Genomic DNA, 123,659 nt, shown 5'->3' with positions numbered 1-123,659 from the left:
GGTTCTGCCTCCCTGCCCGACTGCTGTGCCCAGGGGCCCAGGTGCACCTCCCTAGAACCAGGATTTTCCTCCATCCCACCCTTGCCGGCTGCCCCGCGTGCACCACCAGCACAGGGGAGCCTCCACAGCTGTGAAGCCATCAGGCCCCTTGAGAAGGACAGGCCCCTCTGCCCTGTGGCCCTGAGCTCGGAGGGGCCTGTGGTCCGTCACTCCAGCCAGCTGGGAGTTCCAAGAGCAGCAGCGCACACAGCTAGGGTGGGGGCCCCAGGGGCTGGCCTGCGTCCACCAGCTCAGCCTCACTGGGCCTGAGGCCCCAGAGGACACGACCGTCACCCCGGCCAGCCTCCTCTGGCGTTGTTACAAGTCTCGGGTTGCAGGGACGTGTGTCCAGGACACCCCACTTCTGCTCCATCAGCCCCACCCTGTCACTGTGCAACTTCTCTCTGACTCCTTTATGGGGACCTACCTCTGACCTCTGCAAGGCCTGGCTCTGACCCCAGTGTCTAGCCTCCGCCGGTCCCCACCGCGCTGCCCTGGAAAGGAAGGTCCTGCGTCTGGCGTGTGCCCCAGTGGACGGGCTGCTGGGCAGCTGCCCGATCCTCAGCCGCCTTCAGTAGGTGGATGGGTGTGGCCAGTGGGCCAGAGGCAGAAGGGCTTCCCACCCAGGAAGGCCCACGCCCCTGAACCCCCGGATCCAGGAGAGACCCCATGTGGGTCAGAGCAGACTGCTCTGGGGTCCCCAGCCCCACGCCCCTCCCCCACCACCAAAAACCCTCCCAACAGCCACTAGCTCCCTGAGGGTGGCCCTGGGTCACCACAGCCTGCCCCCCCCCCGTCGCTTCTCCCCGTTGCCCCCTCACTCTGAGCCGACTTCCTGGCTTGTGGCAGGACCTGAGTGACTCCCCTCCAGCCCCTCGTTTGGACAGTGCCACCCCAGCTCCTGGGAGCCTCAGGGCCGCCTCCCCCAGCCGGGCTCCTGGCTGGTCCGCCCTCCCCAGGTGCCCCAGCCCCAGCAAGGCTGCTTCAGGCCCCCCTGGGGGTCCCAGGAGGTCTGGGGCCTGTGCCGTGGGAGAGGACATGGGCTGCCACCCTCCAGGGCACCCCCTGGCTGCCCCTCCTGGCTGCTGTGGCTGGAGGAGCAGGGGTCAGCTCTGGTCTGCTTCCTGGGGCCGCCGCAGGTCAGCCGGCCCCGGCGGGGATGGTGTGTTCCGGCTGGTCTCAGTCAGCTGCCCCTACTTCGGGCAAGGATCAGATGGTCTCCGCGTTGGGGTCGGGGTCAGAAGAGCGGCATCTTAACCTCGGGTGGGGGCCTGGGGAAGTGATTTGCCCTCCTGAGGTCCCCCGGCCATGGTGGCCGCTCCTGGCTTAGACTGAGGTCTTCTTAGGCCAGCCCAGGGTCTTCACCCCACGCCAGTTTTCCAGGAGAGCTGCCCTGTGGTGGCAGGAGCTTTGTAGAGAAAGACTGCAGATTGCTCCGTGCCTGGATCCCTGAACGGGCTCCCCTCCCCCAGAGCTGGACGTCAGCCGCAGAAGGCTTGGTTCGACGCCGTGCAGCCTCGTGACATCCAGAAATGTCCCACGGCCCGTGTAAGTGGAGAATCACTTTGCAGGGGTCTTTGGCCAACTCTGTGGCTCTCCCTCCAGGTGACTGCCCCTAGGGGACACCGGGTGACCTCTGGGGACATATGTGCTTTTCGCACTGGAGTGACGTTGGGTGGGGCCAGGGAGGCCACTCCGAGGACCGCCCAGCCCCAGTGTCAGCCCTGCTGAGCGGACAAGTTCCACCCACAAGGGACCCGTTAGCTCTGAGATTCTGTGTGTGAGAGAGATGGTGACGGAGGAGAGGCAGGTGGGCACCTGTCCACGGGCTGTTTAACCCCCTCGGCAAAGACCAGGTGCAGCTACTGGAGCCTGACACAAGCACTCCCAAAGAGCACAGCTTTCTGTTCAGAAAAACAAAACTCCCAGCATGAAATAGCAAGCACCACCTTTGTCCAGGTGCACCTGGCTGGTTCAAGGCCCCCTGCTCAGCTGGGGCTCCTTCTAGCCCCACCCAGGCAGGCTGCCTGGCGGAGAGGGCTGTCGGGTGGCCTGGGGTGGGGGCAGCGCTCAGAGCTCAGCAGGCAGGAGCGTCGTCTCGGGCTCCGGCCCCGGCCCTCAGCTGAGCCCACTGGGACGTCGCCCCGCATCAGGGAGCCCCTGGCCAGCCGGCTGGGGTCCATGTTCTGCTCTGCATTGGGGCTCAGCCCAGGCGAAGGCTGCATGAAGTCGACCAGATTCCCCTCCTTGATCTGGAGACAAAGGAGAAAATTAAGAGGCGGCACCCAGGCCTCGAGGGTTGAGGCAGCCATAATAACAGCGTGTCGGGCTTCTGTTTGTGTTGCTGGCGTAGAATTATTAGCAGGGGGTGGGCAGGGGGGAGCACCAGTTCCGGCCTGTCTGCATCTTCCAGGCCCAAAAAGCAGGCGGCAGATAGGATGGCATCTCCCAGCCCGTGACCCCAGCAGACCAGCCCTGGCCACCAGCGCTGAAGTCTCTGCCCTACAAGGAAGAGGGGCCCATCATCCCACCTGCCCCACCCTTGCCTACCCTGAACTACCTGCCAGCTTCAGGACAAGCCAGTGTGACCGACTGCCTGAACTTCCCAGGGCTGCCTGCAGGCAGGGTGGGGGCCGGGCTCCTGAGGGCAGATGGGGGCCTACAACAGGGTGTGGGGGTTCTTCTCTGGGCCATCGCTGCTGAGGCCAGTTTGGGTTGCAGCAGGGAGACCCCCACCGTGCTCCTGCCGCCTCCTGGCTCTGCACCACTCAGGGCAGGGGCAGCTGACCTGGCAGGCTGCAGTGTTCTGGCTGAGGGCCTCAGTGATTGTTGTGTGCCCAGCCTGACAGGGGAGAGCTGGGTGGGGCAGGTGGGCAGTTCAGAGCCCCTGCTTCCTCGGAGGCTGGGAGGCACAGTTGTGGTGCTGCATTTAGACCAAAGTAAAGGAGGTACTGGGTGGGCCTCCCTCTGAGTTAGTCCTGGTCCACCCGCTGGGCTCGAAGCGCTGGGCCCTGGAATGGGGTCTCTCCACCTGGCACTGTGGACCTTCTGGTGTCCTATGCAGTGTAGGATGTAAGCAGCATTCCCTGCTGACAGGTGGGGTGGGGGAATTTGCATTTACACCAGGCCCCCAGGTGATGGTAACACTGGTGCTGCTGGTGGGGTGACACGTTTGAGATCACTGCCCTGCTCCAGGGCTCTGCCCCCAGCACTGGTGACACTGGGGCCAGGTCATTCTCTGTGGGGCCTGGACACTGAGGGGTGACCATCAGCCTCACTCGGATGCCAGTTAGGACATGCCACCAGCTCCCCCAGGGGCAGAATCAACCCCACTGCCCTAGAGCATAAACATCCCAGTGAGGGAGGCCGGGGATACATCAACATGTAGTGTATTATCAGGTGGCAATAAACGCCCTGCAGACAAAGAGCTGGCAAAGGGAGATAGAGATGGGTGCTCCCAGGCAGGGAGCAGGCCCCGGAAGCCAGGGCCCGGCCGGGAAGAGCTTTGCCCTCACGGCCCTTTGCTTCTGACCCACCAAACCCAGCCCTGGCTCTCCGTTAAAAGACCTGAGGGGCACAGGGTTTCTTCCTGCTGATGGTGAAGGCTTCAGCACCCCCACTCCTCAGAGGTGATAACAGCAGTGCCCTGTGTTTTTTGGGGGGAAGCCCCAGGCCATGTCTCAGGGCCAGACAAGTGGCTTTGATGACGAACCAGCTGGGGTCTAGCTCCTGCAGATGCCGACTGACAGAATTCATGCTCAGGGATGCCAGTCTGTTCATATTTCAAAGCAAACTGGGTCTTGACAAATGATCTCCTTATTTTTAAATGTTGACACCAAACTTAAAAAGAAACAAAAAACTTTGTGAGCCCAAGTGCATGTGAGAGGCCATGGCTCCCAGCCTCTGCTTTGCCCACATGACTGCATTCATTCCCAGTGCACAGAGGGAGCAGAGAACATTACCCAGACCCCTTCCTTCCCAGGTGGCAGCTGCATGGCCCCCCGGAGTGCGGCCTGAGGACTGTGGCTGGGGGTGGGTAAGTGAGGCTGGTTCCCACACTGGTGCCCCGCCTGGAGCAACGGGGCAGGGGGAGGTCTCCAGGCTGCAAGGCCAGGCCATGAATTGGGACTTCACAGAAGGGCTGTCCCTTGCAGGCGAGAGGCTTCGGTGGGACAGGAAACAGCTGAAGGCCAGGTGTAGGGGCCTGGGGCAGGGACAGCCGCAAGGCTGGGTTGTGGTTTCAGAGCCTGTAGGACCCGAGTTCCAGCCCCAGCTCGCCTTTTCCAGCTGGGGCACCCCAGGCAGGCTGATACCCTTGTCTGAGCCTCAGTTTTCCGACAGGCAGAATTGGCAGTGTCCCGCACTATTCCCGCCCCTGCGCACCACGTTCACAAAAGCCAGGGCTCTCCCAGCTGGCCTCGAGGAAGGGGGTACTGCCATCCTAGTTTGGGGTGCTCCAGTGGGAGTTGGGGAGAGCAACAAGGGGCCTCTGGGGCCTGTCCTCCCTTGGCTCACTAGGCCGAGAGCCTGGGCCTGGGAGCTATAAATAGCAGCGGTAGAGCGGAGCTGCTGCCTGCGCCCGTGCGCCTCCGCGTGAGTCAGCCCGCCCTGGCCGGGACTGTCATCCGGAGGGGCCGGAGGGCCGGCCCAGTGCAGGCCAGTCACGCGGGAGACCAAGGCAGGCAGGCAGGCAGGCAGTTGGAGTGGGAGGCAACGGGACTGCTGCCTGGCAGCACCTGTGTGTCCGGCAGCCCATGCAGACGTCAGCCTCGCTGCTCCCAGCAACCCTGAGAGGCAGGACAATGCGATCTTCATTCACAGATGGAGAAACCGAGGCTCAGCAAGGCGCTGGGCTGGGACACAGTGACCCCCAACCAGAAGTTGCCATCTGACTGCCCGCAGGGCTGTCTCCATCTCTGGCTCAGAGTGCCCTGAGCTGCCGGTGGCCAGGGGACCATCTGCTTACACACCTTGCGGTAGGAAGCCCACCACCTTCCAAAGGGCATCTTTCACCCGCTGACTGCTCTGGCCACATAAGTCCCCCTGGTGGGATCCCAGGGTTGGCATCCCGGTCAAGGGGCACCTTCGCACAGGCTTGGGGCCTGGGGCTGTCGGATGCCCACCCTGGTCTGGTTGCGGTACCCCAAAGCCCAGTGTCCTCTGAGATGAGTCTCTGTGCTCCTTTTCTGGGGGCTGGGGGCCAGTGATGGCACCTTGTTGCCTTAAACAATGACACACACACGTCAAATGCACAGATGCTTCGCTTATTCTCAGAGACAACTTCCACTTGAGGAAGATGGGCAATTTCCTGCCAGACTGCAGACCATTCCTGGCGCCCCTTCCCCGAGACTCAAGGGTCTGCCCTGTCCCCATGAGTGGGCTGCCCTGGCACCACGCAGCCCAGGGGGCAGCCTCGATTCTCTCCACCTCATCCCTTCCAGGGCAAGGCCCCTGGGGCAGGGGGGGTGGTCTGCAGGGACACCCCCATTGCCCATGCCCCCGGGGCCGCCTCTGTCCACTCAGATGTCCCTCAAACATTTATTGATTGGTTTCTTATTCATTCCAAAAAGGCACCTCCTCTGGTGCGGGGCCCTGCGCTGGACCACGACCCGCACCAGGGGAGAGGGTGGGGATTCCGCTTCGCCGGCCCCCTGACCTGCCATTCTGCCATCTGTGTCCCCCAGAGACCCCGGCTCTGCCAGCCTCTGGCCCGGGGCCTGGTTCGCGGGGTGACCTGGGGCACGCCAGACCCCACTCGGGGGGTCCCGGGGTCGCAGAGCCCACCCCTCCGCGCTCCCGCACCCCGGCCACCCCCGGGAACCGCAGACCCCACCTGTGTGCGCCAGGCGGGGGTCGGGGCGGCGCGACCTTGGCCGGGCGCGGGTCCCGCGGGAGGGGCGGAGCGCGGCGCCCGGCGGGCGGGGACGGGCGGGGACGGGCGCGGGCGCGGCGGCAGCTCGGGCGGCGGGCGGCGCGCGGGGGGCGGCGGCGCCCGAGCGGACACGAGCCGGCCAGCAGCAGCCGCGGCGGCGCCGCAGGGACGAGCGCCCAGGTAGGCGGCCGGGCCGGGGCGCGGGGCCTGCCAACCCCCCCCGCGCGCCCCTCCTTTGTCTGGGCCCCCACCCTCCAGGCCCGGCCCTCGCCGGAACCCCCTCCCCAGGGCTCCCACCTCGGACAGCTCCCTCTGCCTGCCCCGCTCCCCTGCAGGGCCCGGGGGAGTCCCCGGCCCGGCCTTCCCTTGCCCGCAGGCCCGCCGCAGCCCCCCTCGGGTCCGGCGGTCCGCTCAGTCAGGGGCGCCCCCAGGAGGAGCCCCCGCGCGCCGGCGCAGCCCTCCGGCCACCGGACGCGGCCAAGCCCCTCGCCCAGGAGCCCCTGACTTAGGCGGCCTCCTCCCCCACCACCTGGACCCTCCTTGGGCCAGCGAGCCCCCGGGCTGCCCCCCGAGTGTGCCCGCCCTCCCTCAGGCCCCCTAGAGCAGGCCCTCTCATCCAACCCCTCACCGCTCAGGGAGTCCCTAGGTCAGACACCCCCACCCCCGATTTGGGCAAACGTCCTGTGCCCCCAGGCCCTCCCTGAGTCAGGGCCTGCTTTCTTGCACCCGAGGTCCCTAGGGCCCTTTGGCCTGGCTGGGAGTCTTGGTGGGCTTCCTTGCACAGGACCCCAGGCTGTGTAGCCAGCCAGGGCAGGGTTCGAATCCCACTCTGCTCCCCCTGCTGTGTGACCTTGAGCCAGTGCCTCCCCACTCTGAGCCTTGGTGCCTGTGACCCCCTCCCTCCACTCCCACTGCGCAGGAGGTGAGGGTGGAATTCAAACAGCCCCATAGGTGCCTGGCGTGGACTTGGGGGTTATTGAATGGGAGGCTCCTAGTTAGGGATCCTAGGCCCCAGTGAGGGCCCTTCTGGAGGGGCTGGAGCCCTGCCAGGGGGTTCTGCACCCAGAACAAGGCAAGCGTGGGCCTGAGGCTGCAGAACCAACTGTCACAGGCCACCCCAGGCCCCTGGCCAGTCGTGGCCATGTCTGGCTGCACACCGGTGTGCTCACCCCTGTGGGCACCCACCCAGAAGAAGGGTAGTGACTGCAGTGCTGGCCAGCACCCCTTGCCAGGTCCCCAGCCTTCTCCTGTCGCTGTGCATGCCACCAACATGCCTAACCATCAACTACGAGTTAGTTCCGCTCAGGCTCCTAGAAGTGGGCCTGGCGCACACTAAGTGGGGTGTGCGCCGGCTGTTGTTATATTTTGCCTTCTATCTTTTTCCTTTGAGCATTCAGAATGTGCCTACACAGCCCCTCCCAGCCAAGTGCTTTACAGACCGAGCCCTCAAGATGGGTAAAATGATTGCCCATCTTTATCAAGGTCTCCCTCGTGCCAGGTGCCCACCCCATGGAGGAGGCACTGGGGCTGTTTCCATCACAGATGAGAAAAGGAGGCTCAGGGACACCAATTTCCTCTCCCAGGTGCTCGCTGCCAGATGCTCAGCCTTGGGTCTTACATAGTCCCCCACACACCAGAGGGAAGCTGTTCAGCTGGGGTCCCATCTCACTGTGTCTCTTCTCTCCCACTGTCCCCCACCCCCTGTGCTGAGGGGCCTTCAGAGACCCTGGGAAGGAAGAAGGGAAGGGGGGAGTCTCCTGCCTTCTCACTGCCAGCCCAGGGTCGGCCCTCACCTCCATTGTCTCAGGAATCGCTGTGCTGTGGGACCTCTCAAGGCCACTGGGCCTCTCTGAGCACAGGAGAGGGGAAAGATGACCAGAGAACCCCTCCCAGGGAGCTCTGTTCCTAGGAATGTGTTGCCCTCCCTGTACAGGAGGCCCAGGCAGGCCGGGGTCTAGTCTGGGGCAGAGTTTAGGAAGTGGGGGCTTGCTCTCATCTCCAGCCTTGCATCACAATTTGCAAATTGCGATTCTTGGCCCTCTGGCTTCAGGATCACACTCAGGGAATGAGGGGAGAAGAGTGGCTTTAAAATAACACAGGTTCCCAGGGCTCTGGCCCTGCCAGCACCTGCCCTCTGCATGTAAAAGATGCCCTCCCATGCGGCTCCCATGAGGTTGAGGAACCTGTGGCCTAGGGGAGAGAGGGAAGCCTGTAACTGGGGGGCAGATGGCTCCATTCCACCCATTTCACAGGAAAGCACACAGAGGCTCAGGGCGGCTTTGCCCAGGCCACAGAGCCCAAGTCACTCTGGGAATAGAGGGAGAAGCTGGGGCAGCCTGGGGGGGGCATGCGGGTGGGGAAAGAGTCAGGAGTGTGCACACTGATACCTCCCACCTCTCCCAGCCCAAGTCCTCTGGGAATGCCTTTAGGCCCCAGATTTTAATGGGGGGAAGAAAGCAAAGGGGCCTGATGCAGAGCGGGATTGCAAACTCAGTCAAATCAACCCGAGAGCTTTGCAGCTCACAGGAGAAAAAGCATCTCCTCTGAGAAAGCCACGGCTGGACGCCCCACTCCAGGCCGGGAGCTGCCCCTTCCGGCCGGCCAGCCAGCGGCCTGTTTGGGCCTGACATTTATCTCTGCGCAGGGTCGGTCTGGGGTTCTAGCAGCCGGCACGAGCCCTCCCAGCCCCGACACCCCACCCCCACGTGGAAGATGCCTGAGCAAAGCAACGACTACCGAGTGGTGGTGTTCGGGGCAGGCGGCGTAGGCAAGAGCTCGCTGGTGCTGCGCTTCGTGAAGGGCACGTTCCGAGACACCTACATCCCCACCATTGAGGACACCTACCGGCAGGTGATCAGCTGTGACAAGAGCGTGTGCACCCTGCAGATCACCGACACCACGGGCAGCCACCAGTTCCCGGCCATGCAGCGGCTGTCCATCTCCAAGGGCCATGCCTTCATCCTGGTCTTCTCCGTCACCAGCAAGCAGTCGCTGGAGGAGCTGGGGCCCATCTACAAGCTCATCGTGCAGATCAAGGGCAGCGTGGAGGACATCCCTGTCATGCTGGTGGGCAACAAGTGCGATGAGACGCAGCGGGAGGTGGACACCCGTGAGGCCCAGGCCGTGGCCCAGGAGTGGAAGTGCGCCTTCATGGAGACGTCGGCCAAGATGAACTACAACGTCAAGGAGCTGTTCCAGGAGCTGCTCACGCTGGAGACACGGCGGAACATGAGCCTCAACATCGACGGCAAGCGTTCCGGCAAACAGAAGAGGACAGACCGCGTCAAGGGCAAGTGCGTCCTCATGTGAGCCAGGATGCCTGCCCGCCCGCCCGCGCCGGCCGCTGTCCGGGCCCCATGCCTCTCCCCACACTCCCACCTGTCCCCCTCGTTCCCACCTTCCCTCTCTGTCTCATCTCTTCCTTCATTCACCATCTCCGCCAGGGAAACTGAGGTCCCGGCGAGCCCGAGGCAGGTCTGCAGCTCCAACCTGGCTCTGCGTCCCACCTCTGCCCCCCACCCCCTGCCCCGTATCCTATCTGCACCCTCCAAAGCCAAGTGCTAGAGGGAACCCTTGACCTGCACATGGGGAGATGGGGATGCTACCTGTCCCTGTCGGCACTACGGATGCTGGGTTTTCCTTGTCTCTGTCCTTCTCCATGTCTCCCAGGACCCTCATCTCTGCCTCTTACCCCCCAGCCAGGCCTGCACACCCCATCCCCCTGCCATTAAGATCACTGTGACCTTGCCGGGGGAGGGGGTTGAAATGCACATGGACCAGATTTGTTTTCTCCTATTTGGTGTTCAACATACAGTGTCCCTTCTCCATCCCTCATGACCTCTGGCCTGTGCCCCCCACCCTGGGTCTCAGACCAGCTCTCCTCTCACCCATGTCCCCACAGCTTGGGTTGGGGGGCGCCTCGCAGGATGGGTCTCAGGCCTCCAGGCAATAACCACAGGGCCTGCAGCAGCACCTGCCAGCCCGGAACCCCACTCTTCACCCAGCCTGGGTCTGGGGCAGGAGGCCTGTTACCAGCCGATGGCCGCACAACTCCAGGGTCTGTTGGGTGTGAACATGCAGGACCTTCCCAGACATGGCCTGCAGGCAGTTTGGCACAGTTTGGCACCACCGAGCCCTGGGCAGGGGGACCTGGGGTGTGGGGGAATGTGAGGGCACAGGGCAGAGCTGTGCCCAGCTCACTTCCTCCCACCCACTGTGCCCTAGAGAGGGGACCGCCTGCGGACATATGTTCTGAGTGTGTTTGAGAGAGACTCTAGAAAACTCTACACCCCTGGGCCCCTGTGGAGCTGCACCTGACACGTATGAAGGTGCCCTGCCGCCCAGGCTGGGGGTGACCGTGGGTTGGTGTGTTTGTGCAGTTTGGTGTGTGTATCCAGACGGCCTGTGTCTCAGTGCGTGTCTTGTGTGCACCACGTGTTTGTGGTTCTCACTGGATGGTATGTTCATGGGCCTGTGTATGTAGTGATGTAGGATATACATAGGGGGCTAGGGCTGTTGTCAACAGGACTGGATATTTGTGTCAGTGTGAACCTTTGTACCCACATGAGCCTGACTGTAAATGTCTGTATTTGCAGGAATGTATGACATGGTTTGTCAGAGAGCATCTGTGAGCCTGTTTGCTCTGTCTGAGGAACATTAAGCCTATTTTACCTTGTAGCAAAGTGACTCTCAGCTCAAACTCTGCATCAGTCAGCCATTGCTGTGGAACAGATGAGCACAAACTCAGCAACTTGAAACAATGTACGGTTATCATCTCCCAGTTTGTGTAGGTCAGGGGTCTGGGCACAGCTTAGCTGGGCTCTCTGCTCAGGCTCTCTGGAGGCTGCAATCTGAGTGCCGGCCAGGCTGCAGTCTCATCTGACGGCCCGACTGGGAAGGATGTGCTTCTGCACTTGGCCATGGGCAGCACGCATTTCGCTGTGGCTGCAGGTCTTATGTCAGCTGCAGCTCTCCTCAGCTCCTTGCCACAGGGCCTCTTCCTGGGCAACTGGCCACACCGGGTGTCAGGAAGGCGTGCGTGTGTGTGCTTATGCCCGTTAAGGCTGACCTGTGGCATGTGCGCATGAGGCAGAAGCCATGTGGCCATACATGGGACCACACGGGACTGTACATAGGTAAGAGGGATTGTTTGTGTCCATGTTGGTAGCAGTGTGTTTGTTTTTCTGTTCACTCCACAAATGTTTACTGGCTGTGCTATGCGAGAGAAGGAGGGAGTGTGCATATGTTTGCATGTATGTGTTCCTGCCTGGCACATGGACAGGCCAATGGAAGCATCTGGCTGAGCACAGCCGAGCCCCTTTACCCTGTGGTGGGTTCAGGGCCCAACAGCAGCTGATGTTGCCCCCTCCCCTGCCTTTGGAGTGTTTCTTGGGTCCTGAAGGTGCTGGAGAGGGTGGGGTTGGGCAGGGGTCTGCGGCCCTTTCTCAGGGACACACCCTGATAGCACAATCTCCCTGGGGCCCTGCCTGCCTCCAGGCCGCTCCCGACCCGGGGAAGGAGGGGCACTGCAGCAGGAGGGGCCCATCCTGCCTGGGCACCCCTGGTTCTTGGGACTGTGCCAGGCCATGCTTGCTGTGACCACACCCCTGCCCCATTTCCCCCCGCATGTGGGTGCCCCCTGCCCCCCATTGGGGTCTGTGTAGCATTTGCTGTAGAAATAGTCTTCCTGCAATAAAGAAGTGGACCCAGCATTCGCCACCAGTGCCCTTTCTTTGGGGTTGGGGGGTTAACTCACCAGCTACAAAGGATGAGGAATGTGAAGGGTCTGGTGTGTGGGGGAGGGTTGGAGAGGGGATGGGATGAACAAAGGGACTTTGGGAAGAGCTTGGACTTTCCTGACACCAGGTGTTATGGGAACATTTCAGTACTACCCCCAGGGGGCTTCCCACAAGAGATCCCATAGGCCATGCTGAATCCCATACTTAGTGCAGCTAGTGGAGGGGATCTGAGCCCTATTTTACAAGGGAAGGAACCACAGGGCTTCAGCTTCCCTATCTGCTAACTATTGGCTCCAGTGTGCAGATTTATAAGCAGGGGCAAGACCCGGGTGAGGAGGGTGAGACACTGACCATAAGCATGGACCTTCAGGGGCGGACACCAAAAAACTCCACCACTATCAAGATACCTATTGTAATGTGATGTTTAATGCAAAGAACACATGGTGAGCAAAAATGTCTGGGTTTTAAATAAAAATAGAGCCCGGGCCAGGGCTGGGGAGAAGCAAATGAGGTGGATTATGCAAATGAAGAATAAACTCTTGTCTGTCTGTAAAATTGTGGTGTTTTGTTCATCCTGGATTATTTCTGTATTTAGTCTGGATTTTTAAAATATTGCGTTAATACAGTATTTATCTTGATAGCAAGGGTTTTCTTTTGCTCATTTAGGTTTTGGATTTGAGCAAAGTGCCTCATGTGCCTCCCCCCAGTCCTGGCCCCGGTTTGTTTTGGGGGCCACATGGTGACTACCTTGAGTGAGGTGTGTTCAGCCACTTCACCTAATTGCTATAGGATCGCCAGACTGTCTGACTTTTCAAGTGCCTGCACGTCTGGATTTCTTTTTATGAAATGTCTTGATTTTTAAATGTTGGCAACGAATTTAAATGTTTAAAAGGATTTTGGGGCCACATCCTGCCTGGGGGGCCAAAGGTTTTCGACCTTTGTTTAGATAGTAACTCATCTGGGGAGATGCTGGCTGGAGAGTGAGATGCCTCGGGCCCCAGGCACCTGGTTCTCTCTGTGCCCTGCAGGCTGAGCAGGGAGCTTCCTATGGGGATTACAGAGGCCCTCGGGGAGCCTAGCTGGGAAGCCAGGGGCTGAGATCACAGAATATCTGTGTTGCACAAAATCCTTAGAGCCCCAGAATATGATGGCTCCATCTTCCTACGTAAGAAATTCTCCCTTTTGTGACTGCTGGGTGCTTTTGGACACATACCAAATGTTTTCCAACCTCACTCACCAGGGAGCTTGCTAAAAATGCACATTCCAGGGACCCAGTCCCCAGAAATTCTGCATCATTTGATCTGAGGAACCTACCTGCTCTTTAAGACCCAGGCCCAGGAATTAAGAAATTGAGAAATTCTGGAAATGAGACAGGCTTGGGTGAATGACTAGATTTTACTTGAGACTGTTTCCACTTCTGTAAAATGAGGATAATATAATTTCACCTCATGCGGAGGGTTGAACGAAAGGGAGCATTTTTTATTATTGTCCTGCAGCTCAAGTGACCGATTAGGCACGGACGTTCTTCCATGTTAGCTAGGATTCGGGGTTTGAAAACTGCAGACCCACCAGGGATTCGAACTCGCGAAGCGTCTAGAGACTCTTTGATGTCGCTAAATCTCTTGTGAGAACCCCCCTGGGTTCCGGCCGCGGAGGCTACCGCAGAGTACCTATTTAATATTAGCATATCCCTGCCCCCCGCGAGGTTTCCCGCTAGCCAGTGGTCGGCCGCGGTGCCACTCAGCGCTCCACCTCCCGGCCCCGCCCGAGCCCCGCCCCTCCCCGCCCCCTCCCTGGGTGCAGCCTACCCCGCTGCTTGTCCTGCGCCCCGCCCCCGGCCCCGGCTCCCTCCGCCGGGACCTGCGATTGGCCCCCGCGGCCGCCAGTGCCCGCCCCCGCCCGCCGGCCCGCCCCACGGAGTGGAGCTAGCGCTCCCTGGCCTGCGGCGCGTTCGGCTGCGCGGCGGAGCTAAGGCGGCCGCGGCGGCCTGAGGGCAGGTAAGGCTCTGCGCCGCCGGGGCCGGACGGGGGCAGGGGTCGGGGCCGGCTGAGGAGGGGGCTGGGCCGGGGTTCCGGGCTGGAGTTGGGGGTCGGAGTTCCCGGCTGGAGTTAGGGGTCATGGTCCCGTGAGGAAGGGGCTGGGCCGGGGTTCCGGGCTGCAGTTGGGGGTCAGGGTTCCCTGAGGAAGGGGCTGGGTCTGGGTTCCGGGATGGAGTTGGGGTCGTGGTCCCGAGAGGAGGGGGCTGGGCCGGGGTTCCGAGCCTGCAGTTGGGGGTCGGGGTTCCCTGAGGAGGGGGCTGGGCCGGGATTCCGGGCTGCAGTTGGAGGTCGGGGTTCCCTGAGGAGGGGCTGGACCGGGGTTCCGGGGTGCAGTTGGGGTTGGAGATCAGTTGGGGAGGAGGCTGGTGGAATTAGGGACCGGTCAGCTGGGGACGGCGGAAGGGGTTGGGCTGAGGGTGGAGGTTCTGTGAAGAGGGGCCTGGGGCTGGAGTTGGGGGAGGTTAGCTGGGGAGGGGGCTGCAGGGGGGAGGTGGGGGTCTGGGTCAGCTGGGGAGGAGCCTGGGGTGATGAGGAAGGAATTGGGGGTGCCCAGGGTTGGTGGGATGAGGGCTGGGAGACCCCAGACAGGTGTTTTGGGGGCGGGTGACTACGAGGAAATGGTGGGTCTTGGTTAGAAGTCAGGAGAATTGTGGAGGGGCGAGCCCCTACTTTTGGGGGGCCTTATCATTTGGTGCAGAAGGGGGTTGGGGTGGGGCAGAAGCCCCTCGGCGGCAGTGAGCTGGAGGAGACCGAGTTCAGCATACTCTGGGGGGTCTCCTCCTAGGATGGGGGTGTGCAAGGGACAGTGTCTTGGGAGGCAGAAAGCCTCATATTGGTGACTGAATTTTTCAGGAAGTTTTGGGCTTAGGCGCGAGGAACCCGGGTGGGAGTTCGGGGAGACGGTGGATTGGAGGGATGTGGGCGGCATATGATTTTTCTTAGGGAGCGGGGGTTGCTAGGGGCTGGGAGGGGCGGGAGGAGACAGGCCTGCTGCACAGCAGCCGGGAGGCCCCCACTGTTGCTGGGTGTCGGTGAAGCCAGCGCCAGGTCCACAGTCCCTTCGGCTGGGTGCTGAGGGCTTGCGGAGATCAGCGTGGTGTTGGCTCCGACTTGGGGGCCTGTGCTGCCTGCTTGGCCTCTTGGAGGTTTAGTTTACTTCTGTGTAAATGAAACAATGAAACAGTAAGCGGGCACCTCGTGGGACCTCTGAGAGGGTCAAATGAGGGGAGGTGTGCATCCAGCATGCACCTGGCACGTGGCGGGGGTACATGAGGGGCTGGTGTTCGGGCTCTCAAGGTTTCTGGGGAGGGGAGAAGGCAGATGGGGAAAATTACTGGGGTGTCACGGATGAGAAGGAAGGAGTCACCTGGAGCTTGGCTCCAGTCCTTCAGTCTTGGGGTACATGTAGGAGTCACCTTTAGTGCTTTACAAAAAAGTCTGTCTCCCCCAAATATATATGCATATATATATGTTTGCATTATTAAAAGTGAGGAAAAACAAAAACAGAAGCATCTGCCTGTTCCTGACACCAGGAGATTGTGGCTTGTCAAAGAACCAGCACATGCACTTAGGAGGGGGCTACAGGAGGCATTCCGTTAGTTGTACCCCCCAGGAGCTATTCAGACGTGTACTCCCAGGGACTGTTGGCCCAGGATTACAGGCTCTTTCAGTATATGAGCTTTACAGCTTGAGTTCATGTGACAGACCCCGGTCTCCCTCTCGGTGCTGTGGACATTCCGGTGGGCTGTCCTCTGAGGACTGGGGGGCGTCCAGGCACTGTGGGAGGGCCAGTCAGCACCCCTGGCCCCACCTGCTTGACACCAGGAGCACCCCAGTCATGATGCCCACAGGTGCGTCAGACACTGCCCAGTGTTACCTCTGGGCAGGACCACCCTGGGTGAGACCCCCCTCTTACAGTCAAAACTAAGTGAGTTTCTCTTGAGAGACCACATCTCACCTTTGATCCTTAGGAACTTGGCTTTTAAACTGTCTAGTGCTCTCATTTTGAGAGGAAGAAAAATAAGATAAAGATCACACTGCTTTCAGAGAATTTTAGAAATGCTGGCTTCTTTCTAGGTGGATCTTTTGTGTGGCTTTGGAACACCTGTATATGATTAACTGATCAGATGTAGGCATTGAAAGATGCCAAAGTTTGCAATTTGTTTCTTGGGCCTTGACCTGGTGCATGGGGCCCTGAGGAAGCCTGTGCTTCCAGTAATTCTTGGTCTTCTGTGGAAAACATGCTGTGACTGATGCCATTGCTTTTTGTCCTTATTTCAGGAGCCCAGGGCCCTTGGTTTGTGGGGAGGATAGACCAGCGTGAGCTGCCCTCACACAGACATTCAGCTTGGTGTTTACGGAATGGAGGCAGTTGTTTGTGGACCCTGTGGAGTAGTGTAAGAAGCTCCCTCTCCCATTCAAGGTGTTATTACAGGTTTTTTCCATTTGCATTTGCAAACAAATTAGCATCTTTAGCATGGCATTTACTAGATCATTCCTGTTGAGGTGCCTTTCCAGTTTCTTACGAAAGTGTCATTCTGCCTGGCCTCCATTCCTTTAGAATGTTTGGGAGTTTTCTCAAGAGGACAAGGACAGTTGAGCAATTGCCGGGTGTGGACACCAGGTTGTTCTCCCCTTTGCATTGTGGCCCGCAGCTGCATCTTAACTGGATCTCTGCCCTGGGAGGGTTCATGTGGCATTCACTGCACGGGGACCTTGGTGATGTCGGGAAGCCTCTGTCCGGTTCTGCTGTTCGTCCTGGACCTCACCTTTTCGCTTCTCTCTTGGGCTACCCTTTGGCATGGGTAGAAAATTCACTGTGTCTGTCACCCAGAAGACCCCAGAAACCAGAGGGGGTACCTGAAAAGGTAGGGCCACTGTCCTAGGTGGTCCCGACCCTCCTCACCCACACTTCGGTATTGCATCTGGTCCTGCCAACTTGTGGGCAGGGGGCTCTGGACAGCTCTGAGACCCTTCCAGAAACAGCTGCAAGTTCTCCTCGAGAACCTTGCAAAGGAGAAAGTATTACTGCTTTTCATTTTTTAAACTGAGGTGCAATTTCCATATCATAAAACTCAGCCATTTTAAGCTACGGTTCCATTCTGCAGGAAGTTCATCGAGCTGTGAAACCATCCCTATAAACCCCTTTTAGAATCTGTCACCCCAGTGAGGTTCCCCCACCCCTAGCCCCAGCCCCCAGCCTCATGATGGTCCAGATTCTGTTATGGATTCGCCTGTTTTGTGTCATGGAAATGGGGTCACACACTGCCCTGTGTCTGGCGCCTCACTGAGCACCATGTGTTCAGGGCCCACCCACGTGTGGCTTGTGTCAGGGCTCTCCTTTACGTGGTGAGCGACATTCTGTGTGTGGTGGACCGTGTTTGTTTACCATTCAGCGGACATCTGGGGTGCTCCACTGTCGGGGCGGTGCAGAGCCACGCTGCTGTTTAAGTGGTTTCTCCTGGGCACTCGGTGGTCCCCTAAACAGCCTGTGGGGCTGTGGTCCAGGTGCCAGCCCTCTGGGTTCTACCTTGCTGTCTTTGTCTGTGTTTGTTTCCCCCAGCTGAAGTGCTTCGTTGTCTCTTGCTCAGACCGTCCCGTCTGGGCTGGCAGGTCAGCCTCAGATCCCCTGCCCCCCGGGTTGGCTCTGCACTACCAGAACTTGTTCTCTAAAGCATGGAGTCATTTGCCCTTTCCCTGCCCCCTTCACCAGCTTGTCACCCTCTCAAGAGAATCAGGACTCCTCACCCAGCCTCGGTACCTCAGGACCTGGTCGCACCCTTCCTTTCCGGAGCGACCTTCACCTTGACCCACCCAGTCTCCTTTCTCCCTGCCGCCTGCCCAGCACCTAGCCACAGGTTTCCTGGATGGCAGCGTTTGCTGTCTCCTTTGTCTGAAGCCTCCCTTCCTTCCTTCCTCTCCCCAACAAAGGCTGGTTGTGTGCCTATTTTAAGCATCCGAATGGGTGCCAGGCGCCGGGAGCGCCATGTGAATGGGACGCTTGTGTGTGTTGTGGGGAGGCGTGGAGATGGGGGACCTGGGCCATCCTGCCCCTGGCCCAGCTCTCTGAGTCGGGGTCCCTGGGGAGGCACAGATGGGGGTCAGGCCTGTGTGCTCCGTGAGTCCACAGGTGCGGTGAGGGTAAGAAGCCATTCGGGGGGTGGAAGGTGGGGCTCACCTGCGTGTGTAGGGCAGTTGGGGGAAGAGGCCAGGCAGGAGCTCTGCACCGAGGAGAAGCTGGCCGGGGGACAGGCAGGGTGACGTCTTGTGTGAGCACCGAGGCGGGGCTGGGTCTTTCCCTGTCACTTCATGCAGAGTCTGTCCCCCTGGGTGCCACAGACATTCGGAGCCGGGTCGATCTCTGGGGGGCCACCCTGGGCACTGTGAGGGGCTGAGCAGCCGCTACCCACTTGATGCCAGGAGCCCCCCATCACAATGACCACAGATGTCCCCAGACAGGGCCCCATGTCTCCTTGGTTACACCAAGGCCCTTTTCTCAGTGGCCTCTTTTTTCTTTTTCTTTAGCCAACACTGGTGGGATATGGCCAAGTACTGGGTGTATATGGGACCAACCCCTGTGGGGTCCCCCGCCCACCAGTCACTGTGGGTCGAGCCTCTGTCACACTCCAGACACAGTCCCGTTTACTTCCCTCCACCCTCCATCCCTGCCCAGTGCCACCAGGCGCCCTGACTCATCCCCGCGCACCCACTCCTGACCACCATCCTCACGGCGCCTAAGCCTATGGTGTCCACCACCTGCTGGTTGGAGGCGGGGTGGGGAGAGGGCCCCCCCAGGAGCAGGAAGAAGCCTCAGTCTTCCCTCTCTGAAATAGGCGTGGTGCCGCAGAGTCACCCCGGAGCATCAGATGAGATAAGTCCGCTACGGGCAGCCTTCCGGGGCGCCAGCCCTCAGCACGTGGGCGCCACGCCTGCAGTGAGATCCCCACCTGTGGGCTCCGTACGCCTGTCAGCGTGCTTTGTCCTGAAGAGGTCCCATCAACTGCTTTTTCTACCATTTTATTTTAAACCCAGGGACTGTTTGTGTGGGTTGCTTCTACGCCCATCAGGGTTTCTTTTTTAACAGCTCTGTGGAGATAGAATTCCCATACCGCACAGTTCATCCATTTAAAATGCACCATTCAGGGATTTTCAGTGCATTCATAGAGTTGTGCAACCTCGCCGTAGGTGAATTTAAAACATTTCTGTCACCCCAAAAAGAGCTCTGTCCCCATGAGCCACCACCCCTGGCCAGCCCCTCCCAGGCCACTGGCAGCCATTAGCCACATTCTGTCTGTGGATCCTCCTGCTGTGTGGACACGTCACAGAAATGGGGTCACACGCCACATGGCCTTCTGTGTCCGGCGTCTCTCACTGAGCACCATGTATTCAGGCCGTCCATGTTCATATTTTCTGGCTGAGTAATATTCCACCGCAGAACGCATCACGTTGTCCTCATCCGTCCATCTGCTGACACACGCTGGCTGCCCCACCTTCTGGCAGTGTGACTCCTGCAGCTGTGAGCACACGTGTGCAGGCTTGTGTGCGCAGTTCTCAGTTCTTGTGGGTGCTGGCAGTGACAACACACGGTCCATCCCTGGTTTCTGAACCTAGAGGTCATTTGTGCATCGTGCCTGGCGGGATCTTTGTCTGTTTGCTGTGGCCTTCACAGCCCAGGGCTGGACTCTGGGAGGCTTTGCGGTCCTCTGGGTGACCCCACTCGGCAGCTCCTGCCCCCACCCTTTCTGCCTCCGAGCCTCCCTGCACCAGTCCTCCTGACCAGGCAGCTTTCTGTGCATGGTTGATTTTTCTCCTCCCGCCCCAAGCAGGGCCTCACCCCTGCTGCCCTCGCCTGGGGTGGGTGCCCTATGCATTCTGCTTCCACGAACTCCACCTGCTCGCTGTCAGCCATCCCTCCCTGGCCACCCGTTCATGTTGCCCTGCTCCCCACCTGCCCTTGGGTCCCGTGTTTTCCACCTAGCCACCTCTGCTCTGCAGCTGCTGGGTGTCCCGGCCCAGGTTTCTTTAGCCTGAGTGTCCCTTCTTGTTGGTTGTTTGTCCCCCTTCCCCTCCTTCTGCCCCAGGTCAGGGGTCTGTGACTTGCTGGTCACTCCCACCCTGCGTTTAACATTGTGCGTGGTAGTTCCCCCCTGGGCGTGTGCGGACCCCAGGAGCAGCCCCTGAGGTGCCCTCTGCGGGTCTGTCTGCAGGTAAGGAAACTGAGGCTCAGCGGGGGTGCTGGGCCAGCAGGGCCCCAGCCCCGGGACTCTGCCACCTCGTAGCTCTTCCACCAAACGTGTGCTGCCCGTGTGTTGGGTGGATGTTTTAGTCTCTGTGAAGGAAGCAGCCACGCTTGCTTCTGGCCACAGAAACAGGTGTGCGAGGTGGCTTTGCAGCTCTTGCCTCCCGGTGTGTAAACTTACCGACCTTACCTGAAAAGATGCCCAGGGAGGTGCTTGTCACAGCCACAGCGGGGCACCACTTCACCGCCTCCTGGACTCCTAGACCACGATGGTCTGCAGTGGCAAGGACGGGAGCCCTCGTGCTGCCGTGGGGCACTCGGTCTGGTGGTTCGCCGAAAGGATTACCCCTAGAGTCACCGTGTGACCCAGCAAGTCCACTCCCAGGTCTCTCCCCCAGAGAAATGAAAATACACGTCCACACTAGAGTCCACCCACGTGCTCACACCGAGGTTCACAACAACCAAAAGCTGGAACAACCCAATGTCCATCAACAAACAGTGGACACACACACACACGTGTCTATCCACACTTGGAACATCACTTGGCCACGGAATGGGGTGAGGCCCTGACACGCTATGTGTGGACGGACCCAGAACACACAGTGCTCAGTGAGACACCAGACACGTCCACAGCAGGTGGATCCACAGACAGAACGTGGGCTCATGGGTGCCGGGGGCTCGGAAGGAGGTGGGGTGACTGTTCCTAGGGACGGGTTATTCTGGGGTGATGGGATGTTCTGGAACTGTATACTGGTGCTGACACTGTAGCTGTGAATATTCTGCCCCTGAATCATATACTTCTAAACTGTTAAAATTATAAGTTTTATATCGTGTATTTTACCAAAAAACCCACTTATTGGTCTAAATGGTCACCTCTTAGGAGAGGGGACTGCTGACAGTCCTTAGCGGGCCATGGCGGGACGACCCCATTCTTCTCCCTCGGAGCCGCACCCCTCCTGCCACGCATTCAGCCTGGGAGTGGCGACCACAGACACGTCCTCGTGTAGGTCACATCCCCGTGAGTCTGGCACAAGGGCATGAATTCCTCGGCGTCTGGGGCTGCCAAGCAGTCCCGCCTTTGATTTAGGCCCTGCCTGCCCTGGGCTGTAACCGGCTGTACATGCACGTCAGGTTGGGGGGGAAGGAAGGTGTGCCTGGGGGAAAGCAGCGAATATGCCGTTGAGAGTTCCGTCATTTGAGGAAGAGGGACCCAGGTTGTATAATACATGAGAGGTGAAAGGTTGGGAGTCATGGAACTTTCTGGAAGACAGAGGGCATCTTGACATAGCAAGGCTTCCTGCTTAGCCCCTGGATGGGTTTCTCCCTGTGGTTTTGGGTAAAACATGGACCTGCTCTGCTGTGGGTGCAGTGGAACAGGATCGCAGCCCAGGGTCATTCTCAGGGTTGAGATGCGGTGGTAAACCGGGCGGAAGCAGACAGCGATCGCTGCGTGTGCTGTAGTTGCTGCTGACGTCACACTAATGTTAGTGTTGTAGCATATGTCATTTTCTTACTCCCCCGCCATGGCAGGGACCAGGTCAAGGACAGTATCAGGCTGCTCCTGGTGGCGTGGGGGCAGAAGCCACCATCAGGCTGGTCTGGCTTAGGAATTGGGTTCGTTTGAGAACAGCAGGGACCCTCTTGAGAAGCCATTGGTTTCTGGTTGGAAGGGGGTCTGGCAGAGGCCGGACAGGCCCGGGCTGTGGGGGGCAAAGGTGTTCATTCAGCTGCAAGGCCCCACATCGAAGGCCACTCTCCCCCTAGGAGATGAGGCTGGTAGGGTTGGGCTGTCGTGAGGCTGGCTGGGGCGGGAGGTGAAGTCGGGAGGGGGCTGCCTGCCCCTTGTCCCCACTAGGCTGAGTCCGCTGTCAGATGAGCCGCGTGTGAGCAGGATGCAGAAGGCTGGGATGGCAACACCAGGTGGCGCCATGTTGTCCCTGGGGGTGAGCCCGTGGCTTCTCCCTCTGTGGCCCTGTTTGCACGCCCAGCGGGTAGGGTGTGCCCCGAGCCATGCGTGGCCAAAGAGCTCCCCCTGGCCTCCCACACACCTCCCTCCATGTCTCCTCACTTGACCGTGGGGAGTGGTAACCCTGAGCTCAGAGTTTCGGTGGTGGTGGGATGAGATCGTTGCTGGTGTGGGTGCCGTATCTGCCCCACGGGCCTGCGTCGGCGATATCGACTTGGCGTTGTGCTCCTCACCGCGCACGTTTCTGCCCTCCACACCGAGCCTTCTCCAGAGGCATTTCATGTAAGTCGGGATCTCTCCATTTTTTTCACAAATCATTAAACACAGCGCCTCCCCTTCGGCACTGGTTTATCTCCAGACAACGGTCCCAAGTCATCGCCTGTAGGAAAATTCTTGGTGGCATGTACGGAAATGTAATTAAGCAGCATTTTCTTCTCTGTGGTGCTGACACAGATTTGGGTCTGTAATAAAGACGAATGAGTCCCTTTGGACCCACAGGCCAAACCAGGCAGGGTCCCCCCTCGGCACTGCTGACATCGGGCCGGGCTCTCTTTGGGGCCATCCAGAGCTGTGCGGAGGGCTGAGCAGCCTCCCTGACCCCCACTCATGACAACCACACACGTCCCCAACATCACCTAGTGTCCCCGGGGGGCAGAATTGTCCCCCTTCCCCTATAGCGCACCCCTGTGCAAGGAATATAAGTTTTTCATGTGTATTTCTTCATACGCCATGGGACTCTGGGAAGTGTTTTCTCGGCAGCTCTTTGCATGTTGAGACCCACAGGGACTGGTTTAGTTCATGACTGTCCTTCAGGGCTCTCCTCAGGCGGTGGGGGGGCCATGCAATCTGATATTTCCGGTCTCTAACCGGCCTGGTTTGGTAAATAATGTCCCCTGCTTCCTCACCTTTGAGCGGCAACCTCTTTCTCCTTGCCACCCTGCCCCTCTGGTCTTTTGCTTACTGGTTTTCAGCGGGTAAACTGCACTCGGCCGTGGCGCCCCCTCTTCTGACTGTTCCCTTCACGTTTCAGGAAAGCTAGACTCCTGCGTTCTGTGATGTCTCAGGGGTGTAATTTGGCCCCCTCTGTGGCAGGGGGGACCCTGTCGTTTCCCCTGTGCAGCTGCCTCCGAGAATGTGATCTGTTTGGGTTCATTCATGGACACACCATCCAACTGTTAGGGCGGTTGGCACGGTGGGGAGTATGTTTGAAGAGGATGAAGCAGTTTGCAGCCCCAGAGCATTTTCCAAGTGTTAAAACATTACCACTCCCAAGTGTGTGAAAATCTGGAATTTTATCTATTCCAGTCTCAGCCAGAAGGCGAGGCGTTATAGCAGTTCTGTTTTAAGAAAAAGTAGTACGACTATATAATGTATAGCATTATTTTCTGAATCAGTCTTTCTCTGGTGACGTACAACAGCCCAGCTTTCGAACCCGCTCGTGTAGAAAGACTGCCTGATGTAGCACATGCTGTCGAGTGTGGAGATCTGGGTTCTGAACGTCACCTGAGGATCCCTCTGTTTTCTTCACCGCCCCCAGTTGCGCCTCGAACCAGGTGTCCCTCCGCTCAGTCACCTTGGAGAATGTTCCTCTAACCGCACTGCTCTTGTGCATGCCTGCAAGAGTGGGCCGCTCTGCTGCTTGTATTCCAGGCATACACACTTGTATGTCTCCAGCACACTTCAGATTTTATCTTCCGAAGGTAGATTTGAATTTGGGAAACTGCTTGTAAAATGTGCTCTAATGCTGCGTGACAAACCACCACACTCAGTGGCTTTGAATGACACCGCGTGTGACCTCACAGCTCCCGTGGGTCAAGGAACCTAGGCGTGGCCTGACTAGGCCTTCTGTGCAGGGCCGGTCAGATTGCTGGCCTGGGCACCTTCTCATCTCAGCTGGGGAGGGATCTGCCCCAAGGCCACCCACGTGGCTGCCGGCACGTTTCGTTTCTTGTTGCTTTTGGCTGCAAGCCACGCTCAGGGTTTGGCTGTTGGCCAGTGGGTGACCTGCTCATCGCAGTGGCAAAGGGGAGTCTGCTAGGACGATGGGCATCACGGTCTCACATCAGCTGATCACAGAAGCAACTTCCTGTCACCTCCGCCACCATCTGCTGGTTAGAAGCAAGTCCCAGGTCCTGCCCACACTCGGGGAGGCGATGACACCGGGCAGGAGGGCCAGGAGTTGGGCATCTCTGGGGGGTCGTCTCGGGGTGCTCTCTGCCTAGCTGCAGGTAAGCAAGCAGGTGGCCCCACGGAGCAGAGCTGAAGTGGACTGAACGGGAGGTGTCACTGCCAAGTCATGGGTCCTGTGTCCTAGGTCTGAGATTTTCACCCTCTCTCTGAAGGCAATTTCCGAGGACGCATGCGCAAGCCTCCTGGGGTGGCATATTGCTCTGAGGTAGTTTCTCAGGGTGGTGATTGGAAGGGAAGGGTGCCTCCTTAACTTCCGTCGAGTCGGCTCACCCCCCGATGTGGGTCACCTGGTGTGTTAACGGAGAGCTGGAGACCAGCCTTTGCGTGTTTGGCCGGGATGAGACAGAGGGAGGTGTGCTCGGAATAGTCATAGATTTGCAGTCTTCCAGGCATGGGTTTATGGGTCGCTTGGTGCCGTCCCGTCCCCAGCCGGGGAGGCTTTCCGTTTGACCTATTGGCCTGCACTGATGGTTGCCTTTGTCTTTCCCTCTGGGTCATGAGGCTTTCTCGTGTTTCCCATTTCTGTCCCTTCTGTCTCTGGGAAAGTCTTTAGCACGTCACTTCTTCAGGCTCAATTCTTCAAGTTGTATTTTCCACACACCTGGGTTTCTCAACCTGGGCCGTATTGGCGTTTGGAGACAGATAACTCCTTCATAGCGCTACACTATGTTAGCCAGGACTGATAGGATTAAATTTTGAATGATCAAAGTACTAGGCTTGTGGCAAATGAGAGTTCCGGTTTTACGTCTGGGCATGAAACAAAGAATCAGCTCCCCACCCCTCAGTCTCACCATGGTAACTGTTAATGGTTTTGACATTTTCTTGTAGAATTTTTTTTCTTGCATATACAGGTATATATATGCGATATAATGTTATAAAAAATACATATTTGGTCATTCATATGACCAAATACGTATCTCTCAGGTATATGTGGTCCTCACCCATAGCCTCTGAAAACACTGCAGGGTCCTAAAGGTGAAAGGGTGTCCTGTCATGTTCACGAGAAACTTAAGGGCCCAGGGCTGCCTCAGCCAGTGGCCAGTGAGCCAGTCAGTCAGGACTGTGCAGCGAGGCCCTCACAGAACCCCTGAGAAGAGCTTGCTGCTCTCTGCTCCCCTCAATCCTGCTTTTCAGTCGGGCAGGACTTCTATGCTTGGGGAGCCAGAATGCCTCCCTGTGCCCCTGAGCCAGGCCCCAAGCTCCGCGAGGGCAGAAGCTCCTTTATTTGGGACCTTGCCCTGTGTCTCTCGTCACCTGGCTGTTAACTGGTGTCCTTTACAGTGTCCTTTATTAAATTGGTAAGCGGAAGTGTTTTCCTGAGTTCTGGGAGCCATGCTAGCAAATTAATCGACCCCAAGGGGGAGGTCATGGGAACCTCCAATCTGTAGCCCGTGGATCAGAAGCACAGGGAACAGTCTGGGGCTTGCGACCGGCGTCTGGAGTGGGGGGTGGAGGGCAGTCCTGTAGGACGGAGCCCTTCACCTGGGGATCTGGTGCTGTCTCTGGGCAGAGAGCGTCAGAATTGAGTTCTCGGACATCCTGCTGGTGTTCGAGAATTGCTTGGTAGTGTGTGTGTGGTAAGACCCCCTCCCCACCACACACACACTAAAATTGGGTCCAGGAACCCCAACACAGTTAGACTACTGTTACTGCTGTGTATAATACTGTTGTTGTTATTGTATATATGAGTAGGAAAGGAACACATAGCAATATATAAAATTCATCTTCTTAAGAGCGCTTGAGTGTGGATGACTTGTGCCAGTTAGCGTGCTGGTCTCATCTCTGCCGTCTCTTCGGGCCCCTTGCAGTGCTGGGGCATCTAGGGCTGGGCGTCTGATAAGATGCTCCTCTGTGGGTCAGGACCTTCAGGGGCCCTCAGGACTGGGTCGCCCCTAGCCCCCACCCGCTTGATGCTGGGAGCTCCCCAGTGTGGCAGCCACAGACGTTCCCAGACATGGCCCAGTGTCCCTCGGTGGGAATCGCTGGGTTCCACTTGAGCTTTGTTGTTAGAGTTTGAGTTCTCCTTTTCCTCTTACTAGCTTTGGCAATGTTTTATGTGGTGGTGTTCAGCTTTTTTAAAAAAACAACAGCCTTTTTCCGTATCTGACATGGAATGGGAATGGCTCCTGACCTGCAGCCACGTCGAAGAGAGGGCGACACGGATCTGGCTCCTTGGGGCCCAGTGCAGACGGGCAGCTGCAGCCACTTCTTCCTTCTGGGAGTGGTGTCCACAGACGTGGCTTCCGAGCCCTCCTTGGCTTGGAGGCCTGTGGGGGCCAGTGACCTTTGTGCCCCTCTGTACCCTGGAGGGCTGGGCCCCATGCCCCCAAGGGGCTCCTGACCTTCTCACCATTTGTGCCCTCGCCCCCTCACCTGGGTCTGGTGGGTCACAGACTAAACCCTATCCAGACGCCTGGGAGCTTAACCAACGTGGGAGTTTTTTAATTTCTAAAACATAGTATCATGGCTGTGTACTGATAACTACTTAGAGTCACTTTTGAGACAAACCCGTCGAGTTTGAAGACTGGCAGAGACTTTTTGACAGCGAATCGTAAGGCTATTGTGAACGGCCGCGTGGTTATAGCAGCGTATTAGTTTCCAGCCAGCAGACTTTTCTTTAAAACAGACTTGCCTCGGAGTAGGGTTGGATTGACAGGGAAGGTGGGGAGGCAGTGGAGTTCGGGCACCCCCACCGGTTTCCCGTCGCTAACATCGTAGGCTGGGTTGGTGTTGGTCACAGTTATTGAACCAATATTGGCACGTTATGATGAACTGCACTCTACGTTTTATTCACATGTCCTTATTTTCCCCCCAGTGCCCTTTTTCTGCCCCAGGACCCCACGTGATGTTTGTCCCCTTAGACCCCCTGTGCTGCAGTGATTTCTCCTACCTCCCTGGCCCTTTGTGCCTGTGCAGGGTGAAGGATAGGCCAGGAGCCTGCAGGATGGCCCCTGGCCTGCTGTCTGGTGTTTTCCTGGGATCTCACCGGATTATGGGATTTGGGGTGAACGCGCAGGGGTGAGGTGTCCTTCTCATCACAGCCCCTCAGGAACATGTGCTGGCCACAGGGCTTTCCTCTGTCAGGGCTGACCTGGGTCTTCTGGCTGAGGCAGAGCTGGGTGGGTTTAAACTTGAATTCTTGCCAACTGTAACCATCAGGAGATTTCACGATGAAGAACCTCCCAGCTTCCCAGGATATTTGGAAGGGCTGATGGTGCTGGGCCGCCCCCCGTGGGATGGCAGGGCTGGGCCTGGAGCAGGGCTCCCTTCCAGCAAGCCAGGTGTCATCTCTCCAGGGCCTCACATTGCTGTCACCCGCCTGCCCTGGGGCCCACCTCAAACTCATGGCCCTGGGATGGGCCTTGGCACTCAGTGCCCCCTTCCTGGGGCTTCAGCCCCGTGGGGGCTGCTTCCATGCCCCGCCGGGTCCTAGCACACCGTCCTTGCTCTAGGAGGTGGCGGGAGAGCTGGAATACAGGAGGGCGAAGGCACCTGGGGGCACGGTAGGGTCCTGGGAAGGCCGTGGCTGGCTGCTGGGGCCACACGGGGCTCCCTCCCAGGCATCCATGGGTGATCAGGGGTGACCCTCGGGCCTAACTTCCTCCAGAAAAGGCTGGCCGAAGCAGGTGACCCAAGGGCCAGGCCTTGGAGGTGAGAGCCAGATGTACACGGAGGCAGGGCAGGAGTGCTGGCTCCAGGCCAGCACCTGCTGAGCTTGGAGGGCCAGGGCCTGGGGTGGGGCTGGGAGGGCACGAGGGCAGGCCTGGAGGTGGTGCTGTGGGCAGAATTTTGTCCCCCAAAAAGATGTGATTGAGTACTAACCCCTGGGGCCTCTTTTGGAATTAGGGGTTTGCAGGTATAACTAGTTAAAGTGAGTCCTGAGGACTAGGGTGGGCTCCATATCCAACTCATGGTGTCCTTATAAGAAGGCCACATGAAGACAGACACACAGAGGCCACGGGGTGACAGAGGCGGAGGTCGGGATGATGTGTTTACAAGTGCAGTGACCCCAAGGACTGCCGGTGGCGCCCAGCAGCTGGGAGGGAGCACAGTACAGACCGCCATCAGAAGGAGCCGGCCCTGGGGGCACCTCGGTCCCGGGCCACCGGCCTCCAGAGATGGGACGGGATCCATTTCTGTGGGTTTAAGCCACCCAGTTCTGTGGTCATCTGCTACGGCCACCACAGGAAAAATACAGGTGGTGAGGGTCAGACCCTGAAGTAAGCTGGGTGCAGAAAAGAAAAGCAACCCAGCAAATGACACGTTTGGAACCCACGGGGTGGAGATTGGCTGGAGGCGTCCCAATCGCCCTGGCCTGAGTCTGGTGTGTTGCGTTGCTTGTCCCCCTGCTTTAGACTCTGAGCACTGGGCCAAGTCCTCGCTGCCAAGGGGTTACTTTTAGGGGCTAGTAGTTTCTGTATTTACCACTGGGCAAAGTCTGGGGACATTTTTCATTGTAAAGTCTGGGGGTGCCCCTGGCACGGAGTGGGAGGGAGCCAGGGGTGCTGCTCAGTCCCCACAGTGCCCAGGATGGCCCCCAGAGAACAGCTGGTCCCGTGTCAGCAGTGCTGGTGGGGACAGAGGTGACCTTCAGATGAAAGAATATTCTCTGGGTCTCAGCACTGGATGCACAGCTGCTCGGAGGCAGCTGGGACCCTGGGAAGGTGAACTTGTCCTCTCTCAGCACGTTTCCCCCGAGCGCTGACCTTGCAGTCAGGGCACATGCCTCCTCCCCCGAGCACTGGAGCTCAGGGCACAAGCCTCCGCTCGTCCCACGCAGGAGCAGGTGGGGATGACAGCACAGCTCCGCACCGGGGCCTCAAAGGCAGGGCCGGCATGCACCCCCTCCTGGGAGCCGGGCTGCTGTGGGCCTGGTGGGCGGGAAGGGGCAGGCGCCCCTCCGGCTGAGGAGGGGAACCGGGTGGGCGTCCTTGGCCAGCACCAGGCAGAACCGGGCCAAATACAGCTGACCCCCAGGGAAGCTGCCTCTGTGGCCTTTATTCCTTCAGCATGATGGTCACTGGGCATCTGTCGTTGTCTTGACTGGTACATTTCTGGCATGGAGTGCTTGGGGGCCAAGGGTGCTGTTCAACCCCGCACAGTGCCCAGGATGGCCCCGCAGAATGTCTGTAGGGCCAAGGAGAGACTCCAGTAACGTAGCATCCAGTACGTTAACTTGCAAAGACCAGGCACCGCATCATGTTAGCTGTCTTTATTTCTGGTCCACAGTTCCACTCTTATAACCCCAGAACTCTCCCTCTGTAAAGCCACTGCCCCACTCAGGCCCAGGCGCTGCGGCCTTCCGAGTGAATGCACCTGTTGCCCGATCTGCCTGGGATGTTCCAGAAGCTTCCTCCATCAGTGGCTCCCATGTCAGGTCCGCAGTGGCTGATGTGGGAGCCACTCAGCACCTGCCTCTTCTTCCCTCCACCTTCCTTTCATAAGAGCAAACTTCCCCTGCCAATTAACATATCCTGTTTTTAGCGTCTTTCTTTGCTAGGTCTTATATAATCATCTCATTATTAGACACTGTCACAGGGACTTAATGTTCCCTCAATCACATTTTAAAGCTTTCTCTGGCATAAGTAGCTAATTGCCTGTCGTCACCCCCTTCTTTTCGTTTCTTTTTAAATAAACCTTTTGTTTCAGAACAGTGTTAGATTCACAGAGAAACTGGGACGACAGTGCAGTTCCCGTGTTCCCCACACCCTGGGCCCTGCTGGCAGCATCCCCGTCAGCCTGGCACGTGTGTCACCCTGAACAAGCCAATATCGATATGTCAACTCAGCTCCATACTTTGGATTTCTCCAGCTTTTCCCTAAAGCCCTTTTGCTGCCCCGGAACTCCATCCCCAAGGCCCTCTGGGCTGTGACTATTCCCTGGGCTTCCCGTCTGCAGAAGCCGTTTCTCACCCTAGGGATGGACGGTGGGGGGTATCACTGCTGGCGACGTGGCACATGACGGTGTGCTATCTAGAACTCTGTGACAGTCTTGCTCACCATGTCCTTGACAGCGGGCTTTGCTCGCCTGTTGACAAAGGTGAGGTATTTACTCTGAAGACAGGTGGTGGAGTTTTCAAGGTGATAGGAGAGCCACAGCCCTTTCCTGACGCCTCTGTGGTTGTGTTTTGGGTTATGGGACACTCTGGGGTATTTTGCCGGGGGAGGACTCGGGGCCGCCTGGTGCTGTTCTGTGTCGCCCAGGATCTGATTTCAGGATGCGGGTTTAGGCCGCTGTCGCTGCGGTGGTGTCCAGAGAGCGTTTGTGGCTGGCGCAGCACCACCTTCTCCATAGACTTGTCTTCTAGTTCTGGAGTTGCAAACTACAGCCCCCCGGCTGAGTCCAGGCCACCTGCTTTTGTAAATAAAGTTTTATTGGCACGCCCATTTGTCTACAACAGCCTAGCTGTATAGTAGCAGCAGAGACAATCTGACTCAAAGCCAAAAATATTTACCATCTGGCCTTTCCACATAAACACTTTGCTGGGCTGTCTCGAGTCTTGTCAACAGTGTAGCTGATGCAAATTCTAATATAGTAAAGAAATTATGATACATAACTTAATATATGGTGTATAACATAATAAATTGTAACAAAGCAGTTGAGTGCCACAATATGTCAGGCGCTGGTTTATGCATTTTATAGGTATTCATTTACTTAATCCCTGAAATGAACTGTGAGGTGGGTACTGCCATCATCTCCGTGGTACAGATTCAGAAACTGAGGCATGGAGGGGTCGGGAAGTTGTGAAGTCAGGACAGCGTGCCATTGGGCTGCTGCCCCTCAGATGCGAGAATGCATGTCCCCGCCCACCCCCCTTCTGTGGGTCTTAGCATAGCTATTTTCACTCTGAGTGGTAAAAGAACTCCATTTGTACACATTTTCTTCCTTTTGTGTGTCAGAAGTTGGCCTCTTCCCAGTTCCAGGTGGGGTGTGTGCACCAGTCGCTGCCCAGGGGGTGATCCTGTCCCCCGGGGATGCTGGGTGGTGTCTGGGAATGTCTGTGGTTGTCTCCCGGAGGGTGCTCCTGGCACTGAGGCGGTGGGGGCCAGGGGTGCCGCTCCCCCCACCATGCCTGGACACCCCCCAGAGGATGACCTGTGCCTATGTCTGCAGTGCGGGTGGGTAGAGGCCCTCAGTTAATTATTGGGGAAAAAATTGAGTCAAATCTATCACATTACATAGCAGAATAAACCCCCGATGGCCAGTATGAACCAGGGTGGCCCCCTGTTACACAGAGGAGGGCTGGGAGGGCCTCTGAGGTGCAGGGGCGGGCCTGAGGGCACCAGCATTCTGGGCTGGGCTCCAGTGCTGGGCTCCCAGTGACCTTCAACCCCTGACGTCACGCACGCGGTGCCCTTCAGCCCTGTCTGATTAGGGCTGTGATGGGGCCTGTTCAGCGTCAGCCTTGCATCGCCTCCCCTCAGCCCCATCCCCCAGGCTTCTCTTCCCCCTTCATTTGCACTCAGCGGCTTGTCAGGGTGACATATTTAGATGGTTGCTGTGGTGATGAGTGAAGACTGAGCGCATAAAGGACAGCACTGCATTTCTATATCCAGCCTCCAGTGAGGCAGGCGTGCCTGCCACATGCTGGCGGGATGTCAGTGTGGGAGGTAAGGGGGCTCAGACATCCCGGGGCTGCCCACTTGGTCCCCAGACGAGGGAACTGTGGCCTGGGCAGGGGCAGATTTGCCTGTTGCCAAATGCTGGGTCCCTGGTAGTCCCTGCCTCTGGGGGACGTGCTTCTCAACTGGCGGAATCCGGCCCCCCGGGGATGCTGGGAGATGCCTGGGGATGCTTGTGGGAGTGCTCATGGGATGCTGCCCAGCCCCCCACAGTGCTCACCCCAAAGAGTGATCCAGTCCAGTGTTAGTGGCACCTATGGGGAGAGGTGAGAGGTCTGCTTTAGAGGGAGACAGGTAAAATCAGTTGATTTGTTCAGTTTTGGAAACCATGTGCTGGCATTCAGTACAGGTCCTGATGATTTGTGAAGGCCCTGAGACTTCATTTTCTCACCCGAGTTGTCCTACCGCCCTCTCTCATGGAATTGACTGTGTCCTGTTGGGTTCTTGGGTCTCTCCCAGTTATTAGGCCTATAGATCCTGGGAAAACGAGAAACGAAGAAACCCGGCCACTTGGTGTTTTCTATTAGAAAAATGCAACGTTGACTAAACGTCCACATGGAGATGTCAGGGGAATCAGCCCAGATGGCTGATGTATCAGTTATCTATTGCTGTGTAACAAATCACCCCCCAAAACTTCAAACAACAAGCATTAATTATCTCAGAATCTATGGGCGGGGAGTTTGGAAGCAGCCCAACTGGGTGGTTCCAGCTCAGAATCTCTCAGGAGGCTGCAGAGCAGTGTCTTCTGGGGCTGCCTTGTCTGAAGTCTGGGGCCCTCCTCTGTTCCCCTGCGCCAGGGCCTCTCCACAGCAGTGCTCAGGTGTCCTTGCGGTGGGGCAGCTGGCTTCGTCCCCAAGCAGATGATCCCAGAGAGAGCAAGCGGAAGCCGCAGGTCTTGTATGACTTAGTCTCGGATGTGCCACGCTACCACTTCCGCCACATCCAATTGGTCACACGGCCTGTCTAAAGCAGAGTGGAAGGAGGCTCCACAAAGGCGCGGCTGTCAGGAGGCAGGGTCTCTGAAGGCTGGCTACTGCAGCAGGTGCACTTATTTGTGGAAATGAAGACTGGGCCTTAATTTACTTGCCTAGCTGCACCATTCTGCCTCCCCCACCCCAAAAAAAGGCACACCACCTGCCATCATGAGATGCTGTTTCAAGAGGATTTGGTGATTTCAGCAAGAATTAGCCCCTGGAGTTTTGAGCACGGATCACTCCCAGGGCATTCTGGGTAGAATTGGGTTTTCTGGAACCGTTTTGGTTGTCACTTGCTCACTTCAGCTCCTGTCACCCCTCTGCCCTCCTTGCAGCATTGCAACAAAGGGAGGAAGAGGGGCCTTCCTGGGAGCCTCATGCCAGCAAAGGGGAGGGGCAGCTACAGGAGCAGGGCGAGGGTCAGGCCGAAGTGCTCAGAGCCTTGGCGGGAGAAGGAGGCAGAGGCTGTCCTCTGCTCAGCGCCATCTTGCAGAAGCAGGCTGCTCTCTGCCGGAATGTGCTTCCCTCATGTCAAACGGGATCTGGGAGCGATCTGAGGGAGGGGGCTTGGGGCTGACTCTGTTAGGGCTGTTGTCCGATCAGCCACCCGTGTCCCTGCCCAGGACCCACCACTTAGAGACATTTATCCGTCAGATTTGTGGGGCCCTTTCCTAATTAACCAGGGAAAGTGGGCACCACCAGGAGAGTGCCGGTGGAAAACCCTTTGCTGCTCTTGGTTAGAGAGCCCTGATATTTCATCTTCCTTCAAGGTGACAAATGACACATCTGAAGCCTGCAGCTGAGACGAGGCGTGTTACTGGACTCACTGCAGGCCAAGCCTGCTCCCCTGTGCCCGTCCTGCGGGACCGCAGTGGGGCCCCAGGGTGCCGCCTCCCAGGCCCAGGCGAGGCTCCGGTGGGAGCTGCCCCAACATCACCCAGCTCTGTGGGGCCCTCCTGGTCTCCCCCCGAACCTCTCAACCCTGCAGCCTGTTCCCTTAGCACCAACGGGATTGCACACAATCCTGATAAGTATGGAGCGCTTGCTGTGGGCTGGGCCCCGTGAATGGCATCCGACCCACAAGCAGACTGATGCCTTCCCCGCCACATTGGATCTTGCCTGTCCCGGGAGGCTCAGCTTTGAGCTGTGTGCTGGGCACCAGGTCTCCTCGGGGGACAGGGACATTGTCCCGGAATTAGTGCAATGGTCGCACAACCTTGTGACTATCCTAAAAACCACCGAATTGGACACTTTTAAAAGGGTGAATTTTATGGCATGCGACTTATATCTCAGTTTTTAAGAAAAGAGAAAGAAAAAGAAGGCATGTGGACAAGACAAGGGTCATGGGTTATAAGTAGTGCTGCCCAGGACGAGGGTGGGCAATGACAGGTCTTCCGTGGTGGTGTCCCTGATCACCACTCCTGTGGATGCCGTCTGTTCCCCGGCGTGATTTCTTTCTCCTCACGGCTCTTAGCACTTCCCGTCTGGAGTTCTCCTTGTCTGGCCCGAGGTCATCTACTTGCCTTGTCGGCAAGGGTCTCTGGGGGGCGAGCAGGCCTGGCACTCCAGGACTGTTCCATCGTGGCCTGAAACGTGTGCTCATTTCTGAACAAAGGGATGCACAGTTTTATTTTGCTCCCGGCTCTCCAAATTCTGTAGCAGGCCCCACTTCCTCAGGGTTCACCCTGACTGGGAGAGCGAAAGCCCAGCATTTTTGTCTGGGTGAGTGAGCCGCGTGAAGGTCACGGGGACAGCCTGGCACCAGTTGGTGTGACTGGCAGCCTGGGGGCAGGGCTGCGGGGCTGGGGTTCGTGCATGCTGCTTCCTGCTCCAGCCTGAGCTGGTCCGGGACCGACGCTGGGGTGGCAGTCACCTCACTGCTCAAGTCCAAGTCCAAGAGCTCAGCCAGCAGCTGGCGTTAGGGGGCTGGGGTGGGGGGATTTTTAGGTGGTGGATGTGAGGGCAGAGTGAGAAACCGTCTTAAAAATGGATCGTGAGACACAATGCAAGTCCTCAGCGGCACAGTTCACACATGGCCCACAGATGGGCACGCCCCAAATGTCCGTCAGTGGATCGATGGAGAAGCATGTGGGTCACCTACATGCTGGGGTGTTATTTGGTCATGAAAAGGAATGACGCTCTGATATGCACTACCGCACGGATGACCCTGAGCACACGGTGCTCAGTGAGACGCCAGACACACAGGCCACATGGCGTGTGACCCCATTCCTGTGACACACCCACAGCGGGCGACTCCAGACGGAACGTGGACCCATGGGTGCTGGCGGCTGCTCAAGGGTACGGGATGGAGTTTCCCTTAGGGGTTAGGGGCATGCCCTCAAGTTGGTTGTGCTGATGGGTGCACAACTTTATGAATATGCTAAAATTGAATTGTGGGCTTTGGGTGAATTGTGTGGTTGAAAATGATATCTCAACAAAACTAAAAAAAAAGGACACCTAGGGCTCTGTGTTTCCTGGTTTTGATAATGTCTCCTAATTGTGTAAGGAACCACCATCAGTGAAGCTGAGTGAAGGTTGATGTGGGTCCCTCTGTACTAGTTTTGTAACTTCTTGTGAGTCTTTAGTGATTCAAAAATAAAAAGTTGAAGGGTCATGTACGTAGACAGTCCCTGCAAGGTGGGGGCATGTCTCAGCTTCCAGATGCTTGGGCATGTTGCTCCAGCCCTTTCACCTCTCATTCTTGCTGCCGCCCACTGCTGCCCACCTGGCTGGGCTGCCCAGGGCACTTGTCTCACCTGAGCGCTTGGAGCAGCTTCCGTCCTAAGTGGCAGGCGGGCCTGGTGGAGCAGAGCCTGCTAGGTTAGAATCAGCAGTGCCAGGATGCCAACGGGCATTTGGGACATTCCTGAGGCAGTGGTGCCACCTGCAGGTCGCGGTGGGGATTTCATCTCCATCTTGGCCCTTTATTGACAACAGATCAACCTAAAATTTGGAGAAAGGGAACCAGCTTTTAAACTTTTATATCAAGTTACTTTTTAAATACACTTTCAATTTTTGAAGAGCTTCAAAGAGACTTCCCATCTGCCTGCCACCCAATTTCCCCCGTGGTCACGTCTTCTGTAGCCACAGTGCATGTGTGCCAACCCAGAGACAGACGAGGTGCATTTCTGTGAACTCAGCTCCACTCTATTCCGATTTGCCAGGTTTCCCCTTGCATCCCTTTTCTTCCCAGGACCCCATCCAGGACTGTACCTTGCGTCTTAACTGTCCCAGCTCAGACAAACCCGGCTGAGGTGGTTACCCTGCAGGCACATGGCCCTGGGGGTTGACTCAGTTTCCTCCCCATCCCCCAGGGAGCCTTGTGTCATGGTGCTGTGTCTGACGTGTGGCAAAGTAACCTAAGGGCTGGACTCCCAAATGGTCTTCACGGTCGTCCCGTCATGAGTGGCCGACCCTTTTTTATGTGTGGTATATCTGGCCAAGTGATTCTCAATTAAAGTGCTGTGTTTTTCTTCCAGGGAGTGGACTTTGGTTCCTGAATCTCGGCACTGCAGACGACGGGGCCTTGTGCACAGGTCTGTGTGTGGCGTTACTTTTCTTTTCTCCATGTTTGGTTCATGTGGCTGCGTTTGGTTGGCTGTTCGGAGCCGGGGTGACAGTTTGGAGGTTTGGCTGTCCGTGAAGGCAGCTCTTGCACCCAAGAGAGGCTTCACTAGGGTGCCGTGGCCTTTCACCCCATTTCCTGTTCGCGGGATGGTGATGCGTCCATAGCCGGCTGGTAACCAGTCCAAGAGCAGGCTAAGTGGCTGGACGTGGTAAATACACGGCACATGTTGCTGCGGCGTCAGGAGATGCTTCTTTAACAAGTTAGAAGCAGAGCTGAGGCTCAGCCCCTGGTCTCTTAACTCGTATCTGTCTGTGTATCTCTGGTCTTATTCCCAAAAGGATTTCTAGTGGCTTTTATAACATAGGAAGACGATATAATGTGAAAATAAGTTAGAGATTGCTAGAGATACCTCTGTGCCATGGCCTGCCTGTCTCGTTCGCTGGGACCCTGCTTGGTTTTCTGCCTGGCGGGCGAAGCCCCACTCTGTCTCCTTACTCCCAAGTGTCTTGGCTACTCGCGTGGGACTCTCTTCCATGCAGTCTTTAGAACACACTGCTATCTAACAGGAATTCTGCTGGATCTTGGATTGGGATTGCATTTGATTTATCAATGAACTTGAGGGGATTTAATATCTTTATGATGTTGAATATTTCAACTGTCTATGCACGTGTGTTTAAGAGAAAGAAACGTTAGGAGAGAAGGCAGACCCCCCAAGATGACACATTGTATGATTCCATTTGGATGAAGTTTCCAGAAAAGACAAATCTACAGGAACAGAAAGGTGACTGGCAGCTGCCAGGCACTGGGGTGGGAATGGGGACATGAGGAATCTTCGGGGGGCAGGGCGAAGGGAAGGGTCCAAAGCTGTGACACAGCTCAACAAGCTTACTAAGGAATCTCTGAGTCATGCACTTCAAACCGGTGAATTGTGTGACATACAAAGCATTCCTCAATAAAGTTAAAATAGATGTATTTTAGCTGGGCTCGGGAGAGAGGCTGTCTGCGAGCACGGAGACCAAGAGCTGAGCTAGTCCTGGTGTCTGGCTGGCTTGTTTACGCTCAGCCTGGGTCCAAGACCGATTAAATCGTTAACTCTGTTGCACAAAGCTGCCAAGCGGAAGGGGGAGTTTGGAGAACCACCAGTGGGGGCGCCAGGTTGCGGCAGCGAGTGTGCATCTGTGTGGCACATGAGACAAGTACACCCAGCTCATCCGTCCTCTTCATCGTCAGTGCCAGGCTGACTCCCTGTAAAGAGAAATGCAAACGCAGATGCAGTGGAGGCAGGGCGGGTGCACCCACCCAGCAGTGACTGCTGTGGACACCCTGGTGAGCGCTCGCCCCCAGCCTCTCTGTGAATGATGTCCACTCACGTGATCTTAGAAAAGTAGATTTCTCATTAATGTGCTTATTTGACCTGCTGCATATCTTCCCTCATCCTCAAACCTGCATTTCCATCCTCTTTCCTGACGCTGGCTTAACATTGCATGCTGTAGGCCAATTATCATTTATTTCTTTTGAAATAATTTTATAATTGAACTGGTCTATTGGTGGGCTTTCTCGGTGTTTATTTTCCTTTCCTGTTTTTCTTTCTTTCTATTTATTTTTTGCTGTGCTCTGGGATGGATGAATGTCCTCAGGCAAACTTTGTACATCCTTGGCTGGTTATCATTTGGGGTAAATTCTCATAAATGGGTTTGCTGCGTGTGTGTGTGTGTGTGTGTGTGTGTGTGAGAGAGAGAGAGCACATGTGTGCGCACACATGAAAACCAGGGTATTTTGTTGTGTTTGAGACATTCAGCCGCAGCGACCTCCAGAAGTGCACATTTCCCCACCGACCGGCCGGCCAGGACAACCTCCGTGTCGCTTTGTCTGCGTCCCCTGGGTTAGCCACGGTCTCAGCATTTTCTCCCTGGTGTTTCTTCTGCAAATGGCCTGGCTGTGTTCCCTGCTGACCTTGATGTGGGGTCTCTCTCTCTCTCTCTCTCCTTGATTTGTTTGAACTCTTCATATACATTTGCTTGAAGTTTTTGTATTTCTGTTCCTATGCTGTCAGGTTTCCATCACATACGCTGTGAACATTTTTCTGAGCGTGTCTTTCCACTCTGCTTGCATAGGGAGTTTTAAATGTGTTGAGTACCCCAGTGTTCTCCTTCGTGTTTTGTGTCGCATTCTTCCAAACGTCAAGATTAAAGAAATAAACAACTCGCCTGCATTCGTTTGGATTGCCTATTTTCCACTTAAATCTTCAAGCCATTTGAAACTTAACTGGGGCTAAGTCTGACCCCCGCCCCCAGGGGACACCTGGCGATGTGACGCAGAGGAGAGACCCCCTTGGAGGGACTTGGACTGAGCTGTCTGGGGAGCGGGCACACCGTGGGCAGATCTTGCAGGGTTCTGTGTTACCCGCTCCTTGTAGGAGCTCCTCGAAGGGGAGAAGTGCCAAGTTTTCCCTGATTATTTCTTCATTTAACAGCCACTTTGTTGAGCACATCCTGTAGGCGTACCAGGCATGCAAACTTGGGCTAGGGTTTCCCATCCCTGAGCGGCGGGGGTATCGCCAAGCGAGGGCCACCAACACCTGTCTTGGCAGCAGAACCAGCAGTCCGATCTGCCGCTCTGATTTCCTGCAGACGCCAAGGCTAGAAGATGACCAGGAGTTTGGGCGTTTGCTCCTGGGGCGCTGAGCCCGGGGACCTTAGAGAGTGCGGGCTTCCCAGAGTGGCCACTAGGGGGCAGAGCAGGCCCACGGGGTCTCGGCACAGTGGCCTTGAGCCGGGTCGGGGTGGAGATGCTGGTGGGCGCCCCAGCTGTTTGCAGCCAAGTCCTTGGGCTTTGGAAACCTGCGGATGCCCATCCCTGTTCTCCGGGACGTTCTGGTTCAGCACGTAGAGTACCATGGCCGCCCTGTCCTGAGATCCACCACCCCCAACACACCACCTCCTCACCTCACAGACCTGGTGCCTCTGCGCGTGGGGACTGGTGGCGGGCAGTTACTCCTCACCAGTGACCCTCCCAAAGATGTCGTTCCTTCTCCTAGCAAGGAATTCTGAGTATGTGTCTAGGCCAGGCTCTGGGGGAGAGGCAGGGACCAGGAAAAGCCGGACTCTCACAGAGTGGACATTCTGGTGAGAGCCACAGCCCCACTGTGGAGTCTCTCCCAGCTCTGCTGACTTCGAGGCCACTTCGCTCTCAGGGGGTGTCCTGGGCACTGGAGCGGGTGAGCAGCCTCCCTGGCCCCACCCACTCTCCTCCAGGAGTCCCCCACGCAGGACAGCCACAGATGTCCCCAGACACTGCCTGGTGACCCTGGGGGCAGGGTGAGAACCTGCCTTACGGTTTCTCTCTCCGACCGTTTTTGGACATGGTTGTGTCCACTGGGTGGCTCTTCTCACTGGAAGCTCTGGGAGGGCCGGGACCACAGCCAGCTGATGCCTCACGGAGGGGCAAGTGAGGGTCCCTCCAGCGTGGCAGCCGTGCGGAGGGCTTTGTAAGGACGCGTGGCCCCCCAGCGTGCTGAGTGCAGTGGCCGGCACCTTGGGAGGCGCTGGGCTTGGGCCACCCGTGCTGCAGTGATGCCCGCTGCCCTTCTGGACCTGACACTGTCTTGGAGCTGAGCTCAGTGCCCAGAGCTGCTGTGAGTTCCCGTATGGCAGCTGCCAGCCACAGGCAGCTGAGTGCCTGAAACGGCCACAGTGGAAACGCTATTTTATATATATTGGGCTAAATCTGTGATTCCTAATTGAGGGTCACCTTGCCCCCAGGAGACACTGGGTGATGTCTGGGGACATTGCGATTGTCACGAATGGGGAGCACCTGGCTTCCAGTGGGTGAGGCCAGGGCTGCTGCTCACCCCCACAGCACCCAGGACGGCTCTGCAGAGAATGACCCCCTGATGTTGGCAGGGCCTCAGCGGGGAGGACCCTGGGCCAGGGCAAGTGCTTTGCCAGCCTTCTTGCTGGTGCACAGAGTATGGGAGAACTCCAGGGCCTCCCAGCGGCAGAGCGTGTTCTTCTGAGAGCGACTTGTTCTCCAGGGCATTTGAACATTGTTGCTACAGGCGCTACCAGAGCCTTTTATCTTGAGAGAGTGGCCCTTGTATGGGAGCAAACTCCAGCCCCAGCCTGCAGGCCGGAGCACCCTTCTGTCCCCACCGCCCCACCGTTGCTGCCCTGCTTTGAGTCTGTCCCGCGATGTTGAAATGCACATTATTATCAGTTCTTTCCACGGACAAGCTGTTCCCCTGAAAGAACTGCCAAGATACGCAGTCAGAACCTTCAAATGGTCTGCTCACGGAAGGTCATGGCTGCTGCTGCCTTCCTGCCAGAAAACACATACAGTACATACATAATTACGGGGTGCTGTGCTGAAACCAACTGAGGGGGCCCCTCCCGCAGCCCACTGGGTGATACCTAGGGACGCCTGGGTTATCACAGCCTGGCTTCTCCTGGCATCAGGGGGTGGGGGCCGGGGAGGCTGGCTGCTCACCCCCCGCAGTACCCAGAGAATGACCCGGCCCCAAATGTCCACAGTGCTGTTGGGGAGAAATCCCTGCTCCCCAAGATTCTTGCCTCCTCGGGTGAATCGAGATCACCCTCTTTGTTCTCTGTGCTCTCACTGAGATTCCCACCCAAGCCCCTGGAAACTAGCCTGCTCTTTCGGACCCTGCAGCTAAGGCATGTCACAGGTCTCTCTCAGTTCATCTTTTCATGGGTAGGTTGCCTGCTGCCACCTCATTTTACCTCTTTGGAAATGGAGACCTGGAGAGGTGCATGCCAAAGATCACTGGGGCAGAGGGCCCACTGGGCAGGGCAACGGGGACTGGAACAGCCCCAGCGGCAACCGAGGCATGGACACTACCACCTCCATAGGGCTGCGTGTTGCTAGGCAACCGTTTAAACAGTCAGCCTTCCTCAGGGCTGGGGGTGATGTGCACGCACACTCAGGGGACAGTCATCGCACTGCTGCCTCTTGACTCAAAACACATGCAGGGCGACAGTCACACATGACAGTGTAGGAGGTGGAGAGGGACGGGGGAGCCACATGGAGGCCAGCAAGGGAATCATGTGGGGTGGGGAGAAGGGGTCCCTGTATCTTCCCAGAGCCCATTCTGAGCTCCAGCCCGATGCCTTCTGAGCCGGTGGGTTCTAGGCTTCTCACTTCCCTTCCCTCCCTCCTCAGGCTTTTTTCCGCCAACATCTGTGTGCCCGGTCCCTGCCAGGGGAAATGTTTGTACCTGTCTGCAGAAGGCCCTGGTGCAGCACTGGGGGTAATATAACAGAGGGTTAAGGTATGGGCCTGGGAAGGGCCCAGGTGGAGGGCAGGCGAAAGACCCTGGGGACTGGGGGCTCCTGAGCCATCGGCCTGATGAAACCTGAGCAGGGACACCAAATGCAGAGCCCACTGGGAGCTTGTCTCTGACGCCCTTGGCTAAATCCCCAATTGTCTGTAATCGCCACTGGTGTCCCCTACAGATTCAGATCCTGAAACCACACTTGGATGTTACTGGCGGTGGGACTTTTGGGAGACGTGCTGTTGTGATTGATGATAAATATGTGTTCTGATCCTGCTTCACAGCTCCCCAGACCCTTGGGATTTCCTGAGCAAGAGGTGCCTTTCTTGCATGTGATAATCATGAAAGGGGCTGGAAACCCCAGGGTGCTCTGCTCTGCCAACACAGAAGAGAGCGTATCAGCTAGCTACGGCTGTGTGACAAGTCTCCACAAATGTGGCAGCTTAAACCACACCGGTCTGTCAGCTCCTGGCTCTGCAGGTCAGAAATGTGGACACACGGCAGCTGAGCTCTATGCTCAGGGTCTCACTGGGCATGGCCGGGGCTGAGTTCTCACCCGAGCCTCGACTGAGACAGGGTCCAGGTGGCAGGCTGTGCTTCTCATTGTCTCCCATAGCTGCTGGGAAGAGGCCACTCGCAGGCCCTGTCCTCGCCACGTGGTCTCCTCTGTAGGCCCTTCCACTCCTCGTCTCCCACTTCAGGAAGGTCCCTGCACCTTTGAAAGGCTTGCCTGATCAGGCCAAGCCCACCACGTGAGTTCCCCTTTGGAATAACCCAAAGCTGACAGATTTAGGGATATAATCAAGCCGTACCAATCCCTTCTTCCATGTAGAATAACCCGGTTGGGCGATGGTAGCTTACCACACTCACAGGTTCTGTCCATATGCTGAAATCAGCCTGCACAGCATGTTCACCACAGGGCTGGAGTCAGGGGCTCCTGGCATCCTGTTGGCTGCCTGGGGGAAGAAGGGAACGTGGTCATCGGGTCCCCAGGCAGGGCTGAGGCTCAGACGGGGCCGGGCAGGCAGCATCTCCGCCCTCTCCTGACTCCCACCCCCTCTTGCCTGGAGTATTGCCAGGACTCTGGGGTCGTCTGGGGGAGAAAGGAGGTGTCTGGAAAATTCATGGCATGGTTTGCCCTGGTTAGGCCTAAATGGTCTTGTGGTTTCACCCAACTTAAAAAACTTGTTTTCAAATGATTCACAGATTCACAGGCAGTTGCAAAAATCATACGGCACCATCCCACCACCCTTTGTGCAGCTTCCCCCAGGACGGCACCGTGTAACTACAGTAAGAAACCAGGAAGCTGGCAGGCGGGCCGTGTGTGCGCAGAGTCCCTGCCTTTATCACACGTGCGGACTCGGCTTCACCTCACTTATGAGTGTGCAGGACCGTGGTGCGTCCGTAAGGTGAAGAGAGCTTGTGTGTGGGCCTGGGAGGGCGCGGGGAGCAAAGCAGTCTAACCCTCGGTGGCTCCGTGCGCTCCGTGTGCGGTGTTCGGGGCAGCACTCCCTCCTCTTCTCCCACCACCATGGGGCCTCGTGTGCCACCTCGTGGGCAGCCAGCCCTTCCGGCAAGTCTGTCCATGGCTGGACCCGTTTGTGGGGCCACCAGCACAAGAGGGCCCAGGTTCAGATCCAAGTGCCCCCCACCTGCATGGGCACCCGAGGCAACTCGCCTGACCTTTACACATGGAGGTGGGGCCGCTGTCCCATCCGCCCCAGAAGGGATGGATGACTGGGAGGGCCTCCGGTTCTTTCCAGGCGAGAAAACCCTCCTCCTCCTCCCTGCCCATCCTGCCTAACCTCCGGGGACCTGCCTGGAATCCTCTTGTTCAGATAAAGCCTCCCTCACTTTTCCCAGAGTTCTCTGCTGCTTCTTCCACGCCTCCCACACTGTCAGCGTTCATGATGGTGCCCACGGTCCCTGACCCTGGTGTCCACGCCCTCTGTAACCCCCGCTCTGGAGTGTGGGCAGGCCCTGTGAGTAGATGGGACACCACGTCCACCGTTAGGCCGATGTGTTACTGCAGATGTAAGGAAGACCCCTACTCAGCTGACTTAGAGTTAATCAAAAAGGAGAGTGCCTGATGGGCCTGGCCTAATAAACAGGGGAGCCCGGGACCGAGCCGGAGTGTCCGGAGGACTCGTGTCCCTGGAGACAGGAAGCAGAATGGCGGGTGCCAGGGGCGGGGGGAGCGGTTCATGGTCACGTGAGTGCTCTTTGCGGGTGTTTCCATATGTAAGCTGGAAAGCCCTGGAGCTCCGTCACACAGTGGCGTGGACGTACGTAACGCCGACTACCTGACAGCAGCAGTGGGTGACGTGATGCGTCCGTGTCCCTCTTACTGAGCGCGAGAGGGAGGGAGGGAGGCAGCAGTTGGGCTTCTTCCTGGCCTCAGAGAAGGCAGACAGCCACGTCCAGCGGGCGCATGGGCACCTCGGCCCTAAGGCTGCAGGGAGGCGGCTCTGCCGGCCGCTCGACCCAGCGCAGAAGGAGACCCCAAGTTCCAGGTGAGAGCTCTGCCCGCCAGCCCCTCGATTTTAGGCTTATGAGGCCCTGAGTTGCCCCCAGGTAGTCATAGGAAGAGAAACCCACAGAAACTCTGGGGCCACAAATGAGTGTTGTTTTGAACCTCTAATAAGTTTGTGGCAGTTTGTCACGCAGCCACTTAGCTGACTGGTACACCCACTGTGTTGGCTTCACACACACTCTTTCTAAAAGAAACTCACTGCCACCCGGCCAATTCGATAGTCATCTCCATGTCACAGACGAGAAGACAAGAGCAGAGAGAGGCCAGGCTCACTTGCCCAGGGCCACACGGTGTGTGTGTTCTCCAGTCCGGTTCCTCCGCTGCCCGGGCCAGACCTGCGGTCCTTGGGGCTGGGGACCTCGTCCGGGCCCCTCTCTGTGTTCAGCAGGTGGTGGAGGAAGGAAAGAGTGAGGACCGGACAGAGCTCAGCTGTGCCCCGGACTGGTGCCACGTCAGGGATGGTGAATGGAACCCCAGAGGGAGTGCCCGTCACGTGCAGTTCCCAGCTGAGTCACCACTGGGCTGCAGTCTGAGCGCATTAGCCTCCCGGAACACGACACGCCGTCCTTGGCCCTGACTGAGGCTCTGGCTGATTCAGAGCTCCGCTTGCGGGAGAGGTGGGCTCTCGCAGCTGGGCCCCTCTGGCCCCGGGGGACACGCTTGAATGGGGACAAGACGAGGCCCGGGCGGTGTTCCTAGCACCCGGGCTGCCAGCTGCAGGGTCCTTGACAGAGCCAGGCCACAGGTGTGGGGACAGACAGGCAGAGTACCTGGGAGGAGAGGCGGCAGCCAGGCCTGGGGCCTGGGGCTCCGCGTGCTGCTGCCCTGCCATCACTAGGCCTCCTGCATCCCTGTGCGGGGGCGAACAGGCTGGTTCCTCGGCCCGTGGATAGTGGGCGGGTGGTCTTTCGGGGCCGTCCTGGGCACTGTGGGGGGGGGGTAGCAGCCCAGGAGCACCCCCATTGTGACAATGACACAGGTCCTCAGACATCACCCACTGTCCCCTGGGGGCACGATCGCCCTAGCAGAGATGCTGGGTGAATGAAATGAAGGTGACAACACTGCCTGACAGAGCACCTGCTCACCAGGGGGCTCATGGAGGCCTTCCTGGAGGAAGTGACATCTGGGCAGAGGTTGACAGTGCTCCCGGGCTGACTGGGGGCAGGGGGTCCTCCAGGTGGCAAGAACTGTGTGTGCACAGGAGCAGAGGCTGGCACCAGGGCCATGGGCACTGGGCAAGGGAGCAGCAGCGAGGAGGCCAAGGGCAGACACTGTGCTTTATCCCCAGGGTGGTAGGGAGCCATAGAGGGTTACAGCCCCACCTGCAGCAGCGGTCCCTGGGCCTCCTTGTTTTCAAGATTAGGAAACTGAGGCCCAAAGAATGTGAGGTTGCCCCCGTGGCCCCCAGCAGCGGTGGGCAGAGGTCCAGCAGGCTTCAGGCTGCTTCCACAGTGCTGTAGCCAGGCCAGTTTGGGGGCAGGCATGGGCCTGGGAACCTGCATCCTTCTCGGCACCTCCTGGGTTTGAGGCAGACCCCTGCCCCACCCTCAGTTTCCCTTTGCTAAAATTGGGGTGTTATGCCCCAGATGCCCAGGGTCATTGCAAGGAGCAGGTGAGCAGGCTGTGTATGGGTGTCCTCACCAAGGCCCCTCACCCTGCCCTGCACCCCTCCCCTCAACAGACTCAGCCTCCCTTCTTCCCACAGACACCAGCATTCATGCAGCTTCCCTGGTGTCCAGGACACGCTGGGTTAGAGTGAGCGACCCAGGCCTGGACCCTGGCTCCCGGCCCCAGCGCCCTTCCCCTTGACCACCAGTGAGAGAGAGGCAGGACCCCAGGGACAGGACCTGTCACTGGGGGGTGACAGCCAGGGGCCAGTGCTGTAGATCCCTCTGCAGGCCAGCCAGGGCCGCGGTCCTGTGCTCCGAGCTGACCGTGTTTCTGTCTTTGGGTCCCGGAGTGGGCCTCCCCAAGCTCAGCCATCACCTGAGAGACGGCGGGGTGGCCAGAGGCGCCAGGCTGCCTTGCCTGCCCTTCTGCCCCCCACCAGGGAGCTGTCCAGGAGGGCTGACTGACCTGGCTTCGGCTCCCTTCCCAGGGGACTGATTTGCTCAGCTCTCCTGGGGGGGACCCGGCGGAGGTGCCCGCTGGGAGTGGTCACCTGTGTCCTGAGGCCCCAGGTCACCATGTGTGCACATGGGCTGCATTGCTCTGCATTGCTCCATGCATGGCAAAACCAGGACAGAGATGAGGTTGTGTGAGCGTTTGGAGTGTGTTTATTTATTTTTTAAAATTGTGGTATGACTTGAAATTCAGTATCTTAACCATTTCTGAGTGCACAGCTTAGGGCGTGAAGCGCACTCACACTGCCGTACAGCCATTGCCACTGTCGCATCTCCAGAACTTTCCATCTTCCAGGATAGAAGCTCCGTCCCCATGAGACACTAGCCCCCACCCCTTCCTGCAGCCCCCGGCCCCTCTGTCCACTTTCTGTCTCTGTGGATGCGGCTCCTCTGGGGATTTGCATCCTGGGGTGGCTGTAACAAAGGGCCACATCCACAGGAATTTGTGCCCTTATATTCTGGGGCCAGAAATCTGAAATCAAGGTGTGGTAGGGCTGTGCTCCTTCTCGAGGCTCCAGGAGGGGGACCTTCCTGCCCACCCCCGCCTCTGCGGCTCCCACCGTCCTGGGCTTGTGGCTGCCTCCCTGCAGTCTCTGCGTCCATCATGTGGCTTCTCCACATGTCTGGGTTTCTGTGTTCTCTGGTCGGTAAGGGTGCCTCATCTGGCATAAACTCATGGTAATTTAATTTAATTACATCTTTGAAGACCTTACTTCCAAATGAGGTCACTGTGTTAGTCTGCTCCAGCTGCTTGTAGCAAAGTCCTACAGATGGGATGGCTTAGACGACGGGAGGATGTTATCTCCTGGATCTGGAGGCTGGGGGTCTGAGCTCAGTGCACCTGCCAGGGCCTCTCTCGCGGGTGTGCAGATGGCCACCGTTTCCCAGTGTCCCTGCATGGTCATCCCACGGCGTATGTCTGTGTCCTAGTCTTTTCTTATTAAGAATGTGGGTTCCTGGACATTTACACAGTTGTACAACTATTGCATTATCTATTTCCAGAACATTTATTCCATCACCCCAAAAAGCAGTCCTGACCCCATGAGCAGTCCCTGCACCCCTTCCTAAGCCCCTCCCCCCTGGCACCCAGGAACCCACGTTCTGTTCTGTCTGTGGATCCGCCTGTTGTGGATGTGCCACAGAAATGGGGTTGCACACCATGTGGCCTTGTGTGTCTGGCATCTCGCTGGGCACTGTGTTCAGGGTCCGTCCTGGTGTAGCATGTGGCAGGGCTCCACTCCTTTTCGTGGCAGAAAAATGTTTCATGGTGGTGTTTGCTTTTAAAAGATGTTTGGACATTTCAGTGGTGTGATGTCTAGGGGGGCCCTACATCCTGATTGGGTTTTGGTCTGATTGTAAACAAGCACATGCTACGAGCTTGCTGTAATCTTGACCCAGAGCAGCAAACTTTCTCTGTAAAAGGCCATACTGTAAATATTTTAATGTTTGCGAGCCAGACGTCATTGTCATAACTATTGAGCATTGCCCTTGAAATTCAGAAGGCCCCGGAGACAATACAAATCTACAGGGTCCTGTGCCAATAAAACTTTATTTACAAAACAAAGGGAGGGCCAGATATGGCCCCAAGGCCACAATTCTCTATCCTCTGCTTTCAGACAGTGGTTCTCAAACTCTCTGGTCCTGAGGATTCCAAAGAGCTTCTGTTGTACACGGGTTAGGTTATATTTATTCGAAGTCACTGGATTCAAAATTAAAACTGAGAAAAATCTTAAATATTTATTGACCATTTAGAAATAACAATAGTAAACTTCAAATGACTTTTAAAATGGTAAGTAACCATGTTTTCCAAAATCAGCAAAGAACCCTTGAGAAGATGATGAGGAAGAGCTCAGGCCTGCAGAGGAGGTGACCACGGAGCCTGGGGACAAGCACTGGGTGGGTCCTGGGGCGGGAGCGGTGACTCCAGAGGCCAGCGCTCTGCGTCAACCTTCTCTGCTGGGACAGGTGATGCCCCTGCCAGGGTGTGGATGGGGAGTGAACAAACTCCCTCCACGTCTGCAACTTTTTTGCAAATCCCCAGTGATTCCAAATAAAAACATCATTTGAAAATGTAGGCCAGAAGGGAAGAGATGTGGGTTGAGAGCCAGGACCACCATCAGAGGGTGACCAGGGCCCCTGCCCTGGGCGCCGGGTGCCAGACGCCAGGTGGGTGGGACAGAGCTTTATAGTCAGGCCAGCCAGTAAGTGCTGCCCCTGCGCCCGGCACACACCGGGGACGGTCGTGGGTGCCGGGACCTGAGGAGACGGGCAGGGGCCAAGAGAGACTGCAGGAGGGTCTCTGGGGAGGGGACGTCCACGTTGGCCCCCGAGGGATGGTGAGGAAACTGCAAGCAGAAGGCAGCGGCTCGGGGGGCAGGGTTCCCTGGAGGTGGGACCTGGGGAGCTGCTGCAGGCCTGAGGCCTGGTCCTGCAGGGCTGGAGGTGACAGGCAGGCGTGGACAGCCCTGGGGTGTGACGGCCAGTGTCCTGCAGGATGGCCCTACTCGTGCTCTTTATCAGGCTGGTGGGGGCCCAAGGCTTGAGATCCCCAAGGCAGGGTCGGAGCTGCGGTGGCCAGTCCGGGCTCTGGTCCTGACAGTCGGTCAGCTGGGCCTCCCTGAAAGAGCCCAGGTCCTGGTCCAGGCCGGTGGCTCTCAAATAGGCAATTCTGTCCCCAGGGGACACTGGGTGGTGTCTGGGGACATCTGTGGCACTCATGACCGGGAGTGCTCCAGGCATCGAGGGGGCGGGGGCTGGGGTGCAGCTCACCCCCTAGGATGCCCACGATGCCTCCCCAGAGAATGACCAGGCCTGATGTCAACAGTGTGGACGGGGAGGCCCCTGAATTAATTTGCAGCAGCGAACTGAAAGTGTAAGCCCCTTGTCCAGAGACTCCAGAAGGTGAGAGCAGAGCAGAGGCCCAGGCAGGGTCTCTGCAGGAGAAGGGCGGGCCCCCGGTGGGCAGCTGGGCATCGGTCCCTCCCTGCGTCCCTCTGTCTGCAGGTCCTGCTCCACAGTGAGTGCCCCTCCCGGGCCTGCCTGTGTTTACTCCTCTGTCTTAAGTGCGCTGAACTGGGCTGACCAGAGGAGCGTGGGAAATACTGCCCTGCCTGCAAGGGCATCCCTCCAGAGTGACCGTGACCGACAGGTGGAGAGGATGGGGCCTCTGGGGTGCAGGTTCACCGCCTGTGACAGATACAGGGGTTGGGGGTGAGGTCAGCCATGCCCTGCACACTGTCCCCTGGCCTGCCCTGGAGCCTGTTGCTGGCTTTGTGTCCCTGATGGGCACACGGAATGCATGGCCTGAGTCAGGGGCAGAGAGGGGATGTCTCCCAGACCTGGGTCACCCCGGTGTGCACAGTCTCACCCATCGGGGATTTATTCTGGTGCCTGGTGTGAGCTAGGGATCTACTCAGCAGCTTCCCAAATAGTGCAGAGTCCCTCCCCCTCAGCACTGGGGACAGAGGGGCGTCCTGGGCACTGTGGGGGGTTGAGCAGCACCACGGCCCCACCCATTCAATGCCAGGAGCCCCCCAAGTCATGACAGATCCCTGGGGGCAGAGTCGCCCTGGCCAGGGAGGCAGGGTGCCGAGGCTGCAGGGTCCCACCCTCAGGGTGCAGCTGGGTCCCTTTCCCAGCGCCTGCTGCGAACAGGCCTGGGTCACGTGGAGCATAGCGCCGGGAGCACAGCCCAGGACTCCTCTGCTAGATTCCTTGGCTGTGAGGCAGAACGGCCGAGAGCTGTGCTTTCCAGGGCCTGGGCAGCCAGCAATCCAGCATCTGTGCCGGGCACTCAGGACCCATCTGGCTCCTCCCTGTGCTCCTCAGACACACCCGGTGCCCCCAAGGGCCGCTGGATGGAGGGTCTGACCAGCTGCTTTCGAACCTGGAGCTTGCTGGAAACAGGCGCCGTATCTATTTCTATCATTGGAGCAAGGCAGGGAGTCTCACTGGGGTGACCCTGACCCCAGGGTACAGGGCGATGTCTGGGGTCATATGTTTTTGTCACAACAGGGGGAAGGGGGCTCCTGGCATCGAGTGTGTGGGGCCTGGGGTGCTGCTCAGCCCCCTACAGTGCCCAGGATGGCCCCACAGAGAACCCCTGGGCCCCAATACTGCCTCAGGACTCCTGCCAGCTCCTGCCATACTGTGGTTGCGGTCTTGGATGTCATGGGTGGTGGTGTTACCCCCTCTGTGCTGTGTGTGGGGGTCATGGGGACCTGGGTTTGCTCCTGTCTGCAGGAAATGCCTGCTGCCCCAGAGCCCCTGCAGCCCCTGTGGTGGGGGGCTGCCCTCTGTGGGACGGTGGGGCTCAGGGGAGGTGCAGCATCACCCTGACAGCTTGTCACCGCTTCCTCAAGGCCCTTTCCTGGCCCCGAGGGTCCTGACAGCCCCAGCGTTGTACCGCGGAGTCAGCTGACCGCTCCATGGTCGCTTGCCCTCAGCTCCCAGGAGGCTCACGCCCACACCCGGGATAGAGGTCTGGGGAGGGTGTCTGTTTCCAGCAAGCTCCAGGTTGGTGCTGGCTGGGGAGGCTCAAGAGGTGGACCCCGCCCAGGCCAGCTTCTGGGAACCCGTCTGAGTGGCCTGAGGTCGTGGCAGGCCCCTCTCCCAGGCCACCGTCTGGGACCGCTGAGTCAGGCTGTGTCACATGGAGGAAAGAAGTGCCCGCTCAGCGGCAGGAGGGGCAGCCTCGGGGGAAAGCGGCCGTGCTGGGGGTGGGGCTCCCGGTGCCGGCAGTGCCCACAGGGAAACCCTGCCTTCCCTGCACACCTGCTGGGCTAGAACCTGAGATGTTCTCAGGGCGCCCACCTGTCAAAGGTTCGCGCTTGCCAGAACCTTCCACGTCGCAGCACGTTCTCTTTCTGGACCACCCTCACGACCCGCACAGCAGGCTGGCCTTAGCGGGTGATCTCTGTGCAGGGACTGTCTCCCCGCACTCCCTGGGTCTCCGGAGCTCTGAGTCAGCTCCCAGACGCACTTCCCTGGGCCGCAGTGGCCCTGGCGGGCTGTGAGGCTTGTGGTCCAAACAGGAATGTGCAGGTGAGGCTCCCGGCCTCTGGAACCCTGGGGGTGGGCCCAGCTCGGGGCTGCTCTGTTTCCACCTGAAGCCCTTCAGAAGTCGCTGTGACTGCAGCCTGCAGTCACCGTGGGCGATCAGAGCGTCTGGTGATGGGAAAATTCATGAGCCTCTGCTGTCTGAGTTGATCGGTTGTAGCTCAGGGTCTCGGCACTGTGGACACAGGGGCCGGGCCGTTCTCTGTGGGGTCATCCTGGACCCCAGTCCTCTTGATTCCAGGTGCAACTTCAGTTGTGCCCAGAGACTGTCCAGTATACCCTGGGGGCAGGATTGTCCCTGCTTGAGAAAGGGCCTCGGTAATAGTGCCCCCAGGCTTCGAAGCATCCATGCAGGGGCTGGGCTCATAGGTGGGCCGAGCCAGCCTGGGCCATGGGAAGGGGGAGGCCTCCGTGGAAAGTGACATTTCAACTGAGGTCATCCTGGTGGAGTGGACACATGCATTCCTTACAGGTGGCCCATGCCTCCCACCAAAATGTCTTAATTTTAACTCCTTCTAAAATCAATTGACAACCCAGCCTGGTTGGTACTCAGCTTCGTGCTGATGCAGTTGCAGTTTCCCATACTGCTGAGGAGGAAGGGGCCACCGCGGCAGATGGGCCCCAGGCTGGCCAAGGCCTGGTGTGGTCCTGCAGCTGGGTGAAGCGTGGGGAGAGCAGCACGCTTACGAGTCGTTAAAGAAACACAGAAGCAGGCCCCAGGGGACACACTGTCCCCTTGGACCTAGCAGGTGCCCTGTGCTGCTGTCTGGGTACCCCGGCCTGTCTCTCTCAGGCCACGCATCCCCTCGGGCTGGCTGACCCCGGCCAGGCCGGGGGTCCTTCCGCTCTCAAGGCTGTCCTCCTGGGCCCCCAACGCCACACAGGCCTCTCCCCAGCCCCTCACAGGTGGGAGTTCAAGGAAGCCCTCTGAGGGGGCTCCTGGCAGAGTAGCCTGCAAGGTGTCTCCTTAGAAAGAAGGGACATCTGGCTCCAAAAGCAAAAATAATAATTATCTATGCCACTGGTTCTAACCTGGGGATATCTGTGGTGGCCATGACTGGGGGTGCTCCTGGCACCAAGTGGGTGGGGGCCAGGGAGGCTGCTCAACGCCCTAGGATGGCTCCCAGAGTATGATCTGGCCCTGATGTCAGCAGTGCCCAGGGGACCCTGAATTAATTATTCGGGAAAAAATCAAGTCCAGCCCCTACTCACACTAGACACAGAATAAATTCCCGAGAGGTCAGATAGTGTAAACTAGGGTGCCCCCAGCCTCTCTCCCTCCCACTGAGTGTACTTTAACGTGCGCAGCATCCCAGGGCCTCAGTTGTCAGCTAACGGTGGAACAGTCTCCTGGCGGGCAGCAGAGGCCCCTCTGCCACCCAGACCCCAGCACTTGGGATCCGTCTGACGCCCTGTGGGGCCGATGCCGGGCGTCCTGTCCAGCCGCTGCCACCAGGTGGCAGCACGGCCCCCTTCACCGGGTGGTATTTCTGGCTCCAGCTTCCTGCATCCCAGAAACACCGCAGTCTAGACACCGCCGGCGGAATTCCTCTGCCCTGAAGTCAGTGTGCTCGGAGACGTTCGATGTCCCTGTTCTTGGTCATCATTTCCCACTGTGCATTTTCGAGTCTGTCTCATCAGGGGCCAGGTCACTCGACTGAGTGGCTTCATAAGGTCGGGGAGGACTGCTTCTCGGAAGGTGGGGACGGGGACCCACCCCACAAGCTCCCACACAGTGGGAAATGCTGCCAGGGCTGGGGAGGTCTCTGGCCAGCTGCAAGCAGCTTAGCCGGGCGTGATCAGTTCTGAGGACACTGATGGACTTTGTCCCAGCTGGCCCTCAGCCCAGACCCACTGCCACGGTGGGTCTGACTTCGAGGCTCTTCTTGTGCTGCATTTTGGGAACTGAGAGTTTCAACCTGAGTGCTCAAAAGACAGATGTGTGCACCGTTGGCCCCACTGAAAGCAGACCTGCCTGGGAGAAAGGCCTCTGCAGCCGGCCCCGTCCAAGCCGCTTCTAAAACGGGTCAGCACCCTGCAGAGGTTAAAGCTGGTCTTTGCTGTGTTTTCTTGGGGCACCCGAGCCGCCCCCACCCCCTGTGTCTGAGGCCCTTGTGATGTGCTTTTCCTGACATGTCACCATCTGATCCAGCAATATGAGTCTCTGAGGGTTTGGGGTTGGAAACCGGGGTAGCTCCTGGCACCAAGTGGGTGGGGGCCAGGGAGGCTGCTCAGGGGTCCCTCCGGGATGTTCTAGAGTGGGCAGTCTGGCCGCGGGCCCTGACAGCCATTCCAGAGTATCAGCCAGCATTTTGGTTTCCTGGGGGCTGTTGTAATAAGTACCATGACCTGGGGGCTGAAACAGCAGACATTCGCACTCCCTCAGTTCTGGAGGCCAGAAGCCAAGTCAGGGTGTTGCAGGGCTGGCTCATTTTGAGGGGATCTGACCCATGCTTACCATCTCCCAGCTTCGGGGGTCACTGGCAACCTGTGGCCTGTAGAAGCGTCACCCCGTCTTCGCCACTATCTTCACATGGCCTCCTCCCTGCACGTCTGTGTCCCAGTGTCCCCTTTCTATCGGATTAGGGCCACTCTACTCTTGTATGACCTCACCTTAACTTACTACACCTGCAGGGACCCTCTTTCCCATTCTGAGGCCCAGGGGACCAGGTCTTCAGCATGAATTTGGGGTGGGGGCACAACTTGTACCAGCAGACCACAGGACCCCAGCCCTTCGGGTGCACAGACTGGGAATGGGGAGCCAGAATCCTGAATGACCCAAGGAGACGGGGGCCTGGGGGCCAGGATGGACCGCGACCTGGCCTGGTTGCACCGAATGAGCATGGCACGTGGCCAGGAAGGGCTGAGGGAAGTGCCCGGGGTGCCATCTGCAGAACAAATAATTTTCTAAGAAAGTGCTGACATGCTTCCCCGAAGCCTCACAGGGTGGCAGCATGGCAAAAAGTTCCCCCAGGGGACTTGGCTGAGCTGGGGAGAGGCCAAGGGCCTCCTCACTTCCCTGCCCCCCACCCATAGCAGGACTGTTTCCAGAAGTGTCCAGAGGGACATTAACCCTTAGCAGGGCGCATCCTGCTGCAGGTATTTTGGGAAGTTCGTCCTCAGGGCCCCGGGCAGCCAGGACAGACAGGTCTGGCATGCACTGGGAACCTATCGTGTACCCGGCACCTCTATGCCCACAGTGATGGAGGCTTTATTATGACCCCTATTTTGTTGGCAAGGAAATCAGGACTCAGGAAAAAAAGAAACACCTGCCACTGCCCTCCACCAGCAGACCGACAGAAAACCTCAGGTCCCTCCTGGTCACACCAACCCCATGCGGGCGCCGGCAGCCTGGCTGATGTTAACAGGCAAGACCCTTCCCTGTGCCAGCACCAGACGTGCTGAGCAAGCGTCACAACAGTCCAGCGGCCCCTGCACAACTGAGACTCTAGAAATGGCCAAAATGTGGCTCAGAGAAGGGAGCCTGAGGACCCAGTGGCTGGGCTGGGATTCTCACCCAGAACCATCAGGATCCCCAGCCCCAGGGCCAGGACTGGGACATGGAGAGGAGGTGCTCACCTGGGGTGCAGAATCTAAGCAGGCACCAAAACCTCAGTGGTCAAGATAAGTCACATGCTAAAGCAGAATAAAGATCAGCCAGTCTGTGTTAATTTTTTTTTAGCTTATTTATTTTACTTACTCTAAGGTGATTGAATGTAAAGGTAGAACATTTGAATATGACATTATTTATTATTTCCACTGAAAATCTAGAATCAATGTGAAAATCCACAATGAACCCAATTTCAAAACAGCAGATCCAGACAGGATCAGTCATCCCAGCTTTCCGTGTTGGGTCGGCCTGCGGTACGGCTCTCCTGCCTTGAACGAAAATGTCGGTATTTCATTCCTCGGAGATTCTGTGCGTTCATTTTGATTTTTTACAAGAGCACATCAAAATACAATTTGTCCAGATCGCTGGGTGTTTCGGCGGCCTCCCCCCAATGTGTGCCCCAGGTGAGAGCTTCCTTCACCTGATTCTGGTCCCCAGCCTGCAAGATCCCCCCTCCCCGTCGTCTCAGATGCATGTGCCCCTGCAGACAGATGCTTACGCACATGTGTCCGCAGCAGTATTGTTCACAGCAGCCGAAAGGCGGAAACAACCCAAGTGTCTGTCAGTGGATGAACGGGTAAAGAGAACGTGTCCTTCCATCCACGGAGCATCACGCGGCCACAAAGAGGAGTGGAGCCCTGCTGCTACACGGTCCACGTGGAGGGCCCCTGAACCCATGGTGCTCAGTGAGAGGCCGCAGATACACAAGGCCACATGGCGTGTGACTGCATTCCTGTGCCATGTCCACAACAGGCGAAACCACAGATGGAATGTGGGCTCGTGGGTGCAGGGGGCTGGGGGAAGGGGTGGGGTTGACTGCTCATGGGGATGGGGTTTCTGTTTGGGGTGTCACTGTTATGGAACTAGAGCTGATCGTTGCACAGCACTGTGAATGCCCATAATGCCACTGAGATGTTTGCTTTAAAATGGTTCATTTTATTTTATGCATATATCACCTCAATTAAGAAAGGAAAGTAGGCAGAACGAGGTGTGGCTTTAGATCAGGCAGATTTCAGCTGTGCTCACAGGCCTGCAGGCTGACGGGGGCAAGGTGCTGGCCGGCCGGGCACCGCAAACCGCAGATCTGGGAGGCCCTGGGCCACTGCACCCTGGGCTTCTGCCCATCCCAGGAGGGACTCCGGGCTCCTCCTCCGAGCTCTTTATGGAAGGAGTTGATGGAGACCACTGAGGGCCTTGGCCCAGGATGTCCGTTGGAGGCCAGCGATGCTCTGCCAGGGTTCCGCCCCCAACTCTGAGGGCACGTGAGCCAGTTCCCTGTCCCTGGTTACAAACCTGCTTTGCAGGGGAGCTCCTGTGCCAGCCTGGCCCTGCCTCCTGCGTGCACGCCGGCTCTCCCAGCAGTTCCGTGGTCAGGCCCTGCCTGCCTGGCACTTGGTTTCTGTTCTCACAGGGCAGATCCTGTGTGGGCGGAACCTTTGCTGAATCAGATATTATCCTTGCGTTTCGTTTTCTCTACTGCTGGGTCCTCCCCCTCCTCCTCTCCACCTACTCACCACCTGCAGAATGTTCTGACTTTTAGATGAAACCCAAGCAGTTTGCTGTGTGTCACGGAGTGGCAGCCAACGGGCTCTGCCTCACCTCTCTTCCCAGATGGCATCTGACCCAGAACGTCCTCTGGGAGCTGCGCCTCCCATCCCCGGCGCGCCAAATGCTGCAGCGCATGTGTGTGCACCCTGGCTACCATCCAGGAAGGAACCGGTTTTACTGCCGTCGGTTGTGGCTGCACGTTCTGCTGTCCCAGGGGCTCCCTAGAAAGCCTCCCTCTTGTTTTTGGTGGCTTCCCCAGGTCAACCCTGATGTGTCACCAAGCCATTCCCCACTAGTCCCTGGTGCTAGGCTGGGCTACGGTGGGAAACCGACTCCAGGCACATCTTCTCATCTTCCTTAAAAAAAAAACTCCTACCATTTTAATCTTTGTAGACAACTCATTGGCACTTAACACGCTCACAGTGTTACGCAGCCGTCACCACAACATAGTAGTGTCCTCATCCGGCCGAAGGGAGCCGTCCAGTTCTCGCTTCGGGATATCCCCCAGAAAGACCGTGCCGCCGCGGCTCTTGGCTCCGGCTGTGTCTCTCTTCCCGGCTCACACGGAGGCTCTGGGCATGGGGGCGTTCCCGGCAAGGCCTGCGTCTGCCCTGAAAAGAGTTTGTGATTGGCCGAAGAATGGCCCCCAGAGATGTCAGGGTCCAAACCCTGGAACATGTGAACGTATCAGCTGATGGGGCCAAGAGTTTGCAGACATGGTTAAATTAAGGATTTTGAGATGGAGAGATTATCCTGGTGGGCCCTAAATATGTCACTGAGAGACAGGCAGATGTGTCACACACGTGTACGCACGCACATACAGAAGACAGCCACGTGGCAACGGAGGCAGGGCCTTGCAGGAGGCGGCCACAACCACAGGCTGCCTGGAGTCCCTGGAAGGGAGAAGAGACAGGAAGGAACCTTCCCTGGAGCCAGCGGAGGGGGTGCTGGGTTCTGCCCCATGGTACTGATTCCGGATTTATGGCCTCCAGAACTGCAGAGAATGAATTTCTGCTGTTTTGAGCCACCCTAGCAGTGTGATTTATTACGGCAGCGCAGGAAACTAATCCACACTGCCAAAGGGTTCGCAGGCCTGTAACTGCACCAAAGCCCAGGGTTCTCGGGCCTGCGGGGACCTATGTCTGAGGGACGGAGGCCACAACTGGATTTTGCTCTCACCCCCATTGTCCTGCCTCTCTCTCTGGCAGAAGCCTTCCAACAGGTGACGTTTCACCTTTGAACATGGGCTGGTGGGAGACGCAGCTCCTCGAGGCGGGAAACAGGGCACACCACCGCACAGGGCAGAAACCTTCCAGTTGCTAAAAAAAGAAATGCCCCTGACACTCGGTCATTCCCCCATCTGTAAAATGGATCAGAGGGAGTCTGTGGAGGACTAAAAAGCTCTGTGCACAGTGAATGAAAGCACACCGCGTCATCCTCCCAAAGGCGCCGGCTGCTCCTGCCCGTTGCCCGCTTGCATTCCCCGGATAGCTGTGTCTCCGGAATTCAGCCGCCACCCACAGGCGTGAGCCCTGCATGGTTGTGGGCGGTCTCCCGTCCAGGCTCCAAGGACGCAGCCCTCAGGATGCATTTCCCAGCCCAGGACGGCTGCATTCCTCGGGCTTCTCCCCCTGGCCTTTGCAGCCCAGAGAGCTGCTGCTGTCCCCTCCCAGCAGGGCGGAACACAAAGGGCACAGCAGACCTGCCTCTGGACCTCAGCTCTGCCACTGGGTGCACGACACGGGGTGACGTTTTCCACCTCTGCCCTGAAAAATGACAAAAGGGCAGTGCGCCCTCTCTCCCAGAGCAGGAAGGAGCTGAGCTGGCTGTGCCGCCCACACGCTGCCCTTCTTGCCCTTGCAAGGCCCCCTGACCCGACAGCCTCTCTCGGCGCTTCTGTGCCCAGTGCCTGCCCCCAGAGCTCAGGGTCTGGGTCTGGCCTCGGTCTCACCTCTCCTCCCATACCCCACACTTCTCGCTCTTCCTTCACTTGCCCTTGACCCCTTCTAGTCATTAAATGTCAATCTGACTATAAAAGGAAATTCTCATCCAAGAAGAAGAGGGCAGAAGGCCGGGGTGGCCTGCTGCCCAGACCGATAGCGGCTTCTGCTTTGCAGCCTGGCGTCTGGGATTAATTTAGATTCCCAGAATACCATCGGAGGCAGCGCATGCTGGTAGGATTGTGCAGCGGCTCACGCTCAGATGCTCCAGGGCTCCAGCCTGAGGCATCCCGCCCGCCCCTTCACTTGTCTGCACCGCTGACTCGCAAATCTGACAAAATCCGGAGTCCCTGCGCATACTGTTCTTCTCCGCCAGTGGCAGAAGGGAGGTGGTGTCTTTGCTTGGCAGGTGGAGCAAAACCAGAGCTTGCAGATGTTTAAGCCTGGGTCAGAAGCGTCTTGGAGCCCCGCAGAATTTCTTCTTGGGATGCCCCCAAAACGCCCCTTGCAGGTTCTGGAAGGAGCATGAAGAACCATCTGTGGTTCCCACCACCTTTTCCCTTGCTTGACAGGATCTTGCACCAGGGAGGTGACATCAGCTCCCTTGCTGCCTGTGCCTCTCTCCCTGCTGCGAGGCAGTGGTGATGGGGAGGGAAGAAAGCACCCAGTCCTTGCCCCCAGAGAGCTGGTGGCAGCTGGGTTGGGGCGACAGACGCCTGTTGCATGTACACTCTTGCATCTGCAAATGGGCATGAGCCTTAGATGGACGCCCTCACGTTGCTGTGGAAACGCGGGCCATGGGCCACAGAGGGAGGGCGGGTGTCAGTCAGACTGAGTCAAGGAGGTTCATCTGGGGTTACCTATTCATCCACAAGGGACAGCAGAGCCCCAGATATCCCATGGCCCACCTGCACAGAGCCAGTAGGTGGAAGAGCTACGTCATGCATACTCTGTGGATCTGGACAGGTCAATACCTCCTCTGAGCTCATGTTCCCATCTGTAAAATGCAGAGACTATCCACGGGGCACAGTTCTTACTGTTCACATGAGAACGACAAGCTGCTCTTTGCCTCTCATTCATTGGCTCACACGCATTGCATGAGCTTTCCTGCGGCTAGATGAGTGTGAAGTCACAGCAGATTGAACTTGGAAGCTGATAGCAGAATCCAGCGGTCTTAAGTCGGACGTGATAGAAATTTGCAGAAATGCAGAACTATGCCAGTATTCTCTCTAAACAAAGCTTTTTAATCTGTTATTTTTCATTGAGAAGTGTCCTGCTACAATTTTAGAAATAGGCCATTTTTTTATCACAAACTTTTTGGGGTCCTTTTTAATTAATTTAAAATAAACTCTTTTTTAGAGCACTTTTCAGTGCACAGCCAAACTGAGCAGAAAGTACAGAGTTCCCAGAGGCCTGCTGCCTCCATACATGCACACCCTCCTGCATAATTTCTATCATAATTATGCATGTATGTTTTTTTTTTAAACAATGTATTTATTGAAACAGTGCTTTTAATAGCAAGAAAATGGTAAAACTGTTAAGACCATCAAGAGTCTGGTTAAACTAAAGTGACTTCATGCAATGCAATACTCAAAGAAATTAGGTATATATGCATGTATGTTTCTTAATATAACAAATTCATTGAGATTTTTTAGATACTATGCCATTCACATGTTGAAGTGCACAATTTGATGAGTTTTGGTATATTCAGAGTTGCATAATCATCAGAATCACATTTCCGAATTATTTGTCCCCTGCTGAACGAAGCATGCCATCTATTACCAGTTCCCCACTTCCACTTCCCTTGGTCCCTGGCAACCACTAAGCGACTTTTTTGATTTGCCTGTTCTGAACTTTTCATGTAAATGGGGTCACACGCCGTGTGGGCCTTGCGTGTCTGGCGTCTCCCTGAGCACCGCGTGACCAGGGCCTGTCCACGTGGAGTGCGTGTCAGGGCTCCGCTCCCTTTCCTGGCTGCTTGACTCTCTGTGTGTGGGCCGACCGTGTCGTGTTCGTCTGTTCCTCTGTTGATGGACATTTAGGTTGCTTCTACTTCTCAGCTCTTATGAATGTGCTGCTCTAAATATTCACGTACATGTTTTCATGCGGCCATGCATTGTCATCTCTCCAGGGTAGAGGCTAGGAGTGGGATTGCTGTGTCCTACAGACACTCCATCTTTCCCCTCTTGATGAACTGCCAGACCGTTTTCCAACCATCAACACCATTTTCCATTCCCACCAACAGTGTGTGAGGGTTCCAGTGTCCACATCCTCGCTACCACTTGTTATTATCTGCCTTTTTGATTCTAACCATCCTGTGGGTGTGGGGTGGTGTCTCCGTGGGGATTTGATTGGCGTCTCCCTAATGACTAATGACACTGAGCATATGTGATTATTGGCCTTTTGTGTGTCTTGTTTGGAGAACTATTCTGATCCTTTGCCCAGTTTTGAATTGGGTCAGGTGTCTTTTATTGCCGAGTTGTAAGAATTCCTTATATTTTCTAGAGATACAAGACCCTTATCAGATACATGATTTGCAGATATTTTTTTCTTGCTCTGTGAGGTGTCACCTTCTTGCTGGTGTCTTTCAAAGCACAACCATCGTTAACTTTGACCAGTCTCCCCATTTATCTTTTTCTTGCTTGTGCTTGTGGTGTCATATCTAAGGCTTCTCCCATGTGGGTTTTTTGTTCTTGTTTTTTTTTTAATGTAACTTTTTATTTTGAAATACACATTCACAGGAAGTTGCAAAGAAATGTACGAGAGGGCCCATGGACCCCTTTCTCCCGCAGTGTTAACATGCGGAGTAACTAGAGCATCAAATTCTGGAATTGGACATGGGACCCACCTGCTCCTTCAGATCTCAGTGTTTTATCACTTGCATGTGCGTGTGTGAGTCTCTGTCATTTCAGGACACGTGTAGCCTCGGTCATTTTTAAGAACATAAATGGGTGCTGAGCCAGTTTGAGAATCACTGGAGTAACATTTCCAGGGGAACTGTTATGTCATCGACACATGATACTACTAACCTCCTTTTATAGGTGGGGAGCCAGGGAATTGATTCAAATTCCATTTCCCCACATTTCATAGTCAGTGAACAGAACTTGGACTTGGCAACCCAGCCCTTCTGCCTCTCTTAGCTGCTAAGAGAATGTTCCTCTAATCATTATCTTTTAAAAGATTAAAACTGAGATAAGGCAGAACATGCAACCAGGGGCATCAGGCCGGCTGTCACTTGGTGCGTCCAGCACAGCCAGTTTTTCCCCCTGCGTTGGTGCAAGCTACTGTACCTTCACCTACATATGGAAGCAGGTGGCTTGCCTACAGGGGCCGTGTTGTTAAAAATAGTAAATAGACAGTCACCATTCACTGTTCGGCTTTTCACCGCGAGAGCATCAGAAACAGGGGCTGGGTGAGGGAACCGGGTGCCGATGCCACCCGTCTCGCCCCGGGCGCGCACCCTGCAACTGCAGTCTCAGAGCAGTGGGTGGAACTCAGCCCCCACTGTTTACAAAATGTCCCTCACATTTTATTTTTGATTCGGCCCACGACGGTTGAAATCATGATGCCAAAAGCTTGGGAGGATGAGGCCCATCTTAATGTCCCACCCCGAACTGCAGTCATCAGAGTTGTTGCAAATCAGATCCCGTTTTAAGTACATTAGGAGCACTCGTTAAGGAGTCGGTTCAACCTGAAGGCTTGAAAAAGGCAGAACTAGAACGACGCCTGGAATTCCAAAGAGCAAGAGCTGTTCCCAGCATCCCATCACCTGGGAGGCAGCGTTCACGTTCGCTGGTGCCCATTTCTCCCAACCTCCTGCCTGAGTTTGCTCTTGTTCCCAGGCTGTAGGTGCAGGTGCTTCAAGGGGAATAAAGATTGAGAAAAAGGAGCTAGTTCATTACTTACATGAGCTTTGGCTGAACTTCCTGCAAAGCCCCGTCTCTTTTCCACACTGTCTGTCCGTTTGTCCCTTTGCCCATCATGGCTCCAGTGCAGGTGTCTCCAGCAGCAGACACGGCCGGGGAGCGGGAGCCCCCGGATCGGCCTTCCAGTAGATGCACGGTGTACATGCCTTGAGTCAACAAAGGGCAGTTGCTCACATGGCCTGAGTTCTTCTAGACCAGGGTCTCTCACTCTGGGGCGATTCTGTCTCCTAGGGACACTGGGAGATGTCTGGGGACACCTGTGGCTGTCACGGCATGAGGGAGGTGCTCCTGGCCAGGTAGGGGGGCCAGGGGTGCTGCTCAGCCCCCCACGGTGCCTGGGAGAGGCTCACAGAGAACGACCTGGCCCCAGTGTCCACAGGGCTCTGGGGGGGAGAGACCTGCTCTAGAAAGTTACCCCCGTGGGGTCTGAGGTCCAGGTGAGGCCTGGTGGTCTTACTTCTGCACCTGCTGTGGGTCCATGCGTCTTGGGTTTTTAAGGCAAGGAGTTTCTTTTTCCTGGGGTGTGGGCCCAGGAGCCTCCTGCCCTGGTTAACAAGTCCCTTCACACACCTCCCGTGCTGCCGCCTCCTGACTTGGATTGACCGGACCAAACCCGGTTTAACTGATTCCTGCACAGTGTCAGAGAAATGCCCAGACTTCCTGGACCTTGGAGCCCCCGCGGAGGCAGGGCCCCTGCACACAGGGCCGCCGTGGGAATCGTCCGCCCAGCTCCCGCCCTCTGCGTTCTAGAGGCTGACGGTGCAGCGCCTTCTCCACTCGAAGCCCCTAAATGCTCTCAGGAACCAGCCTGGTTTATTTGGATGAGATGAGGAAGGGGTGGGCTGCTCCAGGATTTATGCCAGTGAAACCGAAACCTCAGATCTCAGCGTAGATGTTCAAGAAGACAGACATTTCCCGAGTCAGCGAGGGAAGGCCCAGTGCTCCCTGAGGTCAGCCCAGGACAGCAGGCTGGCCAGCGGCCGCCCAGCAAACACTGTGTGGTGTGTATGCAGTGGAACAGTCTGGAAGCGCGCTCCCACCTGCACGCTGGACAGGTCGTCCCTGCAAGCAGCCGGCAAGGCCCGTGGCGTTTGGATTCCCCAGCCAGGCACGGGGCACCCACTTCCCGCTGGGCCTGCTCCCCGCCTTCCCGCCCCTCTTCCTCAACAGCACATGCCAGTGGACAGGGACACTGGAAACCCAGCTTCCCATGTTTGGAGATGCTTCTAGAAACTAGACTTCTTTCCAGCTTGACGCAAGGTGACCTTTTAGTTCAGCTTCAAACTTTGTTCCTTTACTTACAAAGAAATTAGTACAGAAGTGACAGCGGCTCAGTAGAAGTCCGTGTTTTTTCCACCTGGCTTTTGCTTTTTCCAGGTTCCACCTGCCCCCAGCAAGGAGCCCTGTTAGACTTTCTTCTCCTAATTACTCGTCAAAAAGAATAATGCTGGTGATTGGGGAAGACATGCCATCTATCTAAATGCCATAAATCCATAACGATACTCTTGAAAGCCCTCAATTGTTCACCTCTGGAGGCTGGTCATTATTGGGAAAAATGGGGGTTCTGGTAATCGAAGAGTTGATGAGAAAAACTTCCTTTTAGGGGACACCCGTGAGTGTTAACAGCCCAGACATTACGTTATCACCTGTACATCTTTGCTTTGTGCATAAAAAGCAGAGAGCTGGTTCCCCCCGCCCCCCATGCCTCCATTAAGAATGTATTTATAGGTAAATCTAATAATACAGCCTCGAGAAAGGGCAGCTCTTGGATGGCAGAGAGAATTAACCACCGTGGAGAGTGTGGATGGGGTGGGTATCAGAGGTCAGGAGATGGACTGTCCAGTCCCAAGTTGCCCACAAATTTCAGTTATAAGTCCCAGCCAAGTTTCTTGGTTTCCCTACGTTTCAGCCGTCTCGTGTGTGCAAAGAAGTGATGGGTGTTGCATTTGTACAGCGGCCCAATGACCGTCCACTGCACAGAGCTGTTGTGAGCATTAAACTGGATGATTTATGGGGAACGCTCACTGGACGGCCAGTGAGAGTGGTGTTAAATAATGCCAGCTGTGCCGTCATCGTCATCACCACTCGCGTTGCCCCTCGAGACCTCTGTAGACTTTCCCCGGGCACACGCGTCTGGGTGTGGTGTGCGGAATCTGAGCATGCATGCTGTGGATTCGCTGTCCTGAGCTTTAGCTGGGGGGATCCTGGGTGGAGAGCGCATGGTTTCTGGCAGGGTCCCCCCGATGTGTGGGACCACCTCTTCTGTTGATTTCTTGGCTCTGAATTCTAAACCACTTGAGGGGGAGAACAGGACTACAGCCCCCAGTCCCCAGGAAGCCCTGTCAGCCCAGATGGAGGTCGGCACCCTTGCCACCTCTGCACAGCTGGTGGGTTTTCTGCCGAGTTTCTCTTCCCCTGAGGATGAAGTCCTGCCAGGGTCTTTGCCATTTAAAAAATTACATATATAACTTTTTTATTGTGGCAAAATCTGTATGACATGAAATATCCCATCTTAACCATTTTTAGTAAAAAGTTCAGTGTCATGAGGCACATTCACATGTCATGCAAACACCCCCGCCCTCCGTCTCCAGAACTTTCCATCCTCCCAGACTGAAGCTCTGTCCCCTTGAAACACTAACCCCCCACCCATCCCCCAGCCGCCGGCCCCACTGTCCCTTTGTCTCTGTGGATGGGGCTCCTCCAGGGACCTCCTGGGAGAGGGATCAGGTGGGATCTGTACTTTGTGTCGGGCTTGTGTCCCTGAGCCCAATGTCCTCAAGGTCCGTCCACGCTATCAAGGGGTCAGGAGTCCTTCCTCTTCACGACCAAGTAACATCCCAGCGTGCAGACGGACCGTGTTGTGTGTACCTGTGCATCTGTTATGAACACTTGAGTTGTTTCCACCTTTTGGCTAGTGTGATACTGCTGCTGTGAATACGGATGTGCAAATATACGTTCAAGTCCCTGCCGCCCAGTTTTAGGTATATACCCAGGAGTGGAATTGCTACATCAGATGGTAACTGTGTTTCATTTTCTGAGGAGGCTTCATGCTGTTTTCCACAGCAGCTGCAGAATTCCCGTATGGCAACAGAATAAAGCTGTTGGCCATGTTGTCTATAAAACATTTAGCTAGGACGGTGGTTTCATTATTGTCCAGGAAGTGGTCATGAATAAGTTTAATCTGGAAAATACCCGAGAGGAGCAAAGTAGCAGCTGGAATCATGTTTTTCTCTCAGATGTCACTGCTGGTCAGCCTAGGCCCCAGCACAGCGAGGTTTGCACAGAAACTGTCCAGGCTGGGTGCCCATGGAGACACCGGTGACGGGCAGCAGCCCCTCACTGTTGGACAGCACATGGGGTCTGCAGAGTGCTGAAACCAGATCCTGCCTGCATTGTTGACTTCCTACAGGAAAAAAACAGGACAGCATGGAGGCAGAGCAGCATGTTGGCAAATAATATTGGCACGTAGGAGTATTCCTACGAATCTTGTAAGAAGTGGTGAGGAGGGCTGATTATTTTTAACATCTGCATCATCGGTTCACACAAGCCTTCTGAGCATGGACTACTCGTTTGCGAGTCAAACATGCCAAACGAGAATGTTCCACTGTATCCTCTGAGGGATGTTGAGTTGCTAGGTTACCGAGAGCATCAGGAAGCCAGGAAACAAGGTACTTAAAATCATGTTCAACTTTGAAAAATAAAATATGTATTGACATTTTAAAAGGATGAGAATAGTGTTGGACCATGATTTTGTTGAGTCCTGAATTATAGTTACAGTTCTACGATTTCTATCATGTGGATGGGTGGATGGTTGGATAGGTGGGTGGATGGATGGGTAAGTAGATAGATATGACAGCTTTATTTGATATAATTCATATAATTCTACCATTTCTAAGCCTCAATTTCATCATCTATGTGTGGAAACTATTATGTTATTGACAGAGGAAAATTGAAAACTGACTTCCTGATCTCCCTTACATCTCTCTTTCTCCTATGGTACTTCTAATTTTTTTTTTAATGATTCTTTTAAAAACTGATGCCCTTGAAAAATCCATTGGACAAAGGGCCCAATGCCTTGATAATGTTGTTACCCATCATTTATTTTCTAACAGCTTTATTGAGATAAAATTTACATACTACAAACATCACCCATTTTAAGTGTACAGTTCAAGAGTTTTTTGTGTATTTACAGAACTCACAACCATTAACACCCTCTAGATCCAGAACATTCCATCACTCTAAAAGAAAGATCCGTCCTCTTAGCAGTCACTCCCCAGCCCCTGACACCCACTAGTCCACTCCCTGCCTGTGGATTTGCCCGTACTGGACATTTCACATATATGTCTGTCTCCCTTCACTCAGAATCATGTTTTTGGGGTTCATCCATGTTGCAACATATATGCAGGAAAGTTTTCAGTGGTCCTAAACATTGTACAGCCCTCTATGCACAGGGCCCAGGGGCACCAGAGCCATGTTCTCTGATCCTTACTGCCCCCATGGCCTGGACACTGGAGGGAGGACCAGATCCAAGCAGTAGAGGTGGGGACACCTGGGAAGGCTGAGAGGCAGGCGGGAGACCAGGAGGCGTGGAGAATGGAGGCTGGGAGTCAGCCAGTACTAGGGACTAGCACAGGGTCCCCGGCTGTCACACCTGAGCCACCAGGGAGAAACATGGGGCCATGAAGCCAAGCAGGAGAGCCTGGGGAAGAGAAGGCCAACTGGCAGAGTTTACGGGGTGACCAACCATCCCTGTGTGCCAGGGCCGAGGGTTCCCAGGATGCAGGACCTGGAGGACGAAGCCAAGAGGAGCTGGAGTTCCCACACAGTGGCCAAGGATGACTACGTCAGCGGGCACTTTGGAGCAAAGGTCAGGGGAGGATGGAGCAGAAATGCAGCTCCTGACGGGTCAGTGTTCCCACAGGGCTGGTGGCCAGCTCCAGCCCTCTGTCCCCACCGTGTTCCCAGCCAAGGAACAGGCCCTTTGACCTCCCTGGCAGGCTCTGGGCAGCTAGTAACCTGAGGGGGAAAAAAAAAAGGCAAAAGAAAACTCTTGACGTGTTTTAAGAGGCCTGTTTACTACCTGTCCTTCTGCAGAGAGTTCCGCCCCGGGTTTATTTCAGGGTGACTCTCATCTGATGCCCTTCTGTTTGTCCCAAGGGGGCTGATTAGGACAGAAATACCAGCTGCAATTCAGCAGGACTCCCGTCACAGCCCCCAGCCCCCCTGCATCCCCACCCAGCTTAGGAAAAGAGTTCTGTCTCCAGAGATCAGCCAGGTTTCCAAGCAACACCACTTGCATGTGATTTGTCCCCATCACATTTTACACCAAACCTGCCAGCAGAGATGTGGCTTTCCTTCTTCCTTTCCAGTCTGGATGCATTTTATTTCACCTCCGTGTCCAGCTGCCCGGGTTTCAGCTTCCAGCATGATGCTGAGTGGAAGCCAGAAGAGTGGGCATCTTTGTCTCGTGTCTGGTCCCAGGGGGAGGCGAGCAGTCCCTCACTGTTGGGTGTGATCTTGGCGGTGGCGCCTCCATAGAGGCCCTGGGCCAGGCTGAGGAAGTTCCCCGCTGTTCTCAGTGTGTTGGGTTTTTTGTGACAGATGGGCATAGAAACTTGCCAGATTTTGGTCTGTACCTATTAAGGTGATCATGTGGGTTTTGTCCTTCATTCTGTTAGTAGCATGTACCACATTTACCGACTTTCGGCCTTAAACCAACCTTGCATTCTGGGATAAATCCCACACGACCATTGTGTACAATCCTTTTTATATATTGCTGGAGTGGGTTTGCTGGTACTTTGTTGAGGACCATGGATGTTTGATCCATGCACTGCGGAAGGGGTTAGGGAAGCAAAGGGGCGGGGAGGCATGTGGCTAGAAGGGGTAGCACGAGGGAGTCCTGGGACTGTTCCGTATCTTGACTGTGGTAGTGGGGGCATGAATCTCCGACATGTGCCAAATTGCATGGGATGACGCACACACATGCACACACGCACAAATACATCCATCTAAAACTGGGGATATCTGAATAACCTCTGTGGCTTGTATCAGTGTCGATTTTCTGGTCATCGGCTGAATGTTGGAGTCCCCCAAATTCCTGTGTTGGAGCCACAGCCTGCAGTGGGGTGGCAGGGCCCTGGGGAGGCAATTAGCTTAGATGAGGTCGTGAGGGTGGGGCCCCCATGGTGGTATTCATTTTCTTAGGAAGGGGAGAGACCAGAGCTCTCGCACCTCCATGTTGAGGGCACAGCAAGACGCAGGTGTCTGCAGGGTGGGCAGCAGAGCCTCCCTGGGAACCAAGCCTGCAGCACCTGATCTCGGACGTCCAGCTGCCAGAGCCGTGGAAATGAACGGCTGCCTCCAGCCCTCAGCCGGTGGTATCTTGTGACGGCCTGAGCTGACTAAGACACTGGTTATGACACTGACTATGATTATGCAAGATGTCACCCTGGGGGAGAGTCCCTGTGCCTTTTTTTGCAATTTCCCGTGAACCTATAATGATTTCAAAACTAAAGAAAAAAAAATTTTTACAGCAGAAAACACCAGGGAGTTGAGTAGAAGGGGTGGCCGACAGCACTCAGGCTGAACAGATACCATGGGGGCCCTGCAGGGAGGGAAAGCAGACCAACCTCAGCGTGGCGGCCCTGGGCCTGCTGCGGAGGCTTCGTGTAGCAGTGCAGGGACGAGTCCCTGTACCTCCTTTCCGGTCACCTGCAGGCAGCAGGGTGGCCGCTTTATCATGTTCAGTGGCTAGGAAGTCGTCCCCTCTGCCCTCCCGGCTGGGTCCCAGGTCCCAGCTGCTGGCATGTGGACCCACACTTACCAGCACAGACCCAAAGAGTGAAAGTGCGCCCATGGGTCCATGCGCACCCCTGCCTAGCCTCTGCGCCTCCTCCAGGGCCTGCTCTGCTCAGGTCAGCTCTGGACCCTCCCCCAGCGAACTCAGGGGCCCCTGGCCGCACATTCATGAGTTTTCACATTTTCCCTTCAAAGCTGTTGTGAAGTTTGAATTATGTGCTTCCTTGTGGGCCATGAGCCCATGAGGACAGGATGGGGTCCGCCCTGCTTGCCGTACAATGTGTGTCACAGCGCTGGTCAAACGTCCTTTGGGTGAGGCCATGCCAGCATCCCCTTCCCTGGTACCCGACCGTCCACATCGCCTGCTAACTGGGTGTCAGAAAGACGCAGGCATCTGTTGTCTGCCAGCTTCAGACCCGTCTTCAGGGGCTTGTGAACGAAATGGATCTCAAGGCCTTCAGTTCCCCTGTTTGGGGGTGGGCCTTGCTTCCTTGTGTGCTTGTGGTTTTCGGGGGGTCACTGCTGCCTGGGGGTCTCCATGGGCAGAGCGGGGACGTGCATGGATGTACATGCATATACATGCAAGGACGTGGGGGGCTTCCATAATGGTAGCTAGCTGAATCTGTCTGCCTGCCTCCCTCCCTCACCTGGCTAGCAATCCATCATCAGTCTGTGTATCTACGTATGATCTACCATCTATTATCTGCCTGTGCGTCTTCTGCGTATGCATGTACCTACCTGTCATCTATGGACCTGACTGCAGGCCTGCCTACTTAAAAGCTGTGCGTTCCCCTTGGCACCCCCGGTTCCCAGCCACACCTCCCACTTTTTTCCTGCCTTCCTCTTTACTTGGTTGCAAATACCTTCTCCAACCACAAGAAACAAGCCTCGGAATGTCTGCGGCATATTTATGTATTTGCTCAGTGACACCAACGGCTGGGTCATGCCTGCTGCCTCGCCACTGCCCACCACCTCCACCCAGCCCCTGCACCCCCTTCACTGCCAGCTGGGGGAACCCACCCCATGCCAGGAGGCAAAGGGGACTGTTGCCCGGACGTTTCTCCATAAACGTACACTCAGTGAACAGAAACTGCAGGAGCACAGACAGCGAGGGGTGGCCACAGGGCTCAGCACTGATGGTGGCGGGAGACGAGAGGTGGCAGGCTTCCCTTCCATGTAGTTCTGCAGTGGGAGAGCCCGTCCTTGCCTAGGGGGCAGAGTCTGCACCTCTGAGTTTTCTGGGAAGGAAGTGCAGCAAGCAGCCGGCTCCTCAGCGACAAGCCGGCCAGAGCCTGTCAGCGCCATGCTTCCCCCTCCTCCGACCCCTCTGAGCCAGGAGCCCGGACTGGGGAGAGTCCAGCAGCAGAGGGCCCAGCACCTCCCTCCTTCTCGCCCTGAGGTGTTTAATTCCGCCATGATCTTGTTCATGGGGTGAGGGGGATTAGCTGTCACCTAGTGGGGGGCATGGCCCAGGGGACACTGGGCAGTGACATCTGTGGTTGTCACACACCAGGGGATGCTCCTGGCACTGAGTGGGTGGGGACAGAGGCCACTCAATCCCCTACCCCAGTGCCCAGGACGGCCCCTTCAGCCCCTGGCTGGTCGGTGGTGGCAGCCTGCATCCCACTCCCACCCAGGGGAGCCCCTGCACTCCCAGGGCCAGGTGCTAGATCTGTCCACTCCCCTGGGTGCTGGAGCCCTCCCCGACCTCTGCCGAGCCCCCACCACAGCAGAAATCACCACGTGCATCTGCCTGCCCAGAATCCAGGCAGCATGCCAGCACATGGGGGCCCTCCTCCGGCAGACATGGTGTCACGGGGCTGCAGGTGAGGTCTAGGGGACAAGAGAGACCGTGGGTCCCAAGTGGAAAGGGGGTGTGCCAATCTAAATCCAGCAGCTTAGGAAGGATCTGACTGCGACACCTTCCCAGTCTCTTCCTGGAGCTGCCAGCCAGCCGTGCTGCAAAGCTAGCTCACCCCGTTCTCCACCTGCCCCGTGGGGCGCTGCCAAGGATGTTCAACCTGAGCACGTCCGGCTCCAGACCTTCCTGCCCACGTGAAGCGCGGGCCGTGTGCGCAGCGCGGTGGATGGGGCCAGCGGGAAGCACACTGCGGCTGCTGATTACCTTCTGGTTAACCCTTTTCCTTTCAGCTGGTTTGCAAACACGGAGCAGAGAGCTGCTCTGCCCGCCACCGGGCTGGCGTCCGACATGGCCCTGTGGCATCACCCCGCCCAGGAAGCCTGCCCCATGCGTCTGTGTGAAGGGAGGTAACTCCACACTTTATCCCGTCTGGCTCCGTTATTCTGCTGGTGTCCTCCTCCTGGACCAGGTCCCCCCCTGGCATTTTGTCCTCACATCTCCTGAGGCCCCTCTGCACTGTGACAGTTTCTCAGACTTCCCTTGCTTTTGATGATCTGGACAGTTTGGAGGAGGATTAGGCAGGAATTTTGCAGAAAGTTCCCCACTGGGGTTTGTCTGGTGTTTTCCTCACAGTTGGGGTTGGGGTGAGGGTGGGGTGATGGGGTTAGGGAGGAAGCTTGGGTGCAGGGCCTTCGCATCCTGTCATGTCAGCGGGACATGCCGTCAGGACACGTCACTGGACATGACCTTGAGCCCCGGCCGAGGTCGGGTTGTCAGGCTTCTCTGCGGTAGTTGTGAGGCTGAGGTCCTGTTCTGTCGGCTCCAGATGCGGTATTTATCCTGAGTTCCCCTCGAGGGGCGTGTGTCCACCAGCTCTGTCTCCTTTTCTCGATCTGAGGAAGCTGAGGCTGGGGGAAGGCCGGGGGCCGCTGGTGGACATCCACCCTGGGCTCTGCTCCCAGGCCGGCCGGCCCCGAAGCCTGTGTGTGTTCTTCCCCGCGTGCCCCGTTCCTCAGTCTCAGCCGGGCCCACAGGGGACCCGAGGCCACCCCAGCGTGTCCAGCATCCTGGCCCACAGCCTCCTCATCCAGACTTGCCACTCCAGGCGGCTTCCATGTGCAGCCCTTGCTTTGAATTTATGGGCCTGCTGAGCAGATGGGAAAGCCATCGAGGAGCAGGAAACTGTCCTCAAAGGTGGGAAATGCCAGCGGCCCCACACTTGCACCAACACGGGGCCCCGTCTGTCACACAGCGTGGGCCGGGCCCCCCCGGGTCAAGCTCACGCTGTCACCACACCCCCAAGACACCCAGGCCCGGGGCGCTGGTACAGTTTGTAAAGCGACCGAAAGGTCAGGTTGTGTTTAATAGTTTTTCTCTCCTATTTATAAAAGTAATACACGCTTGTTTTAAAAAAGTTTCAGGAAACACCGAGGCTTAAGTAATAAAGGGATTGTACACTCTAAGAGGGTGGAAATTTTGGGGGTATGTGGATGAAACCCTAGTTTTTTAAAAGTCAGGGAACATTCCCCTGCTGTCCCAACCTGGAGGTGACCAGTTAAAATACTTTCCACACTGACTTTTTCTGTTTTCCATACAAACTTAGTGAAAGGTTGTAAGAATAGTATGCCCTTTTGAAGCACATTTGCCAGCCCCTTGCTCGTCTGCTTTATTCTCCGTGTGTGTGTACACACGTGTATATGTCATATTTATAGTGCATATAGTTACGTAGTTCTCGATGCACAGATAGTTGCATATATATGTATTTATACATGATACATAGTGATTTTTTTCTGAGCCATTTGAGATCCACTTGAAGATAACATGCCCCTTAACCCCTAAAGACCCTGTTGGTTATTTACTAAAAACAAGGACATTCTCTTACAGAACTGTAGGGGAGTTATCAAAATCTGGAAATTTCACATGGAAACATTCTCACCTAATCCACATCCCCCCGTCCAGGGTCCCTCACCACATCCGCTCCAGGTTCATCATCTTCTTGGGTCAGAAGCTAAAAGTAACATCTCATTCTATCATCTCTTATTTTTTTATTACTAGAGAGTTTAAAACTCCTCATAGTGGTCACTTAAAATGTGCTTTGTGTGTTGTTTAGGTCCGTTGTTAACAGTTCATTTTTCAAATTTTGGGATGATCTGCGATTTACAGAAGAGGAGCAGAAACAGTGCAGAGTCCCTTTACACCCTTCATCCGGCTTCCTCTCGGGTGGCGTTGTCCATAACTGAGAACATCTGTCAAAATTTAAAAATTAAGAAATCAACCTTGCTGCAGTACTATTCACTAAAACGTAGAACTGACTGGAATTTCACCAGTTTTCCCACTAATGAGTTTATTCTGTTGGCCACAGTATCCAGGATCCCTCATTCATTAAGTTGGTTTGTTAACCTCTTACTGATTTATTGAAGATCTTTATATATTAAGGATCCAATGTTTTGTCCCTTGTCCCCATGGCAGAGTATTTTCCATTTTCCCTTCTCACTTTGTCATGGTGAATCAGGAATCCCATAGACCAAAGTCCCGATCCCAGTAGGTCTCACAGGATGAGGCCACCGTCCTGCATTAAGGAGAGGGTTCTGGAACCGACATCAGGCTCCCAGCAGGGCACGGGCCACACGCTGGGCCCTCACAGACGGTTCCCACACACACCTTCCCATCCCCTCCCAAACATCAGCTGCTCCCCCAGCAGGAGCTGAGGAACTGGCAAAATGTTGCCTCGTGAAAACGTCAATATTTTTACTCCACGAAGTGGGGCCAGCCGTGGGCAGAGCGGCATCTGCCCTGACTCCACATCTGCTGAGTGGTGAGTCGTGAGGCTCCACCCGGCACTTGGGGGTGGGGAGCCCTCGGTCTGCACCCTCAAAGGCAGGTGTCCCCATGAATGCGGAGCGGAAAACCTCCTCCCCGCAGGGCAGGGTGTTCAGGCTGCAGCTGGGGAGTGTGGCTGCAGGGTGCCTTGCTGCCCTGTTTGGGGAACACGGGTGGGCAAGGCAAGCCCCCTACCCCCAGGGCAGCGGGCCATTCTCACCCTCCTGCAGTTTGAGAACTCAGCCAACCCCCCGCCGGGAGCCATCAGGGTAATTTGCAAGTGAGGGACTTGCCCCCCACCCACATCACTCTGTCACCCAGACTGTCCTTTCTTCTTGTTTTTTCTCTTGTCTCATTATAGGGATTTTCTGTCCTAAAGAAAAACTCTTGTGAGGGGCAGGGAGGGGCCAGACCACAGATTGATGACTTGTCCAGCTGGGTTTGCCCCAGAAAGCACTCCTGACATGGGGACTGCCCCAGATTATGTCCAGTCTTCCTTGTGGCCTGCTTCCATGCTCTGCGTAGACCAAAGGGGCGAGGAAGAGGTGGGAGGGTCTCCCATGCAGCCTGGTGGAAGTCAGGGCCGAGGATCCAGGCTGCTGGCGGGCACGGCGGGAGCACGCTCAGCTCAGGTGCTTAGTCCCTGATCCTCCTCCACACACATGCCTCCTGCAGCCCCCTTCACAGCTTGTCAAGCATTTGTTGAGTGTCCGCCTGGGGGCTGGACACCGGAGATGCAAAGATTATTTCAAGTCCCAACGTGGCTGAGGAGGAAATGGCACAAAGGCAGAGTGCCCAAGGAAAGCAAGGCCAGGAAGGCTGCCCGGAGGTGGCAGCCAAACTGAGTTTGAAAGAAAGGCACCTGGCGGCCGCCAGCAGGGGGGCTTTGGGGCAGGGTAGGGGGTCCAGGAGGAGGAGGGGTTCCCTGCCCCTGGGGTGTGGCCCCCAGACCACTGAGGCTGTAAGCAACTGGAAATCCGCCTTAGGCTCCTTGTTCTCTCCTGCCAGCATGGTCCTCACCAGCTCCGTGACCCGTGGAGGGGGCTTTACTCTCTCTCCTACTGTCCCTTTTCTGTAAAATGACCCGGATGGCAGGTGGTGGCTTAGAACAGCAGGGCTTATTCCCCCTCAGCTCTGGAGGCCGAGGCCGGAGCGGAGCCCAAGGCCGTGTCGTGGCAGGGCCAGTCCCTCCTGAGGTCAGAAGAGGCTCTGTCCCCTGCCCCCCCCAGCTTCTCTCTGTCCTGGTGTCCCCTGGGTCGCGGAAGCATCACTCTGATCTCCGCCTCCATCCCCAAGGCCTTGCCCTGTGTCTGTGCCCAGATTCCCTCTTTCTGCAAGGACGCCAGTCACACTGGACCAGGGCCAACGCCACTCCAGTGTGACCGTACCTTTACTTAAATAATTACATCAGCAACGGCTATTCCCAAGCATCTCTGGCTGTTCGGGCTGCTGACCAGGCTGGCACAGACCGGGTAGCTTATAAACAGCAGGCGCATCTTTCTCACCAGGCTGGAGGCTGGAAGTCCGAGGTCAGGGCGCCAGTACGATTGGGCTCTGGCAAGGCGCCTCTTCTGGGTGGCAGATCGCCACCTTCTTGCCGTGTCCTCCGTGGAGGAAAGGGGTGGGGGCTCTCCGGGGACTCTGTTATAAGGGCACTGATCCCACATGGGCTCCACCCTGAGGATCCGGTCACCTCCTGACTACACCACCTCGGGGGTTAAGATTCAACATGTGGACTTGGGGGAGACATGCTCCCGCCCATAACAACATCCTCACCCGTAAAAGCATCTGTGCAGCCGGGAGCCCCCTAGCTCCGCAAGCCAGGACAGGGCACCCAGAGCCCAGCGCCCTTCCAGTCTGCAGGGCCGGTCTGTGACTGAGCTCCCTGGGACGTCTGGCTTCCGGGGATCCCCAGAGGGCGCCGGGGCCACCCGGCCTCCCTGCCCATCACTCTAGTGACTGTAACAGCTTGGCTGTAAATTCAGCTGATCATTTTTTAACAACCTTCTAGAACAGCGTGTGTGTGGCCAGCAGGATGGCCCCCAGAGGCATTCCTGTCCTGTTCCTGAGACCTGTGGACGTGTCCCTTCATGTGGCGGAGAGACCATGCAGAGGGGGTAGGCAAGGCCCCTGAGACAGGGGTGCCCGGGTTCCCAGGGCCCAGGGTCCTCACAGGGTCCCTGTGAGAGGGGGCAGGGGGCAGGGTTAGAGAGATGGGAAGGCGCGGCCCTGCCCGCCTGACCCCAGAACTGTCAGCATCAGTGTGTATGGCTTTAAGAAGCCCCCGAGTATCAGACGCCGGGTTACTGAGGAGTTGGGGCTTATGCCTGTCATTTGTCTGTTTGGTGACTAGAACCTTTGCCCTCCTTCCTGGTGTCTGCAGTGGCCCATGCTCCTGTGTCCCCGACTTGGTGACCAGCAGGCATCCACCTTGTTACTGTAAACACTTGCAGACCTGAGGTCAGGCGCTCCTCCCCACACTTCCCTGAAACCACCATGTGCTCCCAGCTCAAAGCCCACTGGCCAGCTCCTGCCAGATGGTCAGCTGCATCTCCCCGCCCACGTTTCCCTTCTCCCCCTGCCCAGCAGCTCCAAGAACCAGCCCGAGGACCAGGTGGAAGTTTGGGTCCTTGCAGAGTCCCAGGTGCATCACCAGCCAGAGCTCTGGGTTCCTGTCTGGCTGCTGTGCAGAACAGGGTGACCTGTGGCCCGGGACAGTGGCCAGCACTGCTGGGAGTGGCCGCCTTTGCTCTCGTTAATGTAGAGAAGTTTCAAAACAACTCGGAGCCACGCGACCCATGTCAGGTGCTCCTGGGCGGCCCCCCAGGCCTCTGCACCTCTGCCAGCCCGGGCAGGGGCAGGAGCTGAGAACTCACAGTCCCTCTAAAGCAGGCAGTGGCAGGGGCCGAGGGCCAGGGGCTGGGAGGAGCAATTTGCATTCTCAGGATGTTTTTCTGTGTAACTGTGTCTCTCTGGGCCATTTCCTGGTCTCGCAGACAAGCGAGGCTGGCACCTGGCCAGGGCTGGTTGTTTTCCATGCGGGGGGTGGCAGCCTGGATCTGCACCCCTAAGACCCAGGAGGCAGGATACTCGGGTTCCAGCCCTGCTCCACCCCTTCCCAGCCATGTGATTTGGAAATTCTTGTTCCTCCACCTGATGCTGTTGATGTTTGGAGCCTGAGGATTCTTGGTGGGAGGGGCCAGGCATGCTGCTCAATAGCCCACAGTACCCAGGACAGCCCCACAGACAAAGCTGATCTGCCCCAGTGTCCCCGGCGCTGAGGTGGTTGGTTTGTAGGGACAGCAAACAGGTGCCTTTCGTGGGCCTGTGACTGCCAAACTCACCCCGCCAAGTGCGGGGGTGGCATTGCTCACAAGCACTCCCAGCCCTGCGGGTTTTGTGTTGATTTATTAATATTCTGCCTTGTTCCACAAAGAACTGAAGAGTTCAGGAAGAGATTCAGTCTGATAGAAAAATACAAATAGCTTTATAAAACTGAGTCCGGGGCCACCCTCTGCCCCGGGCTCCAGGCACCGGCCTCTCTGTGGGCCCTGGGGGGTGGTCAGGCTTGGCCCAGCTTGGCCTCCAGCTAAAGCAAGGCAAATCCTTGAGCCTCATGTCTGAAACTCCCCCACTCTCTGTGATCCAAATACCATACTGTGTTATTATATAGGAAAGCTCTACATGTCTTTCTAAATTTATTCACAAATATAAGTGCAGAGTATATATAACATGTATGCACACAAGAGTATAAAATGTGCATAAGTCATATGCATGTATGTTGCATATAAGTTATGTGTATCTACAAAGCCCTCCCTGCTTAGGGCTGACCCAGCAGGGGGGTCCCCCTCAGCCCCCAGCACCCCTGCTTAGGCTCACTCCTTGCTCAGGGGCCTGGGGAGGTGGTCTCAGGCACTTTGCAGACTTCCTTCAGTGTCCTTCCGGGGTTGTACCCTGCATTCCAACCAGGAGAAGGTGGCAGAGGTGATGGCTGTCACACCCACATGTAGGTTATGCCACAGAAGATTGCATTTCAGCATGCCCTTAGTCACATTCTCCCTTGCTGGCCTCAAGGACGTGAGCTGCCCCACTGCGAGAGGGTCCATGGAGGAGGCTGTGTGACTGGGACCCCAGTGCAGCCTCTGGGAACCGAGCTTGACACCCAGCCACCAGCCAGCAAGAAAGTGGGGACCCCGGGCCTGCCGCCACGGAGGCAAATGCATGAGCAGCCTGCAGGAGCACAGGCGCGGGCCCCAGCCACACCTGGATCACAGCCTCTGGAGGCCCTGGGGCAGACTGGCTCAGCTGTCTCCAACTCCTGACCCCCCAAACTGTGAGACCCTAAACAGATGGTGTTAGCAACCACCGCGCTTGTGCGGATGCATGACACAACATGGAAAACACACCGACCGGGTGGCCCAGAGAGGCCCCCCTGAACCTGCCATCAGACAGCAAGACTCTCAGAGCTTTGCACAGCCCAGGGCCTGTGACCTTAGGGAGCAGATGCCCAGGCTCCCCGAGGCCCCGGGCCGCCCTATCCCCTCCTGCGCTGGTGGCCCTGTCGGCCATGGGCTCTGCACGTGTCCAGGAGCCAGCCATGGCTGCCCTGCAGGAAGGCGCAGACCGCCCTGTGTGGTTCCCAGCTCCCCACGTACAGGGCTGAGGAGCTTGCTGCCGGGAGCCCCACGGAGGGCTTGTTTTCATTGCCGGCCTCCGGCCTCCCGGGCTGCATTGCACGTCATCCCAGGCAGTGCAGCCGGCCGCGGGTTGGGAAACTCAGTCTCCGAGGCCACCAGCCCCACGACCCCTGCTCCAGGAACTCATGTGCGTGCTGCATGGATCTTTGCGCGTGTAGGAGGGCAGCGTCCCTCCTCCCGGTATGCTCATCGCCCAGTGGCTTTCTGGATCAGTCCTCAGGAATGGTCAAAAACCCCCCACACAAAACAAAATGCAGCCGGGATCTCTAACCTGGTTCCTGGCAACCCAGCCCGGAGACAACCATTGTCTTCTGTGAGCAGAACAAGCCCGTCTCCCCTGGGGCCTCCAGCAGGCCTGTGGGGAGGGACCACAATCCTATTTAATGGGTGAAGATAATGAAATTCAGATTAAAATGGGCTTACAACATGTATTGACCTGGAGAAACTGGGTCCCTTGGGCTCCCCTGGTGGGACTGTGAAAGGGGACAGCCACCGTGGAAAATGGTGTGGTGGGTGTGCCCGGCTTCCTCAGACGATTAATACAGGAGGGCCGTGTGATCAGCAGTCCCACCCTTAAGAACTGAAGGCAGGGCCTGAAAGACATATCTGTGCACCCATGTTCACAGCAGCACTGTTCACGACAGCCAGAAGAGTGTATCTGTTGGCAGATGAATGGATTAACAAAATGTAGTATATTCACTGAATGGACTATTATTCCACCTTAACAAGGAAGGACTCCTGACCCCTGCTACAGCCTGGATGGGCCTTGGGGACTGGTGCTCAGGGATATAAGCCAGACACGGAAGGACAGACCCTGTCTGATTGACTCCTAGGAGGTCCCCAGAGGAGCCCCATCCACAGACAGAAAGTGGGTGGTGGGGACCAGGGGCTGGGGGAGGGGGGTGAGTATTTCATGAGGACAGAGCCTCAGTTTGGGCAGATGGAAAGTTCCAGAGACGATCACGGGGATGGCTGCACGACATGTGAGTGTGCTTAACGAATCCGAGCTATGCACTGAGAAATGGTTAAAATAGTCAATTTTATGTTATGTTCATTTTACCACAATTAGACTTTTTAAAATTAAATTTATCAAGTGGGCTTTCAGGAAGAGAAACGCTTGTCTCAGGGCCCAGCTCACATGCACTGACACACGTACACAGCCGGCCACACTGTTGAGCTTCAGGGTGGGCAGCTGGGTGGGCAAGCCCGGCAGAGACCCCCAGAGGCGGTGGGAGAAGCCGGGTGGGTCTCCCTAGACTGCCCCCAGCACAGGTGTGATGGGCATCTGGCTGGGGTGCAGGCTTGCGGGGGAGGGAGCACCCCCCCATCGTGGGGCGCTTGTGACTTGAAGTCACAGAAACTCCAGACCAGGGACTGCAAACTTACCCCACGGGGTGACAGTGTCTCTTATAAATAAAGTTTTACTGGTACATGGCCACATCCATTCATGTACATATTGTCCCCGGGCCACTTTCCTGCTACAGGGACCTCAAGTGAGCAGCTGCAATGTGCCCACCCCTTTACAAGAAAAATTTGCCAACCTGCTTTAATGGCCTCTATCCAGTCAGCGGGGGATGGGGAGGACCTCACTGGGGCAGGTATCGCCATGGCCCAAATTCTGGCCTCTTGTCACCGGCCCTTCCCCCACCAGGTGAGGCCAAGCCAACAGCCGGGATGTGGGAGCCCCACCCCACCTCCGCCTCCATCTTTACATGGCCTCCTCTCTGTGCACCTGTGTCCGAATGTCCCCTTTCTATAAGGACCTCGGTCCTGTTGGATCGGGGCCCCCTGCTCTTTGACGTCATCTTAACTACAACACCCGCAGTGACCCTAGTTCCAAATCAGGGCCCATTCTGAGGTCCTGGGCATCAGGACTTCAACCTGAATGTACCGGGGACACAATGCACCCCAGACAGGGTCTGGTTCCCACGGGCATCTGCAGAGAATTCAGAGACAAGTCCTTGGGCTCAGTGAGTGTAGGAGCAGACTCCACGTCAGGTTGGCGACAGGGCCTGGGCAGGGCCTGGGTGGCCCCAGGGAGTCACTGACTGCCCAGCGTCCGCTCTCAAACTGAAAAGGTTCTGCCTCGCCCTGAACTATCACCGCGAGCTTTGTTGCTGGGGCTCCGCTGCACTCTCGGGAGCTGGACGCCCAGCATCAAAGGCCGTCTGGGCCGGGTGCCAGGGTCACGGGGCCAACGCGCCTCCGTGCTTACAGGCCAGGCTTTGCTCCTCGGGCTGCAGAGACTTATTGGAAGAAAGGCATGTCTGGAGTTGGCCTTGTCGCCCCTTGAGAGTGGACACCCCCATTTACCCAGTCTCAGGTCCTCTTCTTCCCCTCTGCCACAACCCTGCCCTTTGGTTTGGCTGCAGAGGGGCCCCCCTGAACCTCAGATCGTCCTCAAGCCCTCCCCCACATTTTCAACCACTCAAGTTCCTCTCCGTTCCCACCCCAGCCTCAGTCCGGTTCCCTGCCAGTTCCCAGCAGGTCTGTCGGAAGCCCCTCCTACCACCTGGTCTCCAGGCCTGCTTATCCACGAAGCACACGAGAGTGCTTTCATTTCTTTTAAAATCATAGGAAACCCATGAATGTAATAATCCAACCTGGACTGTATTCATCTTTACACCAATGTGGTCATAAAGTATGTTTGACTTTTTTTTATGGAGAAAGACCTCGAAAGTCATAATGAAGCCCCAGCTCACCACCTGGCAGACAAGGCCGGGCCTGCGCACACCCGCCTGGCTCTGGCCACCGCCCCTCCCCTCCGACCACCGCACCACGGCCTGAACTCCGGGTCCCACCGGCCCCTCCCCTCGGACCACCGCACCCCGGGGTCCCCACCAGCCCCGGCCCCACCCTCACTCTCTGGGCATGCACACTCTGCCTTAGGAAGCCTCCTTTATTTAACTCCTTTTGTTGAAAAAAATTGAGAGATGATTCACCTGCCATAAAATTCACTCATGTAAGGGGTGCAGTTTTGTTATATTTACAAGTCTGTGCAATTACAGCCACTAATCCCAGAATATTTTCACCCTTGAAAATAACTCTGCGCCCCATTCCTTCCTCCCCCAGCCCCAGCACCCATGAGCCCACGCTCTGTCTGGATCTGCCTGTTGGGGACGTGTCACAGGAATGGGGTCACACGCTGTGTGGCCTTCTGTGTCTGGTGTTTCTCACTGAGGACCCCGTGTGTTCAGGGCCCGGCCACATGTAGCGCGTGTCAGGGCCTCCCTCCCTCCTCACAGCCGAGCGATGTTCCCGTGCGTGGCTATACACCACATTTTATTTATCCATTCATGTGAATGTTTGCATGGTTTCTACCTTTGCCTGCCAGGGAGGATGCTGGTATGGACATTTTATTGTTTACTGCACACGTTTTACATAGACGTGTATGTTCATTTCTCCTGAGTAGATTCCTAGGGATAGAGCTGCCGGGTCAGATGGAAACTCTCCTTTCACCTTTTGAGGAGCTGCTGTTCAGTAACTCCAGGGCCTGCCATCCTTGCAGCTCAAGGTTCTGCAAACTGCAGCCAGGGGATCAAACCTGGCCCTCTGCCTATTGTTACAAGTGAAGTTTCATTGGCACGCAGAATACCCCTTGTGTCTTGTCTCTGGAGGCAACTGAGTTGTGTTCCAGTGGAGATCATGTGGGTTCACAAAACTGAAACAATTTGCTATCTGGCCTTTTACAGGAAAAAATTATGTTTACTATTTAGCACTTTATCACATGCTGTAATCATCTATTTGTGCATCTGAAGAATCCCTCCCTTCCCCCCACCTTTCCTGTGCACAAAAGCTCTCAGGGCAGGAATTTGATCTTTTATTCCTGTTTCCTACTATCATTAAATGTCTGGACCCCCCTCACCAGGGGCACTGAACCCTGGGCACCACCTTCCTGTGGGCGCTGGGCCTGCACTGGGGGTCCCGGGGGGGCCCGCCCCCGCCCTCTGCTGCCCAGTGGAGCCGCCTGCTCTCCAGCGGGCCCCGCCCAGCCCAGCCCCAGCACGTTCTCCGGCCTGGCTGGGGTGCAGCATCCATGTATTTCGAAGCCCCCCAAGGAGATTCTGAGGTTTGGGAATCCTGAGCTAACTGGCTCCTAATCCCAGGAGCTTGTCGTGTTTGGGTTTCGGTCCCAGAGGGAAGGAGACCAGCAGGCCGCCCCTCCCACCAGACAGCTTGGGTGTTCGGAGGCCTAGGAGCTGCAGGCAAATGCTCAGGGGTTTTAGGTACATTTTCCGTGTTTCCTCAAGTGCCCCAAGTCTGTGCGCCCTGGGGTGGGGGGACCCTTCTCTCTCCAGGTCCTCACTTGTCACAGCTCCAGCCAAATTTTTTTTTTTTATCAACCATTATTTTCCTGGTGAGGCCCTTAACAAATGACCACAAACTTGGTGGCTTAAAACAAACTTACTCTCTCAAGGTCTGGAGGCCAAAAGTCCGAAATCAGGGTGTGGGCAGGGCCTCACTTCCCCGAGAAGTTCCAGGGGAAGGTCCTTCCTGCTTCCTGCAGGTTCTGGGCACTGCCATGGTTTGTGGTGCCCCTCGGCTTGTGGCTGAGTCACGCCCAGCTCTGCCTCGTCTCCTGGGGCCCTCCCTATTTGTCTGAGTGTCACAGCTCCATTTTCTCTGTAAAGACACCAGTCACTGGATCGAAACTCTGTAAGTCCTGGATGACCCCATCCTGAGGTCCTTACATCCGCAAACACCTTCCTGCAGACACGGCCACATGCTGGGCTGGGGGTGGGGTAGATGTGAATATTTGAGGGGTACAATCAAATATTCAATTCAATACAACCAATAAATATTTGTTCAACTGAGAACTACCCATGCGTAAGTTGAACACAGGAGCGCCCCTCCGCAGAGCCATCATGCCCACTTTGTGGCCTCTTTTCCCTTCCTGCCCTCCCCACACACCGCACACCACCCTTGCTTCCTCGATTACTCGTTCTGCCACGTCTTAGTGCATGCAGTGCGTGCCTCTTCCTGTCTTTGTCCAGGAAAGCCCAGAGGGGCGGTAGGACTGCTCAGATCCTCAGCAGCTGCCTGGTAATGCTAGTGGGTGTATAAATGATCAGATTAGCAGGAGGTACACCTTCAATTTACACACAGTTGTGTGTCAGTTACATCTAGATACAAATAAATTCTTAAAAAGTAAGTTGAGGTCAACAGCTATGTTGAAAATTCCTACTTAAAATGAATGCACTGAGGGGATGCAAAGACATTAACTCAATAATCCTAGAGCTGTGGTTCTCAAGGGAACAGGGTGGGGGCAGTCCTGCCCCCAGGGGACACTGGGCAGCATCTGGGGACATCTGTAATTGTCACGACAGGGAGGGGGCCAGGGAGGCTTCTCGATCCCCCACAGTGCCCAGGACGGCCCCCCAGAGAACGACCTGGCCCCATGTCAGCAGTGCCGAGGCAGAGACCCTGTCATAGATGCTAAAAGTGAAGGTAGCTTTCAACCGAACAAAACAAGGTGTATTCATTGGTCATGTTGAAAACATGAGCCGTGGGCCTGTCTGCCTGGGCCGTGACGACTTGGAACCCAGCTGTTGGACTGGGGACGGGCCAGGGGCGGGGGGCAAGGCCCCTGCTCTGGGGTTTTATGGGACCTCGTCCCGGCTCTGATTTGAACTCTCCAGTCTACTGCAAAGGCCCGAGTGGGCGGAGGGAGCAAATGCTGGTTTCGTTCTGAGAAGTAGGATGCAAGGAAGCTTTAAGAGAAGTGCCCGAGGAAGGGGTTTACCTGCCTTCTCCCCAGAAAGCCGGTAAGTCGAAAGAGCTTCCGGTTTCTTTTACTCCCCCAGCGGCTTCCTTGCTGCCCTGGGCTACTTGCAGGCATTTCTGAAACTTTAAAAAAAAAGTAGATGAGCTATTTTTAAATCCTTCTAGGACAGGCCCTTGATGGCTGAACCGCTGAGCTGAGACCCAGGGGGACAGGGGCCCGGGCCAGGGCACCCAGAGGTGAAGGCGTGGGCGGGAACGGGGTCTCTCCTGGGCATGGAGGGGAGCCATGTGTGATCAGACCGTGCCCATGGTGGTGGAGGGAAGCAGAGCCAACGAGTCGGGGGTTCTGGGGTGTTCCTCCCTTCCATCTGACAGGTGAGCCCCGGCAGTTGGGGGGCCCTGGCTGGCCGGGTCTGCACGAGCAATCCTAGCGTCTTTCTCAGCAGTGCTGTGGAGAAGGAAGACCAAACCTGTGGCCCTTTCCAGACTCTGGCTTAGCATTACGTCCCCACCCCAGCCCTGTGGGACCTCAGTCCAGCCGCGGCCCCCACGGAGGCTCCAACATCCATACATCCATGAAACTAGGATAAATCGGGATGGGCCGGAGGATGCCAAGCCCTCCTCAGCCACAGCCCACCTCAGCCCCAGAGCCAAAGGCCTTCGGCCTTGACCCAGGCCAGTCGGCCCTTGACCCCGGCAGCCACCTCTCCTACCTGTAACAATTCAGACTCACGTCTCTGTGGTTGTACGTAGTATGTTATGTATTCCTCATTATTTTGATCTTCGTTGCCGTGGACTGACGCTCTGGGCACTGGGCTTGTCCCCAGTGACCTGCAGTGTGCTGCGCTGGGGCCCCCATGTCACAGGTGGGGCATTGAGGTTCAAAGAGCGAGTGGGCGTCCGGACAAACACCCAGAGCCAGGGCCGCACCCCCTCAGGATCCGCTCACTGACCCCCAGGCCAAAGAGACTGACTTCCCAACACCTCCGAGCAGATGCTGGCTGTCTGTCTTCTAGAACCTCGTAGAATCTTCCAGGATTCTTCCTTCTCACATAGATATTTCACCCAGCAGTCGGAGCCTGTACCGTTGCCCGTCTTCAAGAGAGAAAGTGAGGATGATGATTATTGTAAAGCTGACAATAACAACGTCAGAGTAGCAGTTGCCTCTAGGAGGAGGCCCTGGGAAGCCCGTGGGTCTGGATGCCTTCTAGGTCTTTGAGGGCGGCCTGGGCATGCGTGTAAAAGGCGTGGAGCTGCACGTGAACGGGCTGTACACCCTGCTGCACCCACGCTTCAAGAAAAGAGGAAAAGGCAGAGCTGCCGGGGTCCACGACGGAAAGCCCAGTCCTCAGGGCCGGCTGGGTGAGGGGGCGGTTGACCGAGTGCCCCCAGCTCTGTGTGGCCTTCCTGTGGCCTGTTTGAGAGCCAAGCTGGCCCTTGGATGGGGTTCCCGATACCTTTGAACCCAGGGTTGATACGCAGGAGTTTGTCCTCAGGAACAAAAGGAGAGGAATACACAGTTTCTGTGCGTGGCTATTCATTTCACACATACAGAGCTTTCCCTGGCACGGTTATTTAAAAGGAGCCAAGCAAAACAACCTAAACACCCAGTAATGGGCAATAGTGTACTGCCCAACATATGAAAATAATAATAATACTGATAATAACACACATCACGGTGCATGCAAAAGGCCACGTTGCCAAATGCGGTGCAGTGACCTGGCCGGGATCCCGGAGCAGGAGACAGATGCTCAGGGGGAGTCTGGGGGCATCCAGATGAAGCCTAGGGTTCAATTCTTAGTCATGCGCCAGTGTTTGAACATTCGTTTCGACAAGCTTTCAGCATCCGGAGAAGGCAGGGAAGGACATATAGGGATTCTCTGTCTTGTTTATGCCACCTTTCCATCAATCTAAAATCATGACAGAATGCAGTTTATTTTGGTTAAAAAGTCGGGTGTTGAAAGAGTTTGCAGTGGCGTGGGAAAATATCATTCCCCCCTGGAGGTACCGCTAAGCAAGGAGAAGGGGTAAAGGCGGGCAGTCCACCAGGATGCAGGGCCTGGGGCTGTGAAAGCGGGTGGGTGTGACTGCGCCTGGGCACACTCAGGGGTGGGACTGTGGGGGATTTTCTCTACACAATGGCCAGATTTTGTAAAGTGAGATTGTGAGCCTTTCACAGAAATAAGGGTGAGAAAAAATATCAATGTATCTACAGCTGATTCTCATTACTCGCAGTATTGTTCTCTAGCATCGCGCACCCCCTGAATCTGAATACTGAGGTGCTGCTGCCGGCAGAACGGCAGGGCAGGTACCTACCAGCCTCTGGTCCCAACCGATCAATACGTAGCCTTGGGTCACGTGTGTTTCTGTTTAGACTCCTGAGTTAATATTATCACTGATTCGATAACGCTGAACTCGCGGCAGCGGTGCTGTGACTCACGCTGGAGTGGAGTTCATCTAATGTGTGTTTTCTCTGTAAGCCACGTCATGGCCTTGTTGCTCTTCGTAACGCTAGCCACCTCCGCCTCTGTACACTCTGGGGCTGATTTAAACAGCAGAATTGCCCATCAAGAAACAGAAATGCAAAGAAGTGGCATTCCACATTGCAAAGGCCCCTGGTTCACAGTCTGAGCAGAAGCAAGAAGGCAGAGTGCCCGCGGGACGCATGCATGTCCGTGACTCGGATTTCTCGCCACTTCGCATGTGCCTAAGAATGACTGTGAAGAGCCCCTGAGTATTGATTTGGGGGTGACAAATCAAGTTTAGCAAGTAGGTGAATTCACAGTGGAATCCACACATACTGAGCACACCTGTGTCTAAGCCCTGCAGCCTCGTACCTGCAGGCCTGCTGTTCTGTCTCATCACGCTCAGCATGGACTTCCCAGAGGCCCATGGAGGCAGGGAGGAGAGGGTGACGTGAGGGGCCCCTTCGGCCCCCATCTCCCAGGCTGCCCAGCATCCCAGCCTGGCAGTGGTTCTGTCCTTCTGCCAGGCCTTGGCAGCCCACGGCTGACCTGCAGCAAAAGATGGGATGGGGTCCTCTGGCCTCACATACCTGCCCACCACAGGAGCTCTCCCCACCCACCCAGAGCCTTATTTCTGTGTGTGTGTGTGTGTGTGTGTGTCACCCCGCCCTCTATGCAAGGGGTCTCACTGGGGGATTCTGCCCTCCGGCAGCACTCAGCAATGTCTGGGGGGGCATTGGTGCACGCTCCTGGCATTGAGTGGTTGCCAGGCTGGCCCCCACAGAGAATGACCTGCCCGACCTGCCCCAGTGTCAGCGGTGCCTAGGGTTTAGAGAAAGCTACCCCAGCCACCTCCCTCCTGTGGCTGACACCCTGGAGCCTCCCGGAGCCTCTGCCGGGTCTCCCCTGCTGGGCTTCGGGGCAGGAGGTTTCCTCTCCACCTCAGGCCCTCTAGCCTCTGATACCGTCCCTCTGGGGCCCAGAGTGCTGAGAAAGGTTCCCATGGCCCCCAGCCCTGGCCCAGGAGTGACAGCTCCAGTGCGTCCCTTCAGGTAGGGGGAAAAACCCTGCTGGTTTGTGGAAAGAGCTCATGTGTGCAAAGGCAGAGGGATGGGCTCTCAGACACCACAGGGGACGTGGGAGCCCGGGGGAAACAGCCTCACCCGCAGGCGGGCCCCGGCTCAGGAAGTCCGGCCTGTGTTGGCCGGTGCAGTGCCTGCCGTTGACCTCCACAGGGCACGCCTGCAGCAGAATGAGCCCCGACTGGCCTTGCCGTAGAGCTTGGTGGGGGGGGGTCTAGCTGCTGGCGGTGGTTGGGCAGCTGTAGGGGTGCCCCTTGAGAGCACAGGCAAGGCCTCTGTCTGGCTGATGCGAACATGTAGACTTGCAGCAAAGCCTCTGTAGCCTGGAGCCTCCTCATGGGCAAATAGGCAGGGGCTGGCCGTGTAGACGGAGCTGGAGCTGGGCGAGGGGGCTACCACTCACTGTCCTCGAGGCCTTGGTGGGAATTAGGGCCAGGGTTCCTCCCCGAGTGGCACATTCTCAGGGCGGCTGATGCTGTGTGGAGAGTGGGATGTAGGCAGACGTTCCACCTTGGGGTCCCCCTGACAGCTGGATGCGGCAGTCCCCCTGGGGCCCTCATGCTGTGAGCATTGAGCGTCAGAGATGTGGGGTTTCCCGTGGGGTTGGGGGTCCTGTTCCCTGGGGAAACGGCAGCTCCAAAGTGCCCGAGCCCCCACCCCACCCCCTGGCTGACCTCGGGGACGTCCTTCCCTTCCTGCTGACCTCCTGGCCCTGGGCGGCCAGCCTCAGGCAACTCTCCTTCCTGCTCCCATATACCTGTCACTTCTCCTGCCCGAGGTTAATTGGTTTGCCTGAGTTCACGTTTTCCACCTCTCCCTGTTCGCCCTGGCACGTGGCTCCCATCAAAGCAGAAAAGCAGACATGGAAAAACACCCAGCATTACATTTCAAGGCCCGATTCCTGAATATTTTGTTTTTCTTGTGCTGGTATGTCCTGTCCGATGGACTGGGCCACGGCTTGGGTTCCCTGTGTTCCGACATGGAATAATACAAGTTCCAGAAAAAGCTTTACCCCCAACCCCTGCCTCCTCAAAGCAACACAGTTGCCTCTCCTGAATGGATCAGTTGTAAAGTGGGTCCTCTAGAATCCCCCGTGTCTGTGGGGGACACAGCTGGACACGGCTGTTTCCAACAACCGTGCCACATTTTTGACGACAGCCAAGTATTAGTCTGAGAAAAGCTGGAGATGGTTAAGTAAAAAATATTTAACTATGCTTTATTTCTCTCTTTCTTTTTAAACAGGTACTTCTTGGAAAAACTGAAAAAGGTATGTAGCATTTGATCTTACTTCATGAGTTTGGAATCTCTTGTTTTTTTTTTTAGAAAAAGGAACAAACAAGCCACAGTACTTCATAAGCACATGACAGCCTAGGAATTGTGTCACTGAGAACAGAGCTCTGGGCGCAGAGCCAGGAAACCTGAGTTCAAATCCCAGGCCCGCCTCTGAGCTGTCACATTTGGGCAGACTCCTTCCACCCCCTGCGGCGGAGGCAACATCCTCCAACTTGGCAGGAGTGTGGCGGAGGTTAAGCAAGGCTGTAGATGTGAGGACGCCCAGTGCCGGGCGTGGAAGTAGCTCTCTGCTGAACGTGGGTGGGACCCGGCGTCGCGGCCGAGCGGGTGACACGGGCGTGTCCAGGAAACATTCACGTCTCCTGCAGGTGACCCAGCCCGCCGGGTTCCGCCAGCGCTCTCGTTCCCGGCCCCTGCTCCCAGCCTCCTCTCCTCTCCTCTCAGTCCGACTGGCTCGAGGCTTGCCAGCGCTGCCGACCTTCCCAGAGGGCCAACTTTTGGTTTCATTGACTCTCCCTCTAGGCTCCTCTCACCTCTGTTTCGTTTCTGTCCGCCTGTTGTCATTTCCTTCCTCCTGCTGGCCCCAGGTTTCTCTCACGCCTCCCGTCCTAGTTCCTGACGGCACAAAGCCAGGGCCTGGATCTGAGATCTTTCTCCTTCCCCAACGCAGTCCTCTGGTTTCAGTGTCGATCCCATCCAGAAACAGCCTCACGGAAACAGGCAGGATATTGTCCGACCACAGATCTGGGCATCCAGTGGCGCTGCCAAGTGGGCATGTAAAACTAGCCGCCACTGGGTCCCCCAGGCTGCACATGTGGACAGGGCCCCTCAGAGTCCTCCAGGGCCACCATGCCTTTCCCTGGTACGGTCAGGGTGGGGACACTAGGAGTTCAATGAGGAGAGTGAAGGATCAAGGCTTTAAAAAGCCACACGCTTCAACAGATGTTTGCTCACCCGCGTTTGCTGCAGCAGGATTCACGACAGACAAAAGGTGGAGACTACCCGAGTGTCCATTGATGGGTGAATGAATAGCCACAGGAGTCCCCCCACACGCCAGAATATTACACAGCCAGGAAAAGGAGTGGAGCTGCACGTGGACGGGCCCTGAACACGGTGCTCAGTGAGATGCCAGACAGAAGGCCACCCGGTGTGACCCCATTCCTGTGACATGTCCCCAACAGGTGGACCCACAGACAGAACATGGGCTCATGGGTGCCGGGGGCTGGGGAGTGACTGCTCATGGGGATGGGGCCTCCATTTGGGGTGATGGAATGTTCTGGAACTAGCCAGCAGCAATGACTGCACAATAATGTGAATGTACTTAAAGCCACAGAATCGTACACTTAAAAATGGTTAAAATGGCCAATGTTATGTCACATATACTTTACCACAATTTGTAGAAGTTAATCATGTAATATACCCCAAAACCCACTGAACTGTATACTTCAAATGAGTGAATTATATGGTCTCCAAATTTATAGTTCAGTAAAGCTGTTTTTTAAAAAAGGAATGTAAGGGAAAAGGGGAGAAAACCGGTGCTGGGGAGTCTATGGGGCTGGGGGCAGAACCATGGTGAGGTAGTTTTCCTGGGTGTCCAGTGCTGCGTGGATACACCAAGGTGACCAGGGAGAGGCACTCCTAGATGCCAAGTGAGGGGTCAGGCAGAGAGGTGGGATCCCAGCTCCCACGTGGCCTGTGCCTCGGGAGGTGGTTGGCGAGCACAAGACAGCATCCCTGCTGTGTCAGGCGTGGGCCCTTCCGGTGCGAGCGAGCATGCCAGGCTCCTGCAGCGAGGGGTCGCAGGACCGATGGCGCGGAGGAGACAGGACGGCGGCCAGCCTGGTGTCTGACGAGGCAGGAAAGCCCCGGGCTTTTGGACAGCTCCGAGCAGTGGAGAAAGGGTCCGCAGTGGGCCAGGCAGTTTGCTGGAAAGCCCAGCAAACGAATGATGATGAATGGACTCCTTTGAGAACGGCTCTTCGACTGGGAATTCATTGACCGGCAAGCGCCGTCCCTCACTGGCGCAGTTCCTGCCTGGCCACACCTTGGGGGCTGTGGACGCCCCCGGCCAGGACCCAGCCTCCCTCCCGGCTCTGTCACTCTGTCACCTGCATGGCCTTGGGTTTGTCTCTCAGAGCAGGGCACATGGCCGTCCCTTCCTATAACCATCAGTTTAGTCAAGGGTTTTGGGATCAGGAGGCATTTTTATTTATTTTATGTTATTTTTACATTTTCTGTTTATATTGCCTTTATAGTCAAGTCTACTAATTTAGGAGCAGAAGGCCAGTTGACATGATGTTGTAGGATAACACGGGGGAAATCCCGGCAGGCCTCATCCAGCCGCATCCCCTTCCGTCTCCTCTGGGCCTGGGTCCTCTCTCTAGGCCGTGCTCTCTGCTGTAGCGGTTAGCAGCGCTGCGTAACAAATCTCCCCCACTCCACCCACTCGTTATCTCACAGTTGCTGTGTGGGTCAGGAGTCCAGGCGCAGCCTAACTGGGTCCTGTGCTCGGGGTCTCACCGGCCCCCACCCAGGTGTCAGCTGGGGTGCAGTCCCTCCAGGAGGCGCAGCCAGGAAGAATCTGCTCCTCAGCCCCCTCCGGGTGTTGGCAGCATTCATTTCCTTGCAGTTGTGAGACTGCACCTGGGGACCTGCTGCCTGTCAGCTGGAGGCTGCCATCGGCCCCCAGCTGTCTCCCCCAGCCCCCCGCCACGTGGGCCTCTTAAACACAGCTGCTCACTTCAGCAAGCCAGCAAGGAAGAGCTGGTAGGTGCTGCCCGAGACCCTCAGAAAGCCAGCACCCCAGCCCTGCAGAACCCCAGGGAGGACTCCACAGCATCACCTGGGTGCATTCTCCCCGCCTCTACGAGCCAGTTTCAGCCCAGGCCGGCTTCCCTAAGTCCTGCAGAGACTCCAGGAGTCAGGCCTCCAGCCCCAGGCAGCTACAGTTCCCCTTCCCAGCGGGAGCCACATGAGACCTGGGCACTCCTGGGCAGCCCGAGGCTTGGCCGCATTTCTGCACTAACAAGAAAAGGCATAATGGAATTTGGGTGGCCAAGAAAAGGGATGTCAGCCTGAGCAGAAGCAGATACTCGATCTCATTGTTAGAAATTCCATGTGGGTCATGGAAACCCCATCTTGGGGCAGAGGCCGCTGGGAAGCCGAGATTAACTCACTCCCGGGAGCGATTTCCTGCAGGTCCAGAGCTGACCCTGGTGCCTCTGCTGCCACCCGGGCACGGAGATCCCTCCTCCCCTGGTTCTGGGCTCAGTGCACCGTGGACCCTCAGCAGGGGTAGCTGCAGCTGCCCCATCTGGAAGCTTCCACAGGGGACACCAAGTTTCCATGCTTATAGCGTCACAGCGCCGATGGGGTCCTTGGGTCTGCATATACATCCCCAGATGAGAACGCAGCCCAGCAGCATCTTGGTCAAGGCCTCGAGGTAACCTCACAGGCCCAGACTTGCACGCTAGCCTACGATCGGCTCCCTGGCCCTACTGCTCGGTTTGGAGGTCAGGCCCTGGTGCCCAAGCAGGGGTTCCATCCAGATGTACCGCTGCTGCGGTAGTGCATGCAGAGCGCCCTGGCATTCAACCCCACCCCTCCTGTCTGCACTGGGAACCCCCCAGGGGTGTGCCCTGCCTCGGCACTGAGCATTCGTGTTGTGTGCCAGGAGCCGGTGCCTGGAGCTGGGCTCCCCACTGAGGCCCGAGGCAACCAAAACAGCATGCAGATTTCACGGGGGGAGTCTCCCCTTCAGCACTGCCCACATTCTGGGGGCCGGCCTGGGCACTGTGGGGGGTGAGCAGCACCCCAGGCCCCACCCACTCGATGCCAGGAGCACCACTCATCGTGACAACCACGGAGTGTCCCCTGGGGGACACATTCACCCCTGCTTGAGGCTCTGGCTCCCCACACCAGGCAAGTCTCTAAAACTGTTCAATTGATCACTTCGCTGGCTGGGCTTTGTTTTTATTTTAATGTGAAAAATGCTCCTAATTACAAGTAGCCCTCAGTAAGAGCCTTTCTGGGCCTGTTTTATCTCAGGACTTTCCAACAACGTCAGAGGCGGGGTGGGTGTCTATGGAGGTTTCTCAGAGGCTCGGGGACCACCGATCGTTGTCTATGGGATGCAGTGTTGAGCCTTCAACATGCTGAGCATAGTCCAGAGCCAGTGACCTGGGTGCAAGGTCCCCCCTCACGTCTGCAGAGCAAGTGGCCTCCGCTGTCCCTCCAGGCGTGGTCAGGTGCTCTGCTGCCAGCTGCCTGGTCCCGGAGTCCCCTGTCCTGGGAGAGACATTGGCCCTGGGGACAGAGTGAGTTTCTGGAAGCAGCCTCTTCAGCGAACACTTGCAATGTGGCTGCCCATTCCTTCCACGCAGGTGGCCCTCTGGTGCCCAGCTTCCTGGCCCTGGCCTTCAAAGATGTCCACATCCTAACCCCTGGAGCCTATAATGTGACATCTTCCATGCAAAAGGGACCCTGCAGAGGGGGTAGTCAAGGCCCCTAAGATGGGGGTGGCCCTGGGTTCCCAGGGTCCTCACAAGGCCCTATCCCCTATGAGAGGGGATAGGACGTCAGGGTCAGAGAGATGGAAAGGTGCTGCCCTGCAGGCTGTGCAGACAGAGGAAGGGGCCCCGAGCTGAGGCCATGGGGCCTCTAGATGCTGGAATAGGTGACACAGTTCTCCTGGGGCCCCTGGAGGAGCCGGCCCTACCTGCACCTCAATTTTAGCCCAGTGAGGCCCACTTCAGATTTCTAAGCCACAGAGCTATTCAGTCATAAATGTGTGTGGTTGTAATCCACCAAGTTGGTGGTTATTTGTGACAGACACAAGAAATGTGCCCAGTGCCCAAGGAAGGCCCAGGTCACTGCAGGTGCCCCAAGAAGGGGTTTGGTGCAGCCTGGTTGTGTGTGGACAGCGGACCAGGTTTCAGAGGTGGCACAGGGCTTTGCAGGATTTGTAGGAGTTTGTCTGGGCCCAGGTAGAGAAGGACCTGCTGTGGGAATGCCTGGATCTGTGTCCACCTCCCAAGCCCTTGTGCCTTTTGGCTCCTAAGCTGCAACCCTCACAGGCCCAGGGTGACGGCATTTCCTCGATGCCGGGAAGCCCAGAGCAGGAGTGCCATGAGCCACGGGCACACGCAGCATCCTGGCCGGGCTGCCTCCCAAGCTTGCAAAGTCTCACATGACTGCAGTCATCCTCCAGGGGCACAGAGAGAGCCTTTTCTTCTGCTGCCACATCAGCCGCATCGTCACCCTTCGTCACCGTGGGCCTCATTGTCTGCCTGCGCCCACAAGCCCGCTCATTCCAGGCTGCAGGCTCCCAGCGATGGCAGTGCCCACTTGCCCTGCAGCGCTCTTTCTCCCTAGCCTGTGGGCACCTCATTCACCCCCTTTTCCCTGGCCCTTTCTAAATATAGCTGCACGGGAACCAACTTAGCCTGCGCACAAAAGGACCGGGCTGACGGGGACAGTCACAAGACGCTGTTTTCCAGGGGGCGCGTGTGTTCCTGGGAAACGTCTGCCTGGCAGAATCCCTACTAGAGGTCCACGGCCCCCGCAGCCCTCCCAAAAGGTCATGGATGCACCAAGAGTCAGAGAAGGCCCTCGCATGGCTGCCCTTCCCCATGCCTGGCCCTGGTGACCAAGACCTTGGAGAAGCCTCAGGCCCTGGGGGAGGCCTGGGGCTTGGAGCCGAGGGCCGGCCCTGGAGGGACTTTGGAGGTGGGCGACAGACGGCGGTGCCAACTTGGTCCCTGTTTGCCAGGGTGGGGGGTGGTCAAAGAGATCTTACGTCTGCCTCATTTTGAAGTCCGGAGGGCAAGGCAGTGCCCGCGGCTTTCTGTGGATCTCTGGGTGAGCCTGCTGGTGGCTGAGGGGGTGAGACACATGGAGGCATGTGCCGCTCCCTCAACTTCCCGCCCCTAACACCCAGGGTGTGCCATCCACTGCTGTTTGCACGCTTCGGCTCAAGCAGGTCCCCCCATCTGCACTGCTGACATGAAGGCTGGGTCATTCTTTGTCGGGGGACTGTCCTGGGCACTGTAGGGGGTCGAGCAGCACCCCTACCCCCACCCACTCAATGACTGGTGCACCCCCAGTGTGATGCCCACAGGTGTCCCCACACGTGGCCCAGTGTCCTTGTTGCCCCTGGATGAGAGCAGGGACTAGAGTGCAGAGGTCCCCCGGAGGTGTGCAGGGCCATGGCCTCATGCACACACTAGGTGTGTCAGAAATGTACATTGGTCAAGGACGCAGCCATCCACAAAGCCCAGCTCCTCAGCCCGACAAGTGGGCAGCTTGTTCTAACAGACAGGACCTCGGGGCCTCCACTTCTCCCAAACCTGCAGCTCATTTTGTTTTGGTTTGGGATTTTTTTTCCTCTTTCAACATCACACGCTGTCTCCTCTTCTGAACACAGTGTACCCGGGAGCAGTCCTCCCTCGGCTAGGGAAGATACCGCGTTCTCAGCCACGTACTGTTTGTCCTCCTGTCCAGTCTGGCTGGAGGTTTGTGTTTTGGGGGGGAGTTTGTTTTCTTTCCTTCCTGCTTAATGACAGGCAGGGGTTGGGGGTCAGACTGCCGGGCCCTGGGAGGGAAGAATCCAGAAGCACGGTGAGCTATCAAGCTACCGGTACCAGAAGTTTTAAAGCAAAGCGAAGGCTGTTTCTGTGCTCTCTGAAGACAAGGAGTTGCTGCTGCCTGCCTGCCTCCCCATCTCCGCTCCCCTCCCCGCATGCTGCCAGAAAGCGTGAGCTCAGCTCTGCAACCCCAGGGGGACACAGGCTCCTGCTGCCAGCCGCTCCCCCGCCCTCTTCAAGGCCACCTTCCAGGGACTGTGACTCACCAGCCCGCCAGGCTGCACAGCCCGTGCGCCTCAGTGACGGGCCTGGGGAAGAGCGGACAGCCCTGCCGGGAAGCAGCCAACACACTCTCCAAGCTGGAGTTCACTGAGGCTGACTTCCTGTGCCAGCAGAAGACAGAATGCATGTGGCTTCCGTGTGCCAGTTTCCAGGAGCCACAGGGAGCGGTTTGGCCGGGAATGGACAAGCCATGGGAAACTCCTCTGGTCTGAATGCTCCGTCTGCATCTCAGGGCAGCCAAAAAGGGATACGGCAGAAATCAGCGTCCACACTCAGCAGTGAGTGGTGAGGGTCCAGCTGGAATTGTTGGACTGATGTCTAGCACGGAGACCCAGTTTAGTCTCACCACGACCTATGTATCAGCTAGCCCTGCTGTGTAACAAACTTGCAAGCTTAGCAGCTTACACCCACCCCCACGTGATGGCTCATGGTTCTGGAGTCAGAGGTGTGACCATGGCATGGTTGTCTTCTCTGTGCAGGGTCACACTAGGCCGAAGTCAAAAGGTCTCATCTGCAGCTTCAGGTCTTCCGAGCCAATTCCAGTTGTTCCAGAATTCTGTTCCTTGCAGCTGCAAAACCAGGGTCCCCATTCCCTTGCTGGCCGTCAGCTCCCAGTCTGCCCCCATTCCTCACCCTTGGCCCTCCTTCTGCAAAGCTAGCAACAGAGGATCTCCATGCATCAAATCCCTTTCGCGCATCAAATAGTTTCTCCCCTCCTGTTTAAGGAATCACCTGACTAGACCAGGCCCACCAAGGATAATCCCCTGTTCTTAAAGTCACCTGTGCCACATGCCAGGACCTTTGCCCAGAGCAATATCTCATCAGATTCTTGGGTCCTGCTCACACTCAAGGTGAGGGGATCATACAAGGTCATCGGGTCATCGTAGAGGGGTGTCTGCCCCACCTTATTTTGTCCCTCAAATGGGCGTGTAGCCCCTGGCGGAGCTCCTGCTGGGTTGCTGGCAGCTCATGCTGCTCCTGGGAGATGTGCCTCTCTGAGGCACAGAGTGGTCGGGTGGCAAGAGAGCTGGCTCCGGAACTTTCTACTACCTTCTACCACCACCAGCCCCTGTTTTCATGAGCTTGGGAATTCACATAGGGAATTCGTCAACTCGGAGAATGTCCCCCTTGAAGAAGAGTCAGCTTTGGTCTCTCTGAGGGGCCAGCCTCCCTTGCACACTGGCCCCAGGACTGTCATAAACGGGGCATGGAACTGACAACACAAACACCCAGCTGCCTCCCTCCAGCCTGGCCACGCCGTGTGCCTGGTGTCCACCCGTTGCAAGAAGCTTCTGGGCATCCTGACCTCATGGGGCACAGAAACCCCATTCCGTGTTCCCCCAGCCCAGACCTCAGACCTGACCTCCCTCCTCTGGGCCACGTGCATGGACGGGGAAGGGTCCTCAGCAGCCCCGGCTGCGCTGACTGCTGAGCCACCGGAACCGCCCGCCACTCCTCGAAGGCCCCTCTCGCCCTGCCGGGCACATTTTTCACATTCCTTTCCTTTTACGCAGCCCCACCGGCCAACTTTCAGAAGCCTCCACTGGAATCCCGCTCTTTCTTTTCTGGTAAGAAGACAGCGGGGCAGGGCGGCTCAGTGTGGGTTTGCCAGCCGTCCAGGAGGGGCACCGTCCCAGCTATGAGAGCTATGTGCGGAATTCAGAGGGATTGCCAGCATTTTTGTGTCTCGCTGTCATTGCTTCCTGGGCAGCTGGAAAACACCTCTGGGGGTGGAGCTGGGATCACAGGCCGAGGAGAGCGGCCGCATCAGCAGCCCTGGGTCTGCAGGGGACTCCAGCCCCCGCACCAGTGTCTGGGCAGCCTCCGTGTCTGCCCAGCTGAGGCACACCCGCCACGTGTGAGCTTTCCTGAATGTCCAGCAGGAGGCAGCGAGCTAGTCCACTTTCCCATCGGCCTCAGAGCCCCAGGGTCACTGCAGGGCCCAGCCCCAGCCTGCCGCCTGCATCCTGGCTTTGCACACCAGGGGCTTCGGGTGCCTACCTGCCATGCATCTCCCTGTGGGCAGTCCGAACACACAGTCACGCTAAGCATCTTGGCAAGACCCGGAGTCTGAATGACATCTTCGAGCTCCTACATCTGGGCCTGTCCTGCGGTCTTAACGCCTGTGACTCCATCTGACTCTCCAAGACAGAAACGGCTACGCTGCTGTAGAACACCAAGCCCATGTCACCAGGAGAAAGGGGACGGAAACACAAACCTGAGACGCCCTCCCAGGTCATCCTCGGGGTGCAGACAGCACCTTTAAGGGAAGGCACACGTGGGCAGCCCTGGCAGGCACTGGCAGAAAAAGCAGCTCTAGTCCTTGGGGGAAAAATCCTCAAAGAGCCCCAGCACCGCTTACAGAGCGCTGGACAGGAGGCACACAGCTGAGACCGCTGTTGCACCTCACTCAGGGCTCCCTCTGACCCTCGTGGCCAGACAGCTCCGCGCCCAGTGCCCCTTGACACCGGTGTTCAGGCATTCCGCAGCGTCTGCTGAAAGCGCGAACAGTGGCCAGCTCCTCCCCTGAGGAGAGGAGTGCTCTGAGGTTCTGAGGTGGCCCCCTGTGTCAGACCCTAGAACTGCAGACCATCAGTCCCGGGAGCAGCCTAGGTCTTTCTCCCAAAATCCTTTGCTAAACGAACCAGGGCCTTGGAGGATTGGAGGATGCGAAGCCCATGCCACCCCTGACCTCTGAGGCTTGCGAGGGGGACCAGCGAGGAGGGAGACAGGCAGTGTTGTGTTATGGCCAGGCTGCCCCGGGGTCGAGTCTCCAGGGAGCCCTTGGTGGGGCCTTGGACCCAGACCCCAGCCCAACCTTGGCCAGCACGTGGTCTTGGGAAGGTTATTAATGTACTTAGAGCCTCAGTCCCCGCATCCATGAAAATGGGCAACAGTGCCTTCATGATGCCTGACATCGTGGTCCTCACCCATAATAGGGACTGTGGGCACTATTTTTTTTTATTAAGATATCATTGATATACACACTTATGAAGGTTTCACATGAAAAACAATGTGGTTACTACATTCACCCATATTATCAAGTCCCCCTATACCCCGTGGCAGTCACTGTCCATCAGTGTACTAAGATGCCACAGAGTCACTACTTGTCTTCTCCGTGCTACACTGTCTTCCCTGGGTGGGCACTATTTTTTAATTCCATTTCTGCAGCTTGCTAGCTGGGTGACTGAAGAGATCACTGCTTCTCTCTGGGACTCAGTTTCCTTGTCTGCAAAGCAGAGCCAGAGCGGAGCAAAAACTCTCAGCCTGAGCCGTAACAGAAACCAGCGCGCCTCCAAGCCTTTGGGGTGACGGGTATGGTCGCAATCTTGGCTACGGTAATGGTCTCGCAGGCGTGTGCCTGTGTCAGAGGCCGCAAGTGGCGAGCTTTACCTGTGTGCATCTTACAGCTTACTGATATGTATATAGTACGAAGCTGTTGTAAAAGTTATAAGTTAGGAGTATGACAAATGGAAAGGAACCGGCTCTCTAGGTCTGAATTTTATGGATGAGAAAGCCCAGGCTTTGGGGGGAGCACTGGCCCCCCGCGCTCCATCATGCGCATCACACACACACAGACCAGCGTCCAAGTCTGTAAAAACAGGCAGTGATCCCTGGTCTACAAGCCAAAGACACGAATCTTATATTTTTGCTCCAAGAAGCCATTGATTGTTTTCATCTTCCACTTTAACTCTGATTAGGAAAACAAATAGCTTCTGTTTTAGTAACAGCAAGATAAGGTATTTTCTTTTCCTTTTCTTTTAAAAAATATTTGCTTTAACATGTTACTCTGTACACACAATGGGGTACAAAACTCACCCATGAAAAGGAGTAAAGTGCTGACACATACTGGAACCTGGATGAACTGTGGAAAACAAGTCAGATGCACTAGAGAGAGAGAAGCCAGCGAGGGAGGCCCGACAGAAGGCCACACACTGTGCGGATGCCCCTGGGGGGATGGCCCCGCAGTGGGCCTGGGGCTGCAGGGGGCTGCGTGGTGGCAGTGCCGGGAGGGGGCCGGCTGGCCTGAGAAGTCTCTGGGGACAGCTGGCCTTGGGCCCTGTCATTCTGGCAGCAGACGGAGATGCACATAGACATTTATTCAGATGCTAACCTCAATGTTCCTGCGTGTAAATTCACACAGTTCAGAGATGTTCCTAGCTAAACACCTGCAGATTCAGAGATCCAGCCGCCAAAACAGCACAGTAAAAAATAGTATCATATTCTATAGCATCTTACTGCGCTGATGGACAGTGACTGGAATGGGGTATGTGGGGGGAACTTGATAATAGGGGGAGTCTAGTAACCATAATGTTGTTCATGTAATTGTACATTAACGATACAAAAAAAAAATAGTATCATAACATTTTTAAGGCAGAAGCATAGAATACCAAGGCTTTTCCAGGGTTTCTCCCTTTGTATATATGTCCACGGGAACTTCTGAATTGTTCTATCGGGTCCCTCCCTCACCATTGTTTACTCTGTTTGCTCTTCCCTGGGCCTAGTGTTCCCTACCTTTCCTGTTGGGTCATCTTTCCCTAACATCCTTTTCCTTTTACCTTTAGCAAGGCAGGTCTGCTGGTGAGACGGTCTGTTTCTGTCTGTCTGAAAATGTGTGTATTGCACCTTAAAGCTTGAAGCTTATTTTCACCAGGTCTAGAATTTTCACTGGGACTGCCCACTTGTTAGTCTTTATTAAGGTACAGTTCACACTCAGTAAAATGACCAGATCTTAAGCATAGGGTGTGATGAACTTTGACAAACACACACACTTATGGACACCAGCACCTCAGTCGAGACATAGAACATTTCTCACATCTGTCTCCTGTGCCTGACAACAGATTCCTGAGAATCGCACACGTGGCTTTCTTACTGCACCATCACGCTCCGTGGTATGCATTGCCACGGTCTGTTTATCCGTTCTGTTGATGGGCATTTGGGTTGTTTCCAGTTTTTTTCTTTTATAAGTGAAGACATATGAACATCTTGTACAAGTCCTCTTGTGGTGACATGTTTTTGTTTATCTTGGGTGAATCCCTAGGAGTGGAATTGCTGGGTCATAGGTTCAGCATGCGTTTAGCCTTTCAAGAAACTGCTCATCCGTTTCCCAGAGTGGCTGTCCGGTGTGACACTCCAGTCAGTAATGTGTGAAATCGCCAGCATTTCCACACCTTCCCCCATGTTTGGTGTGATCAGTCTTTTTCATTTCTGCCATTTGAGTGGTTACAAAGCAGCTTCTCATGATGGCTTTCAGTTGTCTTTCCCTGATGACTACTCATTGAGCACATTTTCATGTACTTACTGGCCATTTTGCTGTCAGTTTTGAAGCCGTTTATCCTGCCTGAGGTTCTCGGATGCCCTGGATCTGTGGCTTGAAGCAGTCTTTTTTCATCATCAGTTCTGGAAAACTATCAGTCACTAGCTCTTCAGAGATTGCTTCTGCCCCACTCTGTCCCCTCCCTCCAGAATTCCCATCGCATCTGGATCACCTTTCTGCACCCTCTATACCTGGTACCCTCTCCTCTGTGGTCGCTTTCTCCTTGTGTCTCTGCACTTCCTTCCGAATCTTTTCCCTTGAACTGTCTTCCGATTCACCATCTTTCTCCCCTGTGTCTTTAATGCTTCTCTTTCTCCCATTGAGTTACATTTCAGATACTGGCACTTTCCACATGGTCACCGGGTCTCTTTTCTATAGTTTCCGATTCACTTGTAAAACTCCAGTCTCACCTATTTACCACCTTGAACAAAGGAACACAGTCGCCTTAAAGTCTCCCTCAGCTCCAGCGCGGGGAAGCCCCGTGAGTCTGTCTGCACTGCCGGTTACCTCCGCTGATGGTTGTTCACGTGGTCTTATCTCCTTGTGTGCCTGGTCATTTCTAATGGTGCGCTAGACACTGGGGTGCAGACTTGTTTGTAGCAGTACTTGGGAGCCCAAGATGATGGTGTTTTCTGCCAGAGAGGACTCATGTTTACTTCCACCCGGCATCCAGGGTCACCTCAATCCTGTATCAGGGACCGAGATTATCCTGAACTCAGCCGCAGTCACTTTCAGGGCCTGTCTACTTCCTGGGAACCCATGTGCTTAGAATGCAGCACTGGATGGTCCCATCCATACCTAGGAGGGGGGTGCTGAGCTCTCTGCCCTTAGAAGGCCCTAGATCTCATCCTCTGTGCCCCTAGCCTTGCAAATATCACTCAGCCTCTTAGCAAACCTTCCACCCCTGCAAAAAGTAACTCTAAAAGCCAGACTCCTGGGCTTCCCCGAGATGCCGGCTGGAAATTCTTCCTTATCTTAATAACCCTCTGGGGCCCTCAAGCAGATGCTTCTATATTCAGCCTAGCATTTTTAGCTGCCCTAAGCAGGAGTGTCCATCCTTATTAGCCTGCACCCATTGTGCAAGTCAGAATCTTCAGATAGAGATTTTTATCCAAACTCCAGGTGGCTTAGAAGGAGGCCATTAATGTAGATCGTCCTGATTTTGGAGCCACAGAATGGCAAACTGGGATCTGTTCTGAGCTTTTAAAACAACCCTCTTATTTTCTGGTTGGGAAACCAAGGCCCAGGTCACAACAGAACCGGATGTGAATCGAGGTCTCCCACTTGCAGACACGCACCAGTCCTACCTTCAGGCACTCGTTGGCCACCTTTGTGCCTTGGAACGAGGCCCCTAGAAATCACTCCACTTCTTCCCAAGACCTGAAAGTTCTGCAGATTCAGCAAGAGAGTTTTGCAACTCAGGGTCACCAGAGACTAAAAGCCTCTAATTGTGTCCAAAACTAGCTTGGAAGTGACTGGGGTGTGACTGAATCATGGACTCTTGGAGCTCATAGCAGAGCTCAAAAGAATCCAGTCTCTACTTTGTGGCTCAGAAGGCGAAGGGATTTGCATGCATTGAGTCAGACAACATGAAAACGGACCATCTGGGGGCTCTTGCTTTCTGGTCCTTGCACTCATTTCATCCATTTCTGTTTTAATGTGATCAACTGCGAACTCTGCCTGGTCTCCCGGGGCCAGGTGGCCTTGTGACCCCCCTGCCCCGCCCTGGCCCCTGGGCAGGTGAGGGGAGTGGCCATCTGGGCGCAGCAAGCCCTGTTCTTGCCCCACAGAGGGCAATTTCCCAACAGCTGCCCGCAAACCGGCCCTTCCACATTCGCTGGGTGCAGGATGTCCAGGTCTCCCTGTCTTCCGTTCCACCTGTTCAGCAGCTGTGTTTATATTTAGCAGTTGCCACAAGCCCCTCAAACTGGGCACTCTCCATGGCTATTGGGCTCTGGGCACCCCTGTTCCTTGGCTTGGGAACTCGGGGAGATGGAGGTTTGCCAGGCCTGGTGCAGAAAAGAAGTGGCGCTCCAAGCATTCCAGCAGAGCTCACCAGGGCTCAGAGACGGGCAGTAACTATCCCAGAGCCACACAGCTGGGGGATCCGTGCAGAACCCGGGTCTGCCCCTTCACCGTGGCTCTGCCCTCTGCCCGTCCCCCCGGGAGCCATGGCCTCTCCCTCCTCAGGTGTGTTGTCAGTTGAGTTCCAGGGGAATCCCTGGCCCTGTGTGACTTCTAACCAGAGAGTGTCGTTGGCTGCTAAGAAAACTCATCCCCCTTGTGCAACAAGCTTCTCTTTTAATTCATAGCCATTTCAGTTCCAAAAATGTGTTTGTGTTTTGCCTAAATGAGCCTCTTTTAATCACAGTTTCCTCTGATCAGAGAGTTTCATAAAGACCGTAGATTCTGCCCCCAGGGGATACTGGGCAAGGTCTGGGGACATCTGTAGCTTTCACAGCTGGGGGTGCCCCTGGCATAGAGCAGGTGGGGGACTAGGATACCGCCCAACCGCCCGCGGTGCCCAGGAGAGCCCCCTAGAGAATGACCCAGTCCCGGTGTGCACAGTGCTGGGGGAGACCCTGGCCAGTGGTGAGTCGAGCTTCCCCACGGTCGCCCACACACCTCTGGGATTCAACAGGCCTGAGCGTTCTGCCACCTTGCAGCTTTGCAGACGTGAGCCCTCTGCTTCTCCACTGATAACTGCCACCGATTTTGTCACACTTTGTCACTGGCATCTGTCCATCCATCCTCTCAGCAAGCATGGGTGCTAAGCCTCCTCTGCCCAGTGGGGTTCCTGGCAGCCTGGGGACAGTCCTGTGGGCAGGTGCCCTGGCTCTGTGAGGGGCTCGGCACTTAGGCTGGTGGCGGGACAGGCGTGGTTTAGGCCACACTTCCAGAGGGGCCAGTGGTGACAGCAGTCCCTTCTACACACACGAGCTGTGGGAGGGCTGGCGGGACCTGTGCGTGGCACAGCACAGGGCCAGTGTCAGTGTCCTGGCTTGATAGTGTCCCACGGTCACATAAGGTGTCACCGCTGGGGGATGCTAGATGGAGGCACATGGGACACTGTACTGTTTTGCCGCTGCCTGTGAGTCTGTCTGTGATTGTTCAAAATACAAAATAGTGCAGTGGCTTTGGGAACTAGAAAGTGTTTCACTTGTAAAGCTGCACGCGTGCCTGTCCCGGAAGCCAGCAGTCCCACGCCCAGGGATGTCCCTAAGAGAAAGGGAAACTTAGACTCCCGAGAAAGCCTGGGCACGAATGTGCACCGCAGCTCTATTCAGAATCGCCAAACACTGGAGTGTCACCCGTGTGGTGGATGGATCAGCAACCCATGGTCTGTCCCTGCGACAGAATGCCCCACAGCAGCGAAGAGGAACACGTGACCGACGGTCCCCGGCAAGGTGAACGGCAGAGGCATCGTGCTAAGTGAAAGAAGCCAGACTCTACCCGGACGGCTCCGTCTGTAGACTTTCCAGAGAAGGAACCCACGGTTCCGGAGCCCAGGGGCGGCAGAGACTGGCTGCAAAGCGACAACACAGGGCAGCGTCTCAGGGAGATCACGTTCTTCCGCCCCCCATCGTGGCCACGGTGTCGGCTGCAGGGCCGTCTGGGTCTGTGAACTCTCACGGACTGCATGCCCCGCACTCTGCCTCCATGAAGGGCGCCTCATTGAAGGAAAGTATGAGAACGGTCACTGGCAAAACGGCCTCGCTGAGGCCCCCTTTCTCCTTTTACCCACACGTCTTTCAATACGGTGGTAAACGATCCACACCCGCCCCTCCTGCACGTGTGCCTCCTGCGCGCGGCTCTTGGTCATGTAGCATCTGTAATGGCTGCACAGCGTCCCACCAGGGACCCATCCCATTGAATTAGCTGCTGTCCCATTGCAGAAATGTGGTTCATTCTAGTTCTTCGCTGTAACAACTACGGCAGTTGGAAACACCTTCTAAATCTATTTTTAAAAATTATTTTTAATTAAAAAAAATTTTTTTTTCTCCTTGGGATAAATGCCCAAGCGAGGGATTTGAGAGGGCAGCCTTGCAGCTCTCGATGTCCAGTTTTTGGGGCTGAGATGGATTTAGAAGGCCAGAGAGACGGCAGCGAGCATATCGCAGCCCTACCGTGCGGGCCCCGGCCTTCCTGTTATCGTCGGAGGGGGGGAGGCGGCTGCTCGCGGTGCTTCCGTCTTGCTTTCTTCCACCGCTAATGAGGCCGCGCTCTGATCCCTTTGTTTTTTACCAGTGAAGTTACTTCTTGTGTGACCCGCTTGGACGAGCCCTTTGCTCTGTATTCCAGCAGGACCCGGCCGAGGCGGAAGGGGTCAGCCCCCAGCGTATGTGTTCCCTGGGCTCTCCCCGGGTCAGCGGTCCTGGTCTGTAGCTTCATTAGTGTTGCTCGGGAAGTTCTACATATTTACCCGTGACCATGGCCATCGATCCCAGTTCATCCTATAGGCTCCAGTTGCTCGAACATAAGTTGTCTGTGATAGAGAATAAATGTTCCGTGCGGTTTTACCGGTTTGCATATGTTTTCCTTTTCCTCCCGCGGCTCCTCACCTGGAATCTCTTTGGCTGTGAAATACCAGGTCCGATCTTCCCCAGGGGTCTCACCCAAGGGTAGTTCTACCCCAGGGGACACTGGCCGCCATCAGGGGACATCTGTGCTTGCCACACTGGGGGTGCTCCCGGCACCGAGGGGTTGGGGCCCAGGAGTGCTGCTCAGCCCCGCGGTGCCCAGGACGGCCCCCCGCAGAATAGGACCCGACCCCAATGGCCTCAGCTGGGTGTGTCCCCCCCATTCTGCCTCCTCACAGCCCGCCACTGAGTAAGTGCCACCTCACCCCTCCCTCCTGGAGCTGCCCACCTCTCCCCCAGCTTCCCAAAGCCCTGGCGGGCTTCTGGGGCCTGCAGAGGCTCTGCTGGGCCCGGGCAGGTCCGGCCAGGTCGGGTGCGTGGTGCTGTCACGCGCCGCTTGCAGAGGACTGTTCCCCAGGCTGACTCAGCGCCTCTGCCTGCTCCGCTGGGGGAGCCCCGTCCCAGGGCCACAGCAGGTCCGTGAGTCAGTGACAGGCTGTGACATCAGCCGGAACGAGGGCTCGAGTCTGCTGCATGGGCTGTGGTGATGCAACCAATGTCTGGTCTGGGCATCTCAGCACGCACAGACCGGGTACACATGCACACACACACGTACACGCACCCTCACATGCACATACATATGTACATGTGCAATCAGGCCCACTCACATAAGCACACGTATGCACAGACACTCACATCTCCATGCTTGCTCATGTGCTTGCATGTATACACACAGGCATTCATATGCACACATATCTACAGACACATGCAAACACACATGCATACAGACATGTGCACATTCACACATACAAACATTCACACTCACAAACACACACACACACACCCCAGTGCAGCCATCTCTGGCTCTTCTGGGGGGCCTGGGTGATAACCCAGCCCAGCGGGAGCCTCTCGTGGCATCACGCCTGGAACAGGAGCCAGCAGTGCTTTGGGCTTAATGCTTAGGGGGGAGGCTGCAGTTGGGGCCGGCTGCCTGGGGTGGCCGGGGTCCTGGGATCCTGGTGGACAGCTCTGAGTGTGGGTGCTGCCCAGGACTGCTCCGTCTTCCAAGGAAAATACGCCGTGGGGCCAGCCTGTTTGTTCTCTGGACGCGCCTATATTTAGCACAGAGTAATTTAGGTATTTTTAAGTCGATCCAAGGGCGGTTTTCCCTGAGTTGGATGTTTTGTGGCTGCTTTGAAGCTCTGTGCTGACTCAGAGTCCTCTGGAAGCCTGCACTCGGGCTCTGCATTCCCAAAGCCGACACACAGGCCTTTTCTGACCCAGACGGGCTGGATGTCTGTTGGGGTGGAAGGGTTGGTGGTGAGATTGCCCTAGAGTCACATGCAGTTGTAACAGATCACAGAGAGAAACCCCTGCACCATTCACTCCATTTTCCCCAGTGGTAACATTTTGTCAAAGTAGGCCCTTTGCACCCCCAGGATATGGGCGTTGACCCACCCCCCTCCCCCCCTACCTCAGAGTCCTGCAGTGTTGCTGTGTGCATGTGACATTTATCACCGGTGCAGGTGTGCAGGTCCACCTCAACCGCCAGCGTGTTCATCATTTCCAGCAAGGACCCCAGAGGTGCCCTTTTGTACCCAAACCCCTCCCTCCCTGCCAGGCCTGCACCCACCCCCTGGCAACCAGAATCTATCCTCTGTGTCTACAATTCTGTCATCTCAAAGATGCACTATGAACGGAACCATGCAGCACGTCCCCTCTGGGAACTGGCTTCTTCCACTCAGCAGAGCTGCCTGCAGATCCACCCAGGGTGCTGTGGTATCCATGGTCCATACACTCCTGCCGCAAAGTAGGCGATTCTTGGAAATCTGCAGCCTGCCTTTACTTTTCTGCAGCGGCCTGGCTCTAATGCCTCCCACACAGACAGTGGTACAATGCATGTGGCAGAAGCACAGAGCTCCTCAATTGTCTGGCCAAAGGTCTGCCCGGCCCCACCTGCTTCCTGGACTCCTGAACTCAGGCTCAGCCCCTCCACTCCCCGCTCCCCAACCCTGGCACTGGGAGAAACACCTGGCCCGGATGTCAGCAGGGAACACCTTGAGCCAGTTCATAGGTTTCATGAACTCTCCTGGGCCCTAGAGGTCACAAACACTTACCCCCAGTTGGCCACAGGAGGGGACTGTGGGAGACGGTGGGCTCAGCTGGACCTCCCGCCCCAACCGGGGGACCAGGACCGGGAGACTCAGGCATCCTGGCAGCAGGGGTTTCCTGAAGGGGACATCCTACCTCCCTGTCCTGCACCTGCCAGCCTGGGGCCTTCAGAGCCCATTCACATCCTCTGCTTCCCCCACAGCTTCCTGGACGTCGGTGGCCCAGAGCTGATGGCAGACAATGTCAGCCACTAACAACATAGCCCAGGCCCGGAAGCTGGTGGAGCAACTTCGCATCGAAGCCGGGATAGAGCGCATCAAGGTGAGCCGGGCAGACAGCAGGTAAAGGACGCAGGGCCCCTGGGCCCGGAGGCTTGGCAGGAGGGCTGGTTTGTGCTCAGCTGTGCCTCTTGCTGTGTGACTTTGGGCCAGTCACCCGACCTCTCGGGGCCATAGTTTCCCCGGTGGAAAGACGCAGCTGATGTAAACCTACGTCGTGGGGTTCCTGATGGGATGCAGTGCTTTATAAATGCCGTGGGCCCAGTGTCAGGGCTGTACCCATCCCCAGCCCTGGGGGTCCTTCCCTGCAGAGCCCCAGTGAAGGCCACTGCAGGCCCCGCCAAAAGGGCCAGTGTGAGGCAGGGGCGTCTCTTCTGGCCCTCTTCTGCAGAGCCATGTCCGGCCCCCCGGGAGCTGACACATGCAGATAGAAGGTAACCGCGTGCTCCAGGAAGGGGGACACAGGGCTCTTCACTGTCAGCTTTCTTCACTTCTGTGTTGTTTGAATTCGTTTAAGTAAGTGTGTTTGCTTTTTTTGCTAAAGAAAGAGAAAGGGCAGCCAGTTCCTGCTCTCAGACACTTGCTTGTCAGTAGTCAGGAACAAGCAAAGCAAATAAGACGGTGCACAGTTGGGCACTCAGCTTGCAGACAGACTTTTTTTTTAATAATTTGCATGACATGAAGTTAACCATTCATTTTGAAGTGCCCAAGTGAGTGGTATTTGGCACACTCACTGTTGCGCAACCACCACCTCTGTCCAGTTCTAGAACATTCCATCACCCCTACAGCAACCCTGTCCCCATGAGCAGTCACCCCCCACAACCCCTCTCCAGCCCACATTCTGTCTGTGGATCTGCCTGTTGTGGACATGTCACACAAATGGGGTCACACACCATGTGGCCTTGGGCGTCTCACTGAGCACTGTGTGGTCAAGGTCCGTCCATGTGTAGTGCGGTCAGGGCTCTGCCCCTTTTTGTGGCTGTATGATATTCCAGTGTATGGATGTAGACAAATTTGAAGTCCACGAGGGACATCAGGACGATACCCAGGACTCACAAGTTTCCCCCTTTCAGTGTGCAGACCAGCAGGCCAGGCATGTGTGGCCTGTTACCCAAGAAAGTGCCTGACACTTTTCAAAGCCACTTTCTCTCCAACCTCATGTACACTTTGCAAAGGATGACACGGTGCCTCAGGGAGGCTGTCGCCTGCCCCAGACCCCAGCTGACGGGGCCAGGTGAGGAGCAGGGAGTCTCTGGAAGACCCAGGTGGCTTACACGTCCACACTTGCCCTGCCAGCTACTCACTGGGTCAGCCAGGGTCCTCCAGGGAAACAGAGCCAGTAGGGTTTGTGCTTACGTAGAGGGAGGAGATTCTAAGGAGTCGGCTCACGTGACTGTGGGGCTGGCAAGTCCGAGATCTGCAGGGCAGGCTGGAGACCCCAGGAAGAGCTGATGCTGCGGCTCAGCCCCAAGGCCTTGAATTCCTTCCTTGAGGGACCGCAGTCTTTTCACTGATCAGGTGTGGCCCACCTGTGTCATGGCGGGTCATCTGCTCTACTCAAGGTCAACCATTTAAACGTTAGTCCCATCTTCAAAAAAGTCTTCATGAAGACATCTAGAGTATTGGCTCAGTCCTCAATTTCCCAAGCACCTCTCCTCCCACCATCAGCACTGGCCTCAGGGACTCATTGCGAAGGGGTGGCCCGGCCCCTGGTGTAGACACACACGTCCGGGCCGCCTCCAGGTGTGTGGGGGCTGCGTGCCTCCCACGAGGTGTCTGGATGTTCCAGAACTCTGAGCACCCACAACATCCCTGGCGGTGAAGAAAGAGAAAGCTCTGGTTGAAGTGGTTTCCCCTCAGCAGGCTGCTGCCGCCCCGAGCCCAGCGAAGAGCCATGATTCATCCACCCATTTGATGTTCCGGAGGAGTCCCAGCCGCCTCTTTGAAAGGCGGGAGGAGGGGAGGCGGGACCCGACCCGCTCTCCCCCCAAGTCCCCCCTGAGGTTTCTGTCCCCCCAGGTGGGCGACCAGAGCTGCAGAACGTGGGCCCAGCTGCAAGGCCAGCCCGGCCGAGGCCTGGCCAAGGGCAGCACGGTGGGCACAGGGGCGGCCCCAGCACTCCTGCCAGTGCCAGGCTTTGGGGCCACATGCCGGAGCCACAGCATGAGCTACTTGCAGGGTCCAGAGACTATTTTTGTCATCTGGGAGGGTTGCTTTCCAAATAGAACTCTGGAAACCAAGCTGGGTGGACTCCTCAAAGGCAGTGGTCTTGCGAGCCGCCAGCGTGCTCTCGACGGTGGAGAAGAGCGCCGTGCAGGCCAAACCTGGAGGCAAGGCGCAGACTCAGAAGCACCGGGTGTCCTTATCGTTCAGGGGTGCAAGGTCTAGGCCACAGAGGCCCCCCCAGACCACAGACATGGCCACCTTCAAGGCCTCTCTCACTCCTGCCTGGTCTACCCTCGCAATTCCCCCTGCGTGGTGCCACTGCCTCGTAGCCGCAGAGGTGAGGAACCTGGGGCTGAGGCCCCCCGGGGGAGGAGTCCAGGGACTCCCACTCACCCTGCTTGGGACACCTGAAACCCAGCCCTGCTGGGGTGAGCAGAGGGCAGCCGCACCCCCACCCACTCCCAGTGCAGCACCAGGAGCATGAGGCATGTGGCTGAGGGATTGCTGCAGCCTGCCAGGTGGCACCCTTGATCTGTGACCCCCTCCAGCTCCCTGGATGCTTAGCACCCCCTTTCCCCACATCAGCTTTTCCAGGGGCTAAGGGGGCCCCTCCCTGAATCTCTGCCCTCATCTTTCAGGGACCCTTTGCAGGTGGGTCTAGGTGTCAGCCCCCTCGCCAGGTCAGCGAGACCCTGCTGGTGCAGACCACAGCGGCCAATGCACTGGGCCTGTCCTGCAGCCTCCCTCCTGCCTGTGTGCCTCTGCGGCCCTTTGCTGGCCGGGCCAGAGCCAGACTGGACCCTGAGGAGGGCGCTGCCCTCCCTGAGCCCTCTATCACCATCTGGGAGGTGCCTGCCGAGGGGGCCACAGCCTCTCCTTCCTCTTCTTTAAATAGTGGCAAAATACACAGAACATAAAACTTACCATTTATTTAGGACATTCCCAGAACTTTGCCACCATCAACTCTCTCTAGTTCCAGAACATTCCAGCTGCCCAAATTAAACCCCGTCCCCTTGAGCAGTCACCCCCACCCCTTCCCCAGGACCCCGGCACCCACAAGCCCACATTCTGTCTGTGGATCCGCCTGTTGTGGACGTGTGACAGAAACGGGGTCACACCGTGTGTGGCCTTCTGTGTCTGGCATCTCACCAAGCACCGTGTGTTCAGGGTCCATCCGTGTGTAGCGTGTGTCAGGGCTCCGCTCCTTTCTGTCTCTGGGTAATGCTCCACATGTGGGTGGACACGTGTGTGGGTCTGCTCTGCAGCTGAGGGGCACGGGCAGCGTCTTCCCGCGCCTGGTGGTGTGCGCCGTGCTGCTGTGGGCGTGCGTCTGTCAGCGCTTCTCACTCTCCCTCTCTCGTCCTTGTGCCCACACACAGGTCTCCAAAGCCTCCTCCGAACTCATGAGTTACTGTGAGCAGCACGCCCGGAACGACCCGCTGCTGGTCGGAGTCCCGGCCTCCGAGAACCCCTTTAAGGACAAGAAGCCTTGTATTATCCTATAGCTCTGTCTCCTGCCGTGTGCCGCTCTGTCTCTCTCTCTCTCTGTCTCTCTCAGCCAGAGCATCATTCAGCACACAGTCGAGAAAACGTTTCAAATCCCAAAACTTCTGATTCCAAAAGAAATGCAAAAAGTTGCCACCACCCAAATGGGGTAAAATGTATCCTCTGGGTCTAGATGGATTTTCTGACCCAACAACGCAGCCCTCTCACGGCCCAGCCGAAGGAGAGCCGTCTGAGTTGTGATCCGGAGCAAAGTCGGGCCAGAAGAAGGCAAGGGGCCGGGTGAATGTACCACTGGCCTGGGCAACCCAGCGGGGTGGCGATTCTCACACAATTGGCCATTTGTGGAAAGATCTTTCTCTTCTTTTCTGTAAGCAGAGTAAACTTGGGTGGGGAGTAGGGGAGAGACGTAGTTCAGTTCTGTGGAAGAATTTCTCCTTTTCATTTAAAAAATTGTTACTCTATCCTGCTAAACTCAGATTTCAATGGCTGACTGTGTAGCTAAACTGTACTGTGTCACAGTGCACAGATGGGTTTTAGGGGCCGGGAGGGGGACAGGGCCGGGAGGGGGGCTTTGCCTGTGAAATGCCAAGTGTCACCCCACTGTGTGGCATTTGTATGGCATGTGTCACTTGACAGCCACGCCGTGGCCCCTGCCCTTTCCTGGGGACCCCACCCATCACAGCATCAGATTCTCAGCAAGGCACCCTGGCCCCTGGAATGGCCGACTGAGCTTTGTTTTGTCTTCAGCACGAGACATTGATGCAGGCAGTTAGAAGCTGCGGTCGTACAGGATGGTTTTGTCGTTTTTCCATTTTAATGCACCGCCATGGCCATTTTTCAAACAGAAATGCAGCCAGGGAGGCCCTGCCTGGTGGCTGCACCCACCTGGTGCTTCAAGTAAAAGGCGTTAACTTATCTAACTTATCTGGAAGTGAGGTGCCATGTGAGTAGAATTCGTCACTCTTTCCAACAGCCTTGGGAATTTAAGGTGTCATAGAGTTGAAGGCTGGGGGTGGGGAGAGCTTTTTTTTTTCTTTTTAATTGTCCTCAGTTACTGCTGAATGCACGCTCTTCCGCACCTGCCAGCATGGCCAGCAGCCACTGGGACCCCACTTGCCACGTGGGGTGTGAGGGGGCCACACGCAAACAGCAGGAAGAAACAAGCCCAGCTCTGACCCCTGGGCTCCAAGGGGCGGCAGAGCCTAGGACCCTGCCAGCTGGGCCCTCACCTCCCAGGCCTGAGGGGCAGGGCCACAGCCTCGTGTTGCTCTCCCAAGGCCTCTGCTCACCCGGAGCCCCGGGGCCTGGCAATGCCGGGAGGGCTTTGGGCGGGACACAGGTGGGGTGGCCCTGCACCCCTGCCGCACGCTGGCTCCCACTGGAGGGCCCAGCCTTTCTCCCCGGCTGGTCCGGGAACACCAGGGCCTTTGGGGGCCTGGCTCCCCCAAACCTGCAGTGGGACGGGGAAGCCACAAAGGCTGCTAGTGTTGCAGGCCCTTTCACTGGGCAGGGAACCAGCCAGCCCTGGGGCGCCCTCACCTTCATCTGCAGCAGGAACGGAAGCCCGCTCTGGACCCCAGGACTGCCCCTGGGGGAGGCCTGGGCGTGGCGGGGATTGACCCCAGACTCGGAGGGAGCGGGTGGCATAGTGAGGCTTGTAGAAGCCCCCCTGGCTGACCACCCTGCCGGCCCTTCCCACTAGCCATGCTGACTGGTGACCGGGACCCCCCCGTGCTCTGTGCAAGAGGCCTTAATCCCTGAGCCCGTGTCAGATCCTTGCACGCTCGTCTTTCTCCTGCGGCCCCCCGACCCTGCCCCATACCACTCCGCGGGCCACCAGGCCCCAAAGAGGACAGGAGGCCCCAATCTCCGTGTCGGGAGTGCCCCGGGGCCCAGACCTGTCTCTCTCTCTGCCCCCGGCCCCGCCAGCTGTGCCAAGCCCAGCGCCGCTGTGTCCTTACCCAAGTGACCCTGAGAAGCCGGCCAGCGGGAGAGAAAGCCCAGGAACGCTGGCTGAGGGAGTTTGGCAGCCCCATTGCCTTCCCCAGGCGCAGCCAGCCAGCATCCTGCCACCACCCTACCCCCGACCTGGGGCAAATCCAGACTTCTCAGGTGGGAGCGCCCAGGGCCTGAGCCGTGACCCCGAGGCCCAGGTCCCCCCACCCATCACCATGCCTGCTCAGCTGCCGCCCCCACGGCCCACTCCTTGTCCCCTGAGCCTCGGACCCCAGGGAGGTGGCCATTGGCAGAAGCCACCCTGGTTGTCTTTCTAGGTGAGTGGGAAAAAAAACCCTTTTCCTTTCTCTTTTTTTCTTTTTAGAGCAAACCTCCATGTCCGTAGTGTAGGCCTGAGGTATTAGTAACTGTTCGTGCTTGCCTGGCAAGTGTCCGGCTCGGGATCCCGGTCTTCGTGTGCAGGCTGTGTCTGCCTGCGGGGCGGCAGCCTGGGCCGTGGGGAAGCTGGCATCTACGCCCAGTCATGGCGGAGAAAATTAAAGATGCCCTCCCCACCAAGGCAGAGGCCAGGGTGGGAGGCGCGGGGTCTCCCGTTCTCCTGCAGCCCGGGTCTGTTTCCGCTGGGCCGGCCGAGCCCCGGCCCGGTAGCCGATGGGGCTCCAGGAAGGGGCTAGTGTGCTCCCCACCTCGTGCTCCCCAGCGGGGACCCCCAGGCCAGGAGTTAGGTGGCTCAGCTGTGACCTCCGGCCCGGCGAAGGTGCTGCCTCGCTTCCCGCCGTGCACAGGGCCACGCTGGGCCTCCAGGCGGCCCCCCAAGCTGGGGAGCAGCCCCGGCGCGCCGCCCCCCTTGCGGGCAGGAAGAGGCCCCCGGACCCGCGCCTCCAGCCAAAGGCCTCGCCCTTCAGGAGCACTTCGGGCAGCCCGCCTGCCACGGGGTCTCCTGAAAAGAAGCCATACTCTCTCGGTTGCTCCACCCTCCTCCTTGCGTGTCCATGGAAACCATTGCCAAACACTGTAAAGACCAGTCCGTTTTCAGAAGCAGTCTGTAGTTCTAGCAGGTTCTACCCCATCCGCGTGAATGTCCAGTGGTTTTTATTTATGATTTTTAACAAAAGATTCCAGGTGTGCCACACCCACTTTCTCGCAGTGTTTTAATACCGTGTGGAATTGTTAATACAAAGTGAATTAATCCACAATAAACAGGCTCACTGTTCCTTTTCTGCCGGCTCTGGGCCCTTCCTTCTGCTTGGGGCTGGGGGGGGGGGCAGGTGCCGCGGGCTCGGCTCCAGCAGCGAGGGGCCGTCGCCCCGCCTCGGCTCCCCTGCCCCGGCCTGCGGGCGGCAGCAGCACAAGGTCGCCCTCCGCTGCGATGCGCTTTCCCATTTGCAGTTGGAAGTCTCGGGCGGGAAGCTGTTTGAGGATCTGCGCCCGCCTGGGCCGCGCGGCCCACGGTCTGGGCTTGCCGCTGTCGGGGGGCCGCCGGGCCCGGAGGGAAAGCGCCTCGCTCGGTCGAGGTCTTGGCGCCTGGGAAAGGCCGAACGTCGCCCTCCCTGGCCCTGCAGTCCCCCAGGGAGGAAGTCGAGTAGTCTTGGCTCCGGAAGGAATTAAATTTTTAATAAAAAAATCTGTAAATGGGTGGTTCTGACCCCTGAGCAGAGAAGACCTTTCTCTGTGTAAAACATTTGTAGATTCAACTACAATAAAAAAATTTTCTCCCATCTATCAAAAAGTGTACAATGAGAAGGCAGTTTGAGAACTGAAAAGAGACTAACCTCATGACCCCACGATCCCACTTCTGGGCATGTGCACAGAAGAACTGACGCGGGGCCTCGAACAGCTGTTCACACACCCACTTTCACAGCACGATTCACAGGGCCAAGGGTGGGAATGCCCCAGTGCCCACTGACAGGATGGATAAACACGACACGGTCCATGCACACCCTGGAATAGTACCCAGCCTTAAAAAGGAAGGAAATTCTGACACCTGCTACAACGTGGATAAATCTTGGTGGCAGTGACATAAGCCAGACAGGGAAGGACAGACCCTGTCTGATCTCCCTCCCAGGAGGTCCCCAGAGGACCCACATCCACAGAGACAGAAAGTGGGTGGTGGGCCAGGGGCTGGGGGAGGGGGTGGGGGGTTAGTGTTTCTGGGGACAGAGCTTCAGTCTGGGAGGATGGAAAGTTCTGGAGATGGAGGGTGGGGATGGTTGTATGACATGTGAATGTACATACCGCCACTGAATCGCACACTTAAAATAGTAAATTTCATGTTTGTATATTTTAACACACACACATGCACACAAAATGCAACCTTACCCAACATCCACCTGCATGGCTAAAATATAAAAGATGGGCATTGCTGGGGACATAGAGCAGCCTGAGCCCTCAGAGGCTGGTGGTAGGAGTGTGAGATGCTACAACCACTTTGGGAAAAGGTCTGGCCGTTTCTTATACAACTGAACACACATTCACTCTATGATCTGGCAGTTCCTCTCATAGATGTTTACACAAGAGACAGTGAAACATATGTCCACAAAGATTCTTGGAAGGATTATTGAGAGCAGCTTGTGACATAATAGTCAAAAATCTGGGAACATGTCAGGCGTTCAGCAACAGGTGGATGGATAAACAAACTGCTGCATGCATAGCCCGGAACCCCCCTCAGCAGGACAAGGGAATAAAGCACCATGATGTGCAAGGACCTGCTGAGTCCAAAACTGTGTGCCAAGCAAAATAAGAGGATGGCCGGTGTGATTTCATATATGAGGTTCTGGAACAGCCAAGCCTGTATGTGGCCTGGGAGGTCAGAAGAATGGTCCGCAAGACAGTCACATCCTAGTCCCCAGAACCTGTGGACGTGTCACCTTACATGGGGCAAGAGGAATTTTGGAAATGGGATTAAGTCAAGTATCTTGAGATGGGGGTGACTCTGGATTCCCCGGGGGGCCCAGTGTTCCCACAATGGTCCCCGTGAGATCGAGGCAAGAGAGAGATGGAAAGCCTTGCAGCACCCAGGGCCAGGCACCCAAGACTGTCACAGGGACCCAGTCCTTGGGTTTGTAGGGGTCACTGCCACCCACAAGGCCTCTCCCTCCTAAAGAGAATGGGTGTGTGGGTGTCCTGCAGCTGCTGTGATAAAGGGCCATGAACTGGATGGCTTAAAACAACCGACATGACGCATCTGCTGTTCTGGAAGCTCCCGGGGAGGGTCCTCCCTGCCTCTTCCAGCCTGGGTGGCTCCAGCAGTCCCTGGGCGGGAGCCACAGCTCCCCGGTCTCTGCTGCCATTATCACAGGCTTCTCCTCTTGTCCCTGTGTGTCTCCTCGTATGAGGACACCAGTCACTGCATCCGGGCCCACCCTAACCCAGCACATCTGCCAAGAGCCTATTTCCAAATACAGCACATTGGGAGGTTCTAGGTGGATGTGTATTTGGGGGAGACACTCGTCAACCCACTGCTGCAGATCCTTCCAGATTCTTCCATTTGGCTGAGGGAATACCTCACTGTATTTCCACTGAACACACTTCATTTATTCACTTACTGTCAATCTACAGTCTTTTTCCCTTCCAGTTTCGGTACTTACTCCTTTTCTTCTTTTAAACACATTTAAAAACCTCAAGTGGAAACAGCCCAGCCTCCCTGTGACCTTCGGCGAGTCACTCTAACAACTGCTGCTTTATTTCAGAGCTGAAGGCAAGGTCAAAGGCATCAGAGGAGACCTTCAGGGGTTCTTTATAGCGATATGAGGCACCATCCACCACCAGGACTGGGCGTCCACGCCAAAACACGGTCTCAGACTATCGGAAACAAGGACTGTGGGAGCTGTGAGAGTCCGTCAGTTAATTCCAGAAGCCCTGTCCCTAACATGCTTCCATCTCTCCTGGAACTTCAAAGTCATCGCCCTCCTAAAGGAACATGAAATGCAGACACACAGAGGGTATCCCAGTGTTGTAGGCGCCTGGGGTTCCTGCGAAGCAGACGGAGAGGTATGCAGGATGTTTATTGGCAAGGACTCTGGGGATCAAACGTGGAGGGGCCTAGGAGGGGTCTCTGTGACCCTGGGGGGGCTCTGGAACTGGAACAGCCTGTCAGAACTGTCCCCTTTTGGGGCCCAAATGCAGGCCTTTGTATCTCCGTCAATGATCGGCCATTGGACAGGCTGCCTCCAGAACGCTATGACCCCTGACCAGGCAGCTCTCTGCAGCTGAAGCACCTCCCGAAGGGCCGGCGGCTGAAGGGCCAGCGGCTGAAGGGCGTCCACGGACCACACTCCCGGAGGCCGCGCAACTCGTCCTCCTGCGAGGGGACGTGGGCGGTGCATCTCCACGCCCACCAGCCTCAATATCTTACATTCTCCTACACGAAAACATTGGCACCAAGAGACTCCACTAAAATAGAAACTTCTGGAAACTGACCAATACAGAGGGGAGAACGATTACCCCCAGCCAACCTTCACTCTGCACGTTTTATTTATAATGATTAGGAAGCTTTATTTTCATGCTAAAGAAAGGCTAACCGACACTGTGATGTACATCTGAAACCACGATAAGATTGTATATTATCAGTACTTTAATAAAGAAAAAAGAAAAGATAAACACTTTCACAAGGCCTGGGTGCAGAAGCAGAAGTGCTTATCTGAATCCAGTCCACCGGGACTTCTGCCTTCCACCCGCTGCCCGCTCCGAAGCCCTCCTGTCGGAAGGTCCCTGCTCCGGACGCCTGCCCGCTCTCCAGCTCCCGCCCTCCTGGCGAGTCCAAGAGATGCAGCCAGCGAGGCGGGCTCAGGATTCAGTCTCCCCCAGAGATGCAAAGAGATGAGGGAAAAAGCCCCACATTAGGGGCATTGTAGGCAGCAAAGCTCCAGGATGGCGGGGCTCCCCTGGGTGGCCACGTCAGGCTCAGCGCTTTCTGCAGGACACGCGTGGTGGATATGTAGCAGCCAGCACTGGGCTTAAGTGGGAAGGGTGATGCAAGGCCTTGTGGCGAGCCGGCCCTAGGAGTGTGGCACACTTTTTTGCCAAAATGTATCAGTCTGGGAAGAACTCCAAGCCCGAGATTGAGAAAGAAAGCTTGCCTCTGGTCAGGACACGGGCTGTCAGCCTGCACCGGAGCAGAGCAGGGTGAAGTGAGCAGGGCTGGCCGGCAGGCCCCCAGGGTCGTGGTCCGGGCTCTGCCCCTCACTCACTCTACACTCTCATGGAGCAACCACGCCCCTCTTCTCGTGCCTTCATATGAGACGATCTCAGTGCTGCCCTCTTACTCCGCTGATATTCATGATCAAGAAAACGAGTCCTTGCAGGCTGAGTGACACTGGGATTCTGGAGCAAGTAGCGGTGACACTACCGCTTCTAAAGCCTCAGGTCCTGGGCAGGAGATTGGCGGTGAGGAGGAGAAAGGAGAGCCCCTGCCCTGGAGAACATTCAGGAAAAGCCCTGCTTGCTCTGCCAGGTAGTGTGTCTGCCCCCAGCCCGTTCCCTACGTATCAGGAGGGCTCTGGAAAGGGTCTGTGTTTGGCAGGCATTCGTGTCCCCACTCTCACAGCCACATGGGGCTGCCTCCGGAAAGGAGGAATTCCCAGACCAGGGTCTAAAAGGTTCACTGGACAATCTGGGCACAATTGTAGGGTCAGAGCTACGGTCACGCATCTAATGGGAGGATAAAACACAGGGGCTTAGGGATAAAAGGAAGCCAAAGCCGGACCCCTGGGTCATGTAACTGCTTCCCCAGCAACATCCCATCACTGGGAGGGAATGGCGGAAGCTGCCCTCCTCCCAACTCCTGCTGTCTGGTCTCTCTGCCAGCCTAATCCTGGCCATTTGGAGCAGAGGGAGGGAGGAAATGCCCTTCACGTCTGGTCTCTTTCCTGGCTGGCACACTTGGAGACGTTCCCTCTGCGGGCTCTTGAAGGCTCTTCGTTTTCAGGAGACACCTCAGGACGGGAGGGCAGCGGGCTTAGGCCCGGGACTGCGGGACCCACTCTCCTCCCATGACTGCTGCAGGGGGACCTGAGCGCCGCGAGGGCTCAGCAGTGCGTCCACATGGCCTCTGAAAGCATCCAACAAGAGGCAGCAGGTGAAATGGAAAAGGAACTGGTGGGGCAGGTTCTGCCACCAGCTTTGCTGGGGACTTCCACAGCTCATGGCTTTGCATCTCTGTTTTCTCCTCTGCAAAATGAGGATAATAACACCGAGGTTGTTGTGAAGATATTTAGATATTTAATAAGCATAAAGGGCATAATAGGCATTCAACAAGTAAATTTGGCTGGCAGTCTTAAGATGCTGTAGCGCCCTCGACATCCAACTGGGGATGGCAGGAGGAAGTGACGGCGGACGCCCTGATTCGGGGAGCATTTCCTGCCACATGCCGACCCGCGCTTACTATCTGTTGGTGGACCTTATCTCCACAGTCCGGCTGTCATGGACAGACGCAATAGGCTTGCAAAAGTCAGCTGGCACGACGGAAAAAATGAAAAATAAATCTTAAAACACAGCTCACTGCCATGGCTGCCGTGATACAAGGTGGTGCACAGGGAGGATGGGTACAGGCAGCTCTCCATGCTGGCCCCTGCGCTGGCCGGCCAGGAGGCTGCGGGCCGCCAGCCAGCACAGAGCCCTGGGCCGGGTGGGAAGGCTGGCCGGGCCTCTGGGCTGAGCTGACTTCCGCTCGGCCAGCCGCCGCTTCCTGCCCGTTTCTCCGAAGTCAGGAGCCGCCTTGCTCCCAGCGCTCTGGCCATCGCACCTCTCTTCTCTGAATCCAGGAGGCCCCCCGGGAGAGGGCCCGGCTCCCTTCTCGGAAGGGGTGCCGCCCGTCGCCTGCTTCCCGGGGCGGCCTCGGGCGGGAGGCTCAGTCTGATGGGCCGGGACCCACCTGGGGGGTCTCAGTCTCCCCCTAACTTCCTGCGGGCGGCCTCGGCGGCTGGGCTCTGCTCCTCAAGCTCGGGCCACAGCCCAACCGGGGCGTCCGGCGCGGAAACCAGAGGGCCCCACGGCCCTCACCCCGACTGGGCCACACATTCCAGCGCCTCCCCGGGACTACCGGCCCCTGTGGCCCTCGAAAGCGTCTCAGACACTGCCAGGCCTCGCCGGCCACGTGGCTGCGCAGAAGGCGCCAGAGCAAAGCTCCGCCCCCGCGAGGCTGCGCAGAAAGCTCCAAGCCAGGCTCCGCCCCACGGCCGCGCCTAAGGCCCCAGAGCCAGGTGGGCAAGAGCATTCTCAGAAGCTGACGCTAAGGCTCAGCCTCTGATTGGACGAGCGTCTCAGGGAACTGAAGCGGACACGATGCGCATATTCAGATAGGGGCGGAGCCTTCAACATAGGTCCCGCCCACTCACACCTGGGCTGTAAAATACACCAGGGAGAAACCTCTAGAACAGCACCAGGTGGGCACCTGGGTGCAGAACAGGGCTGAGTACCTGGGCTGTGTTCTTCACACCATGGCCAGAGCCAGCTTGACACATCTTGGTTAATCCGTTGCCCCTGATTAAAGCCCTTCCATTATAAATTGTAACCTGTAGCCTAGTCAGGCATAGGGGTCCTACTAAACTTTTTCTTTTAATGTAAGTATGACCCAAATAGTAAATGAAACATACTAAAAAATGTATACATATTTTTTGCAAGTCCCAAATATTAAGTGGAACACGTTTATACTAAAAAATTACTTATCTAAAATTCGAATTTAACCAAGAGTCTTGTATTTTATCTGGCAACGCTATTTCTAATTACTTGTTCCTCATTGTGTCCATCTGACCAAAGCAGCAAGGAACCCGGGGCTGTGAGCTTCAGGAGGGCAAGCACCGGCAGCTTTTGTTCCTAGATGTCGGTCCCACACCTGGCAGGGCCCGACCAAAGAAGGGGACCCTGGGAGGCTGAATAATGCTCCTCCCAAAGCTGTCCGCTTCCTAATACCTAGAACCTGTGAATATTTTGCAGTTTGCTCCTGGGATAATAAATTAAAGATCTTGAGATGGGGAGAAAATCCTGGGTTATTTGGGCCAAAGTAATCACAGGGTCCTTATAAGAGTGAGGCAGGAGGGTCAGAGTCAGACAGAGAAGGTAAAGTGAAGACGGAAGCCAGCGTGATCACCACCTGACTTGACGCGTGACTGTAAACCCAGAAATGTTGGCCCTCTAGAAGCTGAGAAAGGGCAGGAGACCAATGCTGCAACTAGCATCTCCAGAAGGAGCGTGGCCTTGATTTGTGCCCAGCAAGACTGATTTCCGACCTCTGTCCACCCAGAACTGTAAGAGAATACATTTGTGTTGTTTTAAGCTGCTGTTTGTGGTGACTTACTACAGCAGGTAGGAAGCTCATACAGTGCCCAGCAAATATTTGCTGAATGAGTGGAGGAAGGGATGAAAGGATCCGAAAGGCAGCTGTGGAATACAGCGTGGGTCAGAGCAGAAGAGTCAGGAGACCACAGTGACCTCCCCTGTGTCACCAGTCATGAGACCCTTGGCCTGTGAAATTATTCCAGGGCCTCGGTTTCCTATCTGTAGCATGGGGTCGCTCCCGACAGCCTCAAGGACTTTGAGAAGTAAAAAAAAAAAATGGCTGAGGAATTGTCTCAACGTGTGGAGCCAGCTAAAGCCCAAATTGTTCTCTCAGCATCAGCCAGACCCATCTCAGCAATCTTTATGCCACCCACCACCCCACCCTACTCCGTCTCCTGCCACGATCTTCTTCTAAGATCTTTAATATACTCACATTTTTACAACAAGCGTTGCAATTTGCTACCTCATTTCCCTGAAGGTGGCAGCTGAGGCACAGAGATGAAGTCACCACCCCAAGTTTATCCAGCCTTTAAACTGTAAAGTGTGGATGAAGATGAAGCCATCAGGGACTGAGCCTAAGATGTGGCCCCTCCTTCTTCCACCTTGTGCCTCAGTTTACCCTCGCTGAGCTACTCTTCCTGGGGACATGGGACCCTCCAGTCAAGGGGCGAGGGGGTCAAGGTCCCTTCTCAGCAGCGCAGACCTGTCACGTCCTGGAAGGAGGTGAAAGGTCAGAGTCCACGGAGCCCCGCCCTGCCCTGGAGATGGAATTCTGATGTGCGATGTCATGGATTCCTGGAGGCCAGAATGTCTGGCTCACCTGGCACGTGGAAACACCCTTGAGAGCTCCTTTCCCCCACCAACCAGGAAATATGGGGGTCTCCCCACCCCAGGTTTGTCCCAGGGGAGACTCCTCTCTCTAGGGGGCTGTGTGTCCTTGTCTGCTCTTTATGATCAAGGCAAGCCTGGGTCAGCCAGGGGGAAGGAGGAGGCCGAGGAGGAGCCCAGGCAGGCGGCCAGCCTGGGTGGAGGAATCCCCAAACCGGCTAAAAATAGCTCGGGAAATTATTCCAGCACCTTCCCAAAATAGAAAGCAGCCTTCCCGCCCAACAAGAGGCTAGGGAAGCTAGGGACGCAGGGTGGGGATTGAAGAAAGGTGGCCTCAGACAACCCCCCTCCCGTGTCTTCCCAGCTCTGCTCCCCAGAGCGGGCTGTGCACACAGAAGGGCAGGCTGGCTGACCCTGGGACCTGGCGGGTGGGGCACCCAGGAGGGGTGGGGACCCTGGAAAGTGAGCCCCCACCCCACCAGCCCGGGCCCAAAGGCTGCTCACCAGGGGACCTGGGAGGGCCTAAGCCACTCCGACTAAAAATAGCACTCGCCTCCTCCCAGACTATTTTTAGAGTCCATTCGCCCTGCCCTCAGCACAGAGACAGCCAGCCGGTGGGCACACCCCACCAGGCAGCTCGGTCGTCCTGGCTCGGACGCGGGCACCGCCTCTGGCCACGGCAGCGGCCAGAGCTGGGGGGAGACCAAGAGTGTGGACGGATCTGGCTTGAGAGCCCACTTGCCGCGTGGCGCCAGAACACCC

General features: G+C 56.6%; 2 protein-coding genes and 3 long non-coding RNA genes across 8 annotated transcripts; 3 read left to right on the top strand and 2 right to left on the bottom strand.

The window, feature by feature from the left end:
* The first annotated feature begins 5,992 nt into the window (after window positions 1–5,992).
* On the top strand, window positions 5,993–11,616 carry DIRAS1 (DIRAS family GTPase 1). Its single transcript, XM_036890645.2, has 2 exons — window positions 5,993–6,091; window positions 8,556–11,616. The coding sequence occupies exon 2, from the start codon at window positions 8,624–8,626 to the stop codon at window positions 9,218–9,220; it is 597 nt and encodes a 198-aa protein (XP_036746540.1). The 5' UTR covers window positions 5,993–6,091; window positions 8,556–8,623; the 3' UTR covers window positions 9,221–11,616.
* A 1,939-nt stretch (window positions 11,617–13,555) lies between these two features.
* GNG7 (G protein subunit gamma 7) lies at window positions 13,556–115,015 on the top strand. The gene is made up of 5 exons (XM_036890646.2): window positions 13,556–13,646; window positions 36,158–36,214; window positions 88,964–88,988; window positions 108,092–108,210; window positions 111,713–115,015. Exons 4-5 carry the CDS (start codon window positions 108,130–108,132, stop codon window positions 111,836–111,838), a joined length of 207 nt encoding a protein of 68 aa, XP_036746541.1. The 5' UTR covers window positions 13,556–13,646; window positions 36,158–36,214; window positions 88,964–88,988; window positions 108,092–108,129; the 3' UTR covers window positions 111,839–115,015.
* Window positions 37,818–44,508, bottom strand: LOC130679986 (uncharacterized). The gene is made up of 3 exons (XR_008992970.1): window positions 44,269–44,508; window positions 42,398–42,492; window positions 37,818–40,563 (listed from the first exon to the last, which is right to left on the bottom strand). It is a non-coding gene; the product is annotated as an uncharacterized LOC130679986 (long non-coding RNA).
* LOC118915168 (uncharacterized) lies at window positions 81,075–85,549 on the bottom strand. Of its 4 annotated transcripts, none has more exons than XR_005025984.2 (4): window positions 84,194–85,549; window positions 83,362–83,499; window positions 82,859–83,073; window positions 81,075–82,133 (listed from the first exon to the last, which is right to left on the bottom strand). It is a non-coding gene; the product is annotated as an uncharacterized LOC118915168 (long non-coding RNA). The 4 variants fall into 4 exon arrangements; XR_008992969.1 differs by having other exon boundaries at window positions 81,075–82,006; XR_005025986.2 differs by having other exon boundaries at window positions 83,372–83,499.
* Window positions 115,016–118,482: 3,467 nt separating the features above from the next.
* Window positions 118,483–120,545, top strand: LOC130679988 (uncharacterized). The gene is made up of 2 exons (XR_008992974.1): window positions 118,483–119,247; window positions 119,601–120,545. It is a non-coding gene; the product is annotated as an uncharacterized LOC130679988 (long non-coding RNA).
* Window positions 120,546–123,659: the final 3,114 nt, after the last annotated feature.

Source organism: Manis pentadactyla, chromosome 12, assembly GCF_030020395.1.
Source record: "Manis pentadactyla isolate mManPen7 chromosome 12, mManPen7.hap1, whole genome shotgun sequence".
Taxonomy (NCBI): Eukaryota; Metazoa; Chordata; class Mammalia; order Pholidota; family Manidae; genus Manis; species Manis pentadactyla.
Note: the sequence above shows the minus strand (reverse complement) of the source record. Positions and strands in the feature narration are given on the sequence as shown.

What these genes read in the sequence shown, in the direction of transcription:
- DIRAS1 (XM_036890645.2), top strand. Translation starts at nt 8,624, where the DNA reads ATGCCTGAGCAAAGCAACGACTACCGAGTGGTGGTGTTCGGGGCAGGC.
- GNG7 (XM_036890646.2), top strand. Translation starts at nt 108,130, where the DNA reads ATGTCAGCCACTAACAACATAGCCCAGGCCCGGAAGCTGGTGGAGCAA. An exon ending in CCGGGATAGAGCGCATCAAG is followed by an intron (nt 108,211 to 111,712) that starts GTGAGCCGGGCA and finishes GCCCACACACAG; the next exon opens with GTCTCCAAAGCCTCCTCCGA.